This window comes from Eulemur rufifrons, chromosome 7, assembly GCF_041146395.1.
Source record: "Eulemur rufifrons isolate Redbay chromosome 7, OSU_ERuf_1, whole genome shotgun sequence".
Lineage (NCBI taxonomy): Eukaryota > Metazoa > Chordata > Mammalia > Primates > Lemuridae > Eulemur > Eulemur rufifrons.
Window position 1 is genome coordinate 65,710,581 of NC_090989.1, and position 144,179 is coordinate 65,854,759.

A 144,179-nucleotide genomic window follows, 5' to 3' on the forward strand; every position below is an offset into this window, starting at 1 on the left:
AGGTTATCTGTTGCCCCAGTTCATGCAACTTTAACAAATGTGAAATAAAGTAAGCGCCGAGGCCTCCCAAATAATATATATCTTAAAAGTCTGTTTTTCTTGATGATATTTAGGGAAAAAAAACTTCTTAAACATAAAAAAAAGTTGCCCTTTGGAACAAAGACCACACTCTGGGGCAGTGGAGACGGTTAACTCTGAGAAAGACCCAGCAGACTGAGGATGGGGTGGGTGGGTACGTTACTGCTACAGGCACCACGAGCGAGACATCAGCCAGAGAAGTCACTAGAACGTGCCAGCACAAGCAGACAGCAGTGTTTCTGTTCTGCGGTGAAACAACTGGGGGTCCAGAGCTAGGTCAGAAGTGACCCAGCTGAGGATACCCTAAGTCAGTGTCCTTCCCACTGCTTCTGTGACCTTGAGGGAGGGAGCAGTTCCTAGGATTGTTCTATGTTTGGAGGCATTTTCAGGATGAGGTGCTTGAACTTGACCACATCTTGTTTTAATATAAGATGAACAGTACTGGGCAATAGTACCTCCCTCTCAGCTTCTACCAGAAAAGTTACACTAAAAAAACCTCATTATAAGACAAGGGTTCTCAACCTTTTGCTGATTAACTTCTTAGATTTCCTAGTCACTTACATGAGGAATCCCAGCGTGCAGACTGGCTCAGTGAGCCTGAGGACTGACTGGCAGGGAAGAATGACTTTGTGGAAACCTCTTAATATAATCTGTTTCCTGTGAGTGCAGAACCATTATGAATAGTAGAAATAGATTTTAAAATCGTCAGAGAACGAGCTGGAGTCCATAACGGGACTGAAACCCTTCCATATTCCTGCAACACCACATTCAGGCCTATTGAATGTGAAAAACCATTACACTTGTTGGTCAGTAGTTCAAATCCAGGCAGAGCACACACTAGTTTATTTTGAAATGCAACACAGATCAGTATTTTATGAATACAACTTATTACCACATTAACATTATCAGGTAAAAACAGCTTTCAAATGCATGCATAGAAAGTTAAGCATAGTCTTTGAACTCCTTATTCTAAATATACAAAAAATACATTTAAATTATATAATTTTAGTGAATCAAAGACTTATAAAATTACAATTTTGGTTTTCACAACATAGAAAAAATACAAAAATGACTATATATATATATATGGGTGTATAATTTTTTACCCAAATTTCAAAGGAGCAGTACATATTGACTTTGATGTTTTAAGATATTTTGTCCAAAACTCAGAATTGAAAATAATTTGCAGGTTGGATCACATAAATGCAAACCTTTTATTATAAATGAATAACCCCCCCCCCCCAAAAAAAAAACCAAGTGAAAAATGAGGGCAGGATCTCTTCATATGCCTCTTTGACTCTACATCTTCTACACCTTTCCTGTCAGAGGTTTGCTCTGGAGGAACTTTTTCGTCTTCAAGGATAGTGCTTTATTCCATGACACACTCTCCATGGTGTCTTTGATAACAGCTGGTACATGTTAAATGAATAATCCCAACTTTAGCAAACAGAACACAGAAAGATGCAGATTAGCAGCTTGTGTCTACAAAGCACTACTGCGCACCTCAAAGACTTCTCTCTTTCAGAAGGAGGCCTCGCAGGGGGATCTGAAACACCCACTCAAGTGGGTAGCGGGAAGATGATGCCTTGGACTGTGACCTGAAAGGAAACTGCTCGGTCTAACGAAATACCCACAAAAACACTACATCCCTCATTCACACTTCATAGGAAGAGGTGACATTTGGTGGGCTGGATGTTCTTAATTTATAAAAGAACGCTACTTCAAAAGAGAAATGAACTCATGTTAGGGATAGGGAGAGAGGTTATTGAAGGACACAGGGACGTGCCTTGCTGATCTGCCACAAGGATTCTAAAGTTGATGTACAAGAATTCACACTGGGGTACAGACCCTTCTTGAAAAGGGAACTGTTTGCTGTGTTCTTGTTGCCAAAGTTCAATTCGATGCAATACCACTGTTTGCAACAGAATGTTTTTCATAACCAGTGACAAATTATAATAAAGAGGCCTGAATAAAACCCCCGGTCCAGCAATCCCAAATACCTGCATTTTTCATCTTATCTTTCAGAAGTTTTCCAAAAACAATTGAAAAAAATCTTTACTGAATAAAGTAATGAGACTAATATAACCCAGGTTATCCTACTTTACAGTAGAAATAATTTTGGAAGAATAAAAGGACAGAGAAAGTATGAAAAAAAATATTTCCCACATATTTGTCTATCAAATACAAGAATAGATTCCAATCTCAAAATGCCCATCTTGTGCTGACTTTCAGAAGCAGAATTTTAATGTTCAAATAAAAAATAATTTATTACACACCTGCCTGCAATAAATTTTTAAACTTCTATGAAAATAAGCATTTAAAAATTTAGTTTTCCATTATGACACTCTTTTGATATTAGCAATTATATTGTAAATGACAACTACTCAGTAAGCTAGACTTAGTCTTAAAGATCAACTGAAAAAAAAGAAAGAAAGAAAAGAAAAAACAAAAAACGCCTCCATAAAGAAATAAAGAAGGTACTGTGTTGTTTAAAATTTAATGCACATCTAAACTTGTGCTTTTACATTTTCATCCAACCCTTCTTGAAGGGTTTTAAATGCACAGCTGAGCAACTGAATGGTATGAAGATGTGATGTTAATTAGACAATGTCCATAGGACCAAAATATTTCTTGGCTGCTCCAACACCCAGAGATGATACTGCTTTTAGCTCGTAGCTGCCCAACTGGAACAGTTTACTGCCTCTGGCCTTACAACTTGGTGGGAATTAACATAGGAGCATAATTAGGAAAACTATCCAAACAGAAGAGAGAAAATTAAAAATTAAAATTATAATGGTGTAAAAACCTATTCCTGAATGTTTTTCCGGACTACATTTCTGATGTGGCGCCTTCCGTGTGCTTTCGATTACAGAGTCCCCACTCCCACGTGGCTGGATTGGCTTCAGGTCCGCAAATGAGAACCGCTATGGGCACACACCTTACTTGCGTCACTCAGAGGTATTCTGAGCACAGTACTGTGAAAGGTGCTTGTCACTTACTAGCTATGGAGTTTTCCCTCTCTGAGAACTGTCATTTTGTTAAAATATGATTGAGGCTGAGCTCCAGATAAGGTAGGTTCTTACAATGTACACATACTCATTAAATTCAAGCACGTTTCTTAGTGGCAGGCAGTAATGACTCAATTGAAAACAAACAAAAGGATTCTACTTGTTTTTGGATTACGGGCACTATCCCAAAGCTTCACAGGCATATACATTTTATAATTCATTCAGTAGATATGAGGGGATAAGTCCCAGCCATAACTTCAGAGCATTCCAGAGAACAAAGTTTGCCGCTTCAAAAATACAAATAGTTTCCAGCATGCAGTCAAGCACTTTGAAAAGGGAATGCTAAACACACTGCAGACTGAAACATAACTCTACTGCAAGCTGGGCATTCAGTTGGTACAACTTCATTACTCAGACTGTAACTCCCAAGTATTCAGTGTTACAGAGATTTATTTATCAGATACATGAAGGACACAGGAGGATATAAAATGCCAAATCTCTTTCTAGCGCCATCATAAATATTGGGAACTTCTGGTTGAAAGAAACAGCATGCTGAAATGGACTGGCCAGGATGTTTTATGTAACAGCCTTTTAAAATAGAAAATCCCAGGCCCATGTGACACTGGATTTTGGTTTTTGTTTTATTTTAAATATTTTAAAAATAGTTCTTACTTATTTTCTATGAAACGTATTGGGAACTCAAAAAGTCTGCAGCATTTTTTGATCATTGAAAAGTTTGTTTTTTGGGGGGGATGTGCAGAAAGCAGGAACTATTCAAATTTCTTGTGTTCTTCAGTATGAGATAGGATCTTTCTTCTCTGATGTATCATGTGGAAGTACAACTGGGGGAAAACTAGAAAGGAGAGAAAAAAAAAGGTTAAGGAGATCATTTAAAATTGCATGTTCTACTTAAAGCATGGACTTGAGGTCCTCTCTGACCCTCTGACTACTTTCTTGTCTAGCAACCAAGGAAGGTAACAAGGTGGGCTTGGGGAAGGGCAGGAACAACACTGAGAGACTTACCTTTCTTTCCTGCTTTAGCTGAGGGGGAGTGTGGTGGGGAGTGGGATGACAGGTACTACTGTCACTATCACTACCAATCAAGATGCCCAGAGCCACCAAATAATACTCTTTACACTGTTTTTTTTTTTTTTTTTTTTTTTTTTTTTTGAGACAGGGTCTTGCTCTGTTGTCTGGGCTACAGTGCAGTGGTGTCATCAGTCATAGCCTGCTGTAGCCTCAAACTCCTGGGCTCAAGCTATCTTCACATTTATTCTGACCAATTTCACAACAACCAGGTAAGGAATTCCAGTGATGGAGTTATTATTCCTTTTTCAAGGAGGAAGAATTCAAGCTCCGGGAAGGGTAAACAACTTGCCTGGGGTCTCACAGGAAATCGCTGGCAGAGCTAGGACCAGGCTCTGGCTTCTGGCCCTCAGTCTAGTCTCTCTGGTCCTGGGGTGGGGTGGGGCACCCCAAACTACTTCCCAAGAGATGTTATTCTTTCGATGGGAAGACTAAGGACGGGGAGGAATACATTTGACTTGAACACAACTAAGCTAGGTTTGGATGCAGAAAAAGCTCTTATGAAAAGTATGCCATATCTTAGGCACTACAGATTCTTCTGTTCTTGGTCATTTCAGAGAATATTTTTAAAAGTACTGGTTCTCCAATGAACAGGGTGGTATTGCTTCCCTAGGGAATATACGGAAATAAGTGGAGAAAGGGGAAGGTTACTGGCATTTAGCACATGGGGCCAGACAATACTAAAACATCCTACCATGCACACCAGTTGCCACAACTAAGAACTGTCCCACCCAAAATGCCTAGGGTGTTCCTGCTAGGAAATGCCAGTTTGAACTACCTGGCCTACACAAGGTCACTGCGTGTAAACAACTTCAGGTGGGATGGCCTTTGGTATACAATGCCCTTCCCTCCCCTCCCTTTCCCAATAGCTCCAACTTCTTATTTCTTAGACAATAACCTATCTTTTGTGGAGGTAATTTCTCCTATTGCCAATCCTCCCCTGACAGTTTCTTCCTTTTTAACCGGGCTCCAAGCTGCCAGATTTCCAAGGGTCCTGCCAAAGCACGCAGGACACCGGTGGGTGCACAGAGCTGCTGAGCTGCACGGGAGGCCGGGTGCTCCACGGCGCTGCCGTCCACTCCACGCGCTATTTCTAGGCAGGAAGTTGTTCACAGAAAAGACCCAGCCTATGCATACAATTCAACAGGGAGAGAACTATTTTGGTACGGAAGCCAGAATATTTGACAAGCTCTATAATCTAAAAACTGGAAGTAAAGATATAATTAAGCCATAAGGAATGCTAATTGTAATCATTTAAAAACGTGGGGCCAGTCACATTTCTATAGATTGACTTTAGCAAAGGGAAACGCTGTGAGCTAAGCTTGCTAGGGACCCTCCCTGCTGGCTGTGTTTGTGACTACGTTACCAGCCTCAGCTGGTTTGGAGGGTCCAGGGGAGGATAATGACCTAGAAGCTATGCATTAGGCCCTTAGTGGCAGTTAAAGCAAAACAGCCAAGTAAGAACTCATTTCCATGGGCAAGGGCCTGCTGGCTATCAGAAGGGTCAGATGCCAGAAATGGGGACAGATATGGCCTTTCATTCATTCCTTCCCATCTCCCAGAGGCCCCAGAGAAAAGAATGTGGGTGGGAGGCCAGGGGCCTGGGGGTGCTTGGGCTGTTCTCCACAGCTTGAGCAATGGCACGTGGGGGGCCAGAACTTCCATGCCGCCTCCATCTGAATTACCTACATGTTCAGACCGAACCTGACTGACTGAAACAATTCCGGATGCGTGGCTACTATTTTTAACTACATGGCTATACTCAGGATAAACACTAAAAAAAAAAAAAAAAAAAAAATCTCAATGTGACAATGGGCTATTGAGAATTCTACCTTCTGCTCTGCCAGTTCAGGACACTTGGAGGGCAGACCGTCACTGGGCATGCGTGTGTGTCTGTCCCTGTGTGTCAGGGCTGCGGGGGCTGTGGGTGCTACTGAGCCTTCCCTTGTTTTAGAGGACGGCCAGTCCCTTTGGGGTTGCTGCCCCACTAGGGAGAGGCGGGCTTGTGCAGGATGAGAGCAACTGGAAACGCTCTGCCTGGGCCGAGTCCCTTCCCAGCGTCTCTGTAGACCGGAGGTGGGTTATGGCTGGAGAGTGCCAGCTTCTCGGCGTCCTCACCCATGTCAGTGTTTCTCGACCTTTTTTTGTCTCCTCCCCCATAACCCATATTCGCCAATTTTGAGGGGAAAATATAAACAGGACTTAGACACCTACGGAGTCCTCAGATACTGTATTGTACTGACACTGTACATACTGCCAGTGAAGCAGACCGGGAGAGGAGCACCTTGCCAGGGGCCCAAAACACCCCAACACGAGGAGGAAACGCTGGGGCCAGTGCTCCTGGGCCACAACGTGGGCTGAGTGCACTACGTGGCAATGGGTCGGGACATGAGGAACAGGTGCTACTTTACGTAATACATGGAGATCATCAGCGTCCCACTGCAGAAGATTAAAAGAACCCTAAATTATAGAAAGAAAACTAAATTTGGTAAAGGAGGTTGCGTGTTAACAGCAGCCTCTCCTAATTCTGCATTTTCTTCTGATAAATACAAAGCTTTGGAAAGTTGGAAATGTGCAGCTGGCTGGAACAAACTGTGCAAACCGGTCTCAACATTAACAACGTGAACTACTGAAAACATCCAGGGTGCCGGCTCAGGCCAGAGCCCAGTGGGTGCCAGCAGACGCGAAGGGCGCCCTGAGGCAGCAGGTGTGGCCTGGGCGCCATCTTGGACCTGGGTGAGGTGTCAGGGATTTTGATCTTTTAATCAGGAATCTTTTAATCTTGATTTGAGATCCACCCTTTTTCCTGGTCTATAAGAGGTAAGCTGCCTTAAAAAAGAAATTATATTAGACTTAACCAAGCCGAGTTCTCCTACCAAAAAGAGGCTGAGATGGGAAGAGGAGAGAAGAAACTGAGGTAAAGAAAACAGACTTCTGGGAGCAGAGTCTGTCCTTGCTCTCCAACAGGCGGCAGGCCCTGAGGGCTGCTTTCTCTCTCCTTTCTCTCTTCCAGGGGAAGATGCAAAGTCCCACAGAACTGGGCTTGTTTTCCTCCAGGAACCCTATTGTCATGGGAGAGCTGCCTGGGCTTGACTGGGCCCAGCCACTGCATCAAGAGGTCAGCAGAAAGAGGCAAAAAGGCTGGTACTGGCTGGCACCAGAGCACAAAGATGACCAGCAGAAACCCTGAGGGAGGGACCCCCAGATTTCTGTCAATGTGGAATCACCTTGCCATGGGTTTGATTTCATAATACCCTCCCTGTCCCTTTCCCAGTTATCCAATATGGCACATATCTCCCATTTGTTCAAAAACTATTAACATGTTGAATTTAAATAAATTCTGTGGTGCCCACTGGGATAATATGTGTTACTCTGGGTGCGGTGAAATCATAACTGTGAATTGTTGCTCTAGAGAGTGGAAAATGAAACTCTAAGGAGACAACTTTAGAGGCCGGGCATGGTGGCTCATGCCTGTAATCCCAGCACTTTGGGAGGCCAAGGCAAGAGGATTGGTTGAGCCCAGCAGTTTAAGGCGGCAGTGAGCAATGATCATGCCATTGCACTCTAGGTTGGGCAACAGAATGAGAACCTGTCTCTAAAAAAAAGAAAGAAAGAAATAAAATAAAATAAAATAATATTAGAAAGATGAAAAACTATTAGTTAATTTTTATTACTTAAGGTATTAGATTCTCATATATACACACACATACACACATATATATACACATATATGTATCTCTAGTGGGGAGAGGAGGAGAAGAAGGGAGAGGGAGAGAGACACAGACAGAGACAGGGTCTCCCTTTGTTGCCTGGGAATGATGCCTGGGTGCAGTGGCGTCATCATAGCTCACTGCAACCTCCAACTCCTGGGCTCAAGCGATTCTTCTGCTTTAGCCTCCTGAGTAGCTGGAATTACAGGCACACACCACCATGCCTGGCTAATGTTTCTATTTTTGTGTAGAGACAGGGTCTTGCTATATTGCTCAGGCGGTCTGGAACTCCTGACCTCAAGCAGTCCTCCGGCCTTGGCTTCCCAAAGTGCTGGGATTATAGGCGTGAGCCACCACTCCTGGCCATGTTTGTTTTTTGTTTGAAAATCAACTACCTTCTACATTTGAAGAGAGATGACCTTTAGCCTCCATCGTTCCAGTACTGAAGAGGAGGACTTGATAATGAATAAAGAGTGGAAAATGAATCACGAAACAGAATTGCGTCCAAGAATTTCTCCAAGATGAGCCTTCACATGAAATCTGGATGTAGTTTTTTTCTCACAGTGCATGAAATGCAATTTTCCACAGAGGGACACAAACATGTCGCTTATGATTGTTAGGATGATTCATTCAGATAAGGCTGTGAGCCAAAGAAAAATCCAACCCTGTCTGAATTTAACCTGGGGTTTAGGGGAGAATATAGCATCTATCTTCATAGACTAAAATAAGATTCAGAGTTGCAATGGCTACAGAAATAGTTGAATAAGAAGAAACACTAATGTTATATGTCATTGGGTATTACAAGATCCTTTTGGTATGTAGAAATTATAAGATTTATAACTGAACATCAGAATTCAAAAAAAGGACTAAACTCTTCCCCAACAAACAGGATTCACCTCACAGAGACATCAAATGAGTCTTTCTCTTTTTGTTTAGAAAACGAAGTCTTGAGTGGAGTGCAGTGGCTATATGATGCAGGTGTGATCATATCGCACTATAGCCTTGAACTGCCAGTGTCAAGCGATCCTCCTGAATAGACGAAAACATGTCATCTTCTGTCACTGAGTGTGCCAATAAGCACATTTGATTATCTATCTATCTACCTATTTATTTATTCATTTTTGAGACAGTCTTGTTCTGTTTCCCGGCTAGAGTGCAATGGCGTCATCTTAGCTCACTGCAACCTGGAACTCCTGGTCTTTAGGGATCCTCTTGCCTCAGCCTCCTGAATAGCTGGGACAACAGGCATGCGCCACCACACCCAGCTAGTAGAGATAGGGTCTCTGGCTCAAGCTGGTCTAGACCTCCTGACTTCAAGCGATCCTCTGCCTCAGCCTCCTAGAGTTCTAGGATTACAGGCATGAGTCACCGCGCCCAGCCTATCCATATATTTAAACCTTTGGTAGAACTATTAAAATAATTGGAAACCATCCTGAAGAGAACACTATGTCCCATTCAGATGGTTTTAGTGCTAATAAGAAAAGGAAAAACAGAAAAATATAAACTAAATCTATTCTCATTTTATTTGTTTCTAGTTAACTACTGATCCCTTCAAAATGAAGTTAACTGTCTATTTTGATATAGTAACCATTGCAAAAATCTTTTTGCTGTGTGTTTTTTTTGTTTGTTTTTTAAACATCTCACTGGTAGACAATACCATGTTTTTCAAATACCATAATAAGCAGTTCTCAAGAGACAGAAAAATAAAATCAAGGTAAGTAGTCTTTCATGGCTTTTTTGTTTTCCACTGAGTACTTTCCCCCAATATCTAGTTACCCTACCCTGGTATTCACTATTTTAAACCCACATACTGAGAACGGCTCCATTTTGGCAGCTGTACTGAGAAGGGTTCATCTTTATTCAATTACTGCCGGAGAAAATTCCCTTTGACAGTCGGCATTCAATAAAAACCAAGCGTTCCCAGGAAATTAGATTTACCTTTACTTGGACATGGTGCAAAAACAATCAAAGACATTTAACTCTAGTTATTGTACAGCCAACTTTTAAAACATAATTAAATATACGCAAAGCTGTTTACTTACTGGGAATGTAGGAGATCATTACTAGGATCAGGAACGCATAGTAGTCGAAGGAGAAATTGTACTTGTTGGGTAAACTGATGGAGTACAGGCCGGCCTGTCTGACAAAGGGCAGGGCTGCATACATCGTGAGCAGTTCTCCTGACACTCCCATCGGGTACAGCACAATGAAAAGTGTGTACCTAAAACAAAGAAAATCTTCATTACTCAGGCGCAGAGCCAGCTTTAGGAGGAAGACGTATTACCGCTCTTCTAATCAGTACTGGTCTCTCAGAAAGCTGTTGTTTATACATTTTCTTGTTTACTTACTCTTTGAAGACAGGTTGTACAAATCAGTTTTTGAAAAGGGCCTATAGCAAGTATATGTTTTCTGGATGTTCTAGAACAAAATAAATGTGTTCAGTCGGCCTCAAAATTTGGCCTGACTAAAGAAACAACTGTTCAAAACAATTCTCTACAATAACAACGGGATATCAAATACTGGCAGAGTAGGGGCACTGAGCCATGATTTATACTGAAGGGTCCTGCCCTGTGGGCTAAGGCATGGGGCTGGGGGATTTGCAGGGGGTCAGGGTGGTGGTGGGGAGGAATGGGAACATGTTTTCTAGGAATCCCTATAACATGCACCAAGTCTGGTCTGCGGACTGAAAATAAAAATAGTGCAAACACGTATACCACTACTATTCTTCAAAAGTCTGTACGTGCTATTGTGAAAAATCAGATGCATGTAATTAAAAAAATTAAATTCATAATAGCTTTAGATTATTATGTAATTTTCCAATTAAAAAACCCCACAATTACAATTACCATCACATGGGAGGGGATTCACACAATTTTTTCACTTTAAAAAAGCGTTCTCTATGTTTCAAAAAGGATTCAGGGCTGGACACAGTGGCTCATTCCTGTAATCCCAGGATATTGGGAGGTGGAGTTGGGAGGACAGCTTGAGGCCAGGAGTTCCAGACCAGCCTGAGCAACAGTAAGTTGCTCATCAGTAAGTTGCTCAACAGTAAGTCCCCATCTTTATACAAAATAGAAAAATTAGCCAGGCATGGTGGTGCATGCCTGTACTTCTAGCTCCTCAGAAGGCTGAGGCTAAGTAGGATCATGTGAGCCCAGGAGTTGGAGGTTTCAATGAGTTATGATACTGCCACTGTAGTCTAGCCTGGGGAACAGAGCAAGACCTTGTCTCTTAAAAAAAAAAAAAAAAAAAAAAATTCAAGCTAACCGAAAGCCATTCTGAGGTATAAATACCGCTAAAGGAGTGACCCGCTCAGACTATAACACATTAACTGCCACGTGAGTTGTATTTAACTCATGCTAATTTTTTTTTTTTTTTTTTTTTTGAGACAGAGTGTCGCTTTGTTGCCCTGGCTAGAGTGAGTGCCATGGCGTCAGCCTAGCTCACAGCAACCTCAAACTCCTGGGCTTAAGCAAGCCTACTGCCTCAGCCTCCCTGAGTAGCTGGGACTACAGGCATGCGCCACCATGCCCAGCTAATTTTTTGTATATATATATTTTAGTTGTCCATACAATTTCTTTCTATTTTTAGTAGAGACGGGGTCTCACTCTTGCTCAGGCTGGTCTCGAACTCCTGACCTTGAGTGATCCACCCGCCTCGGCCTCCCAGAGTGCTAGGATTACAGGCGTGAGCCACTGCGCCCGGCCTAACTCATGCTAATTTTGAGCCAGGGCCTCATGAAGCAAAACCCTACAGTTGGTTCATGAAAATCTTACTTGTTGATGTTCTTATTGTTAAAATATTGACAATTTAATTCTAAAAATGTAGATTGCATTGCACATAACTCATGCACAGAAAACAACATAAAAAAATAACAAATTAGAAAGGATCGTGGCTGGGCTCACGCCTATAATCCTAGCACTCTGGAAGGCCAAGGCGGGTGGATCGTTTGAACTCAGGAGTTCGAGACCAGCCTGAGCAAGAGCGAGACCCTGTCTCTACTAAAAATAGAAAGAAATCAGCTGGACAACTAAAAATACATAGAAAATTTTACCTGGGCATGGCTAAATTTACAGGCGCATGCCTGTAGTCCCAGCTACTTGGGAGGCTGAGGCAGAAGGATTGCTTGAGCCCAGGAGTTTGAGGTTGCTGTGAGCTAGGCTGACGCCGCAGCACTCTAGGCTGGGCAACAGAGTGAGACTCTGTCTCAAGAAAAAATAAAAGAAAGGATCGTTTGTTTTAATAGAACACCATGGCCCCAGAGAAAAAATTTTTTTTCTAGCGTGGCAGTCAATGTGTTAAAAAGCCTTGGCTGTTGGTGGCTTATAACAAGCAATGAACTACAAGCTTCCAGGCACAGGAATTGTGCTGAAAAATCTATGAGGATGAAGGGAAGACATGTTCCCCACTGCCAATTTTAGCCATGCTAAGGAGGACAATGGAAAAGGAAGAATTTTTGAGAGGCTGTGGAGAACAGTGGACAAACAATCTTTCTCCAACAGTGAAATCAGGTCTTGGTCAACAAACTTCCCCTACAACCAGGGTAGACGGCTTTCGCAATGCTTGCCCATGCGGGTTAGTGCCGCTTTTCCCAATAAAAATGTTTATTGCAAACAAAAAATAATGGAGGAGTTCTCATACTTGATATGTTGGAAACAACTGGATTATGTCCCTAATTTAATCACGGAACTCATAAACTGTCTAGGAATCACTATTTTCCTTCTCTGAAATGAGGCATTTCAGCCCCAAGGACAATTTGTACCCTTCTGCTTTGTCACCCCTTCGTAGTCTTTCCCAACTCAGAACCCTGTGCACAACTATCTCGGGGGTAAACAGAGAACTATCAGCCTTTCACCCAACTCATAATGAGTATTACTGGTAAAAATAATCAAAGCAAAATAAAATAGATAAGCTAAAACACATAATGTTTATTATTAAACTAAACATTAGTTTAAAAGCCACAGCTTTTTGGCCAAACTGAGACTAGGAAAATTAGACATGGTCCAGAAAACATCACAATGGCAAAGGCTCATCAGTAAAATCTGATATGGACAAAAAAGGGATGTTTCATCAAATCTCTATTGAATAATTAAACTGAAAAGAACTGATCTCAATAAAAATAACTTATATAAAACATAAAAATTTTAAAACAGGATTTCTATTAATCAAAGTAGAGACCCTTTTTCTGATGAAATCTACAGACCAGATTTCTACCCAACCTCTATCTCATACGATTTTATTTTTAGAAACTTGGAGGTAATATTTAGGCAATAAAGGGTAAATGCAATGATGGATAACTTCAAAAGTTAGTCTTCATTCCATATACTTTTTTACCTGGCCCATTTGATGAGGTAAGGCAGATGGTTTAATAGACTGAATGTATAAAAGGAGTAACGGATAATTTCCGTGATTGTCCAGGCAATAACAAACAGGAGGACACTGTCTTCACTCTGTACCTGGAGGAAAAGGAAAACAAAAGTAAAACCAAACACATGAAAAATGTGAATGAAGAAGCACCCACAACGTGCAGAGCCCCTGCAGGGCTGGAGAATTAAGTCCATGCTGCCACTGGTCTCTACCCACAGGGGCCATGGTACAGCGCAGAAGGAGCCTGCCGAGTACAGGAACTCGGCCTGGGACAACAGCTGTGCAGAGCCAACGGATGAGCGCTAAGAGGGAGGGCGCTCAGTTAGCAGGAGTGACAGCAGCAGGGCAGGGGCAGGAGGTGAGCTGCACCCACAGGAGAAACCAACACTGAGCTTCCCTGTGATGTGGCGGAGTGGGAGTCAACAGCAGTTAGGTAAGGAGGGTGGAGAGCTTGGGATCCATTACTAAGACTTTTGGTTTGATTTGCATGACAAATGAGAACCCAAGGAAATTTCTAAGAAGGGGAATGTAATGATGAAAGCAGAATTGAGATGAGGCTAATTCATGGGGCAGGGTGAATTCAAGCGAAGGAAATGGGACCATTTGTGGGGGGGCAGTTGGGGGGTGCATTTATTCTCTCCCACTGGACTTCTTCCCTGGGAGGAGGCCTGCATTAACTCTTCAGCAATTAGAGAAGCTTCCATGCTGATCCCAGGAGGCAGCTAGAGTCAGAAGAGCTTTGAAACTCCCAGCTTCCTCTGAAGGTGTTTTTATTATGAAAAACCAATAAACTTTTTAAAGAGCCTTTAGGTGTTTTTTAAGGAGATATTCTCCTGCATTGAAATTTATTGCTGTAGCATTAACTTTCAGTACCTCCCCCACTCTACCCAGCTGGGTTTGTAATGATCTTTTGTGCCTGAAAACCAATAGTAAGAAACAACCTTGCATCCCCATCAGTTTCCATGCATCCAAAACAATCCCAGAGTCAGGTGATTAGTAAACTGAACAAATCGACTACAAGATAGACTCTCTCACTCCCAATACCTAACACAGCAAAGGTATGGCATTCTAGCCTTAACTTTTGCTCCTTTCCATTTGCAATGTTAATAGCTTTTAGCACTTATATTCTTCCTTAGAAGGTGTACATGGAGCGATCCACCTACACAATGAAATAAGTAGTCATTTACATACCTATTAACTAAATTGCTCTGACAAAGAATTTCATAAATGCATAGTTACTATTCTCTAAAAATAATAAGAATTTTATACTGTCAAGAGCAAGAGTACTTTTTGTTTTCCTGGAACTCTCACATTAGCAAAGTAAAGCAAAAGCTAAACACCTCTAAAGCTTTCATGTTGAGATTTTTCAGTTTGTCTTCAAATCCCTGCTTAAAACCCACCTATACTAAATAAAATATAATTTCAGAGCATGCTTTGCTTTTTGGTGTATTTTGTAATCCTCCTCATCTTAAGAAGATGTATTTTTACAGCTATGGGCTAAAGCTTTGCCTAAAAGATCTCTGAGTTATCACAGGAAGCTCCTCTAATATTTTATACGATAAACATCTTGAAAGAAGGGAATGTGTTTTATTCATCTTTTGCCTTCCCAAATCACTTTGTGCTTTTCACAAGTGGGAGCTCAATAAATATTTGTGGAGCAAACAAATTCAATCCTAATTAGGTCACTCCAAGACTCAGTTCGCTTCTTTTTGGTGCCTGGTATTAGTTTCTATGTAGTCTTAGCGGCCTTCAAATAAAAAGGTAAAAAAACCATGAAAACCCCCAAACCTCCAGCTCTGATCCAGCCTAGAGGTTGGTTATTTGATTCCCCCCAGTATCTGCCCGCCAAGTAGACTTTATCCAAAGGAACTCTGACAATCTCAGACTCAGGCTAAATATGAAAGCCATCTGCTTCCAGAGTCCAGCTGTGAAGACCACGTCATAAGTCTTGAAAAAAGACTAGAGATACAGGAAACGACAGTTTTGTGCAAAATGATCTTCAAATCAATTGGAAATGCAACATTTTTATCAAGAAGGGACTTGTATAAAGTCAGAGATCAACCTTATCTGATTTGCAGATAATTATCGAATAACACAAAACAGGGGCAAAATATAATGAATGAGGGAAAAATGTAATGAGTTAAAACCAGTAAGATCAATGAGACTGGAACAGATGTTATATGCTCATGTTTATAGCAGCATTATTAACAATCGTCAAAGGGTGGAAGCAACCCAGGTATGTCTACCAATCGATGAATGGATAAACAAAATGTGATCTATACATACAATAGCCTTAAAAAGGAGAACATTCTCACACATGCTACAACATGGATGAACCTTTAAGACATCAGAAATAAACCAGTCACAAAAGGACAAATATTGTATGATGCCACTCATACCTACAGGAGTCAAATTCAGAGAAACAAAGTAGAGACAGAAGGTTGCCAGGAGCTGGGGTGGAAGGAAAGAGGTGATCATTGTTTAGCTAGTATGGAGTTTCAGTCTGGGGAGATAAAAAAAGTTCTGGAGATGGATGGTGATGGTGTTGCAAACAATGGTAAAGTACTAATGCAACTGAACTGTATCCTTAAAAACAGTTTAAGTGGTAAATTTCATGTTACTTATATTTTACCATTAAACAACAAAAAAAAAAACCCAACCCCCAGTAAGACCAAATTTAACAGGGCTAAATATAAAGTTACACAGGACTCAGCAACAACAAAATGGCTCCAGAACAGAAAAGAGAAGAACTGAAGTATGAAACCAAGAGATTTGGTTTGGTGAATCACAAGCTTCGTAAGGGCCCACGAGGCGTGAGGTGGCTGTTGAAACAAACAAACTCCAGCACTCAGCCACATTAACAGCCTCATCCCAATTACTACATTCTAAATAGATCAGACCCCACCTAGGGATCAGAGTCTGTTATAAGAACCCCTGAATTGGCCAGGCATGGTGGCTCACGCCCCATCTCAAAAAAAAAAAAAAAAAAAAAAAAAAGAAAAAAGGGAAAAGATAAAAAAGAACCTCTGAACAAGCAGAGCTTATCTTGGAAAGGAAAGAGAGGGTAAGTACTTTAAAATACGTAAAAGGGTACCATGTGCAAGGGGCATATGGACATGAGGCTAATGGATAAAATAAGGGAGTAAAACGTCCAGTTCAAAGTAAGAAAAACTATGTAACCAACCAGTTGACTAATGAAATAGGCCACCTCATGAAGCTGTGTGCTCCGAGGCCCTGGACATATCCAAACCAAGATTGCCCAGGAGACAGTCTTACGTAGGAGGGAAGGCTGAGCTGGATGGCAGCCGGTAAGGGCTTCAGCTGCTGCTCTTTGGAAAGGTGTGTGCGTACATCCTCCACGTGGACAAGGCATGAAGCTCTGGCTGAGATTAATCTTCTCGCGTGAGCTGAAATTGTTTTGGTTGGGAAAAAAGATAGAGTCTTCGATCGTACTTCTTGAAAATAATTTTTCCTTTATCAAAGCAGGCAGGAAAGGAGAGAAGAATTTAAATGCTCTGTTGTTACTGACAGCTGTAAAACGGGAATAGCTGTCTGGCTATTTATTCCCCCCTTGATGGCATGGTCTTCAAGGGTCCAGGGCTCATTATTTGTCTTCCTCATCCCCAATACAGGTATGGACACAAGGGATGTGTGGAATCAGTGCCCGTTAATTGATATTTTTCTTTTTTGAAAAATTAAAAACTGTTTTCTTTTTCTTTTTTTAGAGACAGGGTCTTGCTCTGTCACCCAGGCTGGAGTGCAGTGGTGCAATCTTAGCTCACTGCAGCCTCGAACTCCTGGGCTCAAGTGATCCTCCTGCCTCAGCCTCCCAAAGTGCTGGGATTACAGGCATAAGCCACCACGCCTGGCCTTTCTTTTTCTTTTTTGAAAGGAAGAATTGGGCATGTTTTCTAACAAGTGGGGAGTGCCTTTCTATTAAGGGCCAGTGACACAGAGAAAAAGAACCAACTGATAGCCTCGCAGAAGTAAAAAAAACAAAAAAACAAAAGCCAGTTTATCTTTGGAGGAGTTTTTTCAGGGGCAAAGGATGAGGATTACAAAAAGTTCAACTCAACTGCTTTTTGAATTAAAAATTAGAAACGTGCAATTTTATCATTATCAAGAATAAGTAGTTTAATATGTCTGTGCAAACATTTGCAACCAAATGATCATAGTAGTATTATTCATAATAGCCGAAAAGTTAAAACCCAAATATTCATCAACTGGTGAATAGATAAACAAAATGAGATATACAGCCATACAATGGAATACTGTTCAGCAACATAAACGAAAGAAATATTGACACATGGTACAACACAGAAGAACTTCTAAAATATTATGCTGAGTGAAAGAAGCCAAATGCAAATGACCACACGTTATATAGCATTTTATGTGAATGTCTAGGAGAGGCACATCTAGAGACAGAAAGTAGATTAGTGGCTGCCAGGGTCTGGGAGTGGGAATTAACTATAAGGGGTGTAAGGGATCACATTGTGGTGATGGAAATGTTCTTAAACTAGATTACGGTGCAGTTGCACAGCTTGGTAAATTTATGAAAAAGCACTGAACTGTACACTTCAAATGAGCGAATTTTATAAATTATATCTCTGTAAAGCTGCTTAATAAAAAATTAAAGGTTTGCTTTAGATACACATTATTGCTTTTTAGAGGAAAAGGTGGTGCATCTAGGACATAGAGGGAGAAGGGAGATAATGAAGATTTTTATAGTTTGCAACAGAGAAGAAGGGGACAAAAGGCCAGGTTTAGGATAGGTTGCCAAAAACGTCTCAAAGCCATGTTTCAAAGTTACATATTCACAACAATGGGCACAAATAGGGGAGTGGGCACTGGGTAGCCCTTCCCGTTAGGAAATCTTCCTTTGCTTGGTACCGTGAGCTGCGTATTGGATACTCCACGTTGCAGACGGAGGTTTCCACCCCCTGCTCTAAAGTGAGGGAGGAGGCGGGAGGGTGTAGGCGGCTTGTGTAATTTAGCCAACGGAGTTTACACAGAAATTCAAGCTGGAGAAACAAATGGGTGCAAGAGAAAACCCTTTACACACAAATAGCATCATATGTTTGACTTTAAAAGGCACAGGGAGTATCAGTACATGAAAAGCTGTCATTTTTATTACATTCAAAGAAAAACAGATGGTACCACATCAGAAAATCGCTATTGTAGAAACCTATTCTTCTTAGCATTTTGGAATCTGCAGTTTACCACTCTGGTCATTTCAAAGAAATTCCCTGACCAACCTTTATGGCAAGCATTCTTTCTTCTTCTTAAAACTGCTTTCATTTATGAAGAGAAGAGATTTTGGTAAAATCTAAGAGGGTAGGAGACTAGAGTCTGTTCTGGGAAAAATGGTGGAGATTGTGTTTGTCTTAGTTTGCTCAGGCTGCCATAACAAAATACCACAGACTAGGGGGCTTAAACAACAGAAAGGTAATTGCTCACAGTCCTGCAGGCGAGGAGTCTGAGATCAGGGTGGCAACTGGTTGGTTTCTGGTGAGGAATCTCTTCTGACTTGTAGGCAGTGCCTTCTCCACATGTCCGTCCTCACACAGTATCTTCACTTATAAGGGCACTAATGCCACCACAAGGGCTCCACCCTCATGACTTCATCTAAGCTTATCCCCCAAAGGCCCAGCCCCAAATACCATCACACTGGGGGTTAGGGCTTCAATGTATGAATATTTTGTGGGCAGAGACACAATGCAGTCCATAGCAACAATCTAGAACAGGTGTTGGCAAACTTTTTCTGTAAAGGGCTGGATATTGTATATAATTTAGGCTTTGTACCACACGTGGCCTTTGTTACATATTCATCTTTGTTGTTTTTTACACCCTCGAAAAATGTAAAAGCTGGTCGGGTGTGGTGGTTCATGCCTGTAATCCCAGCAACTCTGAGAGGCCAAGGGGGGAGGAATGCTTGAGGTCAGGAGTTCGAAACCAGCCTGTGCAAAAGCGAGACCCTATCTCTATTAAAAATAGAAAAAATTAGCCAGGCATGGTGGTGTGTGTCTGTAGTCCCAGCTACTCAGGAGGCTGAAGCAGGAGGATCGCTTGAGCCCAGGAATTCAAGGTCTTAGATTCTAAATGACCATCCTCCACTAAGAGAAATTGGGGCTCCTTGGCAAATGGGCACTGGGGAAGGCGCAAGATGAGTCTGGAAATCCATTTGTGCCAGAAAGTAAGGAAATACTCAATTTTTTAAAGCATATATTAACTCATTGAATCCCCATTTTATAGATAAGGAAAATGAGGTTTAGAGAATTTGAGGGTTTGTAGGTCTGGTCCCTAAACCCTGAACAGTTTTGATTTGTCTTCTTGGGCTTCAGGCCTCACACGCGTGCATACATACACACATGCACATGTGTGTTATGGGGACAACAACTCTATTGTGGAATCAAGAACATTTAGAAGGAATCCTGTACAAGAGCCTGGAGAACATATAAGGTAAATGTGATGGTTATTTAGTATTAAGAAAGCCATCTGTTCTTCAATAAATGTAGCCAACCTCTGAAAAGGGAATACAGAATGTGATTTGGACATTAAAGGGACTGAGGGGAAGAGGCTCACTGAAAAAGATTGAGTAACAAAAAATTACAGGTCACTAGTGTCCACAGGTATCTTTACTATACCCATGAAATGACTTCTAGTTGAGCACCAACGGACCCTAGATAGAACGCAACATAAGAACTTGAAACAAACCCTAATGAATTCCCTAAAGTTAATGTGACTCTCTTCACTGAGCCTTTTTTTTTTCCCCCAATAATCTTCATTTCTTTTTTATTTTAGCCCTGTTTTACTTCCTGGATTTGACTTGTCAAGAACCCTAAAAATCTATCTCATAAGTTGGTTTCTCTTTTCTATGTCTGCTATGTAGAAATTAAAATACAAAACATGACTCCAACTAAAAAAGAAAACAAACTCATAAAGAGAAAGATAAAAAAGAAAACAAGGAAAAAAAAAAAGAAATACTTTAGGAGGCAACCTCTGATTTTCCAGAGAAGAGATCATCTCGAATGTGTCTCTGGGTAAGTACTAAGGTTCACCTCTTGTCCTTCCCCATGTGGAGGAATCAGTATGGTGGCTGCAGACTCGGGCTGGTGATGGGAGGGGAGGTGGGAGGCTGCACATGGTGTGAACCAGAGGCCTGGCAGCTGAGGGTGGGGTGAGAAGGGAGATGGCCAGTGGGGTTGGGGAATCAGCTACAGGGAGTAAATAAGTAAACTGAGCAAATACATCAATATACTAAGAAAAATGGGCTTCTTGCTATTGGAGGAGGTATTTGCAAACATGGAAGCGAGAATGCAAGAAAGAATACTGGGGTATTAGACTGCAATTGGAGGAATCAGTATGAACTCATGATTTATATACATAAATGTATATATGTATATGTACACACATGCATATACACATGTAGCTATGTAAGTTATTTTAGATGTCTATGTGTGTGTCTATGTGTGTACGTATACATATATGTATGCCCCAGCTTTCTCTACTGAGAGGGCCCAGTGGCAACGAGCACTTGGACTACCCAGATCTTAGATTATAAATGACATCCTCCACTAAGAGAAATCGGGGCTCCTTGGCAAATGGCTGATTCCAGGGCTGGCACAGGGGAAGTGCAAGATGAGTCTGGAAATCTGCTTGTGCCAGAAAGTAAGGAAATACTCAGTGAATGGTGGAGCTAAGTCAAAGGACCAGAAGAAAGAGCTCTCACTGGCCAAATCACAATTTTAGCATTAAAATAAATAACAGATTATAATCTATTAAATCATATAAGGATTCATGAGTCTAAACTGATATAAATACAATTTAAAAATGGGAGAACAGGATGCCAACTCATAAGTGTAAAACAACTGACAGAAATAGACAATCACCATTTGGCAGCCATCATAGAGGTGGCTAATACAGGCAGGAGTCATTCTCACAAAATACGAATTCATGAAAAGAAGGAAATGGTGAGTTGAAGGAGGACAAACCTGGGAGACCCTGACAGGAGAAGGTGATCGAGATCAACGTCGCCAGGGGTGGGAAGGGTGGTCAAGGCATGACCTGAGCATGGCATCATTTCTGTGCTATTCCTGCCAAGGATGCATGGCTTGGACTGGTTACGAGGGACGTTGACTGGATCTAGGTTAAGGGTCACTCTAGAGAATTTAAGGCCTAAACTCTTAAAAACTGACATGAGGACAGGAGGGACCAGGCAAGACTGAAGATCTCTTCCAGACCAGAGGAGTCTGGAGAGACCTGACAAGGAAACACGTATGCAGCAGGAATATCACAGCAGTCACGTGTCTCCTTCTCCCATGTACCCCAGTGCCTGGCACTCACCTGGGGCACAGAAGATGCTGATTATTGTCATTCCAGGATAGAAAAAAAGGACAGTGTTTGGACAGTTAGTGAAGCTTGAATGGGGCCTGTGGATTAGACGGTAACGTACCAAAGTTCATTTCCTGATTTGGAGGGTTCTATGCAGGCGATACAGAAGCGTGTTTAAAACACCTACGTAAGTACTTAGGGGTGATGGGACGTTACATGCAGCTTACTTCCAAGGTTCAGAAAAAGACAAATGATAGTGCACATATAAACACAGAGAGACTAGGCGATGGAACAAATGCAGCAAAATGCCAATAGCTGGGGAATCTGAGTAAAGGGAATATGGGAGCTCTCTGTACTGTTCTGGCAACTTTTTTGTAAGTATGAAATTATTTCAAAAAAATTTTTTTTTTTTTTTTTTTGAGACAGAGTCTCACTCTGTTGCCCAGGCTAGCGTGAGTGCCATGGCGTCAGCCTAGCTCACAGCAACCTCAAACTCCTGGGCTCAAGCAATCCTCCTGCCTCAGCCTCCCGAGTAGCTGGGACTACAGGCATGCGCCACCATGCCCGGCTAATTTTTTTTTCTATATATATATTTAGCTGTCTATATAATTTATTTCTATTTTTAGTAGAGATGGGGTCTCGCTCTTGCTCAGGCTGGTCTCGAACTCCTGAGCTCAAACGATCCGCCCACCTCGGCCTCCCAGAGTGCTAGGATTACAGGCGTGAGCCACCACGCCCGGCCCCAAAAAATTTATTTTTAAAAAAGCCTCCAAATACTAAGCAACCACTTTGGGGATACAATTAGAAGCAAACACAACTATCACTTGGTGTCTAGATATGTTGTTGTAGATGTGAGACCTAAGAGTCTGCTGGAAGAGGCCAGCTATGTAACTACAAGAAAGACATAAGAACATTTACAACAAAACATACCAGTAAGGGCACACTAAGACAGGGCAACTAGAGAAGGAATAACAGATTTAATGCTGACTTTCAACTTGTATCAGGATTATCACTGTCTTAGACTGTACTTACCCTGAAGGCAAGGCCCACAAATTTGCTTTCAAGAAGGGATAGCTTAGTTATAAGACAAAATCAAATTCTTAATAAATGCTTTAGATTATGATAATAATGATGATTAAGATGATGATAGTTCCCATTAGCAGGGCTAATTATTTCTTAAGTATGATAAAAGTAATTATGCGTAAATTTTTACCAGCTAACTGTGAAACTGTTTCAGTAAGTGTAAAGAATATATCTATTTCTATGTGAAAAGTCAATTACATGTTTGTAATAAACTTCAGGATATACAAAAAAATTCAAAACAGTTATATAGAAATTGGACTATTTCTGGAAATAGAGAAAAATGACAAACTTGTAAAAAGATTAGGTTACTTTATAGCTAATGTGTAGCTAACACTTACTGAGCACTTACTAAGTGCCAGGCACTGTTCTAAGTGTTTTGTATGTGTTAACTCATTGACTGTCCCGGGAGGAGAACAGCCGGGCCTGGGAGAGTGGCACAGCTCCTTAGGTACCTTAACAGGCTCAAACAGCCCTCAAGTTGGGCAACTGAGGATGACAAGTGTTACGGCACTCTGTCCTCCCTCTGGCTTATAAGTTATTCATCTATATGGTGTTTGCCGTCTGCTGCAAGCCCTGTGAGGGCAGCAACTATGTTTCTTCTTTCCTTATGTATCCTAGTGCTTAGCACAATACCTGGAGCATGGAAGATGCTGAATACATATTTGTTGAATGAATAAGAAAAAGAAATAATAGGTGGTGACCCATCTGCAGGCTGAGCCTGCAGTTCTCTGACTTGGTTGGAACAGCCTTGGGTGGGGAGTGCCACAGCACTGGTGCCTGGCTGGTGAATCAACCGAGGGATTGGGCTGGAAAACAGGACAATCTTAGTCCTTTCTCTAACTTGATTAAACTTTTTTGAACAAAAACGTAACTCATTTAGTTAGCTATTAAAAGGAATTTCATCCTTGATAAGACATTGAAACGTAATAAATATTGATGCCATGTGTTTAGGCCAGTCGTGGTGGTTCACACCTGTCATCCCAGCACTTTGGGAAGCTGGGAGGATGGCTTGAGGCCACGAGTTCGAGACAAGCCTGGGCAATGTAGCAAGACCCCATCTCTACAAAAATTTAAAAATTAGCTGGACATAGTGGAGTATGCCTGTAGTCCTAGCTACTTAGGACGCTGAGGCAGGAGGATCACTTGAGTCCAGGAATCTGAGCCTGTAGTGAGCTATGATTGCACCACGTGCAGCCTCACCTAGGTGACAGAGCGAGACTCTGTCTCTAAAAAAAAAAAAAGATGTTTGGATTAGTATTAGTCTTTTTACATAACAATTTCATATATTAAGTGTTCTTTATTATTTAGTATTATTTAAAAATCCATTATAGGGTGCTTGGTAAACAAACCAGAAAATAATATTCTTTTTTAAATGAAAACTGTAAGTTATAAAAATATTAATATTTTTATAGGATAGAAAAATGTGCAACTATTTAGCTTTTTTTTTTTTTTTTTTGAGACAGGGTCTTGCTCTGCTGCCCCAGCTACAGTGCAGTGGTGTCATCCTAGCTCACTGCAACCTCAAACTCCTGGGCTCAAGTGATCCTCCTAACTCCTGGCTAATTTTTCTATTTTTTGTAGAGATGGGGGTCTTGCTCAGGCTGGTGTTGAAGTACTGAACTCAAGCAATCCTCCTGCCTCGGCCACCCAAAGTACTAGGATTACAGGCATGAGCCACTGTGCCTGGACTACATAGTTTTTTCAAAACCTACAGTGACAAAGAAAACTGGTTAAAAAGTCCTTACCATTACAACACAATAACTAGAGACTATTTTTTTGATGTGAATGGCCTAGTTAAAAACAATTCTTGGCCATGAAATAAACTTTTCTGAACATGCAATGAGAAAAATGTATAGGCATGCAGTCAACAAGCAATGCATGATCAATTCTGCATTTATGACAAAGCCAGACATGCAGAGACGAATGCTAAAATGTTCCCCTTAGTCCAACTTTAATGCTTACTATGCGTCAGCTCATTTTCTGGGGAACATGAAGGAAGGGTGGCTGGTACTTCAAGTAACCTAGCTAATCACTACAACTGGCCTTTTTTCCAAACAAGTGCAACTATGGAATCAAACAGACCTCCAGACTTCCCAGCTGCATGTCCTGGGGCCAAGTTACTTCTCCTCTCTGAGGCTTCTTTCGTAAACTGGAGATACGAGCCTTTGCACAGGTGTTGTAGGATTAGAGAAACATATTAAGTGTTTAGCAAAATGCTTGCCATTATTCCATGAAAGGAAAAATTCAATCCAAAACAGATTTATTGAGTTCCTACTATCTATGCTAGTCATTACTGGGACTCAGTACAGTGCTACCTCTGAGGCTAATTACCAAGAAAATGTTCTGTGGTGTTGTTGTTGTTTTACTTTTTGTTGCTTAAGTACTATTTAAAAGATGCCATCTCTCCCTCTGCTTGAAGGTTAGCATACATCTATCCACTTTGGGATGTCTAAGGATCTCACCAGCTGCTGGCTTTTCCCAATATTCTTAGTCCTGTTTGATTCTCTCACTCCAAAGAGCACGTTATTAACTGAAAAGCTTTCATACAACTATTACCTTTGACCCAACTCAGGCATGGGGATTGCATCAGAATGGGGTTGTATTTAATCCCAACCTTGATCATATATATCTAATCTAGTCTAAGTAGCCTATGAAGTGACAGGATAAACTGCAGCAGTGATAGCCCAGAGAACAATATTCCCATCCATTAGTTACTATGCCCCCTGGGGAAGAGCCAGGGTATACTCACTCCACAGTCTCCCCCAAATCTCCAATTGTAGTACCCCAACATGCCTGCCCAATACTCCAGAGGGGATAGGATTTATCATTGTTGGAAATGTAACTGAAATGTCAAAAGAACATGAAATTGACAATATATTTTGTGAAATGTCATGGGGTTCTTTTTGTTCTATGAAAGTATAATAATTGCAAACATTTCAAAAGAGAAAATAAAAATAAAGGCTATGACCATCATCTCCTCGAGCAGAAATATCAAAATAGTGACCAATGGCCCTGGACCAAAAATGTTGTATTGGGCTTATATAGTACTTTAAAAATAATTAAACCAGTTTTTAAAAACTGACAGATGTCATATTTTAAAAATATAGATTTCTGCCTTTCTTAAAAAATTTAGACTTCAGGCCAGGCGTGGTGGCTCACGCCTGTAATTCTAGCACTCTGGGAGGCCGAGGCGGGTGGATCGCTCGAGGTCAGGAGTTCGAGACCAGCCTGAGCAAGAGGAAGACCCCGTCTCTACTAAAAATAGCAAGAAATTATATGGACAACTAAAAATATATACAGAAAAAATTAGCTGGGCATGGTAGCGCATGCCTGCAGTCCCAGCTACTCCGGAGGCTGAGGCAGTAGGATCGCTTGAGCTCAGGAGTTTGAGGTTGCTGTGAGCTAGGCTAATGCCACGGCACTCACTCTAGCCTGGGCAACAGAGCGAGACTCTGTCTCAAAAAAAAAAAAAGAAAAAAAAGACTTCATAACACTGGACCTATCTGGCAATCACTACCTGAGGTACACACTGATTGTGTGAGATGGTGTGCGTGCACTCTCCAGTCACCATGTTTTTCTTTCCTTTTTCTTTTTTTCCAGACAGTTTCACTCTATTGCCCGGGCTAGAGTGCCATGGCATCAGCCTAGCTCGCAGCAACCTCAAGCTCCTGGGCTCGAGTGATTCTCCTGCCTCAGCCTCCTGAGTAGCTGGGACTACAGGTATATAGCACCACACCTGGCTAATTTTTCCTGTTTTTTAGTAGAGACAGGTCTTGCTCTTGCTCAGGCTGGTCTCGAACTCCGGAGCTCAAGCAATCCTCCCACCACGGCCTCCCAGAGTGCTAGGATTACACATGTGAACCACCGTGCCTGGCCACCACCATGTTTTTCTTGAACTAATTCTCTCTCTCTCTCTCTCTCTTTTTGAGACAGGTTCTTGCTCTGCTGCCTGGGCCAGAGTGCAATGGCATCATAACTCAATGCAGCCTCCAACTCCTGGGCTCAAGTGATCCTCCTACCTCAGCTTCTCCAGTAGCTGGGACTACAGGCATGTTCCACCATGCCTGGCTAATTTTTCTATTTTTTGTAGAGACAGAAGTCTCGTTATGGTGCTCAGGCTGGTCTTGAACTCCTGGCCTCAGTGATCCTCCTGCTTTGGCCTCCCAAAGTGCTAGGATTACAGACGTGAGCTAATGCATGTGGCTGAACTTTCTTTTTAAACCAATCGGTGGGGCAGACCTCTGCTGACAGTCGATAACCTCGGCTACAGATGGTAAAGTACCACAGAAATGTAACACAACATATTTCAAAAACTCTGAAGTTTGAAAAACCGTTAAATGCTACTTAAAAATTTGATTAATGGAAAGCTGAACACTCTATTCTAAAAAATTTGATTAGTTCTACACTTGAGGATCTGAACATATTTTTCATTGAGGCAATGACCTTGACGAAAGATTCCTTCAAACGAGGCAGCATCAATGCAGAAGGCAAAAGAGTCGCACACTTCTTAAGTTTTGTGTTATTCTGGTAATAAGCCCAAGCACATGAGGTAAGAGGAAGAAAATGCCAAAACTTGTCCTGTTAAAAACAAACATTTATGGGGGCAATCTGAAGAAAACAAAAGTTAAAACTCTTCAATGTATCAAGCCTAATAATTAGTTTTTCTGAAGAAAACAAGAGTTAAAACTCTTCAGTGTATGAAGCCTAATCATTAGTTCTCTTCCCTTCTAAAGTGCAGAGCATGCCCTCAGCATGCACACACACGCCCACACGTGCATAGCAAGTCACAGCTTACAAACTCCCGAAGTGCACCATGGTTTTACTCCAGACTTGAAAGGGCTCCTCTCTCTGGAAAAGGCAGACAGCTTAGTAATATGCTTTATTTTTTTCTGTGATACATCACAGCTCATAGTGACAGCTTTGACTACAGGGCTTCTTGAGATGGGTAAGTAAAAAAGGTTACTAAACTCTCTTCCCTTAAGAAACAGAAATATACTTTATGTATATTCATAGGAGTGGGGGGATGGGGGTACTTCTTCACGTTCCCCTGTGGTCTTTAAGATTTCTAGTGAGACCAGTTCATTGTTATCTGACTGCATTCATTGTGCAGGACAACTACCAGGAGGCGGAAGGTACTGGTATTCGTCTCAGGTTGATGTATTTTTAATTAAACTATCTGATACTCGTGCTTCAAAATAAATTTATTTTGAGAAAGCTAGAGTATATAAAGGACCACCATTTTGGCAAAGAAGCAGGTAATAAAAGATGGTTCTGCCTCCCACATATTAAAAGTATTCAAATGAATATTAACCAGTGCTTAAAAATGCCTCTATTGTACTGTGGAGCACACCTCTTTAAAAGCAGTTTACAGGTAATAACTTTTAACTTTTCTTGGCTTTGCTGACATATCTTAACAAGGCTCACGACGCACGCCAATCACCTCCCCTGTGCAGTGTGAAAGGAGAATCTTCAAGTGCAGTGGGATAATAGTGCTGACTGTACTCCGGTGGCATCTTTAAACTCAAACAGGAGAGAAAAGGCGTGTGAAATGGTTTCCAACAAGGGCAAACGTGGGACGTGTGTCATGGCGAACCCACTGTAGAGGCCAGGCCGCAGCCTCTGAGGCGCGAGGCCCGCACAGCCTCCTGACCCAGTGGACTCACATCTGACCCACGGCCACCTCTGCAGTGGTGAGGGGACCACCACCAACACCATTTCCCATACCCACAATCAGGATTTTCGTGACAATTTAATCTAGGGAACTAAAATGAAATCCCTTGACTGAAAGAATTCAGTATACCAAGGATACTTTATTGATTTTCTTTGGCCACCTTATAAAAAATTATACAGCCATTCACACACACATATGAGACACAACATATAAAAACTGAACTGACTAAAAGCAAGACAATGGTAAATAATGATACAACTAGCACTGCATTGTCCAGTAAGCTAGCTTCCAGTCACATACAGCTATTTAAAATAAAATATAAAATTGAAATTCAGTTGTTCAGTCACATTAACCACATTGCAAGTGTTCAATGTGTTCACATACGGCTAGGAGTATTGACGAGCACAGAAATACAGAACATTTCCACCACCAAGGAAAGTTCTATTGGACTGTACAGGGATAAAGGAAATACCCCAAAGAAACCCAGAAGAAAAATGTGGGCAACCAACATCTTCCCATCACTTTATAGTAATAAAAAGTTACTTTTTTGGCTTTAAACAGTGTAAAGAAGCATCTTAACTCATTTCACTTTGAACCCAAGGATGAAAGCTAGTCCGAATGTCAGAATCACTTACTGCTGACTCTCCACTGACAATACCACTTGACAGCACAGTTCTGTGCCACAGAGCTTTGTTTCCCTGTGTTACTCATTAATTCAAGCTGATGACATATTAACTCAAGCTGAAACCACTCAGGCTCCAGCCTGTAAATCTCTTGTGCTTATTTGGGAAACTACTATTTTAAGCCCAAGGTAACAATTTTTTTTTTTCTTCCTTCACTTTCATTCCTTTTCTATGACAGTTTCTTAATGTCGAAAGTCAAGCATCTTTGTTAATCCCAGGACTCCAAGTAGCCAGATTCAGCTCTAAACGGGCTTCCTGCTATTGGAAAGTAGCAGCAATATATTAAAGATACCACCCAATAGCATAGACACGTCTTAGGCTTGAAGAGGATGAGTTCCAACAATAAGCTTGTCAGAAATTTCATTATTAAAAACTGGAGGAATGCAGGAGACCCCATTGATGCATCCAGAACATAAACTAAATGGGAGGGGGCTTAGTATAATATTTTAGAAAACTAAAATGCAAAATATACTGAAAAGCCTAAAATCTGGAAGTCCTGGGGCAGAGGGAAAGGAAGAAGGCACCCAGTGCTGCAGTCTGAAGGGAACAGGGCCATCGGGACAGGAATGGCGCTGGGCCCTGGAGGACACTTTTCTCCAGGCCTGGCAGGTTGGGACCTGGCCCTTCCTGTCCTGAGTGAGAGCTCCCAACATGAAGATAACTGTGCAGACTTCTAGGGGGTTTGTCTGGTGTATCTGCCCTTTCTCGGGCAGAACTGGCAACTGGGAATTGCACATGTCAGCCTTTAGCCCTTGGGGTGGGAGAGCAAAAGAAAATGCCCCGAGGAGCTTCACTGTAGGCGTGTTTGTGAGGCAGAGTCACCACAGGGAGGAGGGCGCAGGATGCAAGGGAGGAGAGCCCAGAGCAGAAAAAGACGAACGTTAGAGGCCAATTAAATGTCCTGATTTTGCTGAGCCTGGAACCTACTCAACTACTGACGACAAACAGGACTGTGTTCTGTATGAAGTGTGGCAATGTCGGCTTCCATGGGTTAAGAAGATGTCTTTTTTTTTTTTTTACACTTATTACACTTAACTGACTTATTAATAATCATCAGAGGATATATTTTCAACAACAAATGAGTTCCAGTGGAGTTTTTCAAGGCATTAAAAAAAAGTGGGAGGACTAGGACAGTGGGAGAAAGATGCACCATGGATGGCAGAAGTGAACCTACAACAAACCTTAAGTATCTTAAGTATTTTTCTATATTTTGAAATAGAATCTTTATACACAGTACAAGAAAATGTTGGGAAGGGGCAGGAAGAAAAACACAGAGAAAGACAGTTTCTGATTTTGCCCAAATCACCTATGCTAAATATAAGTAATGGAAAAAGGACCCATCTAGCTATAAGTAAAACAATCTTTAAGTAGAAATAGCACTAAAGTACTGCTGCATTTGTCTAGGAGCTGTCTAAAGTTTGACAGCGTCTGATTAACAATCAAATAATGAGGTTTTCTTACCTTTAAGAGAGGTGCTAATTTTAAAAGTGAAGGTGGTAAATCCACCTACAGAAATATTTAAAATAGAAAGTAAGCGAATAGATGGAATAAGGTGGAGAATTTTAGACATTCAGCTTTCTGGAGGGCCAGAGGATACTGGATGTATCTCAGTGGCCTTTGCTACCTGAATTGGGATGTCACCATGGAAGGGGCACTGGGGCTAGAAGACAGGGTGGCATGGCTTCTGGACCAAGAATAGAACTTGAGGAGGAAATAATGTGTCCCCCGACAAAGCAACTCATCTCTTCGTCTGAATGATGGGATAAAAGAAGCTGCCCTTTCTGTCTTTCCATGACACCATGTTCATGGGCGGTGCATGCTGGGAAAGGCACAGCAGAGCCATTAGGGACAACAGGGAGCATGTGCAGCCAGGGGAAAGAGGGTACCAGGAGCAGCCTCCAGAGGTGGGAGAGAACACAGCACACTGTGAACCCAGCTGCAGAACCCAGCAGAGAGAAACGCTGTAATGCAACCAAGCAGGCACAGGAATGTGGGTCTTAGGATATTAATTTATCCAGAGTTTTAGCTTCCACAAGAGTGAAAAAGAGGAAGACAAAAAATTGTGTTCCATCTATGAAGGAAGTGGCATTCCTTCCCAGAGCAGTTGTTCGCTGCTTCGTAAGGGATTCCAGAAGCTGCTCAGTGAAAAACTGCATGCAAGAGATTTTGATTTCTAAATATTTGCCACCCTGTTTTCAGATATTCTCCTCATTTGATCTTCATGAAAACTCTGTGATATCACAGGTGGGGCAGGTATTAGCAGGATCATTTTATAGATGAGAACAACAAGGCTCAGAAAGTTGAAGTGCTTTTTCGTAAGTCACAAGGTAAATGTCAAAGCCAAAACTCATCAACCCCTCACCTAAGTTATGGGTGCTAAGCCTCCAGGTTCTAGAATACTGAGTTATAATTACCTAGAAGATAATAAAGCTGTCCAGGCTTGATGACATTTCTTGAGAAATCTTAGGAAGAGATGTTGGCACAGTATTTCCTCAGGTGGAAATGACCTGGTTCTTCAGTGCAGTGATTTCAGATCTTTCTCTGCTGTAAGGGGGCTCCTCAAGCCTCCCCTTACCTAGTCATCAGCTGGAATTTGGAGAAGGCACCAGAAACTCCATGTAACTTTACTTAGCAGTTTAAGGGACCTCTGAGGCTTTCATTCCTCAAGAATGAAATCATGGCTCTTGAACTTAGCAGATGCTGAGATTTGGTTAGGCTTCAAGTAAAATTAAGAAGTGAAATCCAGAAGAGAAAGTCAAACAAAAATCACAGCACAACATAGAGGTATCTTAGATCATTTCTCAAACCTTGGAATTCATGAAATTATCTGAGGAGCCTAATAAAAATGCAGATTCCCTGGCCCCATTCCCAGACGTTCCATATCAAGTGTGGGGTGTGGCCTGGAATGTGTGTTTTTAATAAGCTCTCTGGGTAATTCTGGTCCAAATAGTCTATAAATCCTAATTTGAAAAACAGTCTTGGAACTTTCAAGGAGAAAGGAGAATTAATTGGAGAGATTCATCAGAGCCACTTGAGCAGTAAAAAAACAGGGAAGCAAAGTGTTGCAGAAAAGCACCCAGGGCCCACGACTGACGCGTGCACTTGCTGCATGAATGATGTAACAAGAGGATCGCATCTCAGTATGCATGTGGCATGATGGAACTGTTAAGGAGGAAAGCCTCTCTGGATCTGAGGCGGGGGGTTCCACTCCCTGGGGGAGCAGGAAAGGTCAGCACAACAAAAATAAGGACGTGTTTACATCAAGTTTTCAAAGGGCGAGAAAGCGGCAGCTCTGATGCAGTGGAAAGACCCTGGATTCAGAACCCAAGCTGCCATTTGTTGGGTGCGTGACAGTCACTTTGCCCGTCCAGCTTCCAAACTCTAAATGGAGGCTACAACCTACCTCAAGGGATGGTTGTCAAGAGTGAGTTGTCAGTAATGTACTTTAATAAAGCCCTCTGTGAACTATAACACACCAAACAAACAAAAACCACTGCAATTATCAGAAACTTTTTAAAACACTGATGACAAGATTTCTGTAAGCATTTTGCTGACAAGCTGATGAGTGAGAATAGTAGATGAAGTGTCACACGCCCAGCAGCATGTCAGGAGGTGGGACACAGCTGACTGGTGAAATTAGGAGAACTCACAGAACATTCCAGAAGAATGTGGGAAAACATCCTTTCCTCCAATGCTGGCAAAGGGTGAGGAGAACAAGAGAGAAGGCTCAGTGCCCTGGGGTATAGTTTTATTTTATGCAAATTACCCTAGTAAAGTACAGAGGTTCTTCACTGCACTCGGGCTACAGCCACAGCGAGAGCCCAGCAACTTCTTCCTCAACTTCTCCCCAGGAAGGTGAGCTGGGACTTCTGCTCCACAAACACAAGGTCTCACACTAAGAACTCAGGAGAGGATTTGGGGTGGCTTCTTCAAAGAGGGCTGAGCCAGGAAAGCACAGAGCAGTGGCCTACTTATATGTTCAGGATATAAGCTAAGCTTAGCTACTTATGGACAAAGAAGGATATGTGCCCTGTGAACTTGTCTGTTTCTGAAGTGGGGTCATGGTGAGGGACAGAAGGTGGCATTTCCCACTGCAGTTTGTTTTGAAAAATGCCAATCCTGTCTCAGTTGAACAAGGAGACAAAGATACAAACACAAACGAAGGGCTAAGGGAGCAAATGCCAGCAGTGGCCAGCCCGGCTAAGGGAGGCCGGAGGAGTCAATTCAGGGCTGGGAGAGCTGGGACAACCCAGATAGGAAACAGGCAGACTTGAGCTATGGATTCCTTCCTGTATCCCCAGGCCCCACCTCCCTACCCACCCTCCAGCTTGTTGTTCTGCCAGAGCTCTTCTTTGTTCATACATATGGTCTCTTTAAAAGGAAAAAGGTTCCTGTCCAAGATTGTGCACGAAGGAAGAAAAAATAAAATAAAAAATAAAAGGAAAAAGGTTATTTGCTATATTAGACCAAGAAAAAGCTTTTGAGCACAGAGACCACAATTTTTTTTCCTTAATATCCTGCTGATCAAGGTGTCACCCTAGCTGATGGGTGGAAAACCATCGTGATCACCTTTTAGGTTCACAATGTACACGGTGACATTTATGTGACTAGCATTCTATAGCGTAGAGAACTAAAATGACAAGTGAGGATGCAGGTCCTGTAGGGCCTTTTCACCTCATATGTGAAAAAAGTAGAGTCTAGTCTTAAAAGGTATAAGGTTACTCCTCAGTGCATCAGGTACAATTACAGGAAAACAAGGGAAATGGACATAGAAAACACGAGCAGGTCAGAGAGGGTGAAACAGAAGCCCAAATCCAAATGTAATGTGATAAAAATGAAGAATTCTTGTCCACGTTAGAGGGGAATATTATGTAAAAAGAAACTGAGAAATGATAATAGCATGAAACGAATTCGAACATCACTATGAGAAACTGAGATATATGTTATTAAGCAGTTATTTCTGAGGTTGGTTTCCTTATGCATTAGTTATATGATTCCCACCATTAGAGTAAGCAAAGCTGAATATAAGGAAAATAAAGATATTTTTATGATGCTTCAAGAAACAGAAGAATGTAAACCGTGTGTAATGTTGTATAGAACAAATTGAATTATAGCTAATATGAAACTCTTGGCCAAGGGAAGGGGCCGAGGAACAGGTGACAGCAACCAGACTGGCCTCTGAAGTGCCACAGCAACAGGCTTTTCAAGTTAGCTGTCAAAGACTTGGGCAGGGCCAGAGAGGGAATCTCCCGCTGTAAACAAAACCAGTGAGTTTTAGTCAAACAAAACGGGGATGAGGAGAAAAGAACCTGATCCCAGAACAGCAGAAATATCGAACCCTACTGACATGAGAAACGAGGAAGTCAACTAATCAATAGAGTATACATAAAAACAAGGACCAAGAGGTGACAGAAAGACAATAAAATTTACTGCACTACATTCTTCAGAAAATATGTTAATGTTAGCAGAAACTGGGCCACTTTGGTTGCAGAGAAACAATTTTAAATATGCAAACATAATGCATATATAACCTAAATTACTATACAGCTAAAATGTGATAATATATGTGAGCCCATCTGGTACATGTTGAGTCTATACATCTGGCAGGCAGCGTGGTCACTGAGGATGACGGCCAGGCCCATGCACCTGCAATGCACAGAGATACTAGGAGCTTTTTAAGCCAACCAGTCTCAATGATCTGCCCAGGAAATCCTGGCAAATGTTGCTGACAGCAATTTGACTAACAGAACTGCCTGCTTTGAATTGTAGGCATGTTTGATGTGCCTGTCTACCCCTCTGGCAGACCTGCTCATAAGAGGTGGTCCCTGAAGCAGGAGGGAGGAGGAGAAGTGAGGCTATGGATAATCTATCAGCTGGGGCATTAGCACCTGGACAATCAATATCTGACTATATTGGGAGAGTGATTGAACACTCCATAGTGGACACTATTTTGACTTCAGGTACCTAGCATTTAATTATTGAAAGTACATAATTGCCTATTTAAGAATGTAAATGAGTTACTACTAGGAAGAAGTTTTAGGTTACTGGAGACCAATGGAAGATAAAGTTATGAGTTGTTGGTTAAAATGAAAAGGAAACATTATATACACAAAAGTAAGAGAGGAAGACATATAGCAGTCTTCCTCTATCTGGGCTTTTGTTTCTGTTACTGCTGGTCAAATTCAGTCTGAACATATTAAATGGAAAATTCCAAAAATAAACAATTCATAAGTTTTAAATTGGGCGCTGTTCTGAGTAGCTTGATGAAATCTCACGCTGCCCTGCTCTGTGCCACCTGGGACGTGAATCCTCCCTAAGTCCAGCGTATCCAGTTACGTCTGGTTATCAGTTATCCTAGTTATCAGTTATCAGAGCCTGTGTTCAAGCAATACTTGTTTTACTTAATAGTGGCCCCACAGGGCAGGGCAGTGATGCTGGCGATTCAGATATGCGAAAGAGGAGCCATAAGTACCTTTAAGTGAACAGGTAAAAATTCTCCACTCAATAAGGAAAGTGAACAAACTGTATGCTGAGGTTGCTAAGATCTACAGTAAAAATGAATTTCCTATTCGTGAAATTGTGAAGAAGGAAAAAGAAATTTGTGCTAATTTTGCTGTTGCACCTCAAACAGCAAAAGTTGTGGCCACAGTGCAAGATAAGTGCTTAGTTAAGATGGAAAAGACATTAAATTTGTGGGTGGAAGATAGGTTGCATACTATCCACAGCTTCAGGCATCTACTGAGTGGTCTTGTAATGTATCCCACTCAGATAAGGGGGGACTACTACATAGCTTAAAAATGATGATTTGTAGAAAGGACTTTGAAATAAATGAACAAACAGATGACGTGGTATTTTAAAATAATTTTCCTAACTCCATAAACAATTAAGAGTGAGAACAAAGGCAAATATGCTATATTAGAATTTATTTGCCTGTTTTTAACTTTTTTTTAAATAAATATAATCACTAAAAAAGGGCACAAAATTATTTTACATTCCTTCTGCATGGGAAATTTAGACCTTTTCAAAGAGTGAGAGAGATCTTTTTAAAAAAAACCCATGGATCTGCAAATTCCATGCAAATATATTAATAACAAAAATTAGCTATGTATATTTTTCTGGATATATATCACACACCAATAAAAAGGTTAAGAAAAACACCCCACATTAGATGAAATACAAATGAAACTGTCAAAATAAATCCTGAAAAACAAAATGTTTTGACAGGGATTTCAGAAGAATAGAGGAAAAAGAATGCCAAAATAATGCTAATGGACTAGAAAGTTGAAAAATGAATCTTTCTTGTGACTACAAGAACAATACTTCAAGGTGATATTAGTAAGAAAAAACTGACTTTGAAAAAGCAGAAAACAACCCCCCCACTCCAAAAAATGAAAGCTTAGTTGCAAATTCACACCCATGGTGATGATGGCTTTTGTCATCAAATTCTTGCAATGACTGTCCCTGGGACTGCCGAGGTATCTACCACTCTAGGCCCCTGTCAGAGCACTGGTCTCTCAGAACTGCTAGACTCAGCACATTTGGCAATTCCATTTGTCCTGGCAGGCTGGGTAGAAACAACTTTGTTTCTCCTGGTCCGTAAGAATTGAACTGCTCTGAGGATGAATCAATGTCTCCCATTCCCACTGCAAGGATACCAATGCCCAGAGTTTAATGTGCTGGATACAAACAGATACTAGAAAAATACAAGTGAGTTGCAGACCACATCCACACCATCCAAATCTCCATGAAAATGAAGATCACAGGATTGTACCATTTAATCAGTCTTCCCTATAACAACTCTGCATGTTAGGAGTATGTTTCCCACTATTAATCCCACTCCTGAATTTTACTTCAGCTATATTGATATGACCTAGAGTTTCGTCTTTAGCCATAACAAACACGTGAAAAAGAAAGTTGACTAGTGTTTGTTAATGCTGATATTATTTTATTTTAGTCTGTATAAACACTTACCTCTTTAACGCTATGTGTCACTGCCCATATTATAAAAACTCTTGACATCACCTGGAAAGAAGTCAGGACAACAGAAGATGGAACAATTCCTGAAAGAAATTTTAGGATGGATAAATAAATGTATAGTATTAAGTTTCAACATATAATACATTTTCTAAAACATTTGCATTTAAGTGTTTAGAGACAAAACCATCTGGAGCAACTGAAACTTATCTATATTGCCATACAAAGTTTTTCAATGCAGTCAGTATTAAATACTTTTTTCCTCCCTCAAAACAGTAATATTGTTAATGGCACTATCAAACCAAGTACCTTTCTTCAGCCTTTCAAAACCAATGACCAAGTATTTTTACACTTGTTATATAGATGGAAAAAATAAAACCACTACCTAACCTTTAAAATTAGACATTAACAGGCGAGAGGTCATTTTACAATATGGGTTTCAAAACAAACAGGCAACAACAATAGATGAGAAATCAATCCTATTTGTGTCTAATGAATGTTAGAAGCTTCTGGATATCAGACTTGACATATTATCTAATGGTAAAGTTGGGTATCTTTTAGTATCTACTTGAATATTTTGCCAATAAGCATAGCGAAATCAAAGGTTATCTTTAAAACTGTTTCTTTCCACCTTGTTCATTACAAGCACTGGTACAAATGTCCTCCCAATGTCCTCAAGTTATAACACTGGCATCACCTTTAATTATTTTAGATAATCAACAAATTCTGCTAAGTTTACATTTCTTTGGCCTATTCCTTCAATTCCTGCAACTATAATTCCTATTGAGAGATGAGCCACCACCATTATATAGAATTCTTGTCTCCTTTAATCTTGAACCCAGCAATAAGCTGTAATCTGTAAACATATTTTTTTCTTTATAACTTTACACTGGCAAGGAACTGCTACTAAAATAAACTCTGCAAGCAGAATGGCAGCAGTGTTCAATCCAGCAGGCACTCCACTTCTCTCTGGCCTTTCTGCTGCCAGCAACTAGATTCACCACCTTCCTGGGCCTCAAGTCACACATGGCCCACGCCACAATTGACAGGAACCTCCCATCAAGGTTGTAGATCCTTCTTTCACTTTAAAACTAATCTCATCTCATTGGACTAGCCCAGACCAATTTTCATTCTTCCAAGCACTCCAAGTGCACTTGGACTTCTGAACATTCATACAGTTGGACAAACAACAACTTGCCAAAAGACCACGTATGAGTCGGATAGATCTACAACTGCCTCTACAGTTCAGCTAGGAGAGAAAATCACTTTATGCCTCATTAAGATAAAGAGATGTTATATCTTGTTAGAATGGGTTTCCTAAAGAAAATCTGGGCTTTGAAGAGGGACAGTTTGGTTCCCAAAAGCAAATAACATGGATATGTCAAGCACAATTCTTGGCAAAATGAATGACACGATGAAAGAAAAACATAAATGTATGGACATAAAGACCAATGGAATAGATTGAGAGTCCAAAAATAAACCCTCACATTTACAGTCAATTGATTTTCAACAAGTATGCCAAGACAATTCAACGGAAAAATTGTCTTTTCGCAAATGATACGAAGACAATTGGATAGTCGCATGTAAAAGAATGGAATTGGATCGCTTCCTCACACTATATATAAAAATTAACTCAAAATGGATCAAAGACCTAAATGTAAGAGCTACAACTATACAACTCTTAGAAGAAAACACAGGTATAAATCTTATGACCTTGGATTAGGCAATGATTTATTAGATATGACACTAAAAGAACAAGAAAAAAAATAAATTGAACTTCATCAAAATTAAAAACTTTTGTGCTTCAAAGGACACCATCAAGGAACTGAAAAGATAATCCACAGATAGGAGAAAATATCTACAAATCATATATGATAAAGAACTTATATCCAAAATATATCAAGAACTCTTATAGCTCTACAATAAAAAGACAAATAACCAATTAAAAATGGGCAAAGAATGTCAATAGGCATTTCTCCAAAGAAGATAACACAAACAGCCAATAAGTACATGAAAAGAAGCTCAACATCATTTGTCATTAGGGAAATGCAAATCAAAACCAAAATGAGATATACTTCATATCCACTAGGATGGCTATGATCAAAAAGTCAGATAGTAACTACTATTGGCAAGGATGTGGAGAAACCGTACCCCACTTCATACATTGCTAGTGGTGCTGTAAACTGGTGCAGCCACCCTGGAAAACAGTCTGGCAGTGCCTCCAAAGGTTAAATAAAGAATTATCATCTGTCCTAGCAATCCCACTCCTAGGAAGGTATATGTATATGTGTGTGTGTGTGCATGTGTATATCTCCAAAAGAAATGAAAATATATGTTTATATAAAAACTTGTACATACATGTTCATAGCAGTTTTCACATTAGGCAAAAGGTGGAAATAAAATGTCTATCAATAGATGAAGGCATAAATAAAATGTAGTATATCCATAAAATAGAAGATTAGAATAAATAAAAAGTGATGAATAATAATCTTAAAAACTGAAGTACAGATACATGGTATAATATTAATGAATGTTGAAAACATTATGCTGAGTGAAAGAAGACAGTGACGAAAGACCACATATTATTGTGTGATTCAATTTATATGAAATGTCCAGAATAGGCAAATCTATAGGTAGAAAATAGAGGCAGAAAGTAGATTAGTGATTACCTTGGGCAAGGTTTGGAGGAATATGGGGAGTGAATGCTAATGGGTATGGGATTTCTTTTTGGGGTGATGAAAATGTTCTAAAATTGATTGTGGCCATGGTTGCACAACTCATTTAAGCACTTTAAGTGGGTGAATTGTATGGCATATGGATTATATCTTAACAAAGCTGTTATTAAAAAAAAGTATGAGTGAAGTATAAAAGCTGGTTATATAATTATATAATACAGCTAAAGAAGCTAATTAGTGAGTCAAACATTTAGTGAATACACTTAGATCACACTTCAAATAGGAAAAAGTTAAAAAAATAAGGACTGAGAATTAAAAGATTTCTTAAATGAATTATTAAGCATTTTCCTGCTTACAGAAAGACCACCAGTATTTCCAGCTTTGTCTTTTTTCAAAAACTCAAAGACCAGCTCATCACACAAAAATATGATTTTTCCTTTTATTTTTGCTCTTTCTCCTTTGTCCACTGAAGCAATGGGCTAGACTGCTAATGGGCTAGACTGCTAATGTTCCCCGCAATGATGCAGGGTTGCTGCTGTATCTTGTCAGGGGGTGGGGGCAGGGGGACATCAGGAAGTCCATGATCAGACTTCTTGATTTCTAAGACTTGCAAGTTCAAAAACCTGATTTTATGCCATTCACCAGGGCACTTTTTTCTGGTATCAAAATCAGAACGCTTAGTAAGCATGACTTCAAACAGAGGGATCTGGAAGGTCTAGGGGAAGAACTGTCATTCTGCTGAACACAGGTTTTTAATTATCTCTTCTCTACTATATAACACCCTTTTTTGCCAGGTGCTATGGCTCACACCTGCAATCTCAGCAACTCAGGAGGCTGAGGCAAGGAGGATCGTGTGAGAGTAAGAGTTTGAGACCAGCCTGTGCAACACAGTGAGACTGGGTCTCTAAAAACTGAAAAAAATTAGCCAGGTGTGGTGGCATGCACTTGTAGTCCCAGCTACTTGGAGGCTGAGGCAGGAGGATCGCGTCAGCCCAGGAGTTTGAGGCTGCAGGGAGCTATGATGGTGCCACTGCACTCCAGCCTGGGTGACAGAGCGAGACCTCATCTCTAAAAACTTTTTAAAAATACCCTTTTCTGGGGAATATGAACATTTATATTTGTCTTCTTTTCAAAAATGCTAAACAAAAATTATCACAGTATTTTTCTAAAAAATTTTAGTATTCAAAACCAATGATTTACTCTTTTCGTATGTTTCCTACCAGTCTTTTTCTTCTAAACATATTTTTGAACACAGTTCAGCTTCTATTGTTTATACACTTTATATTTCGCTTTTCTCATTTAACATTTTAAGAATTTTCTATCTTATATTCTTCAAAACATTTTAGCTTGAGTCCTGACATTCCTTTCAGTGAGTATATTTGTTTATTCTCCTTCTGTGGGACATTTAAATTACCTCCAATTTCTTGACACTATAAATGAAGAAATGAAGTATTACAAATAACATAAAAATTTTTGAGGCTCAGACCTTGGCTTTTTTTTTCAATTTCAGTATATTACGGGGATATACATGTTTTGGTTACATAATTTGGTTTTGTACAGTTGAGTTAAAGTTATAAGTGTGCCCTTCACCTAGTTAGTGTGCATCGTACCCATTAGGTGTGAATTTACCCGTCCCCTCCTGCTCCCTCCCACCTGCCTGATTTCCGATGAATGTTACTTCCACATGTGCACATGTATTGATCGATTAGTTCCAATTTAGCATTGAGTACATGTGGTGTTTGTTTTTCCATTCTTGTGATACTTCACATAGAAGGATGGTCTCCAGTTCCATCTAGGTTATTACAAAAGAGACCTTTGTTTTTTTAAAAGGATTATTTCCTTGGGACATTTTCCCAGAAGTAGCAGTATTAGGTCAAATGTCTTTGAGGCACTTGAACTACATTGCCAAATTGCTTCCCCAAAACTCTGTTATCAATTTATATTCTCACCAGCAATATGCAAAGGGTTCCTGCATTAGCCTACCCTTGACAGTAAATTTAAATCTTAATAATTTGTGAATAAAAAGTTGATCAATACTTTCTAATTTGACACAGATACTGAGATGTTTCTGGCCCTGTCTGTAGGTGCTCCCACAGTCCCTATCCAGGGAACCTGTCTACTTAGGTACATTAATTTCCTCCAAATGATGTCATTCAGACCAACTCTCACTTAGTTTCTACAGTATATGCACCTACCAGTCACCCAGCAAACAGCAGTTCAGCCCCTAGCCTGACAGCACAACCTCAAGATGCCTGTGGTCAAAAGGCCACAGGAAGAGGGGCCTTTATTTAGGGAGGACCATCTGAAGGCCAGGAGCTCTAAGTCTATCCTTGGATTCAGGCCACACGAACAACAGACAGCCACAGAGACAGACCATGTTATCTTAGCTCTGAAAAGAACTGGCATCATTCAGTTGGGCTTACTGTTATTATCAGGTGGATTTCAGAAGAAACTGTCAAAAAATTGTTACCTTATTTGCTATAGGAATGATATACAGTATAATGTCCCCCCATCACTCAATGCCCCTGATGTAAAGCCCCAGGTGGGAAATTTGTTTTAGAACTTAATGTTAAGAAATGTTTGCTCCTTTCCAATGATAAAAATTATATAACTCAGTCACCCTTTTCAACTTGGTAGTCAGAAAGCTTCAAGCCAAATCTGAAGTACATTACATTATGATGTTTTACGTAGGAGTTACCACAAATCTTTATGGGATGTCAAGCATAGACAGATAAGACAGACTATATCCTCTTTCTTTTTGTCTTTTCAGCACTTCTTGCAGTCAATCCTACTGTGTTTGCATTTATGTGCTATTACTCCATATTTGAACACAATGGTATAGGACGTTAAAACCCAAACCGCAAATTTTTCGTTGTTGTTGATTAAATTGGTTGTTTTCAGATGACAAAGAGAGATTCTGCAATCTCATCAGTAAACTCTCACTAGATTAAAATTAATTCAAAAAAGATTTACTAGGCATGTACTATTTGTTATTTTATTCACAAAATATTCTTGGAGTATCTACTCTGTGCTGGGTACTGTTTTCCACGCTGGGGATTCAAAAGTGAAAAAGACAATATCCCTCATGAACTTATACTCTTGGGCTGTAAATGATTTGCTTTATCACAGCTCTTATTTTTAGGACTTTTTCTTGAAGGTTAGAGGCTACCAAACATTTGTAAACAGGAGAATGGCATGATCACATTCTTGGTTTCAGAAAGATATCTCTGTCAGCAGGGCAAATCCTTGGCAAGGCAAGGTTATAACTTGAGAAATAATTATGGGAATTTATGTTGAAAGGGCAAGGAACTTTTGAAGAAAAACACTGTCAGATAAAAGAAACACAGCCGTGTGTGTGTGTGCGTGTGCGTGTGTGTGTTAAGCAAAGCTGTATAAAGGGGATCTGGCAACTGGTTGCTTGCTTCCCCAGAACCAGGGTGTTGAGGGCTCCCTCAACTACTGAGCCCTGCAAGCTGGGCAGCAATGGGAACCCTCTCTGCCCAGTGCAGCCCTCAGATGGGCCGGGTTACTGGGGTTGTAAGATTGGCTACGTACGACCAAGACCAGGTTGAAAGTTTAGCACAGCCATGCACTGTATAACAATGTTTCCATCAGCAACAGACTGCATATACAATGGCATGCCCATACAATTATAATGGAGCTGAAAAATTCCTATCACCTAGTGATATAGCTGTTGTTATGTCAGAGTGCAACGCGTTATGTGTCTGTGGTGATGTTAGTGTAAACAAATCTGCTGCACGGCCAGTCGTATGAAAATACAGCACAGTATATAATACTTGATGGTGATAATAAATGGCTGTGTTGCTGGTTTATGTATTAATATTTACTATACTATACTTCTTATCATTATTTTAGAGCATACTCCTCCTACTTATATAAAAAAAAAAGTTAACAGCAAAACAGCCTCAGGCAGATCCTTCAGGGGTTATTCCAGGGGAAGGCATTTTCATCACAGGGGATGACAGACCCATGTGTGTTATTGCTCCTGAAGACCCTCCAGTGGGACAAGATGTGGAGGTGAAAGACAGGGATACTGATGTTCCTGATCCAGTGTAAACCTAGGAGAATGTGTGGTTTGCACCTTAGATTTTAACAAAAAAGCTTCAAAAGCAAAAGCACTTTAAAAATATAAAAAAGCTTACAGAATAAGAATATAAAGAAAGAAAAGATTTTTGTACAGTTGTACAAAGTGTTTGTTTTAAGCTTAGTATTACAAAAGAATCAAAAAGTTAAAAAATTACAAAGTCTATAACGAAAAAAGTTACAGTAAGCTAAGGTTAATTTATTATTGAAGAAAAAATATTTTTTATAAATTTAGTGTAGTATAAGTGCACAGTGTTTATAAAGCAGGCAGCAGCGTACAGTAACGTCCTAGGTTTTCACTCACTGACTCACCCAGAGCAACTTCCAGTCCTGTAAGCTCCATTTATGGTAAGTGCCCTAAACAGGTTATCTTTTATGTTGTACCTTTACTGTCCCTTTCCTATGTTTACATACATAAAGACCATTGGGTTACAACTGCTTACAGTAGTCACTACAGTAACACCCTGTACAGGTTTGTAGCCTAGGAGCAACAGCTATACCACATAGCCTAGGTGTGTAGCAGGCTATACCGCCTAGGTTTGTGTAAGTACACTCTGTGACGCTCAAACAACAATGAAATCACCTAACAACGCATTTCTCAGAACGTAGCCCCATCGTTAAGCAACACATGACTGTCCAGGAAAGGAGGCAAGGTTGGGAGCAGAGCAGGACAGTATTCAGATGGACCTGGAGGAACCAGGGAAGGAGCCAACCATCAAGGCACATATAAGTAATGGAGACCAGACCAAAGCAAGGTGGGAGACACCAAGCTGGTGCCAGAAACTAAACTAAATAGTAACAAGTGAAATCAGAACACAGAATCTCCCTAACCATATCCCAAATATATGGAATCAAAAGTAACATTAAACAACAATAACAAAAATCATCATCAGCAACCAAAAGGAATGAGCACAACTTAATGGCATGTATTTTTAAATGTGCTAGCCAAGAAAAGAAAGATTATGGCACAACTCCTACCCTGTCCCCTTCCCCCAAAAGTGATACTAATACATCAACAAAATCCTGAGAATATTCACTGACAAGCCCAGATTTGGAGAGAAACACCGATTTCTGGCTGCAGTGCGACAGAAGTGGACTGAGCAGCAGTGGTGTACTGGGACAGTGACTAACTGGGAGCCCCTCCCCGACAGTAAGCCTGGGGCCCACACTGAGCTGGAGGACGATGCACAGTTCCCTATGGACGGGATACACTTCCTACAGGGTTGAGGGATCCTGGAACAGGGCAATTAAATCTCAAAACAGAAAGAACAGTCCACGTAATTTTTTAATACATGGCTCACTCACATTCTTTAAAACACAAGAGTCTGAAAAGCTATACAGAAAAGTCTCCCTCCTAATTCCATCCTACTGCCACCCAGGGGCAACCAACGATTAATGCCTTGTCTAGCATTCCAGAGATGTATTTTATGTGTATAAAGCAAATATGTATGTGAATATATAAAGACATATTTTTATATATTCATATATATACTTTTTCCCAATGTTTTATATAATGGCAGTATTTTATACATATTGTTCTATACCCTGCTTTTCTTCTCTTAAAAGATCTTTCTATATCAATACATAAATTGTAATTGCTAAGGCTTTATAATGTTTTAATATCTATGGACTTCCCTAAGCTCTACCTCCATGTCCTCAGGGTACAGGAAAATGTGCAAAACAAGAAAACTCCAATCCTTAAACTGTAGCTTAGAGGGGAAAACAATCGAATCTTAAATACTGTGGAAGTGCAGGCAGGAGAATTCAGTAATACCTATATCAGAGCAAATAAAATTGCTGGACAGGGCTGCTAACACTTCAGCAAGATGAAAAGACATGGTAACAATACAAATATATTAATAATACAAAAAAAAAAAGGAAATAAAAGTAAATTATGTATTGCACCTAGGGTGAAAAGTCAAAGATTAAAGCAACTAGAAGGAAGATAATAATTATGGAAGATAATAATTATGGAAGACAAAGACAACCCAATATAACTGTGGTCCCCACCCCCAGGCCACGGACCAGTACTGGTCCACAGAGATTCGCCGCTCCCCCATTGCCCTCAACGTCCGTGGAAAAATTGTCTTCCATGAAACCAGTCCCTGGAGTTAAAAAGGTTAGAGATCACTGCAACATAAGGATACTTGTTCTCCCCAAAGTAGAGAACTCAATACATGGAACAGGAAAAGTATTTAAGGGTATAGTCCAAGAAATTTCCCTTAAACGAAAGAACTAAATCTGCATTGAAAGAATACACTGTGTTCCAAACAACAACAACAACTGATAGTGAATGACTAAAACTGACAAGTTTCTTGGTTATAAAAATAACACTTCAGAGATCTAGACAAAAAAAATTACCTATAGAGTGGTAAGAAAATCAGCCTGGCTGTAGACTTCTCTACAGCAACAGCCAACGTCAGAAGACAATGAATGAAGCAACACTACAAAGGTCTGGGGGAAAGTAAGTATGTTTAAGAATACTTACACCCGTTCCCAAGATGTCATTCTAGTGTAACAATTCAAAAGTTAGACATCACTAAATATGAAAGAACTTAGCACATAATGCCTGCGTGACCCTCCTGAGAAACACATGCTGTCAGAAATTCAGCCAAACAAGACAAATCAAAATAAAGAACTCAGGAATGGAGAAGTCATGGTAAAAGGGCACACGGTAGGCACTGAATCCATTCAAATGTAACACTAATACTAAATTACGGCAATTACGCCCATAGATTTTAATGTAAATGCTATGAATAATAAATTAATAACATAATTGAAAAATGGAAGTCAGGGAAGAAACAGAAGAAAGTACACTAATTTCCTTAACAGAATGAAGAAGTATTGCCTAAATATTCTTAATAGAATTAAGAGATATTATATAAAACTGAAATATAGCTCAATATAATTCTAATCTAAAATTTTCAAATTTTTTTCTTAGAGAGATCTTTTAATACATAATGTATCTCTCATGGTGAAAAAAGTTTTATAATTTCTTTATTTTTGACAAACACTATTTTTAATTAAAAATATCATGTATCTTTCCATAATAGTATAAGCTCTCTATCCATCTACTTTTTCTTTATGTTAAGATACATGTGAAGAGAATGCTCTCTGGAATGACATTTACATAATTTTAATGAAGATTAGTTCTACTGGTAGAATTCAGAATAATTTTAAGCTTTACTCTTTGTACTTTTCCACATTGCCTGCACTCCTTTTAAAGAACATGAATTAAATTTTCAAAACTAAAAAATCATTATTCTTAACAAGAAATTAAACATTTAGCACTAGCAAAAAGATAATTCTGAAATTGAACCAATTCCAATCTTAAATAGGAATTTTCTTAAATACTTTCTCTTAGAATACAAGCTAACCTCAGGGAAACAGAAAATATTTCTGGTCAAAATGAAGAGAAGGGTCAGAGTATGAGAGGAGCCAAAGCAGATTCTAACCCCATGGGACTCCAGGGAAAAGATGACAAACAGAAGGGCAATTCTCTTTTCTTCCCTCCCAGAACACAGAAAACTGGCCCTGCTCTTGGGTTGCAGCACCGGACCACCCCCAGAAAGCAATCTTCAAAATATCTCATATAACCACACTTACGTTATTGAGCTCTGACAAATGTCTTAGATACTGAAATCAATAGCAAAATTATGGATTTACATGAGGCTGGCATTTCTAAAATATGTACTAAACTATAAAAGGGCATTAAAATTTTTTTGTGCTAAAAGGGGAATATTATTAAATGCATTCACGTTTAATTGTTATGAAAGTGAAATGAATACAACAGGAGAAACACAAGAAATCAAGTGCTATGATACTTCATGTGCCATCACTGTTAAGAAATGTATAGTTAAAATTAAATCTTTTCCCTTTGAAGTGACAAAATTTTAAATACAGAGGTGCTTCTCAAACGGGGGCTATACCCTGAAGATGTATAGCAGGGTCCAATCCAGTGGTATCCTGCTAGCAGTCAACATACTCAAAATCAGCAATATGAACTCAATGAAAAGAAAATGGAACAGAAAAATAACTTAGAGTGGGCAACTTCACCCAGCATTTCACAATGTAAATGTGTGCACCAGAGTGAGTGGTGGTCTTAGGTCCCCTGGCCTCTCACCAACACGACTGTGATTTTACTGTTGAAAGATAAAATAATTTTCATACAACATAGCCTCGAAATGTGCGCCAACTATTTCATATGGCATTCCAATTAAGGCAGAATGAACACTTTCAACAGTGGAGGAAACTACAGCTGTGCTGGACTTACTGGGAGTCGACACTTAGCTGCATTGTGACGGATGAGCAATTTAAAGTATTCTTCATGGGAATTTTACCCCTACATAAGCAATTCTACTTTAGGAGATACAGTCACAGAATATACACAGTGCATCTTCATGGAATATTGATTTTCCAGGAAATTTGACGGATGGGAATGCATTTCTATATTAAAATATTAAAAAGGGAACTTCACAGTTGCTTTACATTGTTGTCAGCCATACTGCCTTTACTCTCAAAACTTTTGGGGTGAAACTATATTCCTCACTGCTATTTAGGAAACTTGGAAAGAAAAGCTGGAAAAGCACTAATAATACATGACAAAAATGTAAGAAATCAAGCTTAGGGAAAATAAGCGTAGAAAAAATATCTTAAAACCATGAGAGAAATTAATACCTAAATGAATGCAGGGAAGGCCTGTGCACTTGTTTGGGGTAGACCACGAACTTGGCTCTGAGCTCCTTTACAGCCAATATAATGAGAGAAAAGAATCCAGTTGTATAATTCATAGTGTCTATGAAAGAAATAAAACCAGATGCTTGGTTTCTTGAGCCAAGTCCTCATATACGAAATGGCTTTGACTGCTATACTAGTTTCTAGTTTACTGGATCTTCTTTTTGTGTACACACACACACACACACACACACACATTTTGCTGTTTCCTCCCTATTTCAGATGGCCAGCAGTCAAAATAGCTGCTGCTTGCAGCTTACTCTTCCACTTAATTGAGGTTCTTATGTGTAAAAAATAACAATAAAATGGTTTCAAGAGATAGTTCAGAGGCCTCTGAAGGCAATGAGCTTTTTGAGGGCTTCATCAGATATTCAGAGGCTTTTTACTTGCTTGTTTCCTTCTGGGGTCTCCACTCTGAAAGTCTAACCTCTGAATGACAGCAAAACATAGACTTGAAATAAATGCCACATATTTCCAACCTTTCTGAAGATAACATAAAAGACTATCACATTTTAAAAAAGATAAAACATAAAAACACTAGATGGCATTCTCAAGAGGACATAGTGAGTCAATTGTAAGCCATGGAAACTTACTCAAATCTCTGTATTATAGTTAGCATTCCAATGGCAAATTCCCATCCTATTACTTTTATTGTCTATAGAACACGAGGTTAATAACTGTTAATAACAGCCTTGAAATATGGATGGTTCATATATACTTCACCAGCAAGACCACATACATCATAAGCATATCTTTAAAAAAGAAAATTAGTAAAACTGTCAGGGCCAAACGAAATTGACAGTTGAACTATTTTATTTATATAGAGAGTCACTTTTTATTAACTTATGCTAACAATCTATAAGTATCCTGAATACTGGATAAAAAAACCTTTTTATTAGTATCTGTTTTAAAAATGTATTAATTTTTTCCGGTATATTTCTGAAAATTTATGTAAAGCTTTTACAAAAGGCTGAATTCAATCCAATGGTCACCTACTTGAAATAACACAAGATCTAATGAATGACAAGGTTGAGAGAGTAGAATCATTCCCTTTTGGCTTGAAAAAAACAACAATCACAGGATTACACTTAAGCAAACCAAGAAATACACTTCTATCAGCAATGTTCTTTCTTCAGAGTTCTACTAAACCATGTGGGCAGGGAGAGAAGACTGAAGATGAAGTTTAACTTTACTAGAAGGTTGTGAAAGAAGGCATCTGTGGGAAAGATCCTCTATTTAAGAGAGCAAGCAACTGCAAGGGTTATTTAAATATAGTGCTTTTTAACTAAGAAAATCTTGGCTGTCAGAGTTGGAAAGGATCTAACAGATTAAGTTCAATCCAACACTTGACAAGATGTGAGGTCAGGAGAAGGTAAAGTGACTTGCCAAGCTTACACAGAGAGTTGAATATAAAAATTCATATTTATGTTTAAAATTTGGTGGTCACTCTCTAAGAAGGTTAATTAATGGTCTTTATATAACTAGAACAGAATTAAATATTTGTAACCAATGTTTGAAATGCTTTCTATATAAAATGTCTGCAACCAGTAATGATAACTGATTAACGTTTAAAGTATATAAAGAATACACATCGTTTTTATCTTTTAAAAAATTAAGAACCTAATAGGCAAATGAACAAAGGGCATAAATAGACAATTCACATAAAAATAAACATAATTAATAAACAAATGGAATTATATTCAATTTCACAATTAGCAAAAAGGTAAATAAACAAGAATAGCTCTGATTTTATATGATTAAGTTAGTGAATATTAAAAAAGAATCATAACACCCAAATGATATGTTGAAATCATCATACTTACATTTTACAAATAGGCACAGTCCTTTGGCAATTCAATCTGGCAATATTTTTAAGAGTTAAAAGAATATTCATATGCTTTGAATTAGTAATCACACATGAACGTGTACGCTAAAGGCATAAACCAAAGGCTACAAAAGTTTATCTATCAACAGAGATACTGGTTGAAAAACTTATAATATTTTAAAAATGAGAACAACCTAAACATTCTCCACTAAGAGAGCTAGCTGGGGGACTGGGATGGGAGAGGGACTCATTTTTCACTGTATACCTGCTTATATCTTTCGAATTTTGTACCATGTGAATAAATGACCTATTGAAAAAATAAACTCATTTAAGTTTCCTATTAAAATTATCTAAAAAAATGGAAAAATGACTTTTTGTTTGTTTGTTTTTGAGACAGAGTCTTGCTCTGTTGTCCAGGCTGGAATGCAGTGGTCCCATCAGAACTCATTGTAACCTCGAACTGCTGGCTTCAAGCAATCCTCCTGCCTCAGCCTCCCAAAGCACTGAGATTACAGTTGTGAGCCACCACGGCCAGCCAAAAAACGATTATATTAAAGAACCACCCCCCCCAATTCAAATGATAGCCACTCTAATTGTAACAATGCAGAGACACTGCATATGCACATAGACCAGGTCTGGAAGGAAACAGAAAAAGATATCATGATGATGATATCTCTAATTACATGAGATATTTTGTAGTACTTTAGAAGTATCAGTGAATACCAGACGAGCCTGAAACGTTATGTCATACCAGAAAGCAGAAAATTATTAAAGATGACTGGGGTCCTTTTAAAAGGGCTCAGAAGATAAGCTGAAGATGTTCCCAGTGGCCAAAGATGGGCTAATCTGAGCATCAAAATGAATAGTTATAATGGACTGAGTCACACCAAATATGTTAAAATCCATGAGTTCATGATGATAAAATAAAAAACAAAAGCCTTCATTGTCCCTTTGACGTGCTCTGATTTTTGCTGTTTGGGGGCGGGGGTGCATGCGGTGTCCAGTTAGTATCAGTGCCGGAGTCGGAATATTACATTCCTGGTTCTGCATGAGAAGAAGGGTACATAAAGCAACATGAAATGCCCTCATTTTGTTTTAAATTACAGACTCATATTAATTGTTCTCAGAACTGGATTTTTTCCCTCAAAATTGAAAGGTTTTTTCTCCTGGATTTAATAAAGTATTGCTAGCTGAAGCCAGTTTGACATGGTGACAGAGATGTCTGACTGATGAGAGGTGTTACTGCCTGATTTAACACTAAACCCTGAACCTTTTCAAAGAACAGCAAAACATATTTTACATGGAAAAAGAAATCCCACAAATTTTCATTGGTCTTTAGAAGACTTTGGAACACCAACATATTTTTCTGAAAACTGGTAAATCAAGGGAAAGAATCAAAGTAAAAAAAAAAATAGAATATTGTTATGTCACAAGAAACCAGGGAAAGTAGTTACCACTGGGGAAGGGGGAAGGGCTCTGGATAACTGGGGGACTGGGGTGGGAGAGGGACTCATTTTTCACTGTACACTCGCTTATATCTTTCGAATTTTGTACCATGTGAATAAATGACCTATTGAAAAAATAAACTCATTTAAGTATCCCTATTAAAATTATGTAAAAAATGGAAAAATGATTTTTTGTTTGTTTTTGAGACAGAGTCTTGCTCTGTTGTCCAGGCTGGAGTGCAGTGGTCCCATCAGAACTCACTGTAACCTCGAACTGCTGGCTTCAAGCAATCCTCCTGCCTCAGCCTCCCAAAGCACTGAGATTACAGTTGTGAGCCACCACGGCCAGCCAAAAAATGATTATATTAAAGAACCGCCCCTGCCAAATTCAAATGATAGCCACTCTAATTGTAACAATGCAGAGACACTGCATATGCACATAGACCAGGTCTGGAAGGAAACAGAAAAAGAAAACCGTCGACTAAAATTGCAGAATTTAGGGGCATTTTTTTTCTTTTTATTAAAATGAATCCCATTGTTATATTTATAATGTTATTTGTCCAATATGTAATGTTCAAGTGGCATGTAAATACAAAACATAGTATTTTCACTCCGTCATCCATACTTGAAGGATAGCCTAGCTTTTTGAACCTTGAGCCCATAATCAAGACACCAAGAACCTCTTGGGGGTAACTTGACTCTAACTGTACGCAAAAGATCCAAGAAGGATAAAAGAGAGGGCCTGTTGATGTTCACACAGTAGATGTTAAAAGTACAAATGACTTTGCCCAGCTGCTTCCCCATCTCTGTACTAATACGGGGGTGGTGGCAGTGGTGGCGTTCACTGAGTGGGAGGCCAGCAGAACATGGAAAGAGCCTGTCGACAGCACATAAAAGACACACACTGAAAACACTGCTTGCAGGAGGAGTGAAGCTTGTCAAAGTACTGCAGAGGCTGGGGAAGTGAGGAGAAGAGAAAGAGCAATTATAACCTGAACCTAACAATTCCCCAGCTAAATTTAACTAGAGAGGTGGAATATATCTGTAGCTTGAAAATGATAGGCAAATGAATGTTCAGGTACAAAAAGATTCAACCCACACAGAACTTTAAATGGTCATTGTAAAAAAACATATATTTCCATATCAATCATCTGCTATTATTCTGATAATATTTCAATTGTGATTCCCCCCAAATAAATAAATGGCCTTAAGGAGGAATAAGGAAATCCTAAGCTCAGAACAAAGGCTTTCATTTCTTGTTAAGAGATAAATCAGAATCATAAGAATTTATAAATGTCAAACTTTTTCAGAAATGCTACTTTAAAAATTTTCAGCTATGAATAATGAAAATCAAGTATTAACTTCTATTTACTTTCTAAAAGTTGAAATGGAGTTATTTCTCCAAAGTTTTCCAAATTTTTATGTCAAGAGATATCTCAGCTAATATACTTATTCACACTGAACTACATTTAGAAATAATTCCAAAGTATATTTCCTAAATTCCTAAAATACGATATTCTAAAATACACATAAAAATATATCTCGAGATGATTACAAATAATTATTTCTGGGTAATGGGATCAAGGGTGATTTTTACCTTCTTCTTTATGTGTGTTTTTCTTGTTACAATGTGCATTTGTTAGTTTTATATTAGAAATAGTCTTTTTGCTAACAACAACAACAACAAATTGCCACAATTTGATTTAATAGCCACTATACTACAAATTCTGTTAAAAATCAAAGTGAGTACAACTTCTATTGAAACAACGTATAATCATTTTCATACACAACTTATGACAAATGATTGTCAAATCATTTTAGCAAAAAATGTCACATAAAATAAAAAATCTAAATTGACAACAGCTTTTGGAAGAATTTACTCAAATACCCCTTATTCTAATGAGGACTTTGCCATAAGAAAAATAAGATTGTGTACAAGGTCAAAACTGAGATTTATGACCATATGTATTACCTACAGGTAAACCAATCTATGTTTTTGCTTCTCAAGTCCAACATTAAACATATAAAGCAGATTAATTGTTCACATCAAGTACTATAACATCACTCAATTCCACTGCCAAGGCTGACAGATTGCTCTATTGGCTCGGGACTTCAGCAACCATCCATACCCTTTGTGGCAGACACCACTGGTTGCTTACCCATTGTGCAATCTCTCTCTCTTCCTAACAGAACACTGATCTTATTTGGGATAGCAATGTACCCTGCTAAAATACTAGTTTCCCTGGAATCCCTTGCAGCTCCAGGAAGCCTTGTAGCACAGTTCTGACTAATGAAAAATGATCAGAGGTTCTGGAAAGCCTTGCTGGTGTAGCCACTTTCTGCCTGAAATGTTGTAAATGTGACCCCACATAACTTGCCACAGACGTTTTTATAACTATGGGATTACAAGCACAAGGACAGAAGTCACACACTAAGGATGGGATGGCAGAAAGACAGACTTCTTGTTCTATAGGAAAATAACTCCCCATTAAAGCCACAGTAGTCTGAATTCTGGCATGTAGAGCCAAATGAAATCTTACTTATCTTTCTATAGCTGGAAAAATGAACACAAAATCTTGAAGGGAATCTGGGTGGACTTCAGAGGTCAAACAATTATGTAACAGTGAAGGACCAGGTAACACTTTCTAAAAAAGCCATTTCAATTGTACTTCTAAGATATGAAAACTAATAGCATCAATAAGAAAGAAGATGATAGAAATTGGGTGTACTAACTTCTTCTGGTGAACAATTTTCTGACTCATTTATAAAATAGAGTTCATATCTAAAAGAAAAAAAATCACTAGTATTTTATGTCCAAAAATTTAAAAAATCTGCTTTCTTTTGCAATTTCGACATGTGGTATTCATGAGCATCTTTTAAAAACATCTTTCTGGGGCCAAGAATGTGGCAACTTAGTGCCAGGTCAAGATCTACCAGATATAAATGCAATATTTAGCACAAGTATTTAACTATTATAAATAGTTGGTTGCCCTTTAATAAATCATTTTCCTTTAAAAGTGTTGGAATTGTGATTAATCCCTTCCCCCACACAGAGTATTTTAAGGAAAAATTTTCCACCCATAAGCACTATACTCTAAACAAATCAGCCCCAGATCCAAGATGAAAATGTTATATGGATAGAGATAAACTCCAGAGAGCTAGGAAATAATGTATTTCACTTGATATTTCGTAGTAAAGTACTATGAAAAATTACTTCGAACTCCAAAGAAGTTTAATAAATATTTATGGAGTGAATATCTGAATGCACCTTAATACTGAATACAGATTACAGGTCCCAGGCTTCTGTAAAGTTTAGGAGAAAGCCCTTTCTGGGTTAGAGTTTAACATTCCAGTAAAGCCCTCATTCCTGATCATTCAGGTAGCTTTTATCAGGGTTGAGGCTTTCTGGGGGTGTTTCCTGCCCCAAAGTTATAAAAGTGGAAAGGGATCCACTTTCCTTAAGGTGTGTCGATGTGAAGCTAAAAGCCCTCATAAGCTACTGCACTAAAGGTGGGACCGTCACTGAGACTCATCTGCTCACTTGGCTCCTACCACGTATCCATGTATTCTCAAAGGATTTTCCAAGATGACCAGAAGCTGTTTTAGGTGCTAGCTATAAGAACAAGCATTATTTTGTATTATACAGAAAGAAAGGGAGAAACAAACTGGGCTATATTGTTGCTCAAACTATAACAACATTTATTAAGAGCATTCTATGTATGATGCCTATTTCTACATCCTTTACTTATATTAACTAATTTGCTTCGCACACATTCCTATGAGGTAAGTCCTATTTTCCTCATTGCATTCACTGAGAGATCTGAGGTCCAGAGAAGGTAAGTAACTCACGTAATAAATGACATAATGAGTACATGGTAGAACCAGAATCAAATCCAGGCAGTCTGGCTTCAGAACCATTCTCTTAACTACTAAGCTATACTATCTTAACCCAGGAAGGAAAAAATCAAGCAAACAAGCCCTGTGGTGATGGTAAAATATGCCCACAAATTTTTTGATACTCCTTCCTTCAAGAGGTAGAACCTAATTCTCCTCGGCATGAATGTGGTGTGGACTTAGTAACTTGGTTCTAACAAACAGAACAAAAGCAGAAAGAATGGTATGTGATTTAGAGACCAGATCATAAAAGGCACAGTGGCTTCCTCCTTGCTCAATCTCTTGGGATCACTCCTCTGCAGGTAGCCAGCTGTCACGTCATGAAGGATATTCCAGCAGCCCTACATGGAGAGGCCCAAGTGGTCAGGCACCAGGACCTCCTGCCAACAGCCATCCTCTAGCTGTACTACAGTCTGCAGACACCTGCAGCCCTAACCAACATTTTGACTGTGAGTGCATGAGAGACTGAGCCAGAACTACCCAGCTAAGCTGCTCCTGAATTCCTGACGCACAGAAACTCTGAGATAGTAAACATTTGTTTTAAGCAGCTCAGTTGTAGGGCAATTTTTAATGTGTCAATAGATAACTACTACTCCCCCCAGAAAGATTACTATAGAATCTTTGATCGGAACGTTATATTTTCAATCAAATCGTTTTTAGGTAAGCTACAAAATGTGTAATTACTTAATGATTTTGTGTGTCCATTCATTCCTTGGAAGCAGTATCATTTTGATCACTACATAAGGGTGGAACAACATATCCCTTATGTCCCTTGAAAAGCATAAAAGATTGAACTAATTAATTTCTGAAATTCTATCCTACTTACTTTATCAAAAATTAAGCAAGGAGTATATATTAATATAAAAGTTGAAAGAGTATTCCTGCCTTAAATTGTCACATACCCTTTGCTTTTTTCTTTTCTTATAAATCAATAAAGAAACAATATAGTCTACCTCTGAAAATCTGTAAGAACAAGCTGTCTATGTGATTTCTGACAGCCTATTCAAGGTGCTAATCTGCTATTATTTATAGCCCCTTGATTCCTTTCCAAGCAGCTGTCATTAATAGAACAACTTAGGAGTTCAAAACACTCTTTAATGAACTCAACTGCCTCCTGAAATTATTAGTCATCTTCTCAAGGCTACAACTGTGATAAATGCTAAAGATGAACTATGTCTCAAGAAGGCTGTGGAAAAGAGTCATCATCAAAAACAGCAAGATTAGCTGCTCCTCACTGACCAATATTCCATTAAAGCCCTCATTCCTGATAGTTCAGGTAGCTTTTATCAGGGCTGAGGCTCTCTGGGGTGTTTCCTGCCCCAAAATTATAATGGCTTTTGGCCTGCAAGGTGCCCCAGAGTTACCATTTGGGAACCCATGTATGCTGTACAAGGGTGGGAAAAAGAAAGTTAAGGGACTAAGCCCAGGGAGCACCAACACTGGAGGGACACAGGAAGAAGGAGGAGCTTGTGAAAGAATCTCAGGACAGGTGCAGGTGGCCTACGGCACAGGACGAGAGCTGGGAGAGGGACTAGGGAGGAAGAGTGAACGTCTCACCTTGAGGGGCAGCAAGGGAAGTACTGTCCTCGGGAGAGTCAGGCTTCCACTAAGGCAAGAAAGCTGAGGAAGCACCCTGTGACGACAGAGGGGACTGTTTCCAATGGAAACAGGTTCCAAAAAGCACTGTGACCTCCTCTTCTGGGCTCCTGTCCCTCTTTGAACTTACCATTTGGGCAATACATCTGTCATGTTGTCTCTCCATGCTCCCTGTCTAGCTTCTGGGCTCAAGAGCAGGCCTGGGTCTAGCTGATTTTTGTGCACTGTCAGTGCAGTGCCTGCCACCCAGCAGAAATACAACAAATACTTGCAGGCTTTCTGGAGGGCAACCGGGAAGTATGCATTAGTGAATGTCATAAATTACATTATCTTTGACCTACTTTTAGGAATTTATCCATAGAGACTAATTGCAGCTGGGCAAAGATTAAGCTACAGGTATAGTTATAATTTATACACTTGAAAACCACCTACATATTCAACAAATAGAGCACTGGTTAAAAATTGCAATATATCTATTATATGTAATTGAATATTAGAAATCCTACAAAAATCTATAGAGATCAATAATAACAAATAAGACCATACAAAACTCTGACCCTCAGCACAACTAAAACACAGACCACTACAGGCTCAATATACTTGTAAGTAAAAAAAATAACACCAAATTCCAGCACAGCTATCTTTTGAGCTCCCACTCCAAACCTTTGTGGAAAGTGAGGAGAATTTGAAAAAATGGCATGGAAGAGAGGAGAGCAGAGCAGAGGGCCTAAATCTGGGCTAAAATCACCCCAGAAAGAGACAGTCTCCCCAAATACACTGAAAAACACCTTATCAATTGGAGCACTAACTACAGAGCAGGGACTTAATCTGTGGGACTTTGTGGCAACCTGAAAAGGCATTGCTTCTAAGGAAGAATTGGGGGAAAAAAAAAAAAAAAAAAAGGGGAGCAGTGCCCTCTAGTGACTGGACAGGGAAGGAGGAAAGAGGCAGGAGGAAATTCAGACTCCAGCCACACACAGGAGAGCTCAAAATCAAGGGCATAGAATTCCTTCCCCATTGACCTCTTCAAACAAAATCCATCCCCTAAAGAGACTATTCTTCACTACATTTACAGATAAGAATGTTTGTAAATTAGGGTTCTTGTAAACCAACCCAAACTTCCAACCTTGTCCACAAAATGAACACATGAAAGCAATTTATGACTGTATAAAACTACTTTCAGAAGAAAACACAAAAAGATCAAAACACTTCACTAATAAAATGCCCTCCGAAAAACAATCACAAAGGAAAATTTAACACAATGCTCCAAACCTAACTAAATATCCTTAAATAGGGATTTGGGATATGAAAAAATATACTTAATCAGTTTAAAAACTGAAACTAGAAATGGACAAAAAGCAGGCAGAAATGGAAACAAAAATTGACTGAACTCAGTAAAAAAAAGTAAGGAAAAGACAAAATTATATCTGAAAAGAAGACTAAATTTCAAGATGCCCAAGAAGAACAGATTCAAATGAAAATTTAATAAAGAGCACTGAAGAATTAAAGCAAAATAACCAAGAGAATGAAAAAGGGATAAAGAAGTAAAAGAGCTCAGGAGAAAGCAGCTGAAAGGAGGCAAAGAATATCCAACATACATATATTTGGAGTCTCTAAAAAGAAAAACAGAATAATGAAATAGAACTAAAATTTAAAACTATAATCCAATAACACTTTCCAGAAATTAAAGAAGGCTCAAGTCTACATATTGAAAGGGCCTACTAGGACCTTTGGAAAATTGCCCTGTAATAGTCAGGTCAGTTTTGAGGCATATCCCAATAAAACTATTAGATTTTACATACTATGGGCATCCTTGCATATTCCTGCTAGGTATGCCAAAAAGGCAAGTTCCTGACTGCTCTTTATCCAGGTCATTTCTTAGGCTTGTGTTTGCAGGGAGCAACCTTGGGCGATAAGGTAGCCTCCATTGGTAAAGAGTTACCATTTACTATAAAAGCAGTAGATTCCCCAAGATTGGCATTCCTCTCCTGTAACAAAAACCACTGCACATATGGACATTCATCTAGACCCACCTATGTTGTCCTCATGGAAATTAGGGGACTGGGGAACTGATGCAAATAAACAGGGAGCTCTGGCTATTACTTTTGCCATGAGTACTAAAGTCCTCTGTCATCCAAGAGTCTTATGTTTTTTGCCAGGATCCATAAAACAGTAACAAGCTAACTTATTAACTTGCAAATAGGGTAAAATTTCCAATCCTTCATAGTTCTTAACACTATTAGATGATGAGCTTCATCCAACTAAAAAGGGATGAGAAACTTGTGCAAAATAACTGACAGTGAAAATATATTAAATGTGGACTTAAGACTAACACAAAAGTTGGGACAGGGATGAAGAAAAATACATAAATGTCATATGTTCTGACAAGGTAGAAATAATGCAAGTATAAAAAATGGGATGAGAAGGGAAAGAGAAAGAGGAAAACAGAATAAACTCACTGATTGTTACATAGATAACAGGTGGCAGTTAAAAGACACCTGTAATAATTGATAAGTTAGTAAAAGAAAATGGAGGACTAAAGACATTAAAAAAAGGCATAAATACAAAGGTAATCAATAGGACAATCACACAAAAAACTTTCTAAATACCAGAAGAAATATATAAATATTTTTAAAAAGAGCAAAGAAAACACATCAGTAGCTGGGTGTGATGGCTCACACCTGTAATCCTAGCATTTGGGAGGCCGAGACAGGCAGATCGTTTGAGCTCAGGAGTTCGAGACTAGCCTGAGCAAGAGCGAGACCCCGTCTCTACTAAAAAGATAGAAAGAAATTGGCTGGACAACTAAAACTATATACAAAAAATTAGCCGGGCATGGTGGCGCATGCCTGTAGTCCCAGCTACTTGGGAGGCTGAGGCAGAAGGATTGCTTGAGCCCAGGAGTTTGAGGTTGCTGTGAGCTAGGCTGACGCCACGGCACTCTGGCCTGCTCAACAGAGCAAGACTTTGTCTAAAAAAAAAAAAAAAAAAATCCCAGGAAGCTATTTTACAGATGTTGACAACTGATTCTAAAGTTTATAAGAAAAAGCAAAAGACCCACACAATACTAAAAAGAACAAAGTTGGAAGACCTACACTTCCAGATTTCAAGACTTATAATCAAGACAATGTCCTAGTATTGGCAAAATAATAAACATATGGATCAACAAAATAGAATAGAGTCTAGAAATAGATCCACGCAACTGATCTGTGACAGCTCAGAAATAGAACTAGAATCAAATGATCTTTGACAAAGGCACAAAGGCAATTTAACAGAGAAAAAGAGACTTTTCAACAAATGGTGCTAGACAACTGGATATCCACATGTAAAAAAAAAAAAAGAGAACACAGACATAGACCTGACATCCTTTGCAAAAATTAACTCAAAATGGATCACAGACCTATCTGTAAAACTATAAAACTTCTGAAAGGAAATCTATATGATCCTGGGTTTGATAATGAGTTTTTATTTTTATTTTTAAAAATTTTTATTGATACATAATAGGTGTACATATTTTGTAGATACATATATAATATTTTGATACATTCATATAATGTGCAAAGATTAAAGTAATTAGGATTTCTATGGTAATGGGGTTTTTTTCTTCGCATGGTTGTCATCGTGCAGGTAATGAGTTTTTAGATACAACACCAAAAGTACAATCCATGAAAGAAAAAACTGGTTAAGCTGTATTTTATTCAAACAAAAAACTTGTGCTTTGTGAAAGATATTATTAAGAGAATGAAAACACAAGCCACAAACTGAAAGACAATATATATCTGATAAAGGATTTGTATCCAAAATATAAAAAGAATCCTTAAATCTCAATAAGAAAACCCAATTAAAAACGGGCAAAAGATCTAAATAGACACCTTACCAAATAAGATATGCAGATGGCAAGTAAGCACATGAAAAGATGTGCTGCATTATTTGTCATTAGAGAAATGAAAATTAAAACCACAGATATCACTACACACCTATTAGAATGGCTAAAGTCCAAAAAGCTGGCAAGCTGGACTTCACTGAAATTAAAACTTTCTGCTCTGCAAAACACACACTCAGGAGAATGAAAAGACAAGCCTTAGACTGGGAGGAAATATTTGCGAAAGTCATACCTGAAAAAGGACTATTATCTTAAATATACGAAAACTCTTAAAATTCAACAATAAGAAAACATAGAGACTGATTATAAAATGGGCTTAGTTTACATAAAATGGGCTAATGATCTTTATAAGACACCTCACCAAATAAGATATACAGATGGCAAATAAGCATATGAAAAGATGCTCTACATCATATGTCATCAGGGAAATGCAAATTCAAACAATCTGAGATACCACTACACACCTATTAGAATGGCCAAAATCTGGAACACTGACAACACCAAATGCTGGTGAGTGTGTGGAGCAAGAACTCTCCTTCATTGTTGGTAGGAAGGCCACTTTGGAAGACTGTTTGGAAGTTTCTTAGAAAACTAAACATACTTTTAGCATATAATCCAGCAATCATGCTCCTTGGTATTTATCCAAAGGAGTTGAAAACTTATGCCTACACAAAAACCTGCACACAATGTTAACAGTAGCTTTATTCACAATTGCCCAAACTTGGAAGCATCTTGGAAGATGTCCCTCAGTAGGTCAATGGACAAATACATCTATAGCCAGGCAATAGAATATTATTCAGTGGTAAGAAGAAATGAGCTATCAAGCCATGAAAATACATGGAGGAAACTTAAATGGATATTACTAAGTGAAAGAAACCAATCTGAAAAGGCTACACACTGTATGACATTCTGGAAAAGGCAAAACTATGGAGATGGCAAAAAGGTCAGTAGTTACCAGGGATTGAGGGGAGGGGTGAACAGGTGGAACACAGAGGATTTTTAGGACAGCGAAAATACTCTGTGATAGTATAATGGTAGCTACATGTCATTACACATTTGTCCAAACCCCAAAGAATGTACAATACCTAATTGTGAACCCTAATGTAAACTACGGACTTCAGGTAATAACAACGTGTGGATGTAGGCTCATTAATTGTTAACAAATGTACCACTCTGGGGGGGGGCGGCTGTTGATAATGGGGAGGCTACGCATGTGTGAGGGCAGGACGCATATGAAGATGGTATCTCTGTGTCTTCTCAATTTTGCTGTGAACCTAAAACAATTCTAAAATACTAAAGTCTTCAAACAAAATTAATGGAAAGATGTTCACTATAAATGAAGAGGAGAAAAATTCTCTCCCAGGAAAGCTACAAAAGATGACAGCACTGTCATACAAATATTCCTAAGCTTTCTTGCTACCTTTATTGATACATTATTTAACCACTCAACTCCTGCCACAGAATCATAAACCAAATCATTCTTTGGCTAAAAGATGACCCAAGCTTTTATTTTTTGGTTTAACAGAATTTACTCAACTCAGTCATTAGATGGTATTTCCAGCTTCGTGGGACTCACCTTGCTTTTGATGCTAAGAATGTAAATGGAAGGTTTACTGACTTCAGACTGTCACAGACCATTCTCACCAGGGAACTTCTGAAATATAGCACCCTTTTTCACTAAGTGAATTAAGCTCATTTTTCATTTTAAAGGTAACTTACACCTTAAAATTAAGAAATATTTATAAGATAATTTCTTTCAGGGCAATGTAGAAAGTTTCAGAGTTTCATACCTCAAATATTAATGATCAAGTCATCAGATAGTGAGTGAGAGAGACACATCCATTTCTCTTTTCTCTGGTTAACTCGCTCTTTCCTCACGTTTAGCTATTGATTCACTACTATCTATTCTTTATTGTAAGTCCTCCAGCAGTCCTGTAACCAAGAGAAAGTTTCTTTACTAATGCAAGGGTGCCATCTAGTGATGGCCATGGTGAATGTACACCATAGAAAATCTGTGTGTGTGTGTGTTGTACACCATAGAAAATCGTGTGTGTGTGTGGTGTACACCATAGAAAATCCGTGTGTGTGTGTGTGTGTGTGTGTCTCCTGTCCCGATTCTGCTTTCTTTTTTTTTTTTTTTTTTTTTTTTTGTTGAGACAGAGTCTCACTTTGTTGCCCAGGCTAGAGTGAGTGCCGTGGCGTCAGCTTAGCTCACAGCAACCTCAGACTCCTCGGCTTAAGCGATCCTACTGCCTCAGCCTCCCGAGTAGCTGGGACTACAGGCATGCGCCACTATGCCCGGCTAATTTTTTCTATATAGATTTTTAGGTGTCCATATAATGTCTTTCCATTTTTAGTAGAGACGGGGTCTCGCTCAGGCTGGTCTCAAACTCCTGACCTTGAGCAATCCACCCGCCTCGGCCTCCCAGAGTGCTAGGATTACAGGCGTGAGCCACCGCGCCCGGCCCCGATTCTGCTTTCTGATGTCACTTTCAAAATGTATCGAGAGAAAAAAGGTAGTAAAACTGTACTTGAAATGAGTTCCTAACACTCATACATAGGCACATTTAAACATCTAGCATATTCTCCTTTCATATCACTGCTCAGATCACTGACAAGCATCTCTGAAGCAACATCACAGTTAGTTTCATGGAATTTCAAAACATCCGGCTGCAAGGAACGTTAGAGAACATCAAGCACCTAGTCCAATCCCCCAGTGTTACGGCCATGAAAACTAGGCCCAGAAGGGAGATGTCTGACTTGCCACATAGTGAGCAATGTGTCCAACAGGGTTTGCCTTAGGTTGGTTTCTGATGGACTGGATAGCAAGCTAATATTACCTTATAGCGAAGATAAACAACAGGTTTCCATTCAGAACAAACCCCTATTTGTTCCTGCAAGGACAGCAGAGGGTAAAATTCCCTGATCTGGGCTCTCTTTGTAGCTTTCCCTTCTGAACGCCAGCTGGGCACAGAAACCCTCGGGGATTATGTGTTGCCCAATACTCGGGTACTGCTCGCTGAGAACTTGCTAGGTGTCAGGCAGTGTGCACGCGCCCTGGGTAAGTCTTCACCCTCACTGCTCAGGCACTTTGGACATGCTTTCTTTCTCTCTTCCCTCTCTCCATGTCAGTACATTCTCATACAGCAGGGAACAACAGGGCCGGGTGTGGCAGGCAAAGGCAAAGGTACCTACAGAATTACAGAGGTGTGAAAACACGAGGTTTATTCAGAGAACGGGGGCTGAAGCTTTGTGTATCAGGAACAGAAGATGCAGGTGCTAAAACTATCTTGCCTTTCTCTTTTCACTCTGTCTGGAGGGGAAGAGGGAAAATTTGATCAGAAGGCCAGAGAATGAACCAGAGCCAAGGCAGAGGGAGGCTAAACGAGGCTGGTGTGAAGGGCTTCACTGATTTGGGAAAGACTAAAATTTGAATATGGTCAATATGGTCTTGACATAAAGCTTTTTGGTGTCAGGATGCTAGAAAACCACTGCACTTGAATAAATGACAACAGCAGAATTGCAAAGGAGGGGAAGGTTGGTTTTGGCAACCTCCAACTTCCGCACTGCACCCGGCAGCCCTCCAGGGCTGAACCTTAGAAGCCGCCAAGCAGAGAGGCCAGCTTGCCCAGCAAGGTTATGCCCACTTTTCCCACCTTCCCTCCCCACCATCACCACCACCAAACATGCCCCCAGGCAGAAGGCAATGTTTAAATGTGGTTAAGAAATGTTTTTAATCTACGTTTGTGAGAAGGCCAGAAAGACAGGCTTGGAGAAAAGGGGTCCCACTAAGAAGAAGGCTTACGGAGAGTCAGCGAGGTATATGTGCAGCCGTGCCAGCTCCCAGTAACTACAAGGGAGGCAGGTGGATCAGCAAATTTGTTCTTTGGGAATAGGACAATTTTTATACTGTTTGTATTTTAGATAATTATTCCCTTTTTTCTTCCTTACAATTTGGTAAAGTTCATTTTTAAAAGTGTCAACTAAGGAAAGTGGAACCAGGGAAAGCAGTTTTGTTTTTGTGCCCAGCCATAGCCCTGAAGGCTGGGTACAGGTGTGAAAGCAGAATTCCAGGTGAGAGACATGTGGAGGAATTAACCCCTTCCCTCCAGGATGTTCCCCTTTCAGAGTTCTCTTCTGCTAATACATGGAGGGTCTTGTGTCTGGTTTTAAAAACAAACGATGGCAGTTCTTTTATAATACTGCATTGCAAATGACTGATACAAGCCTGACCCTCTCAAAGTGGGGTGCCGGAGGAGGGGTGTTGCAGTTCAAGAGAGGATTTAGTTAGCTCTAATTGGTGGGATGGAATTTTTTTTTTTTTTTTTTTTTTTGGTGAGACAGCATCTCGCGCTTTGTCACCCTGGCTAGAGTGCAGTGGCTCAATTATAGTTCACTTCGACCTCAAACTCCTGAGCTCAAGCTATCCTCCTGCCTCAGCCTCCCAAGTAGCTGGCATGTGCCACCATGCCCAGCTAATTTTTTTTTTTTGGTAGAGACAGTGTCTCGCTATTGCCCAGGCTGGTCTCAAACTCCTGGCCTCAAGTGCTTGTCCGGCCTTGGCCTCCCAAAGTGCTAGGATCACAGGTGTGAGATGCCATGCCTGGCCAGAAAATATTTTTGATAGGAGGAGACAGGGGTCTCTCTAGCAGCTGCTCCACTTCCCTTGGCACCATGTGTTACCTAATAAAATCAGTTTGGAGCCATATGCTACCCACTAATGTTAAAGTGACTGTGATTTTTTGAAATTAACTTTAACAAAAATTTAATAAAAGGTGTCTGATGTTTGAGAGGAGTGCAAGCTGGCCCACACAGCAAATGTTTGAAACCTCAAATCCAGGACATCTAAGTGACAGGTCTTTTGTCTCTGTCTGTTGATGAAATCAAAGTGCAAATACTCAACTTTAGACATAACACCCCTTGGGCTATGACTGAGCTCCTATCTGTTCCACAGTTTTCAATCAAAAGAAAACTCCCGAAGTTATTTATATTGGTAGTATAATTTTCAACGTGAATGCTCATCAAATGCACAATGTCACACCTTACCAAGAATATCTTCAGCTCCAGTCCCTCTACCTCTAATTTCCACCCTAACAAAGGGAAGGAACCACACTGTAGAGTTGCTCAGAATTTCTCATATCCCACGTGCTTCTAGCCCAATCTAAGCTTGAAGACAAGACAGAGAAATGACAATACTTCTTTCAACACAAACCATGCCATGTGAATACCACAACTATTCTTTGTAGTCTTGTGAAAAACATATTTCAAAGTGGGTTTTGGTGTTTTAAAAAAAATTCTCATTTCTAAAAGGCAAAACACTGAGTACATATAAAGCATTACAAATCTTAGATTGAGGGCTGCAACCATAGCATTTGAGAAATACTGTCCCTGCGTTATCAATGGAGAACAAACAACCTACTTTGAAAAAGTTGAGACACAGGAACTCATTTACAAGGACACAGGGTTGACTTCCTCACAGAAATGAGCCCCTCGTGTGGAATTTTAGTTTATTGTTTCTGGAGGCCATTTTTGCCAAGTTGCATCTTCACAAACCATGAACAAGATGCAATTCCAACCCATACTAACAATAAATGGCCCTGAAGTGCTCACTTACAAAGGAATTATAATTTAAAAAAATATAAAAGAGTTACCTCTATACAGATCTAAATACTGAACATTACATTAGAGGCAGAATAAAGTTTTTAACATGCTATGACATTATATTGCTTTACTTAATAATAACAGCTACCATTTTACTTGGCAATTTTCAACACAGCCATGGTTCAGACATTGTGCTAAGTGTTTTCCATACATTGTCCCACTTAATTTTCACAAAAACCCTATGAGGTTGGTATTATTATACCCCTTTTACTGATGAAAAACGTAAAAAATGCACAAAAGTTATTTCCTAGAAGTCACACAGCTAGTAAATAACCCAAGTCTGACTGTGGTCCATGCTTTTCATCAATAGTATGTAAACTAAAGGTATCTCAAGGCTCTAAAATAAGTTTCTAAAGGACTAAGTTGTTCTAGTAAAAACGTTCAGAATGCTACAAGAAAACAAACCATCATTCTAAAAATAAACAAGTTGTATAAGTCAAAAAATGAAGCATTGCCTTTACGCTAATGTTAGAAACAGCGTATTTATTATTGTTATCATTAATTCTTTAAAGTAACTGAAAACATTTTGAACAAGTTTTGGAAATTTTTGCCAGAATTTGGTAAGATTATGACCACACGTTCACCAGGCTCCCACTCGGTGCTATGTAGTTACTGTTAGGTGCCGGCATAGACAGAGCAGTAAGAAACAGTTCTCATTCTCAAAATGTTCAGTGATATTGGTGGGCCTATGGGTACAGTGACAGACCACACACAACAATGTGAACGGGTTAACAATAGGGTGAAGTGTAGAGTACTACAGAAAAGTGAGGAGAGCTACCTAATCTAGCCAGTGGGTGGCTGGGAAGTTTACTGGAGGAGGAGCAGCAAAGAATTAGCCAGCTAAAGGGGCCGGCTGCTCATTCCAGGCAGAGAGCAAAGCTCGGGCCCAGTGCAGAGACAAGAAGGGTGCGGTGGCGTGGTACATGGGGGGACCTGCGAGAAGGTCAGGGTTGCTGAAGCACGGGTAGCAGGCAGGGAATGGACACAGTAAGACTGGAGAGGTGGGCAGGGTCCTGATCATAAAGAAATTTAAATCAGTGGAGGAGTTTTAAGCAGGAAGTGACATGCTCAGAATGATCTGCTACCTAAGCCGTCAGCAGCAGTGTGTAGCATGGACTTGGAGCCACACAGCCATAGGTTCAACTCCTGGCTTATCAGCTCTGTGAACTTGGGGAAGATACAAAAACTTTCTTCTTTCTCTTTTTTTTAATTGACAAATAAAAAATATATACTTATGGTATACTATGTGATGTTCTGACTTATGTATACATTGTGGAATGGCTAAATCAAACTAATGTATGCATTACCTCACATATTTATTTGTGGTGAGAACAAAGACATGAAACCTTCTAAGCCTCAGTCTTGTCAGCTGTAAAATGGGAAGTAAATGAGATAATGAATGCAAAGCACCGGAATATACTAAATACTCAAGAAATGGTGGCTATTATTAATAACATTATCATAAGCCTAGAAGTTCAGGAAGACCCACATAGGAGTCCAGATGAGATATCCTGAGGTCCTGAACAGGGATGAATCTGAGAAATTATTTAGGAAATGGAACTGACAAGACTTGATGATTGTCAGGCTACAGGGATGTGGCTAAGGGAGAAAGAGTCACCGTCAGTGAGCTCTAGGTCTAGGATGGGTGACTGAATGGCTGGCGACACCCCTGACAAAGAGAACACGGAACAGAACAAGTTTGGGAGTCTGGGTCAGGGGGAGGAGGTCCTGAGTGCATCCAGAAGTGGATATCCAGGAACTCAATGGACAAGGTGGAGTCCAGGGTGCAGGTGTGGCTTAGAATTAGAAAAGTGGGTGCCATGCACATCTCATACCATGGAAAGGAAGAGATCACCCACCGATGGGATGTTCAGTCAGAAGAGCAATGAGCTAAGACAGAACCCTGGGAACACCCATAATTAGGGGCAAGGAAAGAAAGAGAAGCCCCCAAAGAAGAAGGAAAAGAACCACAGAGGACAAGAAAAACCAGGAGAGCTCACTACAATCAAATCTAAAGGGACAGGCTCTCAAGGAGGGAGTCAGGAGGTACCCAACGTAGCTAAGAAATCTAATCAATTCCATATATGTGCTCAGAATTTAGCAGAAACTGCTGTGGATTTTAGACCAGTGGGTAATTTTTGTAGGACAAAGGGGACAGAAGCCCAACTGCTAGGTTAGGGCACAAAAGGGAGTGAAGAAGTAGAAAGAGTCTACCACAAATCTGGTAAAAAGGAATGGAGAGGCATTATGTAGTAGTAAGAGGAGAATTCAGGGTCAAAGGTTAGGTTAAAAATTATTTTTAAGAGGCTGCGCACAGTGGCTCACACCTATAATCCCAGTGCTTTGGAAGGCAGAGGTGGGAGGATTGCTTGAGGCCAGGAGTTTGAGACCAGCCTGAGCAACATAGTGAGACCCCATCTCTACAAAAAAAAATTTTAAAATTAGCTGGGTGTGGTGGTGCACACCTGTAGTCCCAGCTACTGGGGAGGCTGAGGCAAGAGGATCGCTTGAGCCCAGGAGCTTGAAGGTGTAGTGAACAATGATCGCACCACTGCACTTCAGCTTGGGTGACAGAGCAAGACCCTATCACAAAAAATAAAAAAATTATTTTTAAGATGGAGCACCCTGAGCATTTTGTGAGCTGAGAAGGAAAGATAGATAGCAATGGGTGATGATGCAGGAGAGAAAGGATCCCCGACAGAACAAGGTCCTTGAGGAAATAAGAAATTTTAAAGGATCCACTGTGTGTCAGGTACCAGGCTAGGTCGTGGGATGCAGAGATAAATAAAAGAGTCTGCCCTCAAGGAGCTCACAGTCTGACGGGGAAAAAGCTGCTAACAACCCTTCCGAGCAGAGTGCGACACGGATGCTAGTCCTCGGTGCGTTCTGCCAGAGGAGCTCACAGGGGTACCCATTTGACCATGGTCTCCTGAACCTGAGCCTGGGCCTGCTCACCTCTCTGTTCCCACTGCCCACCACAATGTGTGGCATCTGTGCCTGCTAGGCAGTCAGTAATTTTTTGGGTGTGAATGAAAAAATATACTTGTCAGAAACTTTATTTCCTGGGGTAGAAATTTTATAAAGAGGTATTTGGGGTATTACTATATAATTAAATATTAATTAAAATCACAGTATACGTGTTTAGTGTTATGGTCTGAATATCTGTATCTCCCCCAAACTGATATGTTGAAAGCTAATCTCCAGAGCAATAGCATTAAATGGTGGGGCCTTTGGGACTAGGTCATGAGGGCTCTCATGAATGTGATTAGTATTCTTGTAAAGGAGGCACAGGGGGGCTTGTCTGCCCCTTCTGCCATATGAGGACACGGTGAGAAGTTGCCGTCTCTGAGGAACAGGCCCTCACCAGACACCAAATCTTGATCTTGGAATTTTTAGCTTCCAGAACTGTGAGAAAGAAATGTTTGTTGTTTATAAGCTATCCAGTCTATGGTATTTTGTTACAGCAGTCTGAACTGACTAAGTACTTAAAAATACATATCTAAGAGCTTCTTTTTTTTTTTTTTTTTTGAGACAGAGTCTCACTCTGTTGCCCAGGCTAGAGTGAGTGCCGTGGCGTCAGCCTAGCTCACAGCAACCTCAAACTCCTGAGCTCAAGCGATCCTCCTGTCTCAGCCTCCCGAGTAGCTGGGACTACAGGCATGCGCCACCATGCCCGGCTAATTTTTTCTATATATATTTTTAGCTGTCCATATAATTTCTTTCTATTTTTGGTAGAGGTGGGGTCTCGCTCTTGCTCAGGCTGGTCTCGAACTCCTGAGCTCAAACGATCCGCCCACCTCGGCCTCCCAGAGTGCTAGGATTACAGGCGTGAGCCACCGCGCCCGGCCTCTAAGAGCTTTATATAGGAAGGTTAGGAGTGGGGGAGAATGAGGCACAGGCTCAACCACGGGGAGAAGGCCTGAGTGGTTCCAGAACTTTCTCTAGCCAAAGATATCCCTAAATCTGACAGCTTATGCTCAAAACTTATTTAACCATTTATGACAAAATTTTTCATCTCAAAATTATAAATAAAGAACTAGAAATAAAATGTGTGTAAGACTACACATAGGCTAAAACCCAGTCATCATAAAATAAAAACCAGACAGCCAGGCCCTGGCGTCACTGACCTGGCTCCAAATGAGGTTCCACTATTTATGACTGTGTGACCTGGGCCAGGTCACTGAAACTTCTTTGGGAAAGCAGACCACATGAGGGTCAGTCCTCAAGTCTCTTTCAAATCTACTGTGCAAAGGTTCTAAAGCAGCATTTCTTATCCATTTTGGGATCACAAACTTCTTTGAGAATCTAATGAAAGCTGTGAATTCTCTCTCTACCCCCAAAATAAACACAGAAACATGCATACAAAATTCTGCCAATCATTTGAGCGGTCCTTCAAGTCTACCCATGACCCTAGGTAAGAAGTGGGAAAATAGCAGAGGTGCAACTCTTTATAATAAAGATGCTTTGTCTTCCTTAAATATAACAGAGTCAGGTATCAAAGTGACCTCTCCAAGACCCCCAGTGGTTGTGTTTCCACCTGTGTGTCCCTCTGAAGTGTAAGTCATCTTTGAATTCCCTGGTGCCAACCCTAGTACCCTGAATACAGTGAGTACCCACTTGGGTTATGAATTAAATTGATCAGGGCCATAATGGTTTAGATTTGTAGTTCCCAAGTTTTCAGACCTCCAGTGCTTCTGACTATCAAATTCAAATCCACCCTTTGAGAGATAAACGTGGAGCACACAGCAACCACTATGTGCTTGCTCTACGGAGTCTGTCAACTTCCTAAAAGAGATTTTTTTTTTAAATTAGAAGGGTGTAGCCACCCAAATTAGAAGCTACGCTTCAGTCCCCGAGCAAAATTTGATGATTCCCCACAAAAAGAAAAACACACTATCTGCTTATAGTAGAAATCCCTTATATTTGTATAACCATTTATGCTTATACTTTTCCAATCCTTCCCACATACATGTAATATTTATCTGAGAGGTCAATACCTGCATTCGCCTCCTTTTAAAGACAAGGAGAGAGAATATACCATTTCAGTGATCACAGAGAGGGCTCTCCAACACAGCCCAGCACCAGGCCTCCAGCCACAGTTTCATAAACGTGCTAGTGTTTCTCTATCACCCTTGTACCACGAAGGTGGGAGACACTGCTTTTAAATTGACAGGACAAAATAGCTCGGATATTTAATAAAGTGCTCAGTGATAATACCTAAATAGTACCTATGATTTCAGAAACCAAAAGCCATTCCAATCTGAGCATTTTTATATACAATGATTAAATGGTTTAGTTTTTTCAATACTCAATAGGCATCAAATCAAGCCTATCATCTATGACTGAAAAAAAAAGAATCCACTGTACATAGGAGAGAGCAAATCCACACTTACCTATAGCACAATGTAAAATCTAGAAGAAAAAAGGGAAGAAAAGAGGAAAATCAGTATGAATCAATAGTATTAAAATTTTATTTCATGTAAACTAGTCTTTCAGTAAGAATAGAACATGTCTGCCAGCAGTATTAATTTGAAAAACAAACATTCCATTTTTAAACTTGGCTACAGGCTATTTAACAAAATGTAAATTTCTGTTCAGTTTTTTGTTTTTCATTTTTAGCTTATGTATCTTTGGAAGATTTAATCTTCACTCAGTGGTTTATCAGATTATCAAGGACCTCTTTTAAATTAATAATATACAAACTCATAAGAGCAGTAAGCGTACAACATCTCCAATGCCCCATACTCTATAGAACAGAACCGTCTCTGACTCTGGAACTTGGGGTTGGAAGAGCCTTCGTTGGCTCCTCTTGCCTGGCAGGCTCTTCAATGCAGACATTCATTCTACAAAGCTCCATACTCAGTCCCCATCTTGTTTCATTTGATAATCTCACTGAAGAACTGTTGCCTGGTCCAATCTCTAACCCTGTCTCTTCAAGCTCCAGGCCCACATTCCAAGCTGCTTTTGGACATCTCCATCTGGGTGTAGCAGCAGCAGCTCCAATGTGGCTGGCCTTGATGGGAGGCACACGCTTTCCCTCCTTCATACCTGCTCTGCCTCTTAACCTCCCCGTCGCTCAGGTCCAATATTCTTTCCTTCCCCTCACCCAAGTCCAAATGGTTTCCAAGTCCTGCTGACGCTTCTGAGATCTGTCTTCCCCATTTTCATTTCCAGTGCCTTGGGGCTGCCATCTCCACTCCACCTCAATAGCCATCCAAATGGCCAATTCTAAATCCCCTTGCAACTCACCCTTTACATAGTGTTGCTCTAACTCTGGTGGAGGTGGCAAAAAAAAGTAATCTGAAGCCATCTACAAGATTGATTTAATGACCAATGTTTTTCCAGAATGATAAGACCTAATAGCTAGTATAGGACATTTTAGAATTTTTACATTTCTCTAGCAGTCATTGTTTTGTTTGATTCTAACAATCACCCCAGCAGACAGGCAGGACAGATATTTCTACTTGCAGGCGAGAAGATCAAGACTCACAGAAGCTGCACAACTTGCCCAAGGAGTAAATGATGGCAAGGATCAAGAACCTAGATGTTATTTCCACTCTATTGCTTTCTCTATTAGTATCATACTATTTCATTGTACACTAGCTATGAGAGATCTACAGAAGCTAGAATGTGAGACGAGTTAGCTTATCTAAAATACTGTGCTCTGGTAGGCCAAGGCAGGCGGATTGTTTGAGCTCAGGAGTTTGAGACCAGCCTGAGCAAGAGCAAGACCCCGTCTCTACTAAAAATAGAAAGAAATTATATGGACAGCTAAAAATATATATAGAAAAATTAGCCAGGCATGGTGGCGCATGCCTGCAGTCCCAGCTACTCGGGAGGCTGAGGCAGTAGGATCGCTTAAGCCCAGGAGTTTGAGGTTGCTGTGAGCTAGGCTGATGCCACGGCACTCTAGCCAGGGCAACAGTGCAAGACTCTGTCTCAAAAAAAATAAAATAAAAATAAAATAAAATAAAATACTGTTGATAACACTCTATGCTCAATAACTATCATTTCAATGAGTTTTTTTGGGGGGGAGGAGTTGGATTAAAGAACCGTGATGCACAAATAGGTTGGTAACTGATAAGAGAACAAAAGTTACCATACTGCAAATCTTATAATCTTCTGCAAAAGAAAACATTGCTAAAAACCTCAAATGTATGAATCGATAAGCTAAACCTCCTGCTGCAAAGTTGAGAAAAACTAAAAGATGTATCTAGATTAAAATGAGGAAAGAAAGACATGAATGAAGAGCATCATCCTTTGACACCAGAAGACAAATAACAGTGCCTAGACAGAAAACCTATTCTATCCACGTATGTGGCAAGACATCCAGGCTGCAGATTAACAAGAGGACACTGCAGGAAAGGACACACAGCAAGCAATCAAAGGCGAGCACATTTTCTTTGCGTGACAGAACAGTAGGTCTCAGTCCTATCAGATACATCCTCCTCTTTTTAATCACACGTATTTTATAATGATTTCTTACCATCAGAAATGAAATTCATAGATGGTACGACCTACCTACACAAAATTTCCAAAAGCAAATACAATGTCCTAATTGATATGTCAAGAAGAAATTAAAAGTAATTTATTTTTTACAAATATGTATTTCAATATGTAAATGTTTGGGGACATAATCAAATAAAGAAGCAGTCAGACGCATATACCACCTTTTACAGAAGTTTGGATTTAAAAATAAGACTATCAGAAACCTCTCTGGAAAAGAACAGGAAAATAAAAGAGCAGATGTACAGACCAACACCAGAAAAAAATAATATTAAGGTAAGTGATAAGGGGCATGAAGAAGCAACCTTGTCTGAAGTTGGAATAATATGCCAAGGTAAGTAACAGTCAAAGCAAAGAAACTGGAGAAGTACAATACTGTCTCAAATGAGCTAGGTCTTACTTATTTATGAAGTGTGTTGTCAAAATAATCTCCTAGGTTATGTCATGGGAAGGGGTAGGAAGAAAATGTCACAGAAAACCTATCCTTCTGTCTTGAAATGCTGTTGAGACATATAGTCAATGGCTAGTCTGTAAAAAGACCTTGGAGACCATATTCTTTAAATAGTGCAACAAGGAATAGAAGATAAATTAGATAAAAACAGTAATGCAAGAGGCAATAAAACATTGTGTAATACATTGGGGATACTTTAAAGATAAAAGGAACAACTATAGCTATTCCAAAATAAAATTTCCATTTCACGACTTGGATTTCTTGCCATTACACACACACACACACACACACACACCCATACACACACAGAGCAATGATATGAAATATTAAAGTAGTCTATATTAAAGAAATTCAGTGAGATCCCTGCATTTTATGTGTCTCTAGTAATTTAATAATCGAAGTCTCCACAGGAATCTCAAATCTCCTGTTAAAATTTTCAATCACTTTCACTGCTTTTGCTATAACACCACTGCACTGAAATCCTTTTCAACTAAATATGCAAGTTGGAAATGCTGTAATATTTACAGAACATAATGTGCAGAGTGAATAAATTATTTTGAGAAAATATCTTTATTTCACTTAAGCTTCCCTCTTCACACCAACAATGGCAGGAGAATTCTACAATTCAACAATGGTAGGGCAGAGTTCTAAAGATGATCCCCCAAGATTGCTGCTCCTTGGCTATCACTAATCTAGGTAATGCAATGTAGGAATTTGTAAATGTAATTAAAATCTGAAGTCAAATGATTTTAATGTACAGATACTATGTGGGTGGATATAACACAATCAGTCAAGCCCTTTAAAAGCAGAGTTTTCTCCAGGTGGTGGCAGAAGGGGAAGTCAGATTATTGAAAGAACAAGAATTCAGCACACCTTTACTGTCTTTGATGTTGCAGGGGGCCATGTGCAAGGGCTAGAAAGAAGCCTCTAGGAGCTGGGAGTGATCTCCAGCTGATAGCTAGCAAGGAAAGGTGGACCTCAGACCTACAAGGAAATGGATTCTTTCCCCAGAACCTCTAGATAAGAGACAAGTCAGTCTGGCTGACACCTGATTTCAATCTTGTGAGACCTTGAACAGACAACCCAGTCAAGCCCAGATTCTGACTTACAGAACTGTGAGCTAATCAATGAGTGTTGTTTTGAGTTGCTGAATTTGTAGTATTTTGTTATTCAACAACTAAAAACTAAGACAATAACTTTCTTCTAGCTTAAGCTTTTTGTTTAATTTTTCATGAAGATTTTCCAGTATTAATATGCTCTACAAAACTTTTATGTGTGTAGCAGCGTTAGCCTGGGGGAACATATGGAGTTGGGGGGACGCAAAACAAACCCTCATTGAGTTGGATTGTCTCGCACATTGTTGGGCACTGAGCCGGCAGCATCCCCAGTCATTGTGGTGATCACAGCACACTCACAATTTTCCAAAATGCACCCTAAGGAGGTGGCACTGCTTTACTGAGATCCACTGAAAATCACTGGACTAGAATAAGCACATCTCATCGGAAAAAATTTAAGAGGACATACCATATTCAAAAGCTTGAAAATACGTCCTACATAAACTCCTCTCTCCTCCTGGGCTCTTTCCATTTCCAATGGGCAATAAATTGATTTTAGTGTTAAAATTTAACCTCAATGTCAAATGCCAGTTTGCACAATAGGTTACTTGGAAACATCATTGTTGAAAAAGTTTCTAAGATTTGAACTAGGGAAATTATTTTTGTTAAGTTACCAACAGATACGTTCAATTTCATTTTTAATCTAACATGAAACAACAGCAAAGCCCAAAAAAGAGTTTAACAAATCTCAAGAGGAATAGGAACCCAAGCAGCTTTGGAGACCTCAGCTGTACTTGATCGATTTAATGTGATTCGGCTATAGTGATTCCCCATCTCTGTCTTTCAATTCAAAATTCCAAATTCTTGGGAGAAAAAGAAAAAAATCTGACTAACCCAGTTTGGGTCAGGTATACACCCCTGGATCAGCCAGGTGTGGCCTAAGAGGCAGAGTCGGGGTAGAGATGTAGCTGCTGAGGGTGCAGCCTTGAGAACTGGGAACACATCCAGAGAGGACAAATCACTCAGGTGGACAGCTCCACAAGACTTGTCTACTACACTCATTTTTACTGTGCAGAGGTCTACAACTAATTTGAGTTATATCTACTAGTTTTTCATGTGTTTTAGAAATTATCATACTATATGATTCCATTTTTGCTTAAAACTTACTTATATAATAACATGTAGTCTTGAAGGATAGACACCAAAATGTTAACAGTGGTTATCTTTAGGTAATGAGCTTATGACTGATATGCATGATGAGTATATGGTATTTATTAGGGGGAGACACCTTTCCCCTCTTCTCTGGTCTCTATGAGAAGGGATTTCCATCAAATATTGCTCTCTCTCCACCCTTTAATCACTTTACTTCAGAAAGGAAGGTGATTCATTTGAGCAGTGAATGTGAGAATAAATGGGGCATGCTCCATTCAGTTCCACACTAGAGGTTCCGTACAGAACCTCAAGTTCTCATGGTTTCTTCCATGCCACCCTGGCTGTTGCTGCCGGGGACAGGGTGGGTGGGGAGTCTGATTCTGGAGTGCAGTTAGCCAACCCATTTGATTGGCACCAAAGCATGTCCTCCAGCTTTGCCTTTATTGCTAATAAAGGTGATTTTAAGGAACTTTATGTAAATCCTTTGAGTTCCCAATGTTCAGAACATAAGAAAAAGAGGGCTCCTTCAGAGATTCCAAATATGTTTTCAAAAATCCTTTACATCCCTTTTTGAAGGAAGAAATAGGAAAATTTCCTCAATTACCATTATTTTCACTGTCACTTAATTTCACCTTTCTTGCTATATTCTGCTCTTTAATTTACCAATTCATTATTTCCTAATTTTCATATTCTGACAGTGAAATGTTGAAGTCCCACAGAACCTAAAACTAGGGAAAAACTTAAGGTCATCTACCTCCATGTAGTTACTGCACAATGCTGAATTGAGGCCCAGAGAAGACCCAGGTCACAGGGCTAATTAACGGCAAAATCAAGTCTTTGTACCCAAATTTCTTGTCGCCAGTGTTTCTTACGTATACTGTGACATCTTTTAAGTACAATTCTATTTTCACTTCTATAGCATTTCTGCCAGCTTTTCTATGTATTTTGTTTCTCTGTTCAGATACTCATTCACTCAGCAACTGATTCCACCAACATGGGTCACGTTCCTGCTACATGACAAATTGTGAACTCTGAGAATTTCTCTTTGGCTTTTGCTGTGAAATCAACTTTATCTTTTGCTGTGACTGGACTGCTTTTCTTGATGCTTGGTTGGTAGGCTGGTTTGTCCGTTAGTAAACTTAAGTCAGTCTCCCGTGGGAAACACAATGTTAGATTTTGGGTTTTATTTTTTAAACAGCAACCACCATGACAACTTTTTGTTTTGCTATATTTCACTGGTCCATTTTCATAAACATTATAGATGATGCATTTGTGCTATATTCTATCATCCTATAGGTTTGTTATTGCTCCTGCTATTTCCTTTTTAACATACAGCAGATGTAAAACTCTACTTGTCTTTAAATCAAAAGATAAACTATCTAAGCTGCCTTTTGTCTTCCTTTTTACAACATTTTTTAATCCTATTTTCCTCATTCATCTGTTTTTTTCTTTTTTCAGACCCATTGTCAGAGAGGAACACCTTTTGTTTTCTATTACATTTTATTATTTTTTAGAAATTTCACGTAAGTGATATATAAATGCATACTAAAGTATACAGAGTAAACAGAAGTAGAAATCTTCTTTTATTCTCCCCTCTCCTTCAGAAATACCACTCCCCTCTATAGAGGTAAGCACTGGTGAGTTTGATACGTGCCCTTCCAAAACTTTTCCTAAATCTGCAACATTGCTTTTTTCTACTGACTTTCCTAATCTGAAAACATCAACATATAGTAATTACTCTCATTATTTTCAACTTATGAATTAAGAAGTTTATAAACTCTGGAAATAAAATTTGCATTGTTATGATTGTCTTCCTTTGCTTAACCTCCTTCCCACGTCATTCTATGCCGGTGAAATCCCAAGTATCTCAGGAGATTCCATGTGGATGTGCTGCAATCTGTCCCCCAGCCTCCTGCCGCCACTGTTCTGTGCAGTAGCCACTAGCCATGGGGACCTATTTAAATTTAAATAAACAGCCTGTGCAATAGAGGGAGACTCTGTCTCTAAAAATGAAGAAAAAAATTATTTTTAATAAAAATGTAAATAAAATTGAAAATTCAGTTGCTCAGACCTACGGGCCACATTTCAAAGGCTCAGTGGCCACATATGCTCGGTGGCTACTGTTTTGGACTGCACAGAAGCACATTCCAACATTGTCACTGCAGAAAGTTCTACTGGACAGTGCTAGCCTGAAAACTTGGTTAATTTTATTTATTTATATTACAGTCAAATGCACTTTGATAAGGTGCTTTCAAAGTTCCATTACTTTCTGTAGGTGTTCTCAAAATATCTCCATCTGTAGGAAATTGCACGGCCTGCTCTCCAGGAACCTAATGTTTTCTCCTATCTTCACATGGATTTTTTCTTCTTCAAAGTCTCAGGTCCCAAGTTCTTTGTTACTCTTAGGTTTTAAAATCTTCCTCTTTCCTGCCAGAAATTGTTTAACTTTTAAAACTTAACAAGTAAAGAATTTTTTTTCTGTGCAACTCCCATAGTGACATGGCCTTTCAGTTCAGAAAAGTTTTCTATAATTTTTCTCCCTGATTATTTATGAGTTATACATCCCAACCTTTTCTATTACTTCTGGTGGCCTTACTTTTGAAAGCTTGTATATCATCAACAGGTTTTCCAGACACACTGGTTCTATCACATTAGTGTTAGTCTGTTGAGTTTCACTACTTATATGTATATTTTGTTCTTCCGTTGTTCATATCATCATGCACCCATTAGCTAGGTCATCAACACATAACACGTCTGGTGTGCCTGGCACGCCAGGTTTTGTAATGCTCTCTTTACATTTCAAATGGGAACTCTGAAAATTTCCCAAGGCTTCTCTTCTGTCATCTGTGTCACACAATGACTGGAAACTCCTGCCTTTCTTGAATCTTCAGTATCACCTATTTCTCTGCACTGTGGCCTCCTTCCTGTCCTGTATTGCCACCATTGTTATTTTTAGTTTTGCTTTTTTTTTTTTTTAATTTCAGCACATTTCTTTCTACAGACATCAGCTATCACACCTCTTTGAATTTGCTTCTATTTGCTCCAGTCATCAAGCAGCGAGGCCTGTGTGGGTGGGTTCCTGTTTCCTACAGGCTCCCTCCTTCCTTCTAATGTTGTGACACATTAATTATACCCAAGTTAGATTTTTCTTTGGGCTTTCACATTGTTTTCGAAGCTGGTTTTTCTGAGATTTGTTGTCATTCCTATTTGTGTTAGATATCTCCACTATGACTTGCTCTGCTAGTTTTTCAGAGTCTCTTTTAGAGGTCTGTTTTCTCAAAATGACTCTTCAGAATAAAAGTAGTCTAACGTGCATGTACCTTGCGTTTCAAAAGTTCCTTTTTAAGACTATTATCATTGGGAAATCAGCATGTTTCCATAAGGAGGAAAAATAATACAGAGGATGGTTATGTCTCAGGCCAGTTCACAAAAGCAGACTTAACCTATAGAATGTGCCTGAAGCAGAATATTTCCATGGGGACAAAAAAAAAAGAAAATCATCCAATATTTGAGCCATAAAGATAGAAAAACTGGCAGGGAGACAAGATGGGATCCCTCCTCCTCTTAGAACACTACAAGTTCTTAATATTTTGCTACCTTTTGGAGAAATATCCAAAGTCAGGTTCTCATTTCACTGAACGATCTGAAGAGTGTTGTGAGGCGAGGCATGAAGAGTCAGGCCTGAGTACAGAGCTGGGGCTGAGAAAGTGGCAGTGGGATTAGAAGACATAAACGCTGTCTGTCTCCCTCACCACTCTCCAGAACCAGCGCTGCCATTTCAGACCCAGCCCTGCCTGGATCAACTGTAGGAAAAGATTAGAAATGAGACTGGGCTGTTTACTCCTTTTTGTAGATAAAGGGGTTCTAGGCGGCAGAAGGATCTGGAAGAGAATGGAAGGAAAAGGAGTTCCTGTGGTCCATCAGGTACTCCCAGATGGGCAGTGGTAGGTAAATGGCAGATGCAGCGACGTCCTTCTGTTGAAGACTGTCTGTAGCAGTCTCAGCAGTTACTGTCTTTCTAAGGGGGCAGAGCAAGATGGCTGAATAGAAACTTCCAGCGACAGTCCCTCCCCACAAACACCTAATTCAACAACTATCCACATGTGCAAGGACCTTCAGACAAACTAAAAATCAGATGAGCAATCATACCTGGTTTCAACATTACATCAAGGAAAGAGGCACTACAGAAGGCAGAAAAGACAGTCTTGCCCTGCCTATGCCATCCCTCCGCCATCCCCCGGCACTGCTGTACCAACATGCCAAGTGGAGAGAGAACCTGTGTGCTGGCGGGAGGGTCCGTGAAGTGATTGTGGGGCTTTGCATTGAAACTCAGGGCCACGCTGGCACAGGGAAAAACTCAGGGCCACCCTGGCACAGGGGAACACAGCACAGGGCAGAATTCTGCCAGTGCCCATGGAGGGAGCATTTTGACCTGCCCAGCCAGAGGGCAATCCTCCACCGCAAAGCCCAAGTTCCTGCTAGCCCCACCTCCCCACCACCAGCAGACAAAGAGCAGCCTGTGGCCTAGACTGAATTCATAGGGCAGTTGGGCCACAAGGGCTGCAGTGCTTGGGCAATTCCTGTGTCTGTGCTGGCTCAGAGCCAGTGGACTTGGGGTGCACGTGACCCAGTAAGACACCAGCAGTGGCAGTCAAACCGGTGCCTGTGTCAACCGTCCTCCAACTATAAGCAGCGTGGCTCAGAGAGAGTCTTTTTTCACTTGAGGAAAGGAAAGAGAAGAGGTCAGAGGACTTTGTTTTGCAACTTGGGTACAAGCTTAGCCACAGTAAAATAAAGTAACAAGCAGACTCCTGAGGCCCCTGATTCCAGGCCTTAGTTCATGGATAACATTTCTGGACCCCGCCTGGGCCAGAAGGAAACACGCTGCCCTGGAGGGAAGGATCCCGTCCTGGCAGGATTCACCACCTGCTGACTAAAGAGCCCCTGGGCTTTGGGTGAGACTGGGCTGGCTTCAGGTGTGACCTGGGGCTGGTGGCCACAAAAGAGTGCCCATGTCACTCCTCCCCCAACTCCACCAGCCCAGCACAGAGAGTGAAGGAAGAGAGCGAGAGGCAATTCAGGGTATTCTCTTGTATCTTACCCAAGTCCACCAGGTGGTACCACCATTGAGTCTGCAAGAGTCACAGCATTACAGGGCTTGTGGCACCCCTAGGTGCTGATACAGCTGCAGTGACTAGACTTAGACCACAACACAATTCCCTTTGAGTATCCGGAAAGCCTTCTCAAGAAAGAAGGGTTCAGGCCGGGCGCGGTGGCTCACGCCTGTAATCCTAGCACTCTGGGAGGCCGAGGTGGGCGGATCGTTTGAGCTCAGGAGTTCGAGACCAACCTGAGCAAGAGCGAGACCCCATCTCTACTAAAAATAGAAAGAAATTATATGGACAGCTAAAAATATATATATATAGAAAAAATTAGCCGGGCATGGTGGTGCATGCCTGTAGTCCCAACTACTCGGGAGGCTGAGACAGGAGGATCCCTTGAGCTCAGGAGTTTGAGGTTGCTGTGAGCTAGGCAGACGCCACGGCACTCACTCTAGCCTGGGCAACAAAGTGAGACTCTGTCTCAAAAAAAAAAAAAAAAAAAGAAAGATGGGTTCAAACAAGCCCAGACTATGAAGATTAAAATAAATGCCTAACTCTTCAATGTCCAGACATCGACGATCATCCACAAGCATCGAGAACACCCAGGAAGATATGACCTCACCAAATGAACTAAATAGGGTACTTACTAGCGACCAATCCAGGAGTGACAGAGATAGGTGACCTTTCAGACAAAGAATTCAAAATAGCTGTCCTGAAAAAGCTTAATGAACTTCAAGATAACACAGAGAAAGAATTCAGAGCATATTAGAGAAATTACCAAAGAGATTGAAATTAAAAAAAAAGCAGAAAATCTAGAGCTTAATAATTCAACTGACAAACCGAGAAATAGTCTCTCAACAGCAGAATTGACCAAGCAGCAGAAAGAATTAGTGAGCTTGAAGATAAGCTATTTAAAAATATTCAGTCAGAAGATAAAAAAGAAAAAAGAATAAATAAGAATGAAGGATGCTTACAAGATCTAGAAAATAGCCTCAAAAGAACAAATCTAAGAGTTATTTTCCTTAAAGAGGAAGTAGAGAGAGAGACTGGCGTAGAAAGTACACTCAAACAGTTCATGGCTTTGCAGAGGAATCCTTAATCCACTTGAATCCCCGCTGTCGATCCCAGAGGCATATCCAATTGTGAGTATTTGAAAGTGTCTTTGCTATAATTACTGTCTTATGTTAACCAATGATATTTAGAAATCCAAATTCTCTCAGAAATAATTTGAAACTGCCATAACTGCAGCAACCTACTAGTTTTTATTTTTAATTCTACTCAACAAAGCTGGAAAGATAAGAATCTGCCTTATCAATAAATATCATGGAGCCCTAAAAAAGAATGAAGTAAAAAGAAATGATTCACAGCTCATTATAGATGAAAAGCATTTTTTAAAAGCTGCTTTAATTATTAGATACAATTCACATACTATAAAATTCACATTTTTACAATTTACAGTTCAGTGGTTTTTAGTATGTTCACAAGGTTGTGCAGCTATCGCCATTATCTATTTCAAGAACAATTTCATTACCTTAAAAAGAAATCCTGTACCCATTAGCAGTCACTTCCCATTCTCTCCTCCCTACAGCCCCTGACAACCACTAATCTATTTTCTGTCTCTATGGATTTGCCTATTCCAGACATTTCATATAAATGGAATCACACAATTTGTGACTTTTTTTTTTTATCTCCCTTCCTTCATAGAGCAGGTTTTCAAGATTCATCCAGTTATAACATGTATCAGTAATTTATTTATTTTTACGGTATGGATATACCATATTTTGTTTATCCATGAATAATTTTTGCTACCTATGTTAATTAGCTCTCAGGTTTACTCAAGATTGAACTCAAGATGCAATACATTATTCACACACTGATCTCTTGGCCCACAACACTGATTATCACCATTTTACTTTTTGTCAATTTATAAATCATCTCATACATTATAATCTTCATTGTACTATATGTCTTGTGAGTATTTTGGTAAATATAATACTTCTTGGCCTTTCCACTTAGCACCCTTTTTCTAGAAACTGCCCCATTCACTCCAACCCTTCTATATGGTTAATGTGACCTTGCTCCTGTCTATAGGTGATTGGTCCAGAAATGAACATTCCTGGTGACTGGGCCAGGAATGAGCACCTGATTTAAGCTGGATCAATTAGGATCTTCCCTGGGAATGTGGAATTGGCAGCAAGACTCTAATCATAGCTGCTCTCATGATTATAAGAGCTACAGTCTCAGGAGCTTTTGGCTATTACCATTATCTGCTATGTAGACTAAGAAACTGAGAAAACTGGTCTGCAAGAAAAGAAGAATGAATATGAGAGAGAGAGAGAGAGAGAGTAGCAGATATAACAGATGGAGTGAGAACTCCTGGATTCCCTATGGTGCTCTAGGCCCTGATTCCAGGCCATTCCTAAGGCCTAGCTACAACATCTCTGCCCTTGGATTCCATGGAACATCCTACACACTTATAATAAATTCCTCTTGCTGTTTAAGTGAGTTGAAAAGGTTTCTGTTATTTTCAGCCAATAGTCCTAAATATCTATCCAACAAGATTTTAAGCTCCTTATTAGCAAGGGCTCAACCTCCACAGCACCCATTACTCAAACACATACTTATTTAAATTACTACCCGTGGTAAATAATCTATGTGTTGTAGATAACCTGGAAAATTATCTATAAAAAATATTCAAGACATTCTTGGATGAATATATAGAAAAAAATTAAGATTGTGTCTAGGCCGGGCATGGTGGCTCACGCCTGTAATCTTAGCATTCTGGGAGGCTGAGACAGGAGGGGATTGCTTGAGCTCAGGAGTTCGAGACCAGCCTGAGGAAGAGCAAGACCCCCTCTCTACAAAAGAAAAATAGAAAAATTAGCCAGGCATTGTGGTGTGCACCTGTAGTCCCAGCTACTCGAGAGCCTGAGGCAGGAGGATTGCTTGAGCCCAGGAGTTTGAGGTTGCTGTGGGCTAGGCTGACGCCATGGCACTTACCCAGGCAACAGAGTGAGACTCTGTCTCAAAAAAAAAAAAAAAGATCTGTGTCCATTTTATAAAAAAGCTGTATCATTATATCATGAACTCAATATATCTTTGCACCCATTTTGTAAAAAAATTGTTTTTGTTTTCCTCAGAAAGTAAGCTTCTTTTTGTATTACACATCTACATGCCCATTTGCACTTGCTTGGTAGATGTATTTAAGTCTTTAAAAAACAAAGTATTACGATTTTCCTAAGATTTGAAATTTCTTGAAAACAAGTAAACTTCTATTTCCTTTTTAAGAAAACTCTCACAAAGCCTAATAAAGAAAAGCATTCAGCATAAAGAGATACAGATGGGTAGCTATCCTCTTTGAATTCATTTTTTCCTCCTGTAAATAGGATATATTGGCAAGCACTAATAATTCCCATAAGGATAACTTACATGTAATTTAACACCACACACACATTTATTATTATTATCATTATACGACATAGACTGGGTAGGTGACAAAACACTCCGTAACTGGCTGCATAGGAAATGCAGTTTTAGCAAGCTTGCCTGCTCTACCTCCCAGCCTATGGAGCTGCTGCCATCACTGATCCCTGCAATGTTAATTCCCTCAGGTTCCTGGGAGTCTTCACTTCCTTAGTCTTCTTCCCAAAATCAAATCCAGGATCTGTCACCTATCTGGTTCTTAGTGGGGATAACAGACATAAAACCAAAAACCCAAAATATTTTCTTAAATCCCTATTAAAAATTCTATAGAGATAAACAGGCTAATCCTTCAAAGTCTAACTCTGGATTCCTGAATGGATTTTGTATCACACTATTTAATGTACCTTCCCTAAAAGATACTAAAATTTTTTAAATTATACTTCTAATATTACAAAGTTTTAGAGAGACAGAATCCCCTTTAAATTTGAAGTATTCCAATTGGGTATAATTCCCTACTATATCTTGCACAGGGGCAGTTTCTGATGGTGCTGACCCCAAATTTTCTTCTCTGTAGCTAGAGGGAAACTATGCTGGCCACAGCCCTCAGAGACAAAGCACTGCTTATTTACTCCTGCCCCTCCCCCTCCTCACTCAAGCTTCTAAGTTTAAACAACAGTTCACACTGCGATTTGCAGACCCAAAACTGTTAGGGTAGGAAGGGACTTTAAAAATCTACCTTAACCTAATTAGTTTACAAATGAAAAAATGAAGTAGATAAGCAATATAAAACACGTGTGCAAATTCAGAGTAAGTCGATAAAACCAGCATATTTAGAATAAGGGTACTCAGACTCCAGGTGGAAGCCCATTACAACCATACCACCTGCCTAAATTGTATAAGAATGGACAGTACTGAAATTCCTCTGCTTTCTAAGAGAAGAAAAAAAAAAGCAAAAACTACAGCTTTCTGCTTTTAAAAGTGAGTGTGAGAGGTAGAGGTATTATATCTCATTCCAGAGGTAAATAATTTTTTCTTAAATATTATTCCATAGTTCAGGTTTTAAAAATTGCCACTGAGGTATGAATGTCATAATAGATGGGCTTGCTCTGAAGGCTAAGTGAAATGAAATTGAATACCAGATCTTCCCTTCAAACTGAAGGTTTTTCACCATAATGAACTACATGGCAGCTATTGATTTTGTGGGCCAAAGCTATCCCCACTTCCCCTGTCCATTATCAAAGTCTATAGTCCCTTGGACAGAAGGATGGGCATATGTCCTAAGCCTGGCTAATCAAGTATCTCACGTTACTGGCAAGGGTCAGAACTGTTCTGAGTAGGGCCATCCAGAATCCTTCCCTAGAACTGTGTGTGTCACAGAAGCTGAGAAAAATAAACTCCCTCCCTGTTTCCCAAAGTGTGGAGAAGGCTGTCTGCAGTAGGAGAGCCTAAAGCCAACATTAAAACAGAAATAGAGATAAGTAGAGATGAGAGGTGGAAAGAAGAGTCTAGCAGCGTCAAATCCTTGGTCCTCATTCCTGAGCTGGTTCCTTTGATCTTGTAAGTTAACCCTGTATCTTTATCAAGTAGAAGCCAGAATATTCTTTTTTTGCTTCAAATAGTTTAAATTGGGTTTCTGGCACTTGTAGCTCAAATATCCTAATCTATATTTACCCCAGGAGAGAAGACCAGATATACATTGCCCTTAATGCAGGCAAATCAATAAACTTTTGTTAAAACTTTTTTTCTTTTTAATTTGGATGCTTTTCAGACAGGCTCTACTGTCTCTTATCTCTTGTATCTATCGCTTCCAAATATCTATACCCACCAAGTTCACTGTTTCCATTATATGGCAACCAAAATTATGAGTTTGCCAATGCTTTCCTAGGATGTCTCTAGAATTTTTAAAAATCCTAATATAAGCTTGTTTCATTTGATTTCCAATAAAAGTTGAGTATAAAATATATTCCAGGTATTACAAGTTAAATGAGATTTTATCTTATCTAGAACATCAAAAAGATAGCCTAGGTATCAACATTATAGTATGCTAAGAGACAAAATTTCAAAATTTAAAGCAAATCTAACAGAGATATGGCTACTTCAATACAATTAGGTAGTATGTTTTTTACTTTATAACAATGGAAATCAATAACAACAATAAATCTCAGGACTTACCTCCAATAAGGCTCCAGTCTGGAAGAATTTCAAAGGCTTTTCAATTGAATAATAAAGGCTATGGTAGCTACCCTTAGCCAGGTATGCTCTCACCAGACCAACGGCTATAACCAGCCATCTAAAAAAAAAAAAAAGGGTAATCAGGGTGAAAAATGAGGTTGTAATAACACATATTGCTAAAGGTAGATCTCAAGAGTCAGTATCCTGGATTTACTGACGGTATTTCTCAAATGCCAAGCTGTAATACATAGAAATGTTGCACTACCAAAAGCACCCTACCAAGAGTGCACAGCAAAAGCACAGTGGCACCTCACCCATTTGGAGCTTGGTTTTTTGACAACCTTGCCTATTGAGATCAAGGCCAAAATGAAGGGAATAAGCTAAAATGGTCTTTGCGCAGCTAAATTGGGTGCCAGAAAGTCTAGGATGAGAAAAAAAAAAAACTGGTTAAGGGAAAAATTTAGATGGACTCTGCAGTTCAAGGGCCTTTAATAATAATAGAGTGATGTTTTAAATTATTTTTATAAGTGCCTCACTGGAACATACCCATATCTTAAAATCTATCCTTTTCAACTGAAAAACTGAATTCAAATTTCAATTCAAAATTGCAAATGAAATAAAAAGTTTTTTTTTTTTTTAAGAATAAAAGTTTTTTAGATCAATCTCCCAAAGGCAACTCAGAAAAGAAAGCCAGTGATACATAAACCACAAAACAGGGAAGCACTTAAGCATACAGCTGTGAACGTTACATTTCTGTTCCACTGTCCTTCTCAAAACAAATGTCAGGTCTTGTAATGTTTAATTTGTTAAGTTCCATGATGAAACAAATGGATCTTTATTATGAAGGTATGTCTCCTGGATGGCAGTAAGAGATTTACCTAAATGTACAATCTCAACTAGTCAAAGGGGTATGTGGTCTATGTTAATATTTCTAAAAACTATTATACAAGGATATCAAATAAGAGTCTGTAAAAGAAGAAATTTATTCCTTAATGGTACAACTGGTCCAGTATTAGCAGCCTGGAATGGAAGAAAGCTTACTTTGCTCCTACAATCCCAAGTTCTCCTCCTGGTTTAAGATACTACTCTTTACCCTCCACCCCGTGCTCTATGTTCATTGCCCAGGAACAGACTTCTTATCAACATGTCTGAAGATACCTCCCCAATCCAATGATCTCATCAATGCCCTCATGAATGCCCTTGCTAAGACAATAATTTTGTATATAAATGCACACACACACAGATTCCTGAGTGCTCTTTTAAAAATCAATGTGACCACTTATGCGATAAAGAAAACTTGTATCTTTAATAGCTCTTCACTGCCCTGTGAGTCAAGAGAAATGATTTCTAGATCCAGAACTTCCTTTTATTAACAAGTTCTATGATCTCAAGCAAGTCACAACTTCTCTGAGCCTAGGTTTCAACACCTATCATTTCTAATTCTAGCAATAAGCCTATGATCTGCCCAGGATATATTTATTTTCACATCCCCCCCCCTCCACCAAACGAAGGTGCTGAACTATAAATATACATTAGCATTTGTGTTTTTAAAAAAAGAGGGAAAGCGTATATACATACTTGCTTGTAACAGCATCTTAAGCATACACAAAATTGGTTGCCTCAGTGGAGGGGATCTGGGTAGAAGGGAAAGGTGAGGGGAAAGATTTTCACTGTATGTTCTTCAGTATATTTTGAATTTTAAACACTGCCAATGTATTGCCTACTTTAAACAAAACTGGATATTCACTATACAATTCTTTCAACTTTTCTCTATGTTTGAAATTCTTCATAATAAAATGTTAAGGAAATTTTTTTTGCAAACGAGTACAATTTAAAAATACATAACAGGCCGGCAGAATGGCTCATGCCTGTAATCCCAGCACTTTGGAAGGCTGAGGTAGGAGGACTGCTTTAGGCCAGAAGTTCGAGGCCAGACTGGGCAACATAGTGAGACCTCCTCTCTACAAAAAATTTTTAAAAATTAGCCAAGTGTGGCAGTGCCCATCTGTCCTCTTAGCTACTGAGGAGGCTGAGGCAGGAGGATTGTTTGAGCCTAGGAGATGGAGGCCGCAGTGAGCTATGATTGCACCACTGTACTCCAACCTGGGTGACAAAGCAAGACCCTGTACCTAAAAATCTATATATTAATAAAATAAAACACAATAGCCTGATCCCGTGATCCTCCTCACCAAACCATAGGATAAAGAATTGCAGAGCTGGAGGAACCATCAAGATCACCTAGCACAGCTCTTTAGTTTTATAGGTGAAAAAAAGGAGGCCTAGAGCAATAAGACGATTTACGGAAAGTCACACAGCCAGCGTCAGAACTAAAAACCCGCTGCCATGAGGGATGGACTGAAATGAGGGAGACACAAGATGGGTAAAACCTGTTTCGAGAGTCTATACTTCCCCTCCCCAGTAACTCTGCCTTCCACTCCCAAGTTTCTTCCCCACCCCAACCCATCCTAAAAAGTCTAAACTCATCTAAAGCATGGCTCTGCTCATGCCACTGGTCAAAAACTTCGAACGCTTTTCCGATACCTTTCAGATTAAAGCGCAGCCTGGATTTTGAAAACAGCCGCCTAAATGAATGGTACTCAGCAGCCACATCTCCCTGTTTGCTCAGCTCACCATTCGCGACTGGCCGCCTGGGTTGCCCTCTGCGCCGCAGAATGGCCCGGCACGCCGCCCCCACACCTGCCCCGGTGGCCAGCCCACCTTCTTTCTCTCCCACGGCCCTCCCGAGCCAGCGCTTCCCTGTAACTTGGGTCGGCCCCCAGCGCAGGCGTGTGTTCGCAGACCGGCTCCCGGCCGGCTCAGCGCTCGGCCGTCCGCAGCGCCCCGGTGCCGGGTCCCGGACGCCTACCGCTGGGCTGCACTGCGCGCCGCGGGGCCGCAGAGCTCCCTCCTGGCCGGGCTGGCTCCCCGCCTCCCCGAGCCCCAGCCTCACCCCGCCGTCATCACTACATTGTAGATGACCATGTACGCCGTGGCCAGAGGCCCCGGGCCCTTCTTCTTCCGCGTGCCGCTGGCTTCGCCGGCCCCAGCCCGGCCACCGCCGCCCCCATTTCCCTTGGTTGCCGCAGTAGCCGCCGCTGCCGCCATATCAAGTGCCGGGAGTCCACTCTGCCTGCGCGAGCACCTCGGCCGGACTTGGCCAGGCGAGGGGGCGGAGGGAGGGACGATGGAGAGGCGGGGCGGGGCCGCGGGGCGGAGCCGGGGACAGCGCCCACGGTGGCCGCCATCTTAGGTGAGGGCGCAGACGCTCCTGGCGCTCCGGTCCTTCGGCTCGCCTCAGTCGCCGCTGCCATCTTGGATCAGGGTAATCCCCGCCTCTTGTGCGCTCAGGTAGCGACCTCCGGCGCCATCTTGAGTTGGGTCAATGTACTGTTTGACCACGCTGGGCAGGCCCGCTGTTTCTGCCAGCTGGATGCTTCGTCGTCCCTGGCTATTCACTCTCCTATAGCCACGGCCTCCATGTTGGATCAAAACAATTATGCTTTCGTACTTCCTTCTCTAATGGCCTTATCTTCACCTTTAAACACACCCACCCGAGTATCCTGCCATTTTGGATCAGGGCAATTGACGCCGACTTCGCTTCCCCGGTCCTTTGCATGGTGGGTTTTGCTCCTTAGCCGTAGCCCGCTTGGAGATTCTTCTCTGCCTTTTGATTTTAAGGTATTGTTACAGTGGAGAAGCCCCTGTGGCCTAAAATGTAACGTCGTCCGTGAGGGCTGGACGGGTGTTCTAGTGCATCTTTCCGAAGCCGCTTGGGCTCGCCCGTCGCTTGGGCGGGACGAGAGATTAGACGAGGCGGTCAGCTGAGGGTGAGGTGGGGGTAAGGGAGCAGATTTATATCCAGTTGGCTTAGGTGGAAAGCCTGTCTGCTGTGAGGGAATCTGCCGACCCCACTTTCCACTCATTGCTTTGTTCCAGGGGTTTTTTTATTTGTAAAAGTCTCCTACCGTCAATTTTCACACACCCAAGCATCTTCTTAAGTGAATACTTAAATATTTATGTATTCATTCCAGCAAGTATTCATGGAACATCTACAAAGTTGCCCAGGGATTCACGGCATTAAATGAAAGAGACAAAGTCCTAGGTCTCCCAGAGATTATATAGAGGGGGCCAGAGGAAAATGGGTATTAGTTGGTGGAACGTGATATCAGGAAGTTATTACAATAATACAGGCCATTGGTGATAGTGGTTTGAGCCAGAGTGGTAGCAATTGAGGTGATGAAAACCAGTTGAATTTTAGAAGTAGAACCTCATAAGATTTGTGGATATATTAGATATGAAGTGTGAGATAAAAGGCATTGTGAGCAACTTGGAAGAACTAAGTTGTAAAAGAAGTAATTTTGAAGGCGGAAGTCAGTAATTTTGTTTTTTACGTTTTGAGTTTGAAATCCTTGTTAGACATCCAAGTGGAGAGATTAAATAGACAATTAGGTTTTAGGCTCTGAGGTTCAAGGAAGAAATGTGGGCTGGAGATATAAATTTGGTATTTAAAGCCATGAGACCTAGAGGGAAGAAGTGAGAGATAGGAACTAAACAATTGTGGGGATCACATCCTTTACTGCCTTCACAGATTATATAGAGATTGTGTTGCCTTAATTGCAGACTGTGATAGGGCAAAAAATTTTTTTTTGCAAAAGAAACAAAGAAGTGAACCATTTTGCAAAACCAAATAATCATTCATGTAAAAGCTTTCATTCATTTGACTGATTTGTTTTTCAAAATATAATCTACTTAATGGGAAAGTAGGAGGAGGTAGGAAGGCATAAAGCTCTTTCAGTTGGAAATCAATTTAAAACTCAATATATCTTCTTGCAGTCACTAAGGTCCCACTCCAGTCTGTTCTCTGCAATACAGTGAGAGTGATCTTTTCCAAATACAACTTTTTTCATGTCTACTGCTTTCCCCCACTTCACCCACTTAAGACATTTATTTAAATGGCTTTGAATGGCAACTTAAGATAAAGAAAGAAATATTTAATGTGGTCTACAATAATCTGCATGATCTGGCCCCCTCTTCAGTCTCCCTTCACACTCTCTCCCATATTGTCCTTATCTTAGGTCTTCCAGTGAGCAATGCTCCTTTCTGTCACAGGGACTTTGCACATAACTATTCTCTCTGCCTAAACAATCTCTCTGTATCCCTGCCTTCTTCCTCTTGATCTACATTCTGCAGTCACTTTCTCAAGTGAAGTTTCTCTGAACTTCTGTAATGAGTCATTCTTCCTACTGTGGTCTCCATGTATTTCTTTTCATGACATATACCACAGTAATTTTATATTTATTCGTATGATTCCTCTCCCCAACTAGCCTACACATTTTATAAGACAGCCACAGTGGTGTTTCCTTGGTGGTGGTGGTTTGTTTGAGTTGTTTGTGTTTGTGTGTTTCTCCCTCTTTGCCTGATATACCACCTGGCAACATGATAGAGTCTGGATCAGTCATGGTTTCACTAGTGAAAGTAATTATTTCAAGACTCAGGACTCTGACCACAGGCAGAGCTTATCATAGTCTTTCTGTGAAATTGATATGTGAATGCTGGGGTGTAGTGTTTGCATTTTTGCTGGGATTGTTAAAGATAAAAGGGTGTGATCCTGAGGCTCCTGGCAACCACCTTCCCTTCCATGTGGAGATTGTTGATAGAAATAAACCAAGCAGACCTGAGAGGGAGTGTGTGTCTTGGGGGCATTGAGTCCAGTCCCTGAGGCTGGTACCTGCTACTTTTCCTTCAATTTTGTAAGCTATTTCATTATTCTTCCCAGCTGGTGAGTCAGTACATTGCTTTTGCTTAAGCTAGCATCTCAGAACAAAGACCTTGTCTCTTTTTCACTTGTTCCAACAAAAGTCCTGGAAACTAATCTCACTAGTTTGATTTGAGTCCTGTGCTCATTACTGAGCCAATTATTATGGCCAAAGGGGATAACAGATGCTAATTGGCCAGGTTTTTGTCATGTACCCATAGTGGGAGGAAGGGTGGCTTCATCCAAACTATGAACTGAGTTTGGGTGAGATATAGTCCCTCTTTTTAACAGAAGGGGGTTGTTACCAGAAGAAGGGGATAGATGCTTGGCAAATAATGGTAGGCTGAAAAATGGCTCCCCAAAAGATACTGATACCAAATACCTGGGACCTGTAAATGTTACCATATTTGGAAAAAGGGTCTCTGCTGATATATTTAAGTTAAGAACCTTGTGATGAGATGATAATTATCCAGGTGGGCCCTAAACATAATCACTTGAGCCCAGGAGTTTGAGGTTGCTGTGAGCTAGGCTGACACCATGGCATTCTAGCCTGGGCAACAGAGCAAGACTCTGTCTCAAAAAAAAAAAAAAAAAAAAAAATTGTTTCCTTGTGTCAAGGAAGAAAAATTTAAAAAAAGAAAAAAAAAAGGTTGATTATAAATTATAGTAATTAAATAGTGTGGTATTGGCATGGGAATGGCAAAGAGACCACTGGAACAGAATAGAGAGCCCAGAAACAGGCCCACACATATGTAGACACTTTGTATGTGAGAGAGATACAGTAGGGAAAAGATGGGCTTTTTAATCAATACTGCTAGGACAGCTGGGTATCTACATGAGAAAACAGTTCTCTATCTCACATCATACCCAGGAGTCACTGATAGACTTAAATGTGAAAGACAACATTTAAGGCTTTTAGAAATTAACATAGAAGAATATCTTTATGACCGCAAAGGTAGAGAAAGAATTTTAAAACTGGATATCAAAATTACTAACCATAAATGAAAAGATTGATACATTTGACTTTATTAAAATAAAGAACTTTTCATCAAAAGATAGCAAAAAAAAAAAAAAGAGCAAGGTACAGAGTAGGAGAAGATATTTGCCACATATATAATTAATAAAGGAGTAGCCTCTCGAGTATATGAGAACTCCGATCAGTAAGAGACAACATTGAAAAAGTGGGCAAAAGACTTGAACAGAGACTTTACCAAAGAAAAAAATAGAAATGACCAATAAGCGTATGCAAATATGCTCAGCCTAGTTATTAATCAGGAAAATGCAAATTATAACCACAGTGAGATACCATTATCTATCCTCTAGATTGACTAAAATTAAACAGCTTGATAACACTGATTGCTGGTGAGAGTGTGGTGCAGCAGAAACTTCTCAGACTGCTGGTGGCGAATTGGTGCATTCACTTTGGAAAACAGTTTGGCATTCTCTACTAAAGCTGAAGTTACACATACCCTGTTATTCTATTGCCAGGCAGATACCCTAAAAGACCCAGTGGGGTGCATTTACCAGGATATTCAAAGCAGCATAGGCCTGCAACACAACGTGTACTACGTGTATCTACAGTAAAATACATAAATGAATCATAGTATCTTCCTACAATGGGATATTAACAGCACTGAGAACCAAAGAAGCTGCAGCTCTATTCAACGATATGGATGAATCTCATAAACATAATATTGAGTGAAAGAAGTAGGCACAAAAGAATATATGCAGTATGATCCAGTCTCTTAAAGTTGAAAATCAGGCCAAATGAAATTATTAATTTATTATTTTAGGGATACATACACGGGTGGTAAACCTATATAGAAAGGGAATGATATTGTTATAAAAATCAGGATAGTGGATACTGCTGGTGGAGGCGGGGGTATCTGGGAGTAATGGAAATGTTTTCCTCCTTGATGTGAGTAATGGTAATACAGGTTTTCCCTTCATCGTGATTCATTAAGATGTATATTTATGTTTATGTCAGTTATATTTCATAATAAAATTATTTTAAATGAAGGAATGATAAACACAAGGAGAGGCAGAGGTATGACATCCAGGAAAAGCGCACAGGCAGCTTCACCATTCTTGGTGATGTTCTTAAGTTAGGTTTGGGTTCACACGTGGTCTTTTCATTTTATGCTCATAACTTACATATGCTTTATATGTTAGATGTACTTTATATGTTAAATATACATGTGTTATATAATAAATTAAAAGTAAAGAGGAATCCTGACAGTAGTAAATAGGGTGATCTGAATCAGGATTATCATCTAGGAAAACATTGTATAGTTAGTCTGGGTATAATAAAGGTATCAGTGGCTTGAGTCACAGGCACCTCTTTTTAAGGGAAGCCCTGTTGATGGCCAGGGGCTCCATTTTGTACCACATGATCCTCATTCTCCTGACTGCATACAGAGATGGTAAGACTATAAAGTAAAGCCATGAAATATTTATCACAAAAGTCAGGATAGTGGATACTCCTGGACTAGAGGTAGGTACCCCTCTTCTCTTTTTGTCTGCATAGAAAAGGCAACTTCTGCACAAAAGATGTATGCACTAATCAGATTTCCAGGTTCCTAAACAATGGAGTTCCTCTAATGGTTAGTGTTAGGTCTGGAGCCGAGAGAGACACATGAAGCCTCATGTGTAGCAAAATGCTATTTATTTTGAGCATCTGGGTACAGATGGGTGGAGGCCAAAGAGCATCCACCCTGAGGGAGGGGAAAACCTTGGGTTTTATAGAGGGTTTTTCTGGGGGGAGTAAGTAAGTGGGCCAGAACAGCTGCTTGTAATAAATTCTTTTTCAAACAATGAGCTCCTAGCACCCCTGCCTCAGTCACATTAATCCTTTGGCTCCGGCATGATCCATATCAGGAGAGATAGGGAGGGATAAACTTCCTTCCTTTTGGTGGGGTGTGGGGGGGGGGAGGGGGCGAGGAATGCTGGCTGTAGCTGTCTGTTAGATTTATAAAGTCCAGGGACTCTCCAGACTCTTGTGGCTATTGTTTTACAAGCCTAAGTTTTCCATTAATTGCATTCTGTCCTATGCATACTTTTTGGGTTCCCACCTGGAACAAACCTAACAGTTTGTTAGAGAGAAAAGGAATTTATTGAAATGACATTGGATAGCTCACAAAACTGGAAAAGCTGAAGAATGAGGTTTGGAACATGAACAGGAGCCATGGGAAATTAGGCAGCCAGAAATAGAGACCAAATCAATACACAGGAAGAATCTGGGTAGTATCCAACAACTTCTTTCATTGGCACAGCCACACTGGGCGTTGGACACTACCCTTCTAGCTTCCTCTTCCACCCTTGGAAAGATTCTAAATGCCATTTGCTTCTCTGTGCTACTCCAGAGTCAAGGTCTTAGGTAGGACTGTCTGATTGGAAGGTCCCATAACCAAATTCTGGAGAGAAAGGCACTGAGAAAGGGCCTGTTTGCCCACACTTGAGCTTCTTTATTGGAATTCTTTCCAAATAGGAATGTATTTAGATTCTGGGAGGCCAAAAATGAAAAATGCCTATCACAGGGAATATTAAAAATAAACTTACCTGGCCTCTGCCTATCCGTAGGGAGGAGAAAAGAGTAATAGGATTAGTGAAGATCTGTGAAATTCATTGGGCCATGTTTTTCCTTGGAGACGAGGGATTGTGTGCAGAGTCACTGGACTGAAAGGCAGCCAGGCTTTCTCTTCTTTCTGCCTTGTAGTGCACCACCACTCTTTCTCTTTTCCAGTTTCTCTGCCTGTGATTGGGAATGGGCAGGGGGTGGAATTCTGATCAGCCCTGCTAGGCCAGGCAGCTCTCTTCAATTCAGGAAGGTGGGGAATGCCTCCACTGCTGACCCCCAACTGGCCATCATCAGCGAGCCCTCCAAGGCTGTAATTTGGGGGCCTGATCCGACCATGAACACGGCTGACATTTGGATTCCCAGGATTCAGACTCTAAATTCCACCCTAAACTTCCAGTTAGCTATCCCTTAGATAGGCTGGTGGTATAACCTGACATGAAAATGCTGTATCGGATTCTTCTTTTGAGAATCTGAACTGGAAACTAAGAACTGAGCAGAAGTGAAGAGAGGAGAGACACCGTGAGAGGCTGTGGGACAGCTGCCTTAGTACCTGACTGTCTGTGATCAGCCTCAGGCCATGGATCTCCCTAGGAATGGTTGAATGACCACACCAGTGAAATTGAATCACATTAATGAACAAATGCTGATTAAAACAATGAGATAGATAATGCCCTCTTTTTTTGTTTGTTTCTTCAAAATGTCAAAGATAAAAACAATACTGTTGGCAGGGGTATAAGAATAGGGGTATTCTTAAACTTTGCTGCTGAAAGTATAGATTGATATGCTTTTTGGAAGGCAGCTTGGCAATACATACCAAACTCTTAAAATTATGTAAGTCCTTGGACACAAAAATTACACACTTGGACTTTTTTTTTTTGAGGTGGGATCTTGCTATGTTACCCAGGCTGACCTCAAATTCCTGGGCTCCAGTGATGTTCCTGCTTCAGCCTCTCAAGTAACTCTTAAAGAAAGAATTTAACATGTGAGAAAAGATTTAGTTATAAAAGCTCATCACAATACTATTTATAATATAAATATTTCCAAACTGTTGGAAACAATCTCAATATCTGGCAGTACAGGCTGGTTAAATTATGATAGAAGCTTAAAATAGTATATGCAGCCATTAGAAATGGTTTTGCAGAAACTTACTTTAACATGATTCGGCAAAAATAAAGTGTATGTGTGTATGATCGTACATGCACAGGAGAGAAATTGTGAGCAAAGAGCAAATGTGGCAAGATGGTGTGATTGGTAAGTCAGAAACTATGAAGTGTCTGAGATTTGCTTGTTCTATTTTTTTGTTTTCTTTCTTTTTTCATGTCAGATGGATAATGTGCTAACACAAGGTTTAAGGGAGGCACATCTCATATAGGCTCGTGAAAACCCAATTATCACACTTATGAGCTACAAAAGGATCAGTTTGAGATTTTTACTCTACTTGCAAGCTAACAAGTTACTTTGCCATATGTAAATATATGTATGTGTGTATATATATATATATATACACACACACACACACATACACACAGAAAAAAATATGAGGCTTCTGAGTCAGAAACAAAAACAGTTAATCCTTCAAGGCAAAGCAGCAGCCAGAGCAACATCTTGTGTTGGTTCCCAAACCCCATCCACACAGGGAGACTGGAGTGAGGGCCAGATGGTACCTGCACACCCAGTGGGGTGTGTTACAAGAGAGGAAGCCTGAAATTAGGAAACTCTGATCTTATATATAACTGCTGGCAATCTGCCCATCTTCCTCTCCAGAGAGAGGAATCTTATCTTTAGGATGTAAGCAAGTCTTCTCCAGGAGGGGAGGGAGAGTTCTTTATCTTTACTATCCTGGACCATCTCCAAGTAGAGAAACATCCTGGGATGTCTCCTTATGCAAATGTAGGAAAAGAGCCCGTTGGCATGGTAAGAGTGATGCCATTTTGAAGTGCAGCCGCTGTGATAACTGATGTTTGACTCCTGCATACCAAGGTGTTCCCATAGCATAGGTAACCCTTCATAAAAATGTTTATCTAACCTCTCCAATGGTCACATTTTCAAGAAAGTCTAAGGCATGACCAGCTGCACATGTTTTACCAAAAAAGCTTGGTATATAAAGGCTGTTTTCTGGAGAGCAGGTGCAGGAATCCTCTGTCTCAATATGGCTTCTGTTCATAAGTCCCTATTTCTTTCTGGATTTGTCTGCCCCTCTTTCTTGGGCCCCTCAGCTTTCTCAGCCTTTGGAGGTAGGTTTGCATATACCTGCTCACCATGGAACAACAAACATGCTTGAATTGGTTGTAAATGCTTTTGATCAGAGGACCTGAACCATGTAGAAAAGTGCAATGATCAGGGTAAATCATCTTCCAACAGTAATTCTCTGTGAAGGATAAAACAGTGTTCATGAAACTATTCTACCAAGTTTCCTCAGGGTTTAAAGAAATTTTAAGTAAAAAGTTTGGGTTAAAAATACTGCAGAGATGTATCTGACATGAAAATTGTTTAGAATATATTAAGGAAAAAAAGTAGATTATACATGGTATGTATTAAGATCTCATTATTATAACAATTAGGTATAGGTATATATCTGGAGGAAAAATCTGGAAGAGTGTATACTAATGTATTGATAATGTTTATCTTTGGGTGGGTAAGAACATCAGTTGTTTTAAAATGTTATTTCTGTTTATATGTGTTTTGCCTTTTCTCCAATGAATGTAGTGGTTTTTGTGATTAAAGTTTTCTCTTTAGCTGGGTGCAGTGGCTTGAGTCTATAGTGCCAGCAACCTGGGAGGCTGAGGCAGAAGGATTGCCAGAACTCAGGAGTTTGAGGCTGCAGTTACCTACGATGGTACCACTGCACTCCAGCCTGGGAGACAAAGTGCGACTCTGTCTCAAAAAAAATTTTGTTTTTCTTTAACTATATCAAAAACTACAGGCTGGGAGTGGTGGCTTATGCCTGTAATCCTAGCACTTTGGGAGGCCAAGGCAGAAGGATCACTTGAGGCCAGGAGTTTGTGATTGTAGTGAGGTGTGATGATGCCACCACTGCACTCTAGCCTGGGCAACAGAGTGCAACTCTGTCTCAAAACCACCCCCCCAAACCTCTTTGTCTTTCTGTCTTGTAATGAGAGTAGATGTCAGTGATGTGGGGTTTTTGTTTTGTTTTTTACTTTTTGGTTTTTTGCTAGTTTAGCTAAATCTTAGCTGTACTTAAACTGCTCCACAAAAGGTGGAGAAAAGAGGATGAGAGAAAAATAAAGCTATCAAGAGACAGCATGGGGGGAAAGTAAAGAGAAGAGGGGAAACTTAGGAGAAGCGACAGGTCTGGGGAGGTTTTTTGTGTGAAATGCCAATTGATATAAACTCCCTTACCTATGTCCCTTACAAGGTCAGTAAATTCTTTGACGTTTTGAGTGGAATTTTTGTTGGGAAGCTCAAAGAAAAGGAAGAGGAGACAGCGGTAATATGGATTACATTTTGGGTGCTGCCTGAGATCTTCAAACTAATGTGTGTACGTCTGGCTATATTTAGGATCAAATCATCACCTAGAATAGTGGTTCTTGAACTCAAACAAAAGTGATTGAGGATCCTAAAGTGCTTTTACTTATGTGGCTCATAACTATTTAACATTTACCATATTAGAAATTAAAACTAAGAATAGTTTCTATCACAAGAAAATCTAAGCCCTCAGAATGATGACATCATTACACATCGGTAGCCTCTGGAAAATTCCTCTCTGCATTTGTGAGTGAAAGAGGATGAAAAAGGCAAATAACAAGTTAGCATTATTATTAAAATACTGTTGACTTTATGTTCCCCCGAAACAGTCTTGGGGAGTCCCAGGAGTCCCAAACCACGCTTTGAGAACCACTGCCCTAGAAGGCGAATACTTTGCTAGGCAGGAGGTTAACTTCCACGTCTGCTCCGTGTTCTCTGTTCCTGTCTGGTATCCTGTGTGCACCTCTGCCAGCCCTCTTACCTTTCCTCTCCTATTGCTCATGGTCTTTTTGTTCTTTTCTTCTGGGAGAGTTCTATGTCTTTGTATTCCAAACTAATTCTTTGAATGTTTCTTTAATTTCTCCTTTTCGGTTTTTTTTTTTTTTTTTTTTTTTGCCTCCTGTTTTTCTTTTCAGATGTAATACTTCCTTGTATCTTTTTGAGGATATTAATTGTTATTTTCTTCTCTTCCCTATATGGTCTCTATTTCTTCCAAGTTCTTTTTTAATGTTTCTTGTCCTCTTTGTCTTTTGCATGAGAAGTTTTCCTCAAATATTTGATGGTAGGTAGTTGTTTGCCTGTGTTTAAGAGTGAGGCACTGCAAGCTGAAGATGCGTGTCTCGGTGGAGCCTGTTGACTGTGGGCCTTGGTGTAGAACGCTCAGAGACATTAGAGTAACCTTAACACCATCCGACAAATCCATGACATGCACAATTCAGTTGGATGTCATTTTAGTGTCTAATAGGGGTGTTGTTCCTACCAGAAAGAAGGCTAGGAAAACATTTTGGGATTCTAATGAGTCCAAAAAGTTTTCAACAGACTTACATAAGAATCCTAAGGATTCAATGGGATGGCCATAATTATTTTTAGAGATAGATGGGAAACACTATATACCTAAAGAGAACTGAAAACATGTAAAACCGATGAAGTGATGAAAGAAGTTAGCTACAATCTTATTTGCCCAGCAGTCTGGGTTCTGGCAGCCGAGCAGTGGGAGAGGGCTGAACTTTCAAGGCTTGGTATGCAGGCCTTGCTCTGGTCCCACCCTCTGTCGTGCCTGTTGTCCACCGTTCCTTGGCCTCACCAGTCCACTTTAAAAGACCTCCTTTTCTGCCAGGGCTGTGAGGTAGGACTGTCGGCTGGCCATGTGGGCTAGAGGAGGTGATAGGGGCATGCCTAGTTCCCTTAATTCTGTGGTAGGAGTCACCTGGCTGTCTGAGGCTTTCTCCCATGAAGATACTTGCAGAAACTTAAAAAATTAATTACCAGTTAGTGTATTCCCAAATTTTGTTGACAACTCAAGTCTACTGTATCTCCTCTCTCATCCTTTGCCCTTGTTGGCTTATGCCTTTTTCCCTTTCCTTTCATTTTAGTAAGGTTTTGGGTGAGACAGGAGGCAATGCAGGCGTTCAATCTGCCATGTAGGACCAGTAGGCTAGTCTCAGTTTAGCTGACATAGAGACAACTATTCTCTTTAGCACTCAATTTTTGTTGCATCATATAATAATTAAATTATGCAATTACAATGACAAGTACAACAGGCATAAAGAAGTTTAAGAAGAAACTCATTGACTCTTGGTAAATACGCAACTCAGTGGGAAGTTATGTGGGCGTAAATTAATTTACAGAGGGAATGAAAATTGTGGTAAATTGGGCAAGTTGGACTAAATGAAGATTAGCTGATCTTTTACTTTAAATAAATGAATATAACCAGCCTGAGCAAGAGTGAGACCCTGTCTCTACTAAAAATAGAAAGAAATGATCTGGACAGCTAAAAATATATATAGAAAAAAAAAATTAGCCAGGCATGGTGGCACATGCCTGTAGTCCCAGCTACTCGGGAGGCTGAGGCAGGAGGATCACTTGAGCCCGGGAGTTTGAGGTTGCTGTGAGCTAGGCTGATGCCACAGCACTGTAGCCTGGGCAACAGGGTGAAACTCTGTCTCAAAAAATAAAAAATAAATATAAGACATTCACTTAAGCGGGTGCATTATTGAACGTCTAAATGACTTGGCTTCTTGGACAACCAATTTAACTTTAAGAATCTAATCTGTCTTTAAAAATGCCTTGAGCAAGCAGATGCTTTTCTAGGTTCAAGCTGATTTCTGCACTTTGACGTGGGTTGTATTGACTTGTTCAGACTGACCTGGATTCTGGACCCATATCTGTCCTAACTTCTAGTAATCCCCGCCTCTGCCTTGAACTCCTAGTTGGATTTTGACCTGCTTTAACCATCAAGACCTTGATTTGCCTCTATGAGTCCATACCTTACATTCCCTTGAGGCTCCCTTTCATAGGCACCTGGGAATCCTTCAGGGCAAACCAGCTGGCCCTCCTAGTGCCTTCCTCCTCTGCAGGAAGTTGGTTTCAGTGTCTCTGCTCTAAGCCAGTTACTCTCTCTTTGCTGTTCATCTTCTGAAATTCTGATATTTTCCATCTGTCATCTCCCATATTTGTCTTCATATCGAAGGGTTTATAGATGTTTTTAAAAAATTATTGGCTGGGTGTGGTGGCTCATGCCTGTATTCCCACCACTTTGAGAAGCCAAGGTGGGAGGATCACTTCAGGCCGAGTTCAAGACCAGCCTGGGCAACATAGTGAGACCCCCGTCTCTACAGAAAATTTAATAATTAGCAGGATGTGGTGGTATGTGCCTGTAGTCCCAGCTACTCGGGGGCTTGAGGCAGGAGAATCACTTAAGTCCAGGAATTCAAGGTTGCAGTGAATTGTGATCATACCACCGCACTCCAGCCTGGGGTGACAGAGTGTGACTCTGTCTCTTAAAAAAAAATTACTATCGTTTTACTATCAGTTTAATGAGAGTTCTGAGGAGTACAGAATTACTGCTTGTCTTCAGTAATTCATGTTTGGCCTTCTCTCTACTATGGTAGCTTTCTACTTCCTAAACCCTCAATCTCCTGGTTCTTCTGAAAATAGGAGCCTTAATTTTAAGCTTTCTAAACAACTTGAAAAAGGTAGTTAGCTTTTTCCTAGGACTGCCTAGCAGAACCCTATTTGTTCTGTGGTTAATATGCAGTCAGAAACAAGTCAATGTGAATCAGCCTTTGCAAATATCAATTAAAACTTGGAGAACATTCGGGATAAAAGTTAAGTGTGATTAGAAATCTCCTCTTGACTGGAAAGTAAGACTCACAGGGTCAGATGAGCTTCTCTCCTTTGACTGTGAAGAAGCCGGTATTTAGGGACTGGGACTTAAAACTTTTCCTTATGTAAAATGGTGTAGTATTTGCATGTAACCTACACACATCGTCCTTTAGAGATGATACTTTAAATCATCTCTAGATTACTTATAATACTTAATACAATGCCAACACGTCACTTCTTTCAAATGGATTCAGTATAGTACTAGGTGCACAGCAAATTCAAGTTTTGCTTTTTAGAACTTTGTAGAATTTTTTTCCCCAAATATTTTTTACCTGCAGTTGTTTAAATCCATGGATTCAGAACTCATAGATACAGAGAGCTGATTGTATATAACTTTTTCACATATTTTTTTTTTCTGTAGAAGTTTAATCACTTCTTTGAGAGTAGAGACTATTTCTGACATCTTAGCATCTCTGAGTGCCAGAATAGGGGCTTAACAAGAGTCAGGTGCTGTGCATGAGCACATTTAATCTTCATATCAACCAACGAATGAGGAACTATTGTTACTCTAACTTTATAGACAGGAAACTGAGGCACAAATTACATAGCTATAGTAAAAGGTAGAGGTAAAAGATAGTAATTTATTTTATAAAGGGAATGAAAACAACCAGCAGTTAAAATTTTAACATTGTTCCCAAGCATGAGAGACTTCTTGGGGGGGGGGGGGGTTGTTTGTTTATTTATTTATTATTTATTTATTTATTGACAGGATCTTGCCGGGTCGCCCAGGCTGAAGTGCAGTGGCATGATCACAGGTCACAGCTTCGAACTCTTGGGCTCAAATGATCCTCCTGCCTCACGCTCCCAAGTAGCTGAGACTTACAAATGCATGCCACAACATCCAGCTATTTTTTTTTTATTATTTTTTGTAGAGCCAGGGTCTCGCTGTGTTGCCCAGGCTGGTCTCCAACTCTTGGGCTCAAGTGATCCTCCCATCTAGGCCTTCCAAAGTGCGGGGATTACAGGCGTGAGCCTGGTCACTTTAAATTCCAATGGGAAGGGAGTTATGATCAAAGCCAGTTGAGGTTAAAATGACTGTAGCTGTCAGGGTGGCCCCTCCTTCCTTTTGGATTGTGTTGACAAAATCCTGCCTCAGCAACCCTGTCTCCTCTGCATCCGCTGTACGTGTCCCCATAAGGCGTTCCCCTGTCTTAAATGTCTCCAAGTTCAAAAGACATTGAAGATTTTGTGAGAGGAGACCAGGCCAGGAGGGGAAGAGTTGCAAAATAAAAAAAAGAAAAAAAAAAAGGAAAGACATTGGAGATTTTGGCCTTGTTGGTTGTCTCATATCACAAGGAATCTGATAGTTGCTTTCGACTTGCAGGACTATTTAGATTTTGTGGTGAGAAGCACAGAACTGATACTTTTAAAATGTCTTAAAAAATAAAAAAAATACATATGAATATAAATAATGAAGAATACCTGAGTATTGAGTCTGTATGATCCAATACAATTGATGCAACTATAGTATAGATCATACTCTATAGACTTTCACAGAAGCTTTTAAGTTTTAATTTCACAGTAATTTGAAAAGTGATGTGCATAGTTGAGGTAAAATTTAGAATTTCTCTTATCCTCCTAGTCCATCTAGAGCAGTGCTAATAGAACTTTACAGACAGTTCTACTCTGTGCTGTCCAATATAGTAGCTACTAGTCACATGTGACTACTGAGCATTTGAAATGTGACTCACACTGACAAAGTTTTTAAAATTTTAATTAATTTAAATTTAAATACCACTTGTGACTAGTGGCTACCATATGAGTCAGCACAGATCTAGAATGTGGTGATGACCCTGTATCAGGATAGTCTAGGTTATGTTGCAGCCACAAAGAACCCTAAAATCTTGGTGGTTTATAAGAAAGGTTTACTTCTTGCTTGTGTTATGTGCTCATTTTGAGTTGGCTGAGGACCCAGATAGATAGAGCAGCCACCCTCTCACATGCTGCCAGTCAATACCGGGAGCTTGTGTCAGCACTTAAACACTCTGGTCCAGAAGGGGCACACATCTGCTCACAACTCACTGACCAGGATTGGTCACACAGTCCCACCTAACCAGGAAGCCAGGAGAGAAACCCTAACTGTATACCAGGGGGCAGAGAGTCTCAATAATGACTGCTGCAAACATTAGCCCCCCCCCATTCGAAATACAGAGAAGGGGTTCCAGGGATAAAGAAAGCAGTACTGCGTGTGTTTTCTTAAAAAGTGGAGAACTGAGTTTCTTCAGAATTCAATTATCCATTACCTCCTTGATGCTCATTAGCACAGATTTATCAAAAGCAGGTAAGATATGAAGCAAAAAGCAAATTTCAAACATTTTGATAAAAAGAAAAAGACAGTCTTTATACAAACATAGAGCTGACAGCAGTCAGCATGTCTTGTTAGTTACACATATCTCTTAATAAGATCTGCAATGTAAAGAATAATCAATGGATTGTTTTTTATGTTTGTGATGAAAATGAATGGAAGTATATTTGTTATTTTTTCTGGTGCAGAATATATATGCTACATTTTTTACTAGCACGGAATAAAAATGGTCTCAAAAATGTCATGTAGATTTTAGCATTATGAGGACCTGATACTATAGAAGACATCCTTCTATAATAGAATGTTATGGTACCAAACTGATGCTTGAGACAATTTTTGAACTAAATGTGTAAATTAGGCTACCTATATAAACAAGAACCACGTAAATCATTCTTTTTCTTAGTAAAACATAACCATATAAGCCAATTCTTCACATTTATGGAACACAGTGTTTGTTTTTCATGTGTTTCCAAGATGGATCTGTGTACTCTACAACTGGTGGCATGGAAAGAAAGAGAAGTCTGCAAAGATTGAACAAACAGCATGCACTGTGGTATCCTTTATTTAAAAATTGTGAGCTAACTACAGTTGTAGTGTTCTCATTTACCATTCTGATGGTATAATAAACTGAGAGAACATTAACACAATTTCAAGAAGGCATCAGCCTGTAAACACACATATATACCACACACACACACACACACACACACACAACATACACACACACACAAGGATTATAGTCTAAACACAAAAGTGTTGGGAAAATAGCTTTGACTACTCTAAATCAAATAAAAACCCTTTATTATAATAAACTGTGGCAATACTGTGGCTAATATGAAAAATATTGTAACTGTTTAAAAAGCAAAAAGGAAAATACTGGCAATTTGAAACTAGCAGCAAAAAGCAGATAAAAATAGAATCAAAGATAACATAAGACTAAGATAAAAATTCTAATGTTGATACTGTGTAGAATTGCACTGAAGTAATTTAAAATTGGTTCTTAAGGAACTACTAAAAAGTCCCTTGAAATACTAAATTGCTTCACTTGACAAACAGTGGAAAAGAAAAAAAGTATTTGGAATGTTACACACACACACAGGAAATGTATTAGGTATATCAATTATGATCTTTGTTTATGATCTTCAAAAAGTTTTATAAAGAAAAAATTTAAGTGCCAATGTAGTGAAAGAAAGTTAAAAATCCCTAAAGATGCAAGTCTGAGTGCATTTATCAGGTCTAAGAATATATGTCAAGGTTGGGGGCAAGGCTTGATTGATGCATATTCAAGAAGAAAAATATCGTGGAACCCATAAGATAGCTCAAGTTCTTTGGAGAGTGTTGAGAATGAAGATATATTAAACTCAGACTATCTCAAAGGAGATTCCAAAGTATGTGGAGTTCTACAGCTTTTCAGTTGAAATCCATTTTATAGTGGCCAGTAAATAATTAAGGCTAACTTTTCAGCAAACTGGTTTTTCCTACATTCAAACACAAAGATCTTTACCACACGTGCAGAGCTGATGTTCTATAAGAACACAAATACGAAACCTGGTTTAAGAAGAAAAGCAACATTAGCAAGGATTTTGTTTCCATGGGTTCTTAACCAAATATCTGAAGCTGCTAGACATTTGCAAAGAGGGGACAAGTTTAGATATCCCACTGATTTTAGAAGAAAGAAGACTTTATTTTCCTAAGGAAGCCAAAGTCCTTCATGAGCAGGGACCTGTCTTCTGAATGTAAGAAGTAGAATGTTCTTAGTGCTTAAGGTCATATCAAGTTCAGATCCGGAAAAACTGGCTGGTGGAATGGGGGAGACAAATGGAAAGTCTGAACGTCTGCAGCGTACTTTGGAATAAAGTGTGCCTCATAAATTAGAATGGCTCAACTGCTTTCAGAATGAAGTGCAGCAATACTGGAGAAGACCCAGTTTTCTGGAGTCAGGAGCTGGGAGAGAGAGGCTTTCCATCGCTAGGGACTCTCTGGGCTGAGCTGTGGCGGCAGGGTCAGAGCCCTTGTTTTGGCCTTATTTTTCATTAGTGCATTCAGTTGGGGAATATATGACTTTGCCCAGATAAATTTTTCTTTTGGTTACTTTCTCTCTAAAATCAGTTGGTCAGGCAAGTTACTGGTGATTTCCCTTAAATGAAATCTAGCTGCACTAAGTATCTTAAGGTGCCAGCTAATTCAAATTAATGCCCATCAAGAACTGCTGTTGCTGAAGAATCAACCCCCAAATGACCTAACTAGGTAATCTATCACACTGGGTGCTTTTACTACCTTGAGTTTTCTGAGTTTAGAGAAACAGTCCTTTTAATATGACTTATAACGCTTCTCTCTGGCTTTGTTCACTCTTCCTCTTCTTCCTCTTCCCCTTCCCCTTCTCCTTCCTCCATGGTTTCCACAATGAGCTCTGCTGTACAGGTGGCTTCTCCAAGACTGTTGACGGCCTTGCAGGTGTACTTGGCATCATCATCCCCGCAAACATCGCTAATAATTAAAGAGCAGTTCCCATCCTCATCGTAGTCTATCTGGAAGTGGCGGGACTCCCTGATTGACTGGTCATCTTTGAACCAGACGACCTCAGGGTCTGGGTATCCTGCATCACAGGGAGAGAACACAAGTTGCAGAAGTTGTTACTCAAAATTTCTTATCAATTTATGCAAGCAACTCCTAAGCTACCTCGATTGATTAAGGGGGTCAAGGAAAAAAATTATGGTGTTGGCTTTCAGCATCTGTTTTGATATGTACATTAGAATATGAGTGTGTATTGTAAACACTAATATGTCAAACCCCAAATAGAATATTTTAAAGTTGTCCCATTTTCCACCCATGTTGGACTTGTACCAGCCTGTAGTCTCAGCTACTCAGGAGGCTGAGACAGGAGGATTGTTGAAGCCCAGGAGTTTCAGGCTGCAGTGAGCTACGATCAGTCATGCCACTGTAGCCCTGGTGACAGAGTGAGACCCCTGTCTCCAAAAATAAAATAAAATAAAATAAAATAGTAACTTAAATAAATTAAAAATAAGAGTCAAAACAAATATGAACAGGGGATCTTTTTGGGGTGATGGAAATGTTCTAAAATTGGACTGTAGTTGTGGTTGCATGACTGTAAATTTACTAAAAATAATTGAACTATACAATTAAAATGGGTGAATATTATGGTATATAAATTATAACTCAATAAAGCTGATAATAGCTATATAAAACATAAGTTAGAGGAGTGGTTATTGCTAAGAAAAAGAAAGCAATGTCTTAGTCTGATCAAAGCAGGTAATGTGCTTATAGATAACTGGAAATGGGCTGCATTGATTAGCCTCACTTTTTGCATCAGTTATGTTTCTGCAAAGTTCAGCATTAAAAAATATAAAACACACACACACATATAAATACATATGTATTTTAAAAGTGTATATGTACATATATATACACGTGTCACCAATATTGTACACATATATACACACATACTTTTAGAGCTATACTATATATTCCAACTGACTTGCTCTTAAATTTTGGAGAAGTATTTTTATAGGAAAAAAGATTATAGCCCCAACCAGAATAAAAACGATGCATAAGAAATTAAGAATTCTAACATTGTTTTTAAGTAGAACTTTGTTTTTATCAAAACAGCATCGATATACTTTAATTTCTCATCAGAGCTCCAGGGAAAAGTTATACAAATAATAATGATACAATCCCAAAGAAAAAATTAAGTACAAAGATGATAAGCACTGTGTTATTAAAAAAATTTAAAAAGACAAAAAGGAGAGAACTTCAGAAGCCCCGAGGGCAATGGTGATGGTGAGGGTTACAAGAGTGGCCCAGGGCTTTCGGAAGAATTCCCAGTCTGAGAACCTTCACATCATCAAAGGCAGTACCTCTATTTTTTCTTTTAATTGAATGAAAAAAAGAAAAAGATTATGGTAGGCAAAGTATTTACAAGGCACTTTGATAATATAAAGATGCAGGAGAAAAATTGCTTTTTCATTCCTAATTTTAGGTTATTTCACTCAAAACACATTGGAGAGAGTCACATCGCTGGACAGTCCCACAAAGTGGGACGCAGTTTGTTCTCACTGCTGGACTGTGCTATGTGGCCTTGGAAAAGTTGCTTAACAAACTTCTGTGCTTTATTTCGTCAGACCAAAATGGGAAGTGACCCTCCACCCTAGCTGGCACGTGAAAGTCACAGACTTGTGAAGCAAAGTGGCCTTTCTCATCTTGCCCTTTATCTTTCTAGAATATTGCAATCTGTGGGAACTGAAATGCCTTGTGTCATCAGCTTTCCTCATTTCTCAGGTGCCATGGCAGGATCCCTTTAAGGTGCCTTGAGCTCCGACCACTCACAATCCTGTGTCGGCACTATTCCTGGCAAACGGAGAAGCAGCATGGGGATGATGGCGCTGAGTGCTTTGTCCCAGGTGCCTGGATCCCACCTGGCTTGAGTCTGAAGTCACATTGCATGCTCTCTCTCTGCACTTGCCAGTCCCATAACTTTTCTCTGTACCCCTTGACATCTTTAAAAAACTTAAGGTTTCCCCTTTTCACATATGTCGCCTCACAGAGTCTGCTGAGCAGCTCGTGGGTCAGACATCATCTTGCAGGCAGGGGCTTCAACTCTGGAGCATGAGATCACTCACCGCCCCAGGTCACACAGCCTGTGGGCGAGTGGCAGGGCCGACTCCACGTGCTGTGCCCTTTGTGCCAGCCTTTCTTTCAGAGCCTTTTGTGGGCAGCACTTCACGTGCTTCTCAGTGGCTTGCAAAGCTCATTTCATCAAGTGTGTTCCATAGTCTATGGATAAACCATTTTTACACTTAGGCCCAGCAGCTGGTGTAAGTAGGTGAAATATCAAATGTGCCCTGGGTGAGTCCCTGAAGGGCACTAGCCTCCAGGAGCGGGGAGTGGAGGGAGTGGCCCCTTAAGATCAGCACCCCTCCTGCAGTTTCCCTCAGGCCTGGCCGTTCCTGGCTGCTCCAGGCTGCAGGGAACGGACAGGGCCCTGCCTTCCAGCCACAAACTGTGCGTGGTGAGCAGAAGCACAGCTACGACTTACCTTCAATCTTGCAGTCAAATCTAGCAGCACTTCCCTCCACAACTTCTAAATCACGAATGGTCTTAGAGAAATAGGGTTTCACATGGGGCTTTTCCTCAGCGACAGCCTCAAGGAAAGCTTGGGACACATCTTCTAGAAGACAGGGAAGAAGACCAGGTCATTTCTTCATTTCTTGTTCTCTCCTCTCCTCTCTAGTTTAAAAGAGCTAACTTTAAAAAAAAAAAAAAGTTGCTATAATTTAGCAAATACTGCAACTCTTTTCTCCTGGGGACAGGTTGGCCCGCTGCCAAATGGTTTTTGGCAGAAGACAGAAATGCGCCCAAACTGAGGAAATACTCAGCCTCCCGTCCGCCCTTACACTGACACATTGGAAAGGGAAGTCATCTTTAAAAAAGATTTCTGGCTGCATTTCATGCTGTTTTGGGATTTAGTTAAGGATATCTGAGGACAGAACCTCACCAGCCTTCCTGGTCTCGGTCCCCCTCTGCCCTCCTCCTACAGCAGGTCCTTCACCTGCTCCTTAGAGGGGAGGAGCCAGGTCCTACAGCATCTTCCACTTACCGTAGTTGAGTTCTCCACACTCACACTGCCTTCCCGTTGTGTGACTGCGGACCAGGATATGGGACTGGTCCAGGGGAAAGCTGTAACTTGGAGGGACTCCTATGTCCTCTCCTTTCCCTTCAGGCTATTTCTGGGTCATCTGGGGAGTGGCAGGAGTAGCTCAGGAGGGACCAGGCCCATGTGCTGCAGACTCTGTCCCTAGCTGCAAGAAAGCTCCAGAGCTGCCAGCTACTGGCCTCACCAGTGACCCTGCCTTTGTGCACCAAAGGGATCTAGACTCAGCTTCTCACCTGCTGGTACAAAAAGCACCAGGCAGTGAAGGATGGAGGGGGGTCTCCGGCCAAATGAGGCACCTCAAGAAGAAAAGGGCCAGGCGCTGCACGCACCTGAAGCAGGAAGAGGCCGAGATGGTGGGGGAGGAACTAGCCCTGGGTCTGTGGGAGGGGCCCTGCCAGTCACGGTCTGCCCAACTCAAATGGCACGATTCAGCAGCATGAACGATGCCAAAAGAATATGGACTATATGAGTTAATTTTTGTTTAAAACAAACCCACAAATTCAGTAGAAAATAGGATATTAAAAAAATGTTATACAACTGTATATGATTTTTATTTTTGCCTATCAGTATACAAGTACCGCTTTTGTAATAAGAAAAAAGGAAGCTTCTAATAAAGTCTTGGTTAATTCTTATAAAAAATATAAGGAAAAGAATAGCTGAGGTCAAGATAAAATAAATAAGTCACTGGAAACAAAGATTAAAAAAAAAAGAAAGAATAGCTGAGGTCACCTCGTTCTGTTAGATAAATACCAATTTTCCCTATGAAAATAGGTGAGCCTAAGGTTAAATGAATAAAGAATAATTACTAGACTTAGTAATTGTTGTCAGGACAACCCAAAAGTATTTCCAAATTTATCCTTGTAGGGTGTATTAAAAACACAAGACAAAACCATAACCTCCAACGCCCCTCTGTCCCCTAACCCTTTCTTTCCTACCGACTGTTGGGGAAAACCCTCCTTACCTTCCGATTCTAGTTTTTCTGCATTGAGCGGGCTGGTTGGTGACCCTGTTGAGGATTTCCTGCCGCTGAGCCCTGAGATCATTGCCATAGAGGACAGTCTTCCAATGGCTCTCACAGCATTGCCCGTTTTCTGGAAAATAGACACTGGGGTTGGACTCCAGCGGCGTCCCCAGTTCCAGCCCGCAGTGCTGGGGGCTCTGAGGAGAAGAGCCCAGCCCAGGAGGAGCGGCTGTTCCCGGAGCGAGGGCCTCCGAGCGCCGAGGTCCTGCCAGAGGAGTGAGCCCAACCTTGCTCTGCTCAGCACTATCAGCGTGTCAGAAGATGTTCGGAGAATGGAATGGGGCCTGGAACTGATGTGTGCGTTAATGTGACTAAACAAGGTCAACATGAGACAAAAACCCTTTCATACTGTGCTTTAACTCCCATAAAAGGGATAGTTTATATAAAGCAACTGCAGGCTGAGACAGCTCGGAGACTTATTGCTGACTGGGCCTAGTGGGGCTGTTTCTCGTAAAACAATGCCAGCGACAGGATTTTAATTGGTCAAAAGAATCGTTACTACAGATCACATAAGTCCTGATGCAAAAAAAAAAGCTTTCTAGCTTTCTGTTGACCTTGGGCAAGTCACTTAACCTCTCTGGGCTTCAATTTCCTTCTCTATGTAAAGAGGGGCTTGGACAAGATGATCTCCAAAGTCCTATTTAGTTCTGTTTATGATTCGGATACTTAAGAGATTTTGGGAAACACTCTGGCTGGCCCCAGCACAAGTCTATGACTGTGCAGTGAAATTCTGGAGGGGTGTTCTTCTATGGTGCAAGCTCAGGCACAAAAAAGAAGCACCCAAAGAAATAAAAAGCAATGGCATTTTGCTTTTCTGACACTAAACTTGGGACAGAATAGAATTTCTCCTGAAAAGGAAAAGAACTTGAGATGTGATTGCTTTGCATTGTGAAAATTCTACCAAGTGTAGGCTTGAGGTCATGAAATCCTGAACGATGTACAGAGATTGTATCTCTGTTTCTTATCTTTCAATAAAGTTTCTCACCCTTTTTCTAAGGTCAATGGGAATGACTAAGGTAAGAAAGCTAAGGCACAACCAAGTCCTTCCACCCCTGCACCCAAAGCATCTTTTTCAGACATTCAAATGCTGTGCATCCAGAGAGCAGATGTCACCACGGACTGGCTACTTGTCCCCTTCCGAGAGAGGAACGAAGCAGCCTCTTCATAGGCATATGGTTTGCATTCACTCATTGGACCTCAAACTAGGCCAGCAAAACCATTTTCTCTGAATTCACTTCACATGCTCAAGTATTTCAGTAAAGCCTCACAATTTCAGACTAGCTGAAAGCTGTCAATAGTATGCTTCAGTATAAAGATTATTTTGAAAGTAAAGAACTTCAGTATGCTAAGGAATCGTATAAAAAATTGTGTATGTGTGTGCACATGTGTGTATGGCTTAAGTGGAGACCTACTGCTGCAACGATGATCACTTTAGGCCCCTGCCCCTTCTTCCTGCAGACTGTTCTCACACACTTTGGACAGATATTCCACCTTGCTCTGTTCTCTGGCCATCCGTTCTTGCACAGCACTGTGTGGTGTGGTAATGCTTCTGGTTTTCTGCTGCCACGGTGAGGCTGGGTCACTGGACAGAATCCAGGCAGCCCCAGGTGGAGGTGATGAGGAAGACGGTGAGAGATGGCAACCGACCGACTGCACTGTGTGCAGAAACACCGTGCCCCTGCAGAGAATGCCCCTGCAGACTGAGGTCACTCGGCAACCTTTCATGCTCTTCTGGGAGAGGCTGTTACTGATGCCAAGGTTTGTCTGTTTGTTGTGCTCACTGGAGTGTGGAGAGACCCAGCTCTTCCCACGGGAGGTTACCCTGCTCTCAGGAAGGGGTAAGAAGTGGTGTCAGCTAAGGCAGCCCTCCCTACGGGAGTCAACGTCAGACCAGCCTACTTTCTAATCAGCCCAACTTCAGACTCTGCCCTTCTCGCACTCCATTCCCTTTATCCAGCACAGATGGGTTTGCCCTGGGGTGGCTAGGAGTCTCTAAACTCAGAGGGTTCATTCCCAGTAGGGGGCAGGTTAGCTCTCTAACCACCGATTGCTGGGTGATCTTGTGCAAGTCAGTTCCCTTCAGTGTCCTTGGGCCAGAAGATTCTGATCTCCTTGCTGCTCTAGTCTGCTACAGAAAGACTGTGATTCAGACACATGAACGTGTAGCAGGGAACACTCCCCATAAGCCATGGGCTCTCTAATTCCAGACACCTGCATGGTACTGATTAGGACTGTCTCCACTTGTGTGGTGCAGAGAGATGATGTCTTTTCTTGATTTTAATTTGTAACAAAATGACTAATATGAAGTTATCAGAATGAGGCAAACAAATGACTCATAATAGTTCAGAGGAAGTAGCAAACATATGAATAAATAAGTAGGCCTCATGTAGGGGGGAATTTTCTAGCAGATAGAGATACTCAGCATATATTTCTAAAACAGGGAGAAATGTAAAAAAATTCATGATAGGAAAAAAAATCTAAAAACAATCTACATCAGAATTCAATCTTTGGAAACTGATTTGTGAAAAAAAAATTGGTAAAGTTCTTTGTCAGACCCTTACCTATGGGAATTTTATTTTCTGACTAACCAGCTCTAGCACAAGCTCATACATGTCTTACTCCTTACATGATAATGTCATTTGAAGATTCCAGAAATATGTTAAATATAAAATTTCCACCACAGAACTATTGTCTTGCACTTGGTCAAACTCCCTCTGTGTATTTGTAGCACCAAGCACAATGTGTGACAACAGTGGTGATTTCTCTACATAGGAACAAAATAGGGAAATGAAAAAAAAAATGAGTGGGCTCTGGTTTTCTCATCCTTGAAATGAGACAGTTGACCTGGATTGTTGATTTTCAATCTAAGTTGTATCTAAAATAAACATGGAAAAAATAATATATCTATATCTGTATGTTCTAGTACTTCCAGTTTCATGCTTTTGAGCTGAAAATTGGTTGCTGCTTTACTGACCAAGACCTTTGGAAATTTTTGGAACATCAAAACAGCCAAGTTTCAATTCTCTAATTTCCATCCTTGTTTTGAGAAAGACTTTTTCTTGTTTGAAGGCAGTTACCAAGGCCGGGTTCCTTGTCCCTGGTAGGCATTAATTGGAGACTGTACCTCCCCCAAGCTTGCAGAGCCAGGACGGCCCCCCAGGATTAGGGTCTTTCAGTGCTAATGCCAAAACAGTCCCTGGCAAACCAAAGCAAGCTGGTCACCCCACACCAGCCAGCCATCAAGTGCCCCCGCCCCATATATGCCAACAGCCCCAAGATGACAATTTCCTCTGAGCAGTAGATACTATCCAAATGGCATGGCCAAGCACACTTCGTGCTGTGTTGAGTCTAACGCTTTCTCCCCTATTGCCCTTAGTCCATGCCACTGGTGGTTCCCAAAAAATAAAGACAGTTGCCCCTGGGCCTCCACTTCCTAGCTTTGCTTCTGGTTTGCATGCAGAAGCCCGGCTCTCCTGCCCACTTACCTACCCCCGTTGCTATGCCTCCCTAACATGTCTCTGTAAAATTCTTTTCATACAAGTTTAAAAGATATCTTCTGTCAGAATAACTTCATTCCAAGGTGAATAACATGATTAGTCATCTATACCTATCCTGCCTTGCTTGCAGGGATCTGTTCCCATGTCACTTCCGTCCTCCCAGGGCTTTTTATGAAAACCACACCAGAACAAGAAGGCACCTCCTCTGCGCAGCTGCTGGGCGCCCTGGGCCTGCCCTGGCCCTCTTCCTCTCCCACCGCCCGCCCGGCCCACCGGCCCCACCGCACAGAACCTTGGCCGCCGCGAGAGGGAAGCCCTGTTCTGGGGGAGCTAAGGTCCCGGAACTGGAGTTAAAACGTAGAAAACATTTTCCTAAGGAAGCAATGGAACACAAGATGGTCAGACACGGCTGAACCAGGGAAATGATGCTTCAGGGACATTACTTGTTGAATGGGATTTTGAGGACTACTTTTGTGTGCAATTTTGTGAAACCTGACAGCTGATTTTGTGGAAAAAGCATTTCCAGATGCTGCCACCTGTATTAAAATAGGACATTAAGGTTCCTTCTCTGAATTCTACCCTTTCCCTCTCTCCCCCTTCCAAAAGACTTTATGGCTAATAACAATGTGAACACGAAAAAAAAATTAAGTGATGAAAATATCAGTACAAATTATGGTTTCCTGACTGACCCAGCTGAAGGATTCCATCTGCCTCCTCCCCACCTCCTTATCTCTCGTATCCCCTGGGCACAGGCGTCCTGGCGCTGGTCCTCCTGCAGTGCTCCGAGGTGACGCAGCTCCCTCCTCAGGGGACGGCCCGTCCCGACACCAGCTGCCCTGTCTCTCCAGAAGCGTTTCTGTGAGGTCTGCTGGCCACAGGCTCATCAATAAAGCCAACCTTTGATTTTGTGGACCCTTTTTGTTTTTGTCTTTTTAAAGAACAGTTGCTACTCTGATCCTAACAGCACCAGAAGGTAAGCAGCACAGGTGTCCCCCCGCACTGAGGGCGGCCACGAGACCCACCTAAACCTTCACACGAGGGCGCCTAACCGAGAGCCAGCTTCCGCTACAGACGAGCCCGGCTGCGGTGTGCTCGGGACGGCAGTCCCCGAAACCCCGCACTGTGGTCCCTCTTTCACCTCTGCCCCCTCTCTCAACCTGTGTGTGAACCTTTTCGAGGAAACTGTGGTTTAGTCACCCCATGTGGCAAATGACCAGTGTTCCAGTTGTCCCCGAAACAGCGATTTCCTTTTTCTCTGCACATAGGCAAGGGCTCAAGGCCCCCGGGGGCCCTGAGTCTGCATCTAAAAACCTCTGCTCCCGTCCAGCCCACCCACGAGTGGTCCAGTTCCCACCCCTGCGCCTTTCCTCCCCCTGTGCTGTCACCCACCCCTTCTCTGTGTCCTTGCTCAGCTTCCGTCCCTAACTTCACGCTCCTGCCCCCGGGAGCGTTTCCTCATAACCACAGCCAGCTCTGGCTGCAGCCTGCCCCACCGTCCGGTCCGCACTTATGGAGTGGAGCGCTGCTCTGCCGGCTTAGAATTCTCGGTGTGCGTCGCGTCCTTCACGCCCACTTGCTTCGGTTCCCCATTACACTACACATCCCGATACAGAAACCATGTCCTCTCCCGTAGCCCAGGAATTGTTTAACACTAATTGTGATGATAAAAATAATAAAATAGATGATGATGGTGATAAGTACTCTATGGTTCTGGACAAGGATTTTATCCATCCTGTTATCAGAGGCGGTTTTGTGTTAAGCCTGTGCACTTTAGAACCAGGCTCTGGGTTTGAATCCTGCCTTTTCCACCTATTAGCTGTGTGATCCCGGGTAAATTTCCTAACCTCTTCTCTGCCTTGGTCTGTCTGTAAAGTGGGGACAATAATAGTACCTGCCTCCTAGGATTAAAAGACTTAGTGCACAGAAAGTGCTTTGAATGGTCCCCGACACATGGCCAGCCTCAATACCTATTAGTGACCGGTATGGTTTCTGAACACTCACTGTGTGGCAGGCATTGTACTAAAGGCCACATGAAAATTATCTCATATAATTATCACAACAGTGCTGTGAAGTGGGTATCGCTATTATCCCCTCTTTACAAACGAGAAAACAAATCCACAGCAAGGTTAAGCCACTTGCTAAGGACACATAGCTATTAACATACAACCTCCCTAGAGGGTGGGGGCCATGTCTTTCTCTCTGTCTTCGTAAGGAAGTGGTAAGACCATCACACTGCCTTTAAGGAGATCACATTCTCCCGGGTTGCCAACGAGACCTCAAGGTGATGTTGCTCATCCCTAGCCACAAAGACAGGAAACGTCCGTGGCCTGACCTGAGTAAGGGCCAGGCTGCGAGAAGCCTCCCCTACCGATCCCTCTGGGACAACACTGAGCAGGATCCGAGGGAGAGCTGTAGTTAAGAACACAGTGTCCCCTGAGAAAGGGACTCAGTGCCCAGGACTAAGCAGATCAGTGTACCTTAATCAGCTGTTTAAATTAGTCCCAGACTGTTTTAGAAACAAATATACACTTTCTTGGAGTGAGGCCAGGGCAAACTGGGAATAAAAGTGGCTTGAATAAAGAAAACAGGAGGGACAACATCCTAGTCCAAAGTGACCCTCGCATTACCTGCCATTTCCTCCTGGCCATGTATTTCTTCATCCGGTCCTTGGAGAGCTTCTTGGCCTCCATGTTCTTGGTGTCTTTCATTAGCCAGGGGTGCTGGAGGCACTGGGTGCAGTCCAGGCGGTTTCTGATGGAGGCAGAGATCAGAGGGTTTCTGAGCAGGAGGAGACCTCACAAGCCACTGGCCAGATCAGAAATGGGGGCTCACCTGTCCCCAGTCACACGGGACAGAGGCCAGGGCTCCCTACTCCCAGTCCATCCCCCGTGACCAGGTCGCCATGCTCTCCACCTTTTTCCTCTCTTGGTCTGTCACACTGACTAGGCCCAGCACAGCTCAGTGTCAAGAAGGCCTAACCACCAGGAAAGCAACTTGCTCTTGGGGTCCAGGAAGAGTACGTGCTGCAAGGCTGACATGTCTGGGGAGGGCTGGCACCATATTCCAGGGTAGGGGGCAATTCCATTGGGCACAGGAGGGCTGGGGCCCATGGAGGCCTAATCCTTCTGTGTCCCTGTCTGGAGTGGAAAGTGAAACACTAGGACAAAACCTCTGAGAATCACTGAACTTTCATGTCTTACGGTGCGGTGGAGTATCCGGTTTTTCCTGTTACAACTCAAGTAAGTATGTCCTACATATAGCCTGTGAATTTCAACAACCTTAGAACTGCACTGAAACTTGTTTAATCCTTCTGAAAGCTCTGGGGATCTAGAAATATTTTAGGGCCATCACCTTAATTGTCACAGGACTAACAAAGCCCAAAGAACCAAATGGTAACATAGGTAGAAAAATGACTGGAAAGCAGTGTACAAAATGTAGTGATCTTTAGATAAAGGGATTATGGACAATTTAAATTTTACCATATGCTTCAAATCTTCTACAATTTGCATGTATTACTTTTATAATAGAAAAGGATTTTTTAAAAGTGCTGATGGATGGAGATTTCTGGTTGAAGAGATGCTGGGTATAAGAGTTTATGGGGGCTGGGCGCGGTGGCTCACGCCTGTAATCCTAGCACTCTGGGAGGCCGAGGTGGGCGGATCGTTTGAGCTCAGGAGTTCGAGACCAGCCTGAGCAAGAGCGAGACCCCACCTCTACTAAAAATAGAAAGAAATTATATGGACAGCTAAAAATATATATAGAAAAAATTAGCCGGGCATGGTGGCGCATGCCTGTAGTCCCAGCTACTCGGGAGGCTGAGACAGGAGGATCGCTTGAGCTCAGGAGTTTGAGGTTGCTGTGAGCTAGGCTGACGCCACGGCACTCACTCTAGCCTGGGCAACAGAGTGAGACTCTGTCTCAAAAAAAAAAAAAAAAAAAAAAAAAAGAGTTTATGGGAATTTAGTGTCTTGATCTATTTGAATATGATCAATTCTTTGTTGAGTCCATTTTATGAGCACAGAGGGGCCCAACACAGCCTGTTACTGAATTAATTCAAGGTCAGATGAGAAAATAAGGTGTATACACAATAGCTCATTTATCAACTCTTCAGTGAATGAAGCTTGGTTGACAAAAGCCATCCTTGGACAAGAATCACTGGAGGGAGGGTTCCGTCTCCTGAAGCACCTTGGGGGTGGGGGATCCCTCACACTGGAAGGGACTCTAGACTCCCCACAACATCCTCATTCTCCTTGGGTTGTGGCCATTTCTGATATAGGCTGTGACAGCAAAAGTCTAGAAGACCTCACTGTAAAGGAGTGTGAAATGTAGCCTCTGGGGGAGTTTGGTCCTGAGCTGGCTAAAAAGGACCTAGAAGAGGGTGGGTAACAGGAAAACCAGACCCAGCTGTCTAGGACACTCTCCAGCATTGCCCCTGTAGCAACTGCGTTCTGCTCTGATGAGCGTTTTCCCCAGAGGGGAGCCAGGTGCAGCCTCACTGGGCTGCAGAGTCACCTGGGGAAGGCAGAGCCTCCTGCAGCCCTGGAGGAGCTACCCTCCAGCCAACCCTCCCCTTCTCCCAGCACACCAGCCGTCTCCGTCACCCTTCTCAGGCAAGGCTACAAGTGCTCCCTGGGATTGCCAAACTGCTCCAAGCTCCTGGGTGCACCTGCAGCCAGGCCCCGCCTCATCTAGCCACCGAGCTACAGAGCGGGTGAACTGCCACCAGGCTAGCTGGTCTCACCTGACACCCCACTGCTCCCTTCCCCTGGGCAGCTCTCTCCAGGGTGCACAGCCTCTCTCACCAGGACAGTCCTCACCAACACATCCTGTCTAGCCACACCCCGGGCCCACCCTCAATCCCACCTCCTGGCTCTGGTCCCTTTCACTGCCCTTTCCCCACAGCTCAGGCCCAGGCACACTGGTCTCCCACTGTTTCCGACTATTCTACCTGTTCACCCACTGTCCCCTCAGGCAGCCCCAGCGTGCAGAGGTGGGGAACCTCACAGTCTACACTGCTGGGGACTCGGGATAGAGATGGAACAGGGAGAGGGCTAGGCCAACTGGTCTGGGGTCACAGCTTCCCTTTGGGCAGCGTTAGAAGGCACTTGGCCATATTCAGGCAGGCAGTTCTTAAGGAATTTAGATATGAAAAACACCCCAAGCCATAATAATCTGGGGACATGATCAGGAGCCACATATAGGTTCTAAGGATGCCTCTGACACTGCTCCTATTGTTGAGAGGGTGCTTACCCTGCAGCCCTTGAAGAGGGGCTGAGGTTCCAGCAGGGCTTTGGCAGCCCACAACCAGAAAATAAAAGGGGTGGTCATTATGCATGCAGAACAAGCAGCCCCACTGCCTGCAACTCCACTGGTCAAGTGTTGCTTTCCAAGGCAGATTTCTGTGCTCTTTCTAAAGATGAACATAGTGTCTAGCACCAGGGAGCAGGGGCCTAGGAAGACCCCCTTCCCTCCCCACGCACACTCAGGCTGGGTCCCTCACATGCCCGCCCTCCCCTCCTCAGGGAACGCCAGGACTGGCCGGAGCCGCCGCGGAAGAGGCAGCTCCAGCAGGCAAAGGGAATCTCTGCCTCCCAGCCCCGGTGCAGAGAGTGGGGGAGCTGCCAAGACTGGACTCTCAACTCATTACTTCATATCTTTCTTCAGTAAATTGCTGATAAAATCCTTGGCATCGTCGGAGATCTCATCAAACGCCTCGTCGTCGAAGTCCCAGGTGGCTGAGGTAACATTGGCTAAGGTTTCGTTATCGTTGTCACCCATGAAGGGGGAAAGTCCACTGACCCTGGGGAGATAAGAGCAGGAAAGCAGGGGTGAGTGGAGGAGAGTGGGAAGGCCCCCCAAGTGAGTGCTGAGGTCCCAGGTGAGGGCCGGCAAGCCCCCCTGTGCCCCCAAACTCACGCCGTTGGTTCTGCACCTGCCTTTCCTCCACCGGTGGAAAGAAGACAGGGTGTGGCTCCCCACAGGCTTCTGTGGCCTGCCTTTTCTCAGTGGCTCACCACACTTTTGGGTTATCACCTGCCTCTTGACACCACCTGCCTGGGAGGCTGAGGTGGAGGGAATTTGGTTTAGTTTATGGACTTCCACAGGGCACACAACAGGGCTGATATGCCCCTCGGTTCTTGTCCTCTATGCGTCCCCCAAACCCAGGACAGAATCTTCCCTAAGTCCCTTCCTCCTGCACCCTCTCCATGGACCAGTCATGAGGCATAGCGAGCATCACTGCACCCTTTTGTCCCCTCCCTCCCACCTCTTCTTTGTGCACCTTCAGCTCCAAGAAGAAAGCCCAGCACACAGGTGAGGCCCAGCAGGTGTGAGCCCAGTGAACAGACAGACTTTGGATCAGCAAAGTGGGTTCAGGCCCCTGAGACATTTACACCAAACCAGAAAGCTTCCCTTCCAGGTACTGGGGCAGAGGAAAGAGCATATGTAGCCCCTTCATTTGCTGGGTGGCCTTGGGCAATCGCCCTCATCTCTGCGTCACAGTTTCCTCCTCTAAAGTGGAGAATCTACTACTTCACTTAAGGCGGTCGTTCCTTCATCATCAGCATCATCGTGATGGCAGCAAACATTTATCAAACATTTACCATGTGCCAGGCACTGGGTCAAAAGCTTAAAATAGATGCACACATTTAATCTTAATACTGTCCCATGATGCAGGTAACTCTTAAAATGTTGTCTTACAGATGAGGAAACTGAGGCACAGCACAGGGTCAGGTAACCTGCCCAAGGTTCTCAGCGCCAGTGAGATTCCAGGCCTCTGTCTTCAGAGCCTGTCCTCTTAGCTGCTACACTACACTGACATGTCCATGAATATTAAGGAAGTTGCAGTGCAGCTCGAGGCCTGGCCACAGTAAGGAGGCCCTCCCTGACCTGAGCCACTGCACCGTTCTCTGGGCTCCCTCCACTGCCTTAAATCACTGTCTGTGATCGCAGAAACGACTCATTTACCAAGAGCTTAAGCCAAATAGGCATGGGAGGGTAAAGGATCTCAAAGCCGAATAGCCCAGACCTGTGGTGGATAAGCCTCCCCTCTCACCTTTGTGCACCTCACCTTCACGCCAGCAACCCACCCCCCCTTTCGCACGGACCTAGGGCCAGCCTCATGGGTGTTGGACCTGTGTAGCTGCCCAGAGTCCCACCCTCAGATGAGCCCCATGCTTGGTCTGACGCTCTGCTGCTGTCATCTTGAAATGCTTACTAGTGTTTGAGCAAGTGGACATCTTTTTGATTTTGCAAATTACGTAGCTGATCCTGTCCTGACCCCAGCTGAGCCCCCTGCGATGGGTCCGGGGCCCTCATGCCATCCACTTCTCAAGTCAGGGCTTCACTAATGTCCCTTCTCTCAAATCCTTATGAGTCATCATCATACACAGCAATGTGCTAACACTGTGGTCCCCAATCCCCGGGCTGTGGCCTGGTACCGGTCCGTGGCCTGTTAAGAACCAGGCCACACAGCAGGAGGTGAGTGGTGAGCAAGCGAGCGAAGCTTCATCTGTATTTGCAGCCACTCCCCATCGCTGGCATCACTGCCTGAGCTCCACCTCCTGGCAGATCAGCAACGGCATTAGATTCTGCATTATGGTGAGTTGTGTAATCATTTCATCATATAATACAATGTAATAATAGAAATAAAGTGCGCAATAAATGTAATGTGCTTGAGTCATTCTGAAACCATCCTCCCTGCCCCCTGGTCTATGGAAAAATTGTCTTCCTTGAAACTGGTCCTTGGTGCCAAAAAGGTTGGGGACTGCTGTGCTAACAGCTTTTGGAGAAGTTTTGGCATTTGGGAGGCCTAAGCTTATGAAATATACCTGTACCCAAACACTGAGTTTGGTAGAACAAAACCCATTTGAAATATTGGGAGAGAGCTTGCCATGGGAGGAAACCTCTAGTGAAATGTTTTATAAAGAGAAGAAAGCTTTTGTAATGTGAATTATCTCACCCTAATCAACATATTTATGTTTTTGAATAATAGATTTTTGCAAATGGCATTTTCTTAAAGCAAGATGCTGATTTATGTTTTAAGAGGGCAAAGAGAGAATCATTACCGGTCATGAACCCATGAGGGAAGGGCAGGAGTTCACCAGTCCCTGAGTTTGCACTGTTATATGCAACTCCTTTTCCTTCTCTGGGCCTCAGTTTCCCCTTTTCTACACCAAGGGGCCTGGGCTAGATTTCCTAGGGGCCTCCCAGCTCTCCCCATCTCTGCGATCCTGGGTGGCCTAAGCAAGCCCCACGGAGAAGCAGCCTGGCCCTTGCGTATCAGCTACCTGCTTCTTCTGGTCTTTACATTTTCCATCTGGAGCAAAGGGGGGAAGTCAAGCAGCACTGCGAAAGATGGCAGGAAAAGCAAACAACTCTGCTGTGGAATGCTGAAAGGTCCCCCTCTGCAAACCTCCTTTCCTAATTAGGAACTGTAATCCTGCAAAGATGGGTCTCAGTGTCTCTACCGCTCCAGTCAGGGAGCTCCTCCTTCCTGGCAAGCCCATCCGTCTGAAATACCCTCCGTGCCCCGGCTGGCTCCTGGCCTGCCCAGCTCCCCCTGCATCTTCCCTGTTAAAGAGCATGCTGAATTTGAGACTAGCCTGAGCATGAGAGAGACCCTGTCTCTACAAAAAATAAGAAAATGAGCTGGGTGTTGTGGCCTGCGCCTGTGGCCCCAGCTACTCAGGAGGCTGAGGCAGGAGAATCACTTGAACCCAGGACTTTGAAGTTGCAGTGGGCTATGACAACACCACTGCACTCTAGCCAAGGTGACAGAGACCCTGTCTCCAAAAGCTAAACCAAACCAAACAAACAAAAAAACACATTTCTAGAATAAAACATGGAACATATGCATAGCATGATGACAAAGAGACACAGAGAGTGTAATTTTCAGTAATACTGTTTCTGGGTGGTGGGGTTTTGCGGGATTTTTCAACTTTTTTTCTTTATTGCTAGAATTTGCATAAAGGATCACATGTTTTTTATTAAAAAATAGTAATTATTTGTTAAAAGTCAACCAGTCAACAAATACAATAACTTGCTCTTCCTGCCAGAAATCAAATGGGTATTGCTAACTCCAGGTATCCACGCAATTTAATGTCTCCCTTCAGACTCAGGGGTGGGAGGCTGGGGGCTCCAAGACCCCACCTGCTCCTTCCCCATACTGCCTGGAAAGCACAGCCCAAGTCCCGGGAGAGCTGGTAGCCAGGCTGGTGTCTCTGGTGCCCAAAGAGGAACTGCTCTGATCTGCCTGCGGGGCGTGTGCAGGCCTAACTGCAGGAGTTCCTCCAATGGAGTCAACCTGCTGAGACAGCTCGCAACTTTCCCTGCAACTCTCTGGCCTCTCCTCTCTCACTGGCCCCAGGGAGGAGATCAGGAAGGGTTCCCTGGGACAAAGGTGGAAGTGGCCCTGATCGGGACTTCCAGGCAGATAACCAGCTCCAAAGACAGGGGCGGAGTGGGGCAAAGGATGCCACAAGGGCCACCAGAGAAGCTCATCTGGATGCTTCCAGCCATGGTGCTTCCAGCGGCGGCTCTAGAGTTCTGCATAGTAGGGCTTAAAGAAGCCCTCTAGTGGCTCCAACTTTTCTTTACAGCACCACTCTCTGCGGAGAGCCAGAGCTCAGGAGGGACTCCCAGACCTCCACCCTCTGCACTGGGCCAGCCCCCAAAAGCCCCAGAGGGCAGTGGCTCACAGTAGGGCATCCCAGATCCAGGAGCTGCCCAGGGCTGACCCAGCCTGAGCCAGTCTCCCTGCCACACACACCCCTCCTCCCTTCTGACACCCCCTGTCCAAACACCTTCAGCATCAAAACGATCTTCTCCCCATTTCAAAAACTCTTTGGTCTTGGCTTTAAAAGTAATCTAAAAGTTGAATAGTCAATATATTCCAAAGTAATAAAAAAAGACAAAAAAAAAAAAAGAAAGAGGAAAAAAGTAATCTAAAAGTAGGCAAACAAGGTAGCATAGTGCCCAAATTACTATGTTCTTCCACCTCGAAGAACTTTCATTTTACAATAAAGTGTTCTTATGACCTAGTAATTCTAGTTCTAGATTAAATATCCAACCAACAGAAGAAATGTATAAGTATGTTCACTGAAACACATGTACCAGAATGCTTATAATACTCCAAGATGTTGTAATACCCCAGGTAGTTTGGAAACTGCTCGAACACCCATCAAAGTAGAATAGATAAATTAATTGGATTGTATTCACACAATGGAATACTACTACACGGCACTGAGAATAAATAATCTACAACAAATAATACTATGAATGAATATCACAATGTCAAGCAAAAAAAGCCAGACACTTCTTTCCGTATGATTTTATTTATATAAAGGTCACAAATAGGCAAAGCTAACCCATGACGTTAGACATGAGGATAAGGGTTACCTCTGGGGGACAGAAGCAGGAGTGGGCACCAGAGGACTGCAGGGCCCTGGCAGCGTTTAGTTTCTTGATCTGGGTATAGGTGGCACAGGTGTGTTCACTGTGAAAACTTACTGAGCATCTAGCCACTGCTCTGTCACCGACCAGCAGAGAGACCGACTGTCCTAGTTTGCCTGGGGCTGGCCCCATTTTAGCACTGAAGGTCCTGTATCCTGGCAAACTGGGACGGTTGGTCGCCCTGCCCAGCCTGTGGGAAGTGGGCAGCCATGCGGGCTTCCCTGGCCCCAGTCACCCCAACGCCAAAGGAGGACTGAGTCCCGGCCATGGCCGACCAATCAAGGTCCTACGTGAAGAGCGTGGCTGCAGACGATCCCTGTGCCACAGTGGTGGGAAGACTGACTGAGGGGCAAACAGCAAGGCAAGGGTCTCTGATGGCTGCAGAGGGGCCCGGGGACCAAGCAGGCTGTATGGCAGCTGGGTCTGCACCAAGTGAGCTGGTCAAGGACTGCTTCTCAAGGGTCAGAGATCAGTGTGAGCACCGTGCAGGCCGGGGACAGCTCCGGAAGGGGCAGACTGGGACCCGCCCTACCATTCCTCACTCACCAAGGGAGCCAGGAGCAAAACGTCCAGAGCACTTGTTGCCTTCACTCACCAGACCCCTTCTCTGGGAGTGGGGAGGGATTGGGAGAGGCAGGGACATGCGTGGGCCAGGGGTTTCTCCGCTGATCTGGGGGAGGGTGTGGTGCTGGGGCTGATCCCAGGCTGCGAAGAAGATGACAGTCTGGGGTATAGAACCTGTGGCACAGGTTCCACTGAGTGAGCCTGTCCTAACAGGCCACTGTGAGAGTAAAACTCCTGAGCATGTGAAAAAGCCACATTGCACAAAAGTCACTTCTGCTAAAGCTTTTGTAATACTGGTCCTAAACCCAAATATGCGTCAGAATCACCATTCTCAAACTGGGGTCTGAAGCCCCCAGGGGTCTGAGAAAGTATCCTTAGAGGTCCTCCTGAAGTTTTCTATGAAAATGTTACATTTTTCTTTTGTTTTGACAACAAAAATATTTTTTTTTTTTTTTTTTTGAGACAGAGTCTCACTCTGTTGCCCGGGCTACAGTGAGTGCCGTGGCGTCAGCCTAGCTCACAGCAACCTCAAACTCCTGGGCTCAAGCGATCCTACTGCCTCAGCCTCCCGAGTAGCTGGGACTACAGGCATGTACCACCATGCCCGGCTAATTTTTTCTATATATATATTTTAGTTGGCCATATAATTTCTTTCTATTTTTAGTAGAGGCGGGGTCTCGCTCTTGCTCAGGCTGGTCTCGAACTCCTGAGCTCGAGCGATCCACCCGCCTCGGCCTCCCAGAGTGTTAGGATTACAGGCGTGAGCCACCGCGCCCGGCCAACAAAAATATTTTTTAATGAACGCACACATATCTGCATCTTCAGGGAGACCACCCTACCACTGCGTATTGCTACACAAGTTCAGGGACTGCCTCTGAGGCTAAGGACTGTCTGCAGCCTGGGGCTTCAGGGACTAAATCAGCGAGACTCCAGGAGTGTGTCCTGTACCCTTGTTACTCAAAGCATGGACTTTGGACCGGCACCATCAGCAACACGGAAACTGTTAGAAATGTGGACTCTCAGGTCCCCCAGACCTGAATCAAAACCCTAATTGAAGGAGATGCTGAGAGGATTCATGCAGCAAATGTCTGTGAAGCCCTGGCCGAGGCTGCTGGCCTCCCCTCTCTTTCTGCAGTGTTGCTAATTGAAACAGCTTCATATGTGGTATTTTCCACCTGGTTTCTCAGCTCTAATTACTGTGTTGCTCTCTGTCGTCTGTTGGTGCCATCGAAGACTATCTTCAAAAGTGTTTATTAATTGGTCCTTATACTAGACTCAGAGATGAGGCTGGCCGTTGGGGTCCCCGCCCTGTGAAGGTGGGGTACTGTCCTCTAAGACCATGAGGATGCCCAGAGATATGACCTGGCTCCCTCCCTCCTTTGGGGAGCCACCAGCCACATTTCCCACCCTCCTGACCAAAGGCCCCAGGCTGGCCAGCCTTGGGGACAGTGAGGGCCTGGGGTGGGGACCCTGGTGTGTGGAGCTGTGTGAGGCTACAGTATGCGATGCAGGTTACTGACCTGTCGGAGCCCACACCTTCCCAACTCTGGGGAGGGATCGTCATGTGACCCACCCTGGCCGCTCCCTGGCAACATCAGTGCAGCCTGGGTACCTTCTGCGGGACCCTCCGCCCCACCCCATGTGCCCGGCACTCACAGGATGTAGCAGATGACCCCGATGCTCCACATGTCCGTGGCGTAGCCAATGGGCTCGTAGTTGATCACTTCAGGAGCCACAAACTCCGGGGTGCCAAAGAGGACCTTCAGAGAGCCCGCGTTCTCTGAAACCAGGACGCAGAGGGATCAATCGCCAGCACAGCACAGAGCCAGCTCGGGTCAGCGGCTGCCCTCATCTGCGTGCTGGACCCAGCCTGGGAGGGGCGCAGACAAGGGCCCAGGGCTCGGTCCTTGGGTGATGGCACAGAGACATTTGGCCTCCTTGTTAAACAAGAGCATCCACACAGCTGTGAAACCACACACTGCACACTCACCTCACCTGAGTGGGGCAGCCGGGGGCCACGGGGCTATTAAAGCACCTGCCCCTGCCCCTTCTGACTTATGCTTGGTATTAATAATAATCTCTAACATTCATTATGTCCCATGTACCTGCTACTAGCTTTACAAGGATTTTCCCATTTAATATCCTCACCAACCCCAAGGGGTGGGTATGATGCCCGTATTACTAGGGATGAGGCTGAGGCCCTGTAAGTGAAGTGATTCCCCCACCCAGTTAATAGTGGTGGCCAGACTCAAGCCTGGGTGGTCCAGCTCCTGAGCCACGCTCTCCCCCACCCCACCCCACTGCTCTCCTGCACATCACAGCTCCATGGCTGTCCTCCAGGAGCTGCGGGGAGGGCATTCAGGAGAGGCCTTAACCCCAAGGTGGTGTCTCTTAGCCATAAAGGGCCAGGGATGCCCCCTAGTGGGCACTAGAGGCAGGCACCTGGTGTAGGCACCGGCTCTGGGAGGAGACGGGCTGCATCGGGTCTTGTCTAACTTTGCAGAGCCTGTGGCAAATGTTTTGCAGCAAAGCACTTCACAGCCCTCATGATATGGAAGCTCTGCTCCAACTCTTGCTCCTAAGCCCTTCCTGCTACATTGTAACCACTCCCCAGTTCTCTGGCCATTCCTTGGTGGATACCACTGTTCCCACAATAACCCTTCACCGAGGGAACCTGAACGTTGTGTTCCTTGGGCTCTGATGCTGCTGGCGCTTGAGGCCAGTGGCCTCCCTATTTGTTTAATTTGTTAGTGGTTACTGTGCAAAGGCAGGCCCTGTACGCCAGTTGCTGCCCCCACCCGTCCCTGCGGGGAGCAGAGCAGGTGCAGTCACCTGGCATCAGGGCTGCTGAACACCGGGCCAGCCGAGGCCTCACTTTCCTCTTACGACCAACGCAGCTGCAACCAGCACTGGCACGCTGGGAGACGTGTGCTGCGTGGCATTAGCGTGGCCAGCTCCTTCCTGCTCCCCGCAGGGTAGTGAAATAAAGGTCAGTTCACCCCAGCCCTGGGGCTCCTTGCAAACAGCACAGTGGCCGAATGCAGAGGGTGAAGCTGTTTCCTCAATTACTGAGACATCAAAGAGCTACAGAGGCAGCGTGGGCACAGGCAGAATATAAGGCAGATGGTCACTGACCAAAACGCTTTCGGGGCTGGGTTTGGAAGCCTTTCCATTTCCCCATTCCCCCCCTCCTGCCCAGTGTGGGAGCAGCAGAGGAGCTGCCCCGGGTGGGCGGGGTCCTTATTCCAACCCCAGCACTTCCCCTGCTCAGGGTGGGTCCTCCTGGGCAAAACTACCATGAACCTCAGCATCCTCGTCTACAAACTGGGGCTCATAACATCTGCACTGACTACCTCACAGTGACAGTCTGTTTTTTTATGTGACAGTGCTCTGGAAACTATAACATGATACAGGTGAGAGAAGCCACCATCACCTACATGAGTTTTGTCCCTAATGGCACCAGAGTGAAAAACAAAAGAGGGGATAATCATCGTCATCATCATCAGGCACTATTCCACCACTTTACCTGCATTCACATGCCTGATCCTCCTAACAAATCTACGAGGTAGGTGCCAGTATTAACCCCCTTCACAGGTGAGGAATTTCAGGCTTACAGGCACACAGCTAGTAAGTGGTAGGGGCAGGATTTGAACCTGAGCAGTCTTCATGGTCTCTGATTTAACTCTAATACTGTACAGTTCCTCTAACCGCCAGTGTGTGGAATGCAAAGAGCCCCGGCCGCTACACGGCGGGGACAGCAGGAGAGGTGGCCTTACCCAGCTTTCTGGCCAGACCGAAGTCGATGAGCTTGATCCTGGTGCCCGTCTTGTTGACGCACATGATGTTCTCGGGCTTGAGGTCTAGGTGGACGATGCCCTGCTTGTGGATGTACTCCACCCCCTCCGAGATCTGCCTCATGTACTTGATGCACTCGCGCTCCGTCAGCTCGAAGTCCTCGTCAATGATGCGCTCAAACAGCTCACCCCCTGACACGCTGCGGGAACAGGAGGCGGGGAGAGCAGAGGGTGGTCAGACCAAGCACCGGGCAGGCCGGGCTGGCAGGGAGTCTGGCCGGGGGGAGGCTGGGGGCAGGGGAACTGGCAGGAAAGCCCGGGGAATGGGGGTGATGGGCACTTTCTGCAGCTTCCTGAGTCCCATCTTCCACCATAGGAGGAGGGTCAAGGCCTCCTGCATTCCTGCCTGGGGGACCCCGCTAAGCTGCTGGGGGATTCAGGGGAGCATCTAGGCCAGGCAGTTTCAGAAGTGGGTGTGAACGGAGAAATCCAGACACAATCTCCTTAGCAAAAAAAGAGACTGCTGGGTAGTCTCTTTCTCTCAAATGACTACAGATGCATAAGGGAACATTCTTGCATCTTAGCTGTATCTTTTAGCCACAGGGAAGTAAAGTTTAAAATACTCACAGTAACCATAAGCATTTATTTTGCATAGCCAGGAACAGAAAAAGATCTTCAATAATAAGGAAGCTCAGCAAATTTTCTAAAAGTGGTTGGTTATAACCCATCATACCTACAGTTGTGATAGATTTGCTTACTCCAGCTAGGCCTATAGCATCAGTTTACTTCCTCCAGCCATAACTAACTTGTCTCCCCTGGGCCCCTTCCTTGCCCAGGCTGGCAGTGTAATCCTGTCTGCCTGGATAGGCTCTAGATCCTGGGCATGTCCAGTCAACTCCGTGCTTCTGGAGCCCACAGCTGCGCATCCTTGGCCAAGGACTGCTCCTGGGCCCCGGCCAGCTAGCATACTGCCCTTCAGTGCAAACGCATGGCCCCACTGCCCGAGTTACACAGGTCCTCTGTTTTCCCCTGTCCCACCCTCTGAACCCACCTTCCTTGCTCACTGCTTAGCAAATTTAAAGCATCTCCTTGGTAACTTATGCAGTACCCAGATATTAGTAGGGTCACTTTTCTACAATGGCCTGTGGGTCTACCAGCTGAACAAGGCCGGGGAGGCTTTGTTCGGGGCCTGTCATCTTACAAGGACTCCTAAGGGGGGTCATTGCAAAGAGGGGAAGGAGCTGAGTTTGAATCCTGTCTCTGCCTTTTGCAAGCTGTGTGACCTGGGGCGAGCTGGTTAACCTTTCTGAGCCCCAGTTTCCTTATCTGTCCCAACCTCATAGAGTTGTTAGGAATGTAGAATCCTTTGTAAAGTATCAAGCCTAACACAATAGGTGCTCAGTACATATTAATTGTTATTTGACAACCTGTAGTGGACCAAACGGATCTTGTCACTAACCTCTGCGGGAAAGAGACAGGGATATACCATGGGGCGCAGCACACCACAGCCTGTCGGCCACAGGACACGGGACACACACTTCTGGAGGGCTGAGCTGGGCAAGGCCGTCTGTGCCAGTGGCCGCTGGGGGCAGTTAGAACTGATGTTTAGAACCAACAGGGGAAGGTTCCTGCACGGCCAGCAGGTGGCGCCGCTTGTCCTCTTGTCCTCCATTTCTATTGCTCTCCACCAAGCTAAACTCTCACCTCTATTCTTAGGTTTCAGCCAATTCTTAACATCTCTGGGTTTCAATTTCCTCCACTGTATGATGCAGATAAGAACAGCACCATCTCACAGGGTTGCTGCAAAGACTGAATGAGCTAATACAGGTAAACTGCTTAGAGGAGCATCTGGAACATAGTAAATCCTCAATGTTAATTATCAATGAAATTATCAGTAAAATTTTTGATTTTAAAGCATCACTTGGGGCTCTTATTAAAAATATAGATTCCTAAGCTCTTACTTTGGAGATTTTGATTTAGAAAATCTTGGGAGCAATCTGAGGATCCATATTTTTAATAAATACCTCAGGTCATTCTTATGACCAGACTAGATCGTAACAATGAGAAATTCTGGCTTACTCAACTAGCACTCCTGGAAGGCCAGCTGAAATTCACGTGTTCTGAGAAATCACTCCCCATTTCCCTGTGAAATGACTTTCCCTCCCTGGGCACCCACAGCCTTGTCTCTGCACTTTTTCTATCACGCCTGCCTTGTCTTAAAGTTGTTTGTGAACATGTCTGTAAGATGTCTGGTGCATCTCTAGGCCCCATTTACATCTGATAATATCTGGCACAGACAAGGTGCCCCAAAATGTTTGCTATTAAATTTAAAATATTCTGAAAAGGCAAGCAGCCATTACATTCAGTGACCTTGGGAACGTCTAAGGCCATGAGTGGTAGAAATCTGAGCCTGGGAGATAATTACTGCTACATTTTTAGAGGTAAAACTTATTCAATATAAATTCAAATGGGTTCAATTCTATTCACACATATTTAATATATTTTTAAAATTGTTCCTATGCTCTACTTTCTAGAATGGAAGGTGTTAAACAAGTAGAATTAATGGTTCTGTAGGTTTCTTTTCAAAATTCTCAGTGCTATGGGTGGAAAGTATTGGTTTTCTAGAAAGAAGCTGCCACCCAGAGATGGGATGTCAAGGGCCAAGACTGGGCCAGAGGAAACGTGTGCTTAATAAATGAATAGTGAGTGAGTGAAATGAATAAATGAGTAGATGAGTGAATACCTACCAGCAAGACTACCTGATCCCAAGGGATTGAATTTACCCCCCAAACTCTAGACTTCGGCCAGCCTTCCCAGGCAGCCAGAAGGAGTGGTGCTATCAGGGGACTTGATACCCAGACCCTCCCCTTGTCTCATGGCAGCCGGCTGGATGGGCTCTGATAAATTTTTCTCACAGTAGCACAAAGGTGAGATGAGCCACAGGTGGCTCTGGCTCAGCCTAAACTTCATTTCCTCTTCAGTGCTCAGGGTCCCACCATGACTTGGAATGTCCCAGGCACTTCCAAAAAGACAAGCCCAGGGGCCTAAAGGAAGCCCTGTCTCAGGGCTATATGAATGGGGCTTGCCAGTAATCAGAAGTCAGAAAGGCTGAAGACGTTCATTCTTATTTCTCACTATATCTGAGGCAGCTGAACTGAAGGCTGGGACCCTGGAATATGTTTTCATTTTTCTGTATCACCAGGCATCCTCCTCTTAATCCCAGTTTCTCCATCAAACAAGGAGAATAGCAAAGAGTGATAATCAACCTTTCCCCTCTCAGTGGTCAAGTCTGAGAATGTTTAAGCTGGAAGGGTTGAGTTCCTATCCAGGGCCAGCTTCTTCCCCCGAGTGCAGGCACACCTCTGGCATCTGTGCACGTAGACCTGCTGCCATCCACGGGGGAGGCATGGGGTGGAGGGATGAAAGCCAGACCAGCTGAAGCCTAAAGTTTTCTCCCTTTTTCCATCCAGCTTGCCAACTCCCCGTTCCAAGCTAAGTATGGTATTCTGCCCACTGGAGCTGCTGCCCAGCCTTCCCCAGGCCCTGCTGCCTCCTGCCCCCTCCCTGCCCCCCACACTAACTCACTCAAGGTCTAACTTCTAAGATGAGACATTTCTCCACATGTCCTCACATGCCCACACTGCCTGGACGGAGCAACGTGTTCTGGATTAATGTGAAAAGATGCAGCCCACAGGGCTATTGTGAGCATGTAATGAATGAGGCCACGGGCATGGGCTAAATATTTCCTGAAAGTGGGGAGGAAAGTTTGAATTTGGGGATGAAAATAGATTGAAAGATACAAATGGAGATTGTCTCTGAGTCCTTTTTGGTTCCACAGAATTGGAGAATTCTACAGCAAAACGGGGAGTCTTGAGATCAATTATTCTAATCCAAATACCTCTTCTCACTGGTAGGATTTAACAAATTACAAAATCGCAACTCAATAGCAGCAGAAACTGAAGCCAGGCTTCCCAAATACTAAGAGGGATTTGTTCCACAGCACCTAGTTGGATGTTAAATGCTTAAAAAGTACTTTTAAGTGGAAAAAGACCAGGCTACAGACAAAGTCAATGCATCGCATGGCTAACGATAGCTCCCGTGACGGAGCACTGTGCCTCACACCCGTTATTCCATTTAATCCTCACAGCGCTCATGAGGCGGTTTTAATATCCTCTTTTATGGATGATGAAACTAAGGATTGCCACAACTGACAGACTGGCTCAAGTCAAACAACAAGAGGCAGAGCTGGGATGCGAAGTAAGGTTTACCTGACTCAAGTCTGCGCTCTCAACCACTACTGCCTTTTCCAAAGAACACATACTGAAAGGAAACACCTGCTTGCCAAAATGCTAATGCAATGAGGGGAGAGAAAAGACTAATTAATATTCCACTCACAGTTAAAGCTTGGGGATGTCCCCTGGCCTCAGCTTTCTGGGGAAAGAATGCCAAGATGCTGACAGAGCCTTCTCCAAAGGACCCAGGTCCCCAAAGTTCATTTGAGCAATTCAAGGATGCTGAAGGTGATTTTACAATATTTCTAAAAATTTCAAATGTGCATACCCTTTTAATCTAGCACTCCATTACTTCTGGAAATTTATCATACAGATATACACAGGCATGAGTGAAAAGACGTAGGTTACAAATAATGCTTGTTTGTAAAAGCAAAAGACTAGAAACTACCCATCCACTTATCAAATGAAGACTGCTTAATAAATTGTGATATATCCATATGACAAAGTCCCATGGAGCTGTGAGAATGAGGTGTCAATACGCGACCATCTCCCACATCAATTTGTTGAAAAAAGCAAAGTATAAAATAGTGAGTACAATAAATTGCCTTTTGTGTTAAAAGGTGGGAAAATAAGAATATATTAATATATATCATATATGCTTATATTTTCACATACATGTTTATATTTGGAAGGATACAGACAAAACCAATAAAACTATTTACCTGTGGTGGTAGTGGTGGGGAGCTGGCACAGGGTAGCCGGGGACTTTTCACTGTGCATTTCCTTATATTTTTTGAGGTGATTGTATCATATAAAACATTCAGATAAAAGAAAGAAAACTCTTAAAATACACAGACACAGTGGAGGATGCCTGGCTTACTGATGCCAGTATATGTGTCTGCATATGCGTATTTGTGTGTTTGTTTGTGTGTTTGTGTGTGTGTCTGCACGTGTGTGGTGGGTGGAGGATTGGGATGTAGATGAAACAAAGGATTCTGGGAAAGCCCTGGCTGGAGGTCATCTGGTCCATCCCCCAGCCTTGGTACAACCCAGCAGAGAAAGCACTATGCTCTGCTGAGTGACAAGTCAAAATGGCTCAAACGAGGGCAGAACGGGGCCTGCAGACGCACAGGGAGGACCCAGAGCAAGGGTTCCACTCCTGGATTCCAGTCCCAGCCCTGGGCCCTCTGTCTTTCACAGGGAAGTCAGGAAGCTGCCCTGTTCCTGTCCCAGCCCTGGACTCCAAACCACCTATAGGAGAGAATACTCCTGAGTGAAACCAAGGAGCCTTGGGGCAGCTTTGGCCCTTTCACAGGGAGATGAGGGTGAAAAGGGTACAGGGGTCCTCAGGGGTCTGCCAGCTTGTTACGGAAGCGAGCACAGGGCTGCCGGCTGGGACTCAGAGGGTCAGCGCCAGCCCATGTGGTTCTGACTGGCTAGCCCTGGCCATAGGCTGGTGAGTATCTTGCATATCACACCCTTGTCTGCAGCACGTTCCATATCAGGGCAGAGGTGGCTGGGGTGGGACAGTGGAGGAGACACATTCAGGGGCTCTCCAGGCCCACAGTGCCTGGGTGCCGGTGGCGGGCCACTCACATCTCCAGGACCATGACAATGTTGGCCTTTTCCTCAAAGGCATCCACACACTGCACCAGCTTGGGGTGGTGGAGGCAGTTCATGATGCTGATCTCCTGCCGGATGTTCTCTTTCTCTTTTGCCGAATACGCCTTGAAGAATTTCCCTGCCCAGATTTTTCTAGTTTTCTTTTCTACAAGACGAAAGACCTGTCCAAATTTCCCACTGCAAACGAAAGGGAGAGGAGAGAAAAGCCAAATTTAGCCGAGCTTTCTACTAAATTGGGGTTGGCACATTGCGGCCCGTGGGACAAATCTGGCCCACCTCTTTTGTAAGTAAGGTTTTATTGGAACAAAGCCACACCTGTCTGTTTCCATATTGTCTATGGCTGCTTTTGTGTCACAGTGGCAGAGCGGAGTAGTTGTGACACAAGCGTATGGCTCACAAAGCCTAAAATATTGACTTCTGAACCTTCATGGAAAAAGTTTGCTGATCCTTGCTCTAGATGAATGAAGCACGTTTCTGTTTTCAAATTTTGTTTCCTCCAAACACTCAGTTGGTACGAATGAAGCACATTTCTAATGGTGACAGCCCTACTCTCAACCTAGGCTGATGGACGGACATCTGTCCCCTCCCTGCAGAGGGACGATGGAGTTGGGTTGAGGCAGCCCTTCCCAAATGCGGAGAATTACTGAGTGGCTGCCTTCCTTCCCTCCACGCCCTAGCACTAATGCACTGGCAACGGCCCAGGCAGGATCCTGTTTTCCAAGACAGTGGAGCATGGGGTTCCTCTGTGATGGTGCTGACTCCTTTGCAGAGCTGTATGAGGTCTGCATCACTCCTTTGCTTCCCGGAAACCAATGAAAACACAAGCCAAGTCCCATTCCTTTTTCTTCCCCCTCTTGTACTCCTCCAGGGGTGGAGAGTTGGAGGGAGACAGACAGCTTGGCTGTGATGAAGGCTCAGGGTCGGGGTCTGAGCCTACCGGTATCCTCCACACCCTGGGGAGGAGCCTGAGTAAACGGTGTGGACCAAGTCCACAAAGGGAGCTGTGATGACTGCTGTGCATTTCGATGGAGCACTGACGCCGGGCCGGCACTGCTGAACAGCATGCGCTGATCAGGCTCAACTGACCCCGATGGACCAATGGAAGGAATTCAAAGATAATCCGACCCAGGTCTAGTCCTCTCCTTTCAGTCCTATGCCGTGAGCGGAGGCACAGAAAAGGCAGGACTTGCCCACGGCTTTTGCAGAACTGGGCTGGTGCAGAACCGCACGAGCAGCTCCACAGAGAGCTGTGGGTGTGCGATACCCCCGTGAGCAGTCGCTCCTGATTCCGCAGGACTCTCAGTCAGGAGGCAGAGCCCAGAAAAGACAGGAGGTCGGGGCACTGGATTTGACTGTGGGACCTGTGCCACCCTCACCCTGGGGCCCCGAAGGCAGCTACCCATTCCACTTACGATCCTAGTCGCTCTTCGATGTCATAGAAGTCAGATACTTTTTGTTCCGTATTAACTGTCACCGTCCGGTAATCGACCTCAGGCTCCTTCTCGTCTGTGGGGCATGGGTGGGGGTCAATGTGAGCCACCAACGCCTCTGCTCAGCCCCCTCTACCCTGCAAGCCTGACCCGAGGACAGGTGGCCAGCACTCACCGTCATCTGACACCTCCACTTCATCCTTTGGCTCTGAGGGGAGACAAGGAAGGACAGAGAGGACACAGGTGATAAGTACTGAGGGCCCACCAAGAGTAGGACGTGCCGGGGGCCTTGCCAGGCCTCAGCCTTCACAGGCCCAGAGCGCTGGGCATCCCCCAAACAGGGCCAGGTACAGACTGGCAGGTACCCGCCTCTCCCCACAGCCCCCTCCTCCATCAGGTCTCACCTGCGCCCCTTCCTCTCTAACCTCATGGCCCCCAGACATACCCTTCTCTACATCCCCTCCTGTCCCTCTTGACTTTCAGAACCTGCACACAGCCGTGACAGTCCCTTTCTGCCCTGGCTTAAAAGTCAGCAACTTAGAAGTGCTTCTAGTGTTAAATCCATTTATCCATTTGCTGAACATGCCTTATGGAATTCCAGCCATGTACTGAGTACCTTGCTAGTTATTGTGGGCAATCAAGACGAAATGCACAGAAGGCGTGATCTCTCCTTTCTGGAAGCTTGTAACTCAGTCAGAGAGGCAGAAAGGTATACTTGAAATATCGGTTACAAAGTGTTACACCATCAAGCAGTGTCACCGTGGTACCAACTAAATACACAGCTGAGGATGGTGGCACAAAAGGGGGCAACCATAAAGTCAGAGCAATTATTCTCGGAAGAAATAGCCCTTGGGTTGTACCTTAAAGGAAATCATGGAATACAGTGAGAGCTGAGTGACATGGCATAGGTGAAACCAACAAGTGCTCACGGCGGGCAAGGAGGGACATGGCAGCTGCTCATGTGGATGTGTCAGGAGTCGGGGTGGGCGGGCATGGGGACAATGGGTGCCCAGCAGGACTCCTCCGCTTCAGAGCTCCAGGCTTCCCTTTGCCTTGGTATAGGTTTGTCTCTTGACAATAAGGGCACTCTGGCTGCTTGACCTTGGCTAAGTGCCTTTTCCTTTCTGGGCCTCAGTTTCCCCATCCGTAAGAGGCAGAAGATGGTTTCTGGAGTCCTGACTGCTCTAGATGCAACGCTCGGCAGTCTGCTGTGCGCTCCTCAGCCACGGTCTGGGCTGCACTCTGGCTGACAGCCGGGCGAGGGGGTTCTGGGAAAACTGAACAAGGATGTGAGGGACATCATGGACGAACAGGATTTTCAAAGTGTGAGTGTGTGTGTGTGAGAGTGTGAGTGTGGGATAGTGTTGGAGTAGGATAGTGTATGAGTGTGAGTGTTGGGATAGTGTGTGAGCGTGAGTGTGTGGGATAGCGTGTGAGTGGAATGGTGTGATTGTGTGTGGGATACTGTGTGAGTGGGATACTGTGTGAGTGTGAGCGTGGGATAGCATTTGAGTGGGATAGTGAGTATGAGTGTGTGGGATAGTGTGTGAGAGTGGGATAGCATGTGAGTGTAAGTGTGGGACAGTGTGTAAGTGTGTGAGTGTGGGGTATAGTGTGTAAGAGTGGAATAGCATGTGAGTGTGAGTGTGGGACAGTGTGTGAGTGTGTGAGTGTGGGGTATAGTGTGTGTGTTACAGTGTGACAGTGTGAGTGTGGGGTATAGTGTGCGAGTGTGTTAGAGTGTGAGTGTGAGAGTGTCAGTGTGTGGGACAGCGTGGGAGTGTGGGAGTGAGCGTGTGTGGGGTGAAAGAGTGCCTCAGACTCTGGGAAGCGCGTGACTTGCGGGCGGCCCAGCGAGCAGGCTGAGGAAGGGGGAAGCGCGTGGACGGCTGTCCTCCGAGAGGCCAGAGGGGACGGGGCAGGGGGCTGGTCAGGCACTGCCCAGAGGAGGGCTGAGTGTGAGCTGAGCTCCGCGGTGCTTTGCAAGTTCAGCACCCGCGAGGGCTGTGAGCCGGGAGAAGCTGCAGTGGCAACTGCAGACAGTGGGCCTCTCTAGCAGGCCGAGGCCAGAACAAACGGCTGGAACCTCAGCAAAGGATCTGAGGAGAAGTAACGTGGTTCCATGCAGGGTAAGTACCTCTTACTGGAGAAGAGTTTTGAGAGAGTTTACAAGCATGTGACCAGGAGCAGGAGAAGCTGTGATTTGTTTAGAGTTCTTAAAATGCTTCTGACAAAGTTTAGTTTCAAAAAACTAAACATGAGTGGGACTGAGAAGACTATTTTATGGCAGAAAGGAAATTGCCGTGGAAAAATACGAAAGGGTGAGACAGACGGGGACTTTCAGAAGGTCCAGCTGATGAGGTGGTGGGTTTCACAGCTACGGCCTAACGGATCGATTTTTCTACACTCACATATTTGGGAGTTAAGAGTGTCGCTGTCCAATTCACAGACGATGAGGATGACCTGGGAGCAATGCACCCGGAAGCCAGTAATGGAGTCCGTGTTCAGGCAGAATGTAATCATTTTGCCTTTTAGGGTGATGAGTGCTGAGGCATGTAGTCAAAACGCAAGAGGGGGAGCCTGCGCTCTGGCCCACAGGACGCTGTCGTGGGGAACTGGGCACTGGCTAACAGCGGGTGTCACTACTCGGTAGCCCTTGATGGAGCCTGGGGCACCTGCCCTGGAACTCGGGCTGCTGGCGGCCAGGAAGCCGCGGTGGAGCTGCGGCAGGTCTGGGGTGCCGCTGAAGGGAAGGGCTGCCCCGTCACAATGGTCAGGAAAGGCCAGGCCTCTCCGGCCGGGAAAGAAGTCTAAAGTGGGCGTGAATTAAAAGGAAATCACCCCGTCGCCAAGGGTGAGATTAGGGTGGCAGACTTTTCATCCACTCACTAGTGCTGTACCTTGCGGGGACCGCTTAGTGTTCTGCCTCACACGGGAGGGAGGCTGCGGGCACACGGAGCTCACATAGGCTCAAGAGATGCTTAGGTTCGTTCAAAGACGGTATCTTAAACAGGGCTTTAGGGGAAGCAAGAGAGTCAAGTCCGTCAGTCAGGGACACCTGGTGGCTGCCAGTCACTGGACTAGGTCTTCGAGACTAACACTGTCAGGGAGTCGGAGACAGTGGTTCCGACGTGCTGGGGCTTCCTCTGTTTCTTGTTCCTGTGCCACATTTTCCCAGCACAGCGTGGGGACTGGCGTGTCCTATGTGGTGGGGTGAGAGAGAAGAGGAGCCAGGCTTTCTTGGCCTGGGGTCAGGAGGAACGGTGTGTTCTCTGCCAGGGAAAGCGCAGACATTGCCGGAGCCAGGAGGCCTGTGACTGGAACCAGGGGCTTCCCCGGTGAGCCTTGAACACGCACCAGTTCCAGACCTGGGCCTCCCTGCCGCTCCGACTCCAGGCAGGCAGCTCAGAGCCAGCCCGCACCTGCCCCTCACCTCCGCCTCGCCCCTGGGGGTCAGAGTCACGGCTCTGCCCTGCCCTCCTGCTGACGCTCTGGCCGGACACGGACCATCCTCAGGGAGCTCCGGCCCCTCCTCCAGGTGCACTGGCACATGGCAACCTCTCCCATGCGGGAATTTTGACCAAGACTCCCAGCTGCGGGGTCCCCTCCTTCCCCTTCTCGCCCAGCCTCAATTCTGTTTGAGGGGCAACATGACCACAAGGGAAGGGCCGACAGGGAAGCAGAGCAAAGGCCACAGTCCAGTTCTCCCATAAAGGGCTGCAGTAATGAGAAAGGCGACCGCTTGGTTTCCATCTTCCCACCAAGGAAGGAGCTAAAAGTACAGAAGGGACTTCAACTAAACATTTAAAAAGTCTATTCACAATGAGCTATGAGCTCCAGGAGCTTAGTGGAAGACTGTTTGGAAGACGGTTCTGAGATATTTCTGCAAACACAGGAGAGTCCCATTACCCGGAGTGGTGTTCGGGAGAGGACCAGCTGAGTGCTCGGGACCCTCATGCGGCACAGATCCGTCTGTCCCCTGGACAGAGAAACGACCCTTGCCTTAGCTGAGGACTGTCGCATGCCCAGTGGGCACTAGAGGGCACCCCAGCCCCAGAGACAGCCTCTGCGAGGCAGGCAGGCTGGAGCCTGGGCCGGGAGCAGCGCAGGCTTTGCCTCTCTAAGGCCCCGGCTGCAGGGAGGCCCCAGTTCTGCAAGAAGCCTCAGTCACGGCTGATTTACTAACAACAATAGAGACAAAAACAAATTAGTTAGGAGCAAGGCTGGATTCAGACAGAGTGACAGCAGGATCAGAGTGGGCGTGGAGCTCAACACCGGCTGGGCTGGGGAGAGCGGGGTGTCAAGGTGGTGGCTGTTTGCTGGGCTTTGGGAAGACTGAGAAGGGAGCTGTCAGTTTAGGGGTGCTAGTCTTTCTTAGGGGTGGCTCTGGCACAGAGAAGCCCCTGGGGCTGCACAGGGAACCCTATGCCTTGTCCTGCATGGTAGCCCCGTGCCTGTGGCAGCGCCTGAACACAGGAGGGGCAGGACACACGGGGTGGATGAACGTGGGGTGAGAGCTGGGGGATGAGACTGAGAGACCAGGATGAAACAGACTAAAGCTGCCAAGGCAAGAGGCAGGAGCGGCAGCGGCGGCAGTGGTGGTCAGAGCCAATGCTAGCCGGGCCGTGTGGAGTGAGGGTCACTGGCACTGCCTTTTTGATAGGATCCCATCCTCCATGGCTCCACAGAACTGACCTACCGTGACCTCCACTCAATCGCACCTCTCTGCCGACACACACATATCCACACACACACACCCCACTCCTCTGAGAGCCATTTAACTCACAAGCATCTGAGCAGTCTGCAGAGGACTTTTGCTTGGAACCTCCCCCGCCCATGTCCTCTGCCCTGAAGCCCGACGCCCGCCAACTCTTCTGCCCTCCTCCTCCTCCTCCCCTTGGATGATCGGCTGGGCCTGGGGTGGGGAGCAGCTTCCTGTCTGGACGCCCTGGGTGGGCTGGACCCCTCCTCTGGATTTCAAGCAATTTCAGCATTACCCCTTGTCCACTTCCAGCTGGGAGAGGTATTGACAGGGGAGAGGGCTAGGGACCACAGAAGAGGTTCTGCTGGCTGGCCACAGGGAACAAGGGACAGGCCACCTGCCCAAGCCCAGCGGTCCCAGCTCCCCCTCCTGTGGACTCTCCCCACAGCCCTGGGAGGGGCCGTCCTGGACTCCTGGGAGCCACATCTCACGGCGCCCGTGGCCTGTGGTCCTGCTGCCTGGGTTCATCAGGGATTCTACAGTTTCTCCTGGTTCACATCATAGCACGGACCTGGACGATTTCCTTTCCAGCCAATGACCATCTTCTCACTGCAATGCTATCCCTTTTTCCTGCCACTTTTCCAAGTAATACCCTAAAAACATAGTCTGGAACGTGGTCGCCTCTGCAGGCACCCCTAGTCTGTCCTACCTGCTCCCCACTCTACTCACTTTAGAGGGCTGTTGTGTGGGTGGGGGAGGGCAAAAGAGGACAGCAGATGGTGGTTTTGTTAGTCCCCCACAGACATCTGCGAGTGGCTAGTGGGGGGAGCCCTGTGGTCACTGCCAGAGGCCCAGGCCGTGGGGGCTCGCGCGGCCACTCTCAGGGAGGCCTGCTGCTCGTGTGTTTACAGGCCAGGCGGGTAGAGGCTGCCCAGCACACAGCCTCACATCAAATTGTAAAGTGGGTATGGCTTCCATCGGTGTCCTCCTTTCTTTCTGGAGCCCTCGTTTAATTGA

The 144,179-nt window shown here is 42.5% G+C and overlaps 2 protein-coding genes and 1 pseudogene across 10 annotated transcripts in view; all 3 read right to left on the reverse strand.

Moving 5' to 3' along the window:
• Positions 1-1,140: 1,140 nt before the first annotated feature.
• Positions 1,141-90,775, reverse strand: HACD2 (3-hydroxyacyl-CoA dehydratase 2). The gene is made up of 7 exons (XM_069472710.1): positions 90,620-90,775; positions 87,670-87,787; positions 72,202-72,220; positions 36,989-37,077; positions 13,217-13,338; positions 9,925-10,103; positions 1,141-3,939 (listed from the first exon to the last, which is right to left on the reverse strand). Exons 1-7 carry the CDS (start codon positions 90,772-90,774, stop codon positions 3,857-3,859), a joined length of 765 nt encoding a protein of 254 aa, XP_069328811.1. The 5' UTR covers position 90,775; the 3' UTR covers positions 1,141-3,856.
• A 7,544-nt stretch (positions 90,776-98,319) lies between these two features.
• Positions 98,320-98,417, reverse strand: LOC138388621 (small nucleolar RNA U13; annotated as a pseudogene).
• A 10,027-nt stretch (positions 98,418-108,444) lies between these two features.
• MYLK (myosin light chain kinase) overlaps positions 108,445-144,179 on the reverse strand; it is a 181,978-nt gene continuing 146,243 nt past the window's right edge. For 7 of the 9 annotated variants that reach the window (XM_069475118.1, XM_069475122.1, XM_069475116.1 and 4 more), the window contains 10 exons: positions 138,636-138,668; positions 138,443-138,536; positions 137,004-137,207; positions 131,158-131,375; positions 129,038-129,161; positions 122,013-122,165; positions 118,993-119,116; positions 112,809-112,938; positions 111,230-111,361; positions 108,445-108,772 (listed from right to left, as the gene is read on the reverse strand). In XM_069475118.1, the coding sequence (XP_069331219.1) occupies positions 108,522-108,772; positions 111,230-111,361; positions 112,809-112,938; positions 118,993-119,116; positions 122,013-122,165; positions 129,038-129,161; positions 131,158-131,375; positions 137,004-137,207; positions 138,443-138,536; positions 138,636-138,668 (1,463 nt within the window). In that variant the 3' untranslated portion in view covers positions 108,445-108,521. Of the gene's footprint in view, positions 108,773-111,229; positions 111,362-112,808; positions 113,194-118,992; positions 119,117-122,012; positions 122,166-129,037; positions 129,162-131,157; positions 131,376-137,003; positions 137,208-138,442; positions 138,537-138,635; positions 138,669-144,179 lie in introns of those variants that run through there. The other 2 variants (XM_069475117.1, XM_069475124.1) reach the window with 2 other exon arrangements.

What these genes read in the sequence shown, in the direction of transcription:
- HACD2 (XM_069472710.1), bottom strand. Translation starts at nt 90,774, where the DNA reads ATGGCGGCAGCGGCGGCTACTGCGGCAACCAAGGGAAATGGGGGCGGC. An exon ending in TGACACATAGCGTTAAAGAG is followed by an intron (nt 13,339 to 36,988) that starts GTAAGTGTTTAT and finishes CTTTTCCTCCAG; the next exon opens with GTACAGAGTGAAGACAGTGT. An exon ending in TACCTCATCAAATGGGCCAG is followed by an intron (nt 10,104 to 13,216) that starts GTAAAAAAGTAT and finishes TCTTTGTTTTAG; the next exon opens with GTACACACTTTTCATTGTGC.